General features: G+C 35.0%; 8 protein-coding genes and 3 long non-coding RNA genes across 16 annotated transcripts; 7 read left to right on the top strand and 4 right to left on the bottom strand.

Moving 5' to 3' along the window:
* The first annotated feature begins 4,638 nt into the window (after positions 1 to 4,638).
* Positions 4,639 to 7,105, top strand: LOC142986302 (uncharacterized). Its single transcript, XR_012960343.1, has 3 exons — positions 4,639 to 4,788; positions 5,107 to 5,217; positions 5,385 to 7,105. It is a non-coding gene; the product is annotated as an uncharacterized LOC142986302 (long non-coding RNA).
* Positions 7,106 to 7,964: 859 nt separating this feature from the next.
* On the top strand, positions 7,965 to 10,221 carry LOC142986472 (uncharacterized). Its single transcript, XR_012960376.1, has 3 exons — positions 7,965 to 8,133; positions 8,508 to 8,665; positions 9,069 to 10,221. It is a non-coding gene; the product is annotated as an uncharacterized LOC142986472 (long non-coding RNA).
* Positions 10,222 to 18,275: 8,054 nt separating this feature from the next.
* Positions 18,276 to 20,755, bottom strand: Cat (Catalase). The gene is made up of 2 exons (XM_076134389.1): positions 20,596 to 20,755; positions 18,276 to 19,995 (listed from the first exon to the last, which is right to left on the bottom strand). Exons 1-2 carry the CDS (start codon positions 20,650 to 20,652, stop codon positions 18,529 to 18,531), a joined length of 1,524 nt encoding a protein of 507 aa, XP_075990504.1. The 5' UTR covers positions 20,653 to 20,755; the 3' UTR covers positions 18,276 to 18,528.
* Positions 20,756 to 37,132: 16,377 nt separating this feature from the next.
* Positions 37,133 to 39,629, top strand: LOC142986703 (uncharacterized). The gene is made up of 2 exons (XM_076135306.1): positions 37,133 to 37,226; positions 38,318 to 39,629. Exons 1-2 carry the CDS (start codon positions 37,144 to 37,146, stop codon positions 39,627 to 39,629), a joined length of 1,395 nt encoding a protein of 464 aa, XP_075991421.1. The 5' UTR covers positions 37,133 to 37,143.
* Positions 39,630 to 41,222: 1,593 nt separating this feature from the next.
* On the bottom strand, positions 41,223 to 45,182 carry LOC142986427 (uncharacterized). Of its 2 annotated transcripts, none has more exons than XR_012960364.1 (3): positions 44,779 to 45,182; positions 43,372 to 43,504; positions 41,223 to 42,168 (listed from the first exon to the last, which is right to left on the bottom strand). It is a non-coding gene; the product is annotated as an uncharacterized LOC142986427 (long non-coding RNA). The 2 variants fall into 2 exon arrangements; XR_012960363.1 differs by lacking the exon at positions 44,779 to 45,182 and adding an exon at positions 44,213 to 44,760.
* Positions 45,183 to 46,449: 1,267 nt separating this feature from the next.
* On the top strand, positions 46,450 to 49,503 carry yps (Y-box binding protein ypsilon schachtel). The gene is made up of 4 exons (XM_076134335.1): positions 46,450 to 46,671; positions 48,090 to 48,153; positions 48,235 to 48,450; positions 48,530 to 49,503. Exons 1-4 carry the CDS (start codon positions 46,557 to 46,559, stop codon positions 48,948 to 48,950), a joined length of 816 nt encoding a protein of 271 aa, XP_075990450.1. The 5' UTR covers positions 46,450 to 46,556; the 3' UTR covers positions 48,951 to 49,503.
* A 3,628-nt stretch (positions 49,504 to 53,131) lies between these two features.
* LOC142986532 (facilitated trehalose transporter Tret1) lies at positions 53,132 to 78,816 on the top strand. Of its 2 annotated transcripts, XM_076135050.1 has the most exons (14): positions 53,132 to 53,292; positions 64,983 to 65,112; positions 68,074 to 68,178; positions 68,655 to 68,857; positions 71,058 to 71,213; positions 71,954 to 72,037; positions 73,007 to 73,094; positions 73,179 to 73,309; positions 73,731 to 73,940; positions 74,558 to 74,662; positions 75,242 to 75,340; positions 75,630 to 75,775; positions 77,373 to 77,493; positions 77,861 to 78,816. In XM_076135050.1, exons 2-14 carry the CDS (start codon positions 64,983 to 64,985, stop codon positions 77,945 to 77,947), a joined length of 1,665 nt encoding a protein of 554 aa, XP_075991165.1. In that variant the 5' UTR covers positions 53,132 to 53,292; the 3' UTR covers positions 77,948 to 78,816. The 2 variants fall into 2 exon arrangements, with proteins under 2 accessions (XP_075991165.1, XP_075991166.1); XM_076135051.1 differs by lacking the exons at positions 53,132 to 53,292; positions 64,983 to 65,112 and having other exon boundaries at positions 68,639 to 68,857.
* Positions 56,914 to 64,628, bottom strand: LOC142986701 (uncharacterized). Its single transcript, XM_076135301.1, has 6 exons — positions 64,415 to 64,628; positions 61,633 to 61,914; positions 61,082 to 61,242; positions 59,253 to 59,511; positions 57,623 to 57,718; positions 56,914 to 57,069 (listed from the first exon to the last, which is right to left on the bottom strand). The coding sequence occupies exons 1-6, from the start codon at positions 64,601 to 64,603 to the stop codon at positions 56,914 to 56,916; spliced, it is 1,143 nt and encodes a 380-aa protein (XP_075991416.1). The 5' UTR covers positions 64,604 to 64,628.
* A 1,182-nt stretch (positions 78,817 to 79,998) lies between the features above and the next one.
* LOC142986278 (eukaryotic translation initiation factor 4 gamma 3-like) lies at positions 79,999 to 119,285 on the top strand. Of its 4 annotated transcripts, XM_076134697.1 has the most exons (30): positions 82,465 to 83,010; positions 98,247 to 98,272; positions 98,393 to 98,556; positions 98,653 to 98,762; positions 99,501 to 99,629; positions 101,209 to 101,273; positions 101,900 to 102,079; positions 103,449 to 103,508; positions 103,584 to 103,666; positions 104,052 to 104,799; positions 107,273 to 107,668; positions 108,507 to 108,836; positions 108,917 to 109,047; positions 109,129 to 109,285; positions 109,369 to 109,541; positions 109,628 to 109,831; positions 109,914 to 110,060; positions 110,144 to 110,228; positions 110,661 to 110,886; positions 110,963 to 111,089; positions 111,178 to 111,360; positions 113,224 to 113,383; positions 113,497 to 113,577; positions 113,708 to 114,014; positions 114,092 to 114,278; positions 114,369 to 114,545; positions 114,746 to 114,907; positions 115,318 to 115,549; positions 115,635 to 115,736; positions 115,818 to 119,285. In XM_076134697.1, exons 1-30 carry the CDS (start codon positions 82,955 to 82,957, stop codon positions 115,895 to 115,897), a joined length of 5,268 nt encoding a protein of 1,755 aa, XP_075990812.1. In that variant the 5' UTR covers positions 82,465 to 82,954; the 3' UTR covers positions 115,898 to 119,285. The 4 variants fall into 4 exon arrangements, with proteins under 4 accessions (XP_075990810.1, XP_075990812.1, XP_075990809.1 ...); XM_076134695.1 differs by lacking the exons at positions 82,465 to 83,010; positions 98,247 to 98,272 and adding an exon at positions 79,999 to 80,317; XM_076134694.1 differs by lacking the exons at positions 82,465 to 83,010; positions 98,247 to 98,272 and adding an exon at positions 96,903 to 97,943.
* A 2,043-nt stretch (positions 119,286 to 121,328) lies between these two features.
* Positions 121,329 to 128,156, bottom strand: LOC142986280 (uncharacterized). The gene is made up of 10 exons (XM_076134698.1): positions 128,006 to 128,156; positions 127,250 to 127,433; positions 126,614 to 126,827; positions 126,115 to 126,236; positions 125,583 to 125,761; positions 123,635 to 123,807; positions 123,317 to 123,449; positions 122,888 to 123,052; positions 122,111 to 122,269; positions 121,329 to 121,754 (listed from the first exon to the last, which is right to left on the bottom strand). The coding sequence occupies exons 1-10, from the start codon at positions 128,016 to 128,018 to the stop codon at positions 121,609 to 121,611; spliced, it is 1,488 nt and encodes a 495-aa protein (XP_075990813.1). The 5' UTR covers positions 128,019 to 128,156; the 3' UTR covers positions 121,329 to 121,608.
* LOC142986573 (uncharacterized) lies at positions 124,112 to 125,292 on the top strand. The gene is made up of 2 exons (XM_076135084.1): positions 124,112 to 124,768; positions 124,877 to 125,292. Exons 1-2 carry the CDS (start codon positions 124,518 to 124,520, stop codon positions 125,247 to 125,249), a joined length of 624 nt encoding a protein of 207 aa, XP_075991199.1. The 5' UTR covers positions 124,112 to 124,517; the 3' UTR covers positions 125,250 to 125,292.
* Positions 128,157 to 129,730: the final 1,574 nt, after the last annotated feature.

The following is a 129,730-nucleotide window of genomic DNA, read 5'->3' as shown; positions in this document are numbered from 1 at the left end:
ACCGGTCTTTTATCACTAACTACTGCTAACTTACATAAAAACGCTTAAAAATTAGTTGACATTATATTTAATGTCTTTAGTGCCTAATTAGTGCTACTGCCGAGTAGAGATACAAAGTCATCTTCCTTAATGCAATACACTATTTATTTATTCTGTGATTTATCTTGGTAAATGATAGGTATGGTAGGTATTAATTTTACAAACATTAGGATAACTAACAAACTGCAGTTAGTGCAATTACTTGACAACGTGAAATCAAATTGCTATTATTCCTAGTTAAGGCGCTGTAAGTGTGAAACAATAAATCTTAGTCCACTTAATAAGCTCTAGTCTGTAGTTAGACTTAATAGGTGTTATTTTTACTTCCTTATTTATCCCTTAAAGCTATCTACTCATATATAAGACTTTACATCTTATCAAAATAAATATATATTCGCTTAGCCTTTGTTCCAAACTATGTTGGAGTCGGCTTCCAGTCTCACCGGATGCAGCTGGATACCAGTGTTTTACATGGAGCGACTGCCTATCTGACCTCCACAACCCAGTTACTTGGGTATTAACACGATACCCTTCGGTAAGACTGGTTGTCAGACTTTCAAGCTTCTGACTACTGTTAACGACTGTCAAAGATCTTCGAAAATGACAGCCGGGACCCACAATTTAACGTGCCTTCCGAAACACGGAGGAACTCGATATGTATAGGATGGTCACCCATCCACGGAACAACCTCGGCAAGCGTAGCTTAACCTCAGAGATCGATCCGTGCGGCTGTTGTAAACTAAGCCACGATCTTATCAAAATAAATAGGAAGAAATAAAAGGATCATCAATTGTATTCTTTAAAAGTGCAATTCAAAGTGTTCTATTGCAATGACCGATAAAAATATAATATATTCAAAATCAAAATCAAATCATTTATTTATTTATTTAGGTCAAATATTGACACTTATGATTGTCGTTATAATTACTGAATCTACCACTAGCTCGGAAAAGGGGTAGAGCCTTATGAGAAGAGCTAGCAAGAAACTCACTCTTTTCAACCGCCAAAAGTTCAATTATTATTATAGTTACAAATGAGATTTCGGCCAAAAACATGTGTATGCAAAAATATAAACTGTGTCAGTGGCTCGCACCCCTTACGATCAAGGTCAAAGGGTGAGCAATCCTACAAGGGTCTGTCTCTCATTGATACAATATATTTGTGTTTGTGTATTTAGTGCTCTCTCATTCAGACTTAGGATCTCTCGCTCTAGACTTTCGAGGGTGATTTTTTAAATTAAAAGCAACGAAGTTTATGCAGATATGTCATTACCCTAATACTGCGTGTACCCTTTGAGGTGCTTAAATTGATGTTTGTGGTAGTTTGTTACATGGCCATTGAGACTAAAGTAAAGTTTTGTTTTAGTTAAACAATAATATTGTGCTTATTTAAAGTGGCGTTTTGATGGGGGCAATTAAATATAGTAACGGTAACTAAATAAGGTTATATTTAAGACGTTTTCAGATAATTTTACAGTGATTTTTTGTTGCAACATGTCATTGTATTAGGTCGGGGAAAAAGTCTTTTCGCATTATAGTATGTAACTTGTAATAAAATCTCTTTGGCTTTAATAATCACAAATGAGTAGGTACACGGTTCATTAAGTTTCTTTCAGTGAGCTCGTGAGGTACCGAAATATTGAGCTCTTTTGTGTAGAGAAAAGATTTAATTACAAGTTCATACATACTATAATACGAAAAGACTTTTTCCCCGACCTGATATATCATGACATACTCCACTCTACCTATATTTAACCCTCTGTATTAGATTGTTGTATAATATACCGTGTCTAAGTATTTGATAAAAATACAAAAAATAATCTACTTATCAGTCTGTTGCCAACAGGTATTAAGTGTGCGAAACTAAAACTGCTATGCTGCTATTCTAATAATACTAAACAACCGGTAAGATGATCTTATGACATTGTTTATATTTAGAAACAAAATACCAACTAGCATTTACATATGATACTTTTAGAATTCATAATTTCTCAAAGATTTACACCGACTACGCAAAGTAACCTATAGCATTACTTTACATCTCGTTGTAAGCAATCAAAAGTATTAGAAAACTCGTTGAAAGATCTATAACATACTTATTATTATTACAGATCATTTGAAGAGATTGCAATTCGTGCACCTAACAACAAATTATGTTTATAAAGAGCTCTTACATCAATAGAGTAAGATCCCAGAGCTGCCAGACCTACGTCATTTTAGCAAAGCTGAAATTTTGAGGATTGTTAGTATAAAGGGTTTGTTAAGAGGTATGCACATCCACTACCTTGAAAGCGGGGCCGTTTCTGAGGTAGCGCGGAGTGAAGGTGCGTAAAAAACGACCCAACCTACGTCATAGTAGCAAAGTTGGTTTTCAGATATGTTATTAATGATATTATGTAGAATTAAAATTGACTATTGCCAGACCGTTTCCCGGGGCCGTTACTTCTGCCAGACGCCTTAAATGTTATTAAAAAATGAGGTCAACTACGTCATAGTAGCAAGCCTAAATTTTATATATGTTATTAAAGGTACAATTTTAAGACCCCCTGTATGCGGACAGACCATTCCGCAGGGCCCTTCGTCCCTTAGACGCCATTAAACTTTCCCTATGAGTGCGAGAGTAAGAGCATTATTCATACGCATAAATGAAAAACAATTGAATTAAAAAAATAAAAATGGAAAAATTATTGAATACTAGCTGACCCGCGCATCTTTGCTTGCGTCACTTAAGAGAGATAGGTCAAAATGTTACATAAACGGGTTATGTAACATTTTTCACTGGTACTCTGCTCCTATTGGTCGTAGCGTGATGATATATAGCTTATAGCTTTTCTCAATAAATAGGCTATCCAACAGTAAAATATTTTTTTATTCGCACCAGTAGTTCCTGAGATTACCGCGTTCACACAAACAAACAAACTTCTCAGCTTTATAAAATTAGTATAGATTAAAAGTACTTGGAATGTTTAGGAAGATAAGTAACATTATTTTGGGAATTATTTTAAAAATAGATATGGTTTACACTATTCACAAAAACTATGAAAAAAAAATTGTAGTCATTCATCATCATCATCATTATCTGAGCTCTTACTTCCCTCATCAAATTGAATATTTAAATCATCTCCACCATCGTCTTCATTGTTACTTGAATTCTCTGTAAAAAAAATGTAGGTAATGATGTTGAAAACAGTTACAAGTAGGTATATTGAAATAATTTATAGTTAAAATAAAATACCTAATTCGTTTTCAAGTGATTCGCTTACGAAACTTGGCAATTGGTCACCATCAAACCACTTAAAATGATAATGGTTATCCTTTAGAACCCACCCATTATTTGCTGGGCTTAAAATGCTATGACGCTTTATATGAGCATTACTCCAGACACCCGCAATATAATTTGCTCGTCGAAATTGTTGAAGCAATTCAGATTTACAAGGAGGTAAATTACTTGCGTCGAATTTTTTTAACATTTTGCCGGTGGAATTTCTCATTCACATCGCCGACTGTATACGTGTTAATGAAAAGTTGTAGCCGTGCAGCATCTACATCAATTCAGCTCAGACCATTTAAAATTTTGAAGAAATCGCCAGAATATCAAGAAGCTTTTGTTCAATTCGGAGAAGTTGAATTATCTATTGATAAAGCGAAGGAACAAAATATATTTGATGTTATTCAAAAAATTATCTGCGAGTTATATAATGTTCCCGGATTAATTGAGAGCGCCTGGCAGAAGTAATGGCCCCGGGAAACGGTCTGGCAATAGTCAATTTTAATTCTACATAATATCATTAATAACATATCTGAAAACCAACTTTGCTACTATGACGTAGGTTGGGTCGTTTTTTACGCACCTTCACTCCGCGCTACCTCAGAAACGGCCCCGCTTTCAAGGTAGTGGATGTGCATACCTCTTAACAGACCCTTTATACTAACAATCCTCAAAATTTCAGCTTTGCTAAAATGACGTAGGTCTGGCAGCTCTGGGATCTTGGTCCACAACAAAACGAATGACAAGTGACAGGACACTGAATTGAATGATAGCAGTTGAACTTTATAGAATGTAGAGTCGATTTATTACCGAGAGAATCGTAGAGTAATGTATGGTCGAGAAAATGGGACGATTCATGATGTTGCTTGATTTTGCACGCATTAACGAAATACCTAACTCATTTTCCACTATCTAAATGTTTGCAATGGTTTAGATTATTGAGGCAAATATAAACATATTATTTATTAGTTTTTTTTTTGCACGCATTAACGAATTAGGTACCTAACACAGTTTCCACTATCTAAATGTTTGCAATGATTTAGATTATTGAGGCAAATATAAACATATTATCTATTAGTTAACATTTTTAACTTTGCTTAAAGCCAATAAAGCCCGCAGTACCTATGTAGGTACTGTTTTCATTTTTAATCCTACAATTGTTGCTATTGCCTCTTTTGCCTTTCAAGCCTGAAATACTAAACATAACACGATAATCTTTATTGTTTGTTTCAAATACGTTTCGTTGGTTAAATATATTTTTATAGTGCCTAGACTTCGCTTCTGTAATTTATTGTTTGGTACAGGGTATGGGGTGGTCATATTGACCGAACGACGCAGCACACTAGCGCCCTCTCAGTCTCCACGTTTCAGGCGGGGCTTCAACACGCCGTACGTCGTAATAAAACATCTAAAATTAAAGTTTCCAGCTATAATTACTTTTAATTTATATATTATCTCGTATTGTCAGTGCAAATGGCTCAGGTGAGTAAGTGTTTTACTAGTTTTGCCGTAAATTACAGCATTTTTGTAATAACATGAAATCTTTACAATAGTGGCCTAATCATTTGTTTTGTTCATTAATATCGTCCGTAATTTGTGGTTTAAGTAGATTTATTCAGCTGAAGTTCAGTGATATAATAACAGACCTAGGCCTCCACTACCACGTTTCCTTCATGCGCCGCAGGATGGTCAAGAACGGCAGCACAAAATGGCGGACGTTCACTGTTAATCATTCAGCAAATGTATACCAAATTCCAAGTGTTTTGTACATATTGTTAACTTGTACGTGTCTTTCTGTAGACAGGAATCGGATAAATACTACCTACGGAAAGAGATCATGGCAATCGTCAACCTCAACGCATCGTCTACATTGGATTCAATTATGGGACTCTAGAACATTAATTAAAGAAGGTACGTATTTATTTAATCAGTTAATTCTACAGGAAATTGGATTATAGTCGTTATTAGCTTATGAGACCCATCTCATAAGCTTATTAGAAGAAAACAGACTCCACAACAACACTGGTCATCTAATGCAAAACAATGCTGATAATTAATTTGAACTTATTATTTTTCAGAATGGCGTGAAAATCCTGATCTACGATTCGACACCTACGACCCAGGCAATGATGAAGCTGACCACGGAAGTAGATGTGCCTGAGAGCGGTGCAGCTCCCAAAGTTGTTATTTTGGTGAGTACGTTCCATGGGGAGACTGGTCTGTGGTTTTATAACAACAGTCCGGTTCTCCGCGATGTCGAGCTGGCAACATCAGTAAATTAACTACGATCAAGATGAAGATCTTATTTGACGATCAACAGATAGTAACAAGCCTTCAAGAAAATAACCCAACAGTCCTTCTAACTTCTTAATTAACCATTCATAGAATACCTTGATATCAATGCTCCTTTGAAGTTTATATTGAAAAGCATCATTTCACTTCCCTGTAGACTAAAATAACCAACTTATTTTAATTTCATTTGCGTTTTTGGTAAGTATCATGTTAATTGTCACACACGCTCGCAAAAATAATGTGTTAAATTTGTAATTATTTGTAAAGGTTCGTCCTCGTGTTCCGTGCTGTTCCGTCTCGCAAGGAATCAGTTACAATAGTGTGGTGCAGAAGTATTCCTCTTTCAGCACCAATTTTATCAGCACTCATGGTTTGAGTACCTAAAATACTCCTACTTTTAGCACAGATGCTAAACCCATAGGTGTTGAAAAGATAGGTGCTGAAAGAGCAATACTTGGTGCAAGTAACATGCAGTTGATATAAACACGATCACTGTAGTTGTAGTGTTCTGTCGATGCTCTTCTGTTCAGTCAGAGATGATCTCCACTTGAGCGCGGTCACGTTCATGTACTTACTGTTACTGAACCGTGTTGTTGTCATGTCTGCAGTGCGTCTCGTTGTTACTTGTTGATCTGTCAACATTCACCTCGGAGTGATGTCTCAGGTGATAGGTACCTACTATCGTGAGATGCGACTCAGCGCGGACTTAAATATTGTACAGCAATATATAGTTTGTTGTCAGCTGATAGTTATAGGTGGTGATTGATTGTGGGGTGACGGTGAACCTTCTAACATCCCACTAACTCATAGATAATGCCGCCTGACACATATAATATAGCAATATCGTGTAATAAATCATATAGCACATTACTGTGCTTGACTGAAACTGTGCCTTGAAATATACTTATATATTAAATAACGTTATAATACAGCCGATAAAATAATAGTTTATTAGTGGTATTAAATAATTAAAATGTATTGGATCGTACAGTCTATAACACTTATCGTAAAAATATAAACATGTTAGATTAAGATTTTGTACCTAGGATAGTATTATAATATATAATGTATTAGCCACCTACTGAGAAAACCACATCCTAGTAATATAGTAATGTTAATTTAGTAATAAGCAAATACTTATATGTAATTAGATATAAGACTACAGTAATCGCTACTTGTCTATCACTTACTTTAAACAAATTGTACATTTCAATAAAATGTTCATTAAAGTGGTTACTGTATGTAATTTGTAATTTCTTCAACAATTATATACTAAACTGTAACATTACAAAAATAATAGCTCTTGCATTTACGATGTATTTTAACGCTTTTAAATATCTTAAATCTGTATGAAACCTCTTAATGTAGAGGTTATTCTATTCACTTCAATTCTTTTTACTCTATCAATGTAATCATTCTATATAAAAGAAGTAGTGTTTATCAATTCGCATATTTAATCATTTACGGTGTACACAAATGTAAATAAATAATAATAAAAAGTAGTAGTAGAGGAGTGTTGTGTTTTTATTATAATCCCAGTTCCCGACAAACATACTATCAAGGTAAGTATAAAGTTAAGGGAGTAACGTTACCAGTTGACTACTAAGTTCATATTTAAGTAAGAGTAAGTATTTTGTAACTAGTGAGCTATCATATTGCTGTATTGTTCCAACTAAGCTGATACACTGAGAGCTTTTTAATTCTTTTTAAAAATCTTGGCCGTAAGAGTGGCTCAAATGCTCAAAAATTCTTCTAATACTTTTGAGATCATAGGTCATCACTATGGTTTAAGAAACAGGGAAAGGGTATTTGTTTTAACTCAAGTTAATATCATTCACAAGGATAATACTATTAACCAGGTGTTTTTTATGGAATAGGTGCATGAGAAAAGTAACTTTGCGTTGGGAGATCTTTAGTAAGACAACTATGTATGTATGTAACGAAAAATACTATTTTTTCAGTTGATTAAGGTCTAGGTCAAGTGGTCAAGTCAGGGTTCCTAAAAATATCTCATCAGCAAATTGCACATCAGAGAAAATGTGTATTTGGATCTCGGTCTGGCTAACAAGCATTTTCGCCAAACTAAAAGTAACTGACAGACATCCATTCATCTCAAATAAATAGTAATACAACAAATTATTTTTACAAATATCTACTACAACAGACAGTTGGAAACAGGCCAAATATAAACAATTATACAATAACAATTTTGCACTCCAAAACTCCGATATTGCAGTACAGGGTACCTATATTTAAATTGAGGCGGTAAGTTCCCCTATTATATGACGCGTCTAACAGCTGGACTGCGCAATCGCGAGTCCCTCGTACCCTTTCATTGAAGTTTGCTTTCAAACTTGTCAGACAAGATTGCATAATAATACAATACTTTAATTGAAAATCTCGGCAAAATGGTCTTAAAACATGCTAAAATGTGTTAGTGTCGTGCCTACAATTCTATTTCAAAGTAAAAATTCACTTGTAACTCGTGAAACAATCATTACAATGTGCTCATATACAACGCAATAGGTACAACAGGTAAGTGCGTTATTAAACAACAGAAGCCTCTAGATCTACCAATTTTCAGTTTCTTTGTAAAAACTATAGTTATTAAGTACATCGTTACTTGTTTCATAAACTCATTGGAGATATCAAATTGTTAAGTATTTCAAAACTTTTGGTTTTAACTAGGTTAGAAAGAACAGCAACTGAATACATTTAGGTAACAACAAATAAGATATCGTATTACAATGCTGATTATGTGAAAACATAGCATTAGATCGAATTACAAATTCTTGTATAGCAAGGTAGCGTAGGACAGAGCGATTACTGTTGCTAATATAGCTCTACTAGAAAACAAAAACACAGTTATATCAATGTAGTGGTATCAATAAGCTTTACTCCGTTTCCAGGGTCCAAACTTGACCACTGTAGTCAAAAAGGCAAGTTGTAATTTGCGGCTGAGAAGTACAGCTGCCAGATATAAGTTGCAGCCATCGCAGCGTGCTTTTACTCCGAGTGTGATTGACCTGAAACTTTATAGACTTTGGAGCCTATCTTTCCTAATTCGGTACGTATTTTGAAAAGTCTTTTCCAAGTGTACTGTTAATTCATTTAACATATATTAGTAACTACTTCGTCTCAAATATTAAGCATTAGTTTCAGTGACTAGATAAAAGTAAGGTAAGGTAGATTTAAGTGTTAAACTTATGCATTACATGGCCAAAAATGTCCGTTCTTATGAGAGGAAAGCAAACGTTACCAAGCGACATTTTGGCAATATTGATAGGTTCCCTAATAATTTTATTTATGGGATTGTAATTCGTAACTGTATTGAACCAAAATTTTTAAAATTTTTAGCTTCTCGGTCCGTAACACTAACCGTCAAGTATACAACCAGTCAATTAGTCAACTTTCCTTATGAAAGGTACAAGTCTTTACCTTTTCTTACAGACTTTTTATTACAATTTCAGGTTACTGTAAGCAGTCAAGCCGAATGCTTCGGGGTAGGCTGCATATGGCAAGATAGCAGCGCAGTGAAGAACTCTAGAACAAGACTGAAGATGTTGCGACAAAGCTTCAGTTTGCTTAAAATGTAGCGCTGTGACTGCAGCTACTAGCAAGTTAACAAGATATTGGCAAGAACATGCAACTCTTCACTGAAAATATGGACTTCGGCAGCGTCGAGTCTTCATTCGTCGAGATAGACTTAAGAACTGATTATTGTAAAACGATTTAAGATCTACATTTTATTTGCATTATATAAATAATAATAGAAACCCACATTAGTCCTACTTCTTCTTTAGGACAATGTGGGCATGCACGGACTCCTCTCAGTGTTAGGTCGTTCATATAAAAACTGATTCTGAATAGATTAATTAAGATAAGTGTAATAGATGTGATCCAATACATAATTAATGTTACCGGTAATCTGTATAGGGTGGATTAGGTCTTAAAAGATATTCTTCCCACCCTACGCGGGTCTATGTAATCAATGTAATGGTAGGTCAATGTCCGGGCAATGTATAAAATATTAAACCACACGGGTGTACCGCTTATTCAACTTCGGCGATGTTTTAACGTTCTTTACGGGTACCGTCATAGGAAATGTAAATCTCTCATGGCACCTCTATTGGTAGCAATCAACATTGTTAAGGAGAATAAAAGATAAATAGCTAAATACTATTTGAAGGCACTAGTTTCAGTCAAGCACAGTAATGTGCTATGTGATTTATTACACGTCATTGCTATATTATATGTGTCAGGCGGCATTATCTACGAGCTAGTGCTGCAAGTTGTAAGGCTCACCGCCACCCCACAATCAATCACCGCCTATAACTATCAGCTGACAACAAACTATACATTTCTGTGCAATATATAAGTCCGGGCTGAGTCACATCTCACGATAGTAAGTACCTATCACCTGAGACATCACTCCGAGGTGAATGTTGACAGATCAACAAGTAACAACGAGACGCACTGCTCAGTAACAGTAAGTACATGAACGTGACCGCGCTCAAGTAGAGATCATCTCTGACTGAACAGAAGAGCATCGACTGAACACTACAACTACAGTGATCGTGTTTATATCAACTGCATGTTACTTGCACCAAGTATTGCTCTTTCAGCACCTATCTTTTCAACACCTATGGTTTTAGCATCTGTGCTAAAATGAGGAATAGTTTAGGTGCTCAAACCATGGGTGCTGATAAAATTGGTGCTGAAGGAGGAATACTTCTGCACCACACTATTGTAACTGATTCCTTGCGAGACGGAACAGCACGGAACACGAGGACGAACCCTACACAAAAGGGCACTCAGCCAAATAAATTTCAATGCATGTTTTTTCATTTCCTTCCTGACTCCTAAACCTTACCCTTGTCTCCTGTCTATCTGTTAAGTGGTACAAACGTATATGCGCTATGATTTTCCAAGTGTATCCCGTTAGTATTGCTTAACTTGAAGAGGATTTTCATACCGGGCGTGTTATATTCGCAATTTTAATACTCTTTGATTGATCTCTTAAATTATTATTGAATAATTTTGAAAGTCAGCCCAGTATGAAAATGCTCTTAGTCAACACCCCAACACAATATTTTTACGAGCGTGTTCTTACAGTCACAAGCATAAACATGGACAAATATCCTATTAATACCAAAATCAGACACTGAAGTGTTTCCTTTAGATTTTTGTTTGAAGTTATTTTTGAAAATATAAGATTGTCTACATATTTATGCTAATGACTGTATCAGGTTACATATTATCTTCCACTTGCACCCGGTTAGTACAATCAGCTCCAAATGATGGTGATCATATTAAATATTTCGAAAGCATTTATATTCTGAAGCATGCCTATAAATTTGTATTCATTAAAATGTTGTATTAAAGAGTTTTGAAAAAATAAATTGGTAAGCGACTTTTGTAGCTGATTGTACACCGGGTGCGCTGTAAATATTTTACAGGTCTGAAATACAATAAACGAGATATTATATGCCACTAATTAAGAACATAATATGTATTAATTTATACATCCTCTCTGTAAACTTCCGAGTTAATAGAAATTTAATAAACCCTGTAAAATATTTATAAAAACCATTTACTTACTTTTTACATACGTTTAAGGAGTTAAAAGGACAAATACTTAAATATGATATTGCGTGTATTTATTTCTGTTGTGTAGTGACGAGCAAAAATAAGTAAGTAAGTATACACTATCACATTTTAAATAGATAAATATCTATTCAATTATTTCTTCTAGCCTACAGTAACTACCTACGCAGTGGTTGTAAAAGTACTTTTAGGATACGGTAATAACCAGTAGTAATTGCCTATTTTCAGCGATAACAAAGCCATTAAAAATGTGAATGTGTATACTAACATAATTTTGCTTTTAAAAATCTATTCTGTCAAAAGAGGTTAAAAATTTTTGAAGTTACGATAAAGGAGTTCTTAAATATTTATGGCCGGCTGGAAGTGGACTGAAACAAATAAATGCCATCAAAAACATTCTGTAAAAACCTCAAGTCTCGCCGTAAAAAGTTGTGAGATCTATATAATACCAAGTCGATTAATCTATTTAGTCTCTACTTAAAGGACCTTCTGTCTTAAGTTATTACGTATGTTATTATCATGCCAATTTAAAAAAAATATCTTTAAAACAAATAGACCGACCTGGCCATCGCATGATTTGATTATTAGTATGTATCACACTATACAGCACGACGAGAAGTTAATGCTCCTGTAATGTTAATGGCGAATTTGTGTTTTCTTGCGATGACCAAGTCGATCTATTTGTTTTAAAGATATTTTTTTTAAATTGGCATGATAATAACATACGTAATAACTTAAGACAGAAGGTCCTTTAAGTAGAGACTAAATAGATTAATCGACTTGGTATTATATAGATCTCACAACTTTTTACGGCGAGACTTGAGGTTTTTACAGAATGTTTTTGATGGCATCTCACTTCTTTTTGTAGAGCGAACATAATTCCAATTTGTATGGAAAGACGTTTTTTTTTCATAATTCAACATATTTTCTTATGGGAATGTTGTTCAGTTTCATGGGCTAAACACCCTTACCCACCCTATACCCCCTCCCGTTATGCCTCATATAAAAGGTACCTATTTACACCTATTTATTTTATTTTCTACAGTAATAATAATTCATTAACTGCAAATGTAACCTTGTAATCTTATACATTTATATAGGATTACAAAGTTATCGTTGCAGTTGGTGTATTTAGAAAACTGGACCGAAATTAGAAAATATAAAAATTTTCCCATGATTAAGACACTAAACCCTATTTGTATTCTAAATTTTAAGCTTCTAAGTCTGCTAGAAGTACCTTAGACTTTTGATGATCGGTGAGTCAGTGAGTCAGTGAATCAGTGAGTGACAAAATTCAAAATTTTAACAAGTTGTCATTCTTAAACTACTGGTTCAAATTGAATGAAATTTTAAATATACCGTGTTTATACAATGACCGATTAGTTGCTGAAAATCCAGGCTTCTTGTTTTATCCACAACGAAATTATAGGGGTGTCAAAAATAGCCCGAATTGCTTCGAGAAAAGGATGTTACGGCCGTGCCGCTTTTTTTTTGCTCGACTTGCGGGGGCACTTCCGTGCCCCCAGATACACACAATACAGTAATATATTATAGTATATTAGGTCTGAGAAAAAGTCTTTTCGCATTATAGTTTGTACTAACTTGTAATAAATTCTTTTCTTTACACAAAAAAGCTCGATATTTGGGTACCTCACGAGCTCACTGAAAGAAACCTAATGAACCTTGTACTAATTTGTAATTCTTGAAGCCAAAGAGATTTTATTACAAGTTCATACATACTATAATGCGAAAAGACTTTTTCCCCGACCTAATATAAAGTTTGTTCTCATTATGACAGTTGTTATCAGCTATTTTATAGTTGGTAGGTACTCAGTTAGATAGTTTGCTATCAAATTAAATTGTTGTGTTGCTTTAATGCTTACGGCTGGCCTCGGATGGGTCGCCGCGGCTGTTATCAAGCTGTTTTCATCGGCCATAGTAATATGGCTGCGACTACGATGAAATCATATCCATAGGTATGTATTACATTATCTTTGTTTATTAATACTTATCCGCTTAAATAGTATCGACCTTTTTGCTAGGAATTTATTTTATTACTAGCTCTTACGCGTAACTCTGTCCGCGTTGATTGTTGTTAGGTATATGGCTTATTGCTACATAGTTCCAGTGGGATTTTCGGGGTAAAAGAAAACAAATAAAAGTCATATGTATTTCTTGGGTCTTACACTATTCTGGTACAAAATTTCATCCGAATCGGCTCTGTGGTTTAAGATTATAGAGACATACAGACAGAGTTGCTTTCGCGTTTATTTATTGCAGTTCAATTGTTAGGTATAAATATACTTTATCACTTAAAAATAAAACTTTCTAGAGTTAAGATTTAGTTCTTTGTATTAATAATAAGTATGACGTCATAATAGTTATTTTCGCGTCACTGGTCGAGTATAATGTATCATTGTTCAGAATGTTCAGATATCACTGCTTATCGCCAACCGTTACCGGTTTATTTATGAACCCATGATAACAATATGAAGAGCAAAGCCCAAGAACTTCAGCCCATTTCTTATTGGTAGGTATAATAAATAATAGTTCTTTGTTATAGGTTGTGGTAGCAATACATAATGACGAAGATAAGCCTCCCCGAAAACACTTTAAACCAGCCCCATTAGCCTCGTGGAAAGTAACCGTTATCTTATAAGTTTTAAATTTGGGTTGGTGACCCGTTCGATCGCGATCAACGAAGGTTTGCTAATAAGTGCTAAACTTCTACGTAGTTAGTCGTTGAAATTGAATTAACATACAGCTCATTATAGTCCGAACCTCTATTATACCCTATACCATTCAACAACTAAAATTCAGATCAGCAGTATTACCTTATTGACCAACCGCGGCTCGATGTCGATTAGTAGTCTTGCTGACAATCAAAGTTGTCGTTTAGCCAATAATCGAATGACAGCAAGTTTCTTGTTCAATTTCTTTATAAATAATACACCTAATATTCCTCATTACCTATGTAGCCATGTCTTATTTAAACGTATACCTATTTTCTTTTCCAGATCCTTCACCTGCTTCGAAAACGCGGATATTATCGGAGATGGCGACTGCAATTCAATTTTTTATTACTTATTACCTTTTATGTACCTGTGTGCGAATAAATAATATTATTCTGTGTCTTTCATTTGACAAGCAAGATGGACCGTGCATAATAGGCTTTATTATTATCTCGCTTATTTGCAAGTTTTGGCAACTTTTTTAAAGCATCTTGCCACGGTCTTTCTTGTCAAAACTAAGGCACTTGCTCCACCGCCGGCAATGGAAGTTGGCAAGCGAATGCAGTTTATATTAGGGATGTTATGGAGCTTGAAATCGTAACGAACGGGTATTCCAAATAAAATTCTATCCGATATTAAAGTTTCGGATAAAAGGCAAATGTTAATTGATATCCAATTCACTCTATACTTTTACAATTTCTTCTAAATTTTACCTCCGGATTTAACTTAAGGATGAGTCCAAATATCCGCAACAGATTAAATAATATTAATATATTTGCATCTGTAACTTTATGTCCATAACATCCCTAGTTTAGACGAATCAATGTTGAAGCTGGGCGAGGAAAATAACCCTTGGTTGTTCACTTCGTCTCCCGGCGAGTGAACTGACCGCTAGCGAGCATGGCTCAGCGAATAATAACAATATCTTTAATACCTCTAATATAATAATATGTATATTCGCTGCGACAAATCAGTGGCAAGAGAGTTCTAACCGTAGTAGGTACTAACAACAGGTTTTTTTAATTTACACCTGTTTTACATATAAATCATTATGTAAAACGATAGAAAAAACCTTTTCTAGGCGGCTGTGGGACAAGTGCCTGTATGAAATAGGGTTAGTCCATTAATCACGTGAATTTAAGCAGGTGTTACTAGCTATCCCATTTTAAGAAGTGTAGTGTAGAAAATTACGTATATATATTTTATATTAATTGAACCCTGCATACGATAATAAGGGAAGGCAGGGGATCTAGTCATATACCACGCTATATCATTGGAAAAAAATGATTAATGGTGGCTAAGAACCATCACGTGATTAATGGATGAGTCCGTTATCGATCCGTGTGTAACCTGCTAGCCCGTCGACTCGGTGACCTAAGGCGTCCTATTCACGGTCCATCTTGTTGTAAGTATCGAGATACTAAATCAGGCAGAGCGTTACCACTAAAGTGTCCTTACCTTAAAGTAAGCAGGCCTTACCTTAAATTGCCCACGCTAATTAGTATAGCTTACTTTCGCGCCACAGCACAGAGGTAGTATCAGCAGTCGGATAATGAATAGAAAGCTTTACTATGAAAAATTAATGCCGGTGTGGCCACCGATCTATGCATTATAGGCCTCTACAGGTTGCATCTTTTCGTAACTTTTAAGATATCTAGAAGATAACCAACAGGAAGCTACGACAAATCATTGCCGAGTCATTCGAGTTAATAAAGCGTCCTGTTCACGGTCCATTATAAAGTAACTACCCGGGATACCAGCAATTGGACAATGAACAGACAGCTTTAACAAATAAGTAAATGCAGATGTGGCCACCGATCTAAGCATAGGGCTCTTTACACTGCATCTTAATAAAATTTACGAGAAAGATAACAAATAGTGAAAAGAAAGCTACGGAAAATCATTGCCAGTGTCATTCGATTTAAAGCATCCTATTCACTGTCCATCATATTGTTACAATGGAACACCAGCTATTTGACTATGGACTAACAGAAAGCGTCCATCATGTTGTAACTGGGTTACCAGACGGACAAAGAACAGAAATCTTTACAGTGTTTTCGACTTACAGCGTTCTATTCACTGTCCAACATTATTATTGTAATAATGGAACACCAGCTATTTGTCTATGGACTAACAGAAAATGTCCATCATGTTGTAACTGGGTTACCAGATGGATAAAGAACAGAAAGCTTTACAGTGTTTTCGACTTACAGCGTTCTATTCACTGTCCAACATTATTATTGTAATAATGGAACACCAGCTATTTGTCTATGGACTAACAGAAAATGTCCATCATGTTGTAACTGGGTTACCAGATGGATAAAGAACAGAAAGCTTTACAGTGTTTTCGACTTACAGCGTTCTATTCACTGTCCAACATTATTATTGTAATAATGGAACACCAGCTATTTGTCTATGGACTAACAGAAAATGTCCATCATGTTGTAACTGGGTTACCAGATGGATAAAGAACAGAAAGCTTTACAGTGTTTTCGACTTACAGCGTTCTATTCACTGTCCAACATTATTATTGTAATAATGGAACACCAGCTATTTGTCTATGGACTAACAGAAAATGTCCATCATGTTGTAACTGGGTTACCAGATGGATAAAGAACAGAAAGCTTTACAGTGTTTTCGACTTACAGCGTTCTATATTTACTGTCCAACATATTGTAATAACAGAACACCAGCAATTGGATTTTGAACAGACAGCGTCCATCATATAGTAACTGGGTTACCAGACGGACAAAGAACAGAAAGCTTTACAGTGTTTTCGACTTACAGCGTTCTATACACTGTCCAACATATTGTAATAACAGAACACCAGCAATTGGATTTTGAACAGACAGCGTCCATCATATAGTAACTGGGTTACCAGACGGACAAAGAACAGAAAGCTTTACAGTGTTTTCGACTTACAGCGTTCTATACACTGTCCAACATATTGTAATAACAGAACACCAGCAATTGGATTTTGAACAGACAGCGTCCATCATATAGTAACTGGGTTACCAGACGGACAAAGAATAGAAAGCTTTCAACAACATTCAACATAATTTGGTAAGGTCTGCTTATACTAGTACCTATTCATTAAAACAGAAGTATTAGTAGTCTTCGTCACAGTCCATTTGTTGTAACTCTTATAAAGGTTCTCAACCCCCACTTGGCACTTCCCTCATTTCAGGAGGAGACCCATGCGTGGCAGTGGGACAGATCTCGGTCCTATTTATTACATTATTTACCTAATAATAAAGCAGTAATGCTAATACTAGCAGTCTTATGATCGACTCACACTACACCAAATAAATGCATCGTATTCACGACTCAACACCAACGTAAGGATATTGGACAGTGAATGGAAAGCTTCATTCACCGATTTACAGCATCATATTCACGGTCCATTATGTTGTACCTGAATGGGTTAAGTATGTATGAATGTTCCAGTTGAAGAATAATTAATTATTTATGTAAGTATGTGGGACAAGTAAGTAACCAACACGACCCGTAAGAGGTCAGGATTTAACATGCTCTCAGAGACACGAAGGGAATGATTGACTGCTAAACTCTGGAATCAATAGTATGCCCCGTCGGGAATCGAACCCCGAGACCTTTGCACGTCAGTAGCTCACTTATCAAAGCGCCACAGAATCTGGTGAACCAACTAATTTGTCACATACATTACCGCTTTTAATTGATATTTAGTATTTACTTAACTGTGAAGCAGGGCTTGAGAAGACCCTTCCTCAGCAGTGGAACAGCAACATGGCAATGGCTACATAGTATACCAACATTATCGGAGGTCATAAAATGATGACGTGCATAGTTTTTATTATTTAGTTCATGTTCATTACGATATCTATAGTATTATCGATACGGACATGTCCCCTTTATCACACATGAAATTGCTGATAATGAGGTTTAATAACAAAAACTCAACAAGGTTACTCATAAGAATAACTAGGTACCTATTTACCTAAACAAATAAGAATGTTCTATAAGTAAGTATATACATGTTATAAAGCAACACAAATAATTATCACAATACGAATGACGCATTTAGTTATCTTGTGTAAAGAAAACAAGAATGTTTAAATCCGCGATTTCATAAAACATAACTTTACTAACATATAGCTGGAGCATAATAAGGTGAATACTCTTTGAAAACAACAGACGTAAATTGTTATTTATCAATATGTCTACTTATCGTGGAGAGATAACAATAAATTCGCATTAACTATTTAATATGGTTAACTAAGCTGACATTTCTAAGAAAATTGTTAGTTTGCATTGAGTACACATCAATTACTAAGTTCACAACAAAAAAAACAAATGACATTATTTTATAAAATGTTTTATTTTTATAAATAACAATAAATTTATTAAGACAGTCACAGATTTATTATAGTAGAGCAGCAATCAGAACATCTTCTGAGATAAAGATGATTTACTACATAAAAAATGGAATTTTGGTGTATAGCCATTAACATTTTACAAAAGACCCAAGTTTCCCTTCAAGATTCAATATAACAAATCTTGTTTGCTTAGTATCTAATATAAAATAGCACCTTTCAGTAATATTATTATGATTTTACAAATTAGCGTGGTACTTCTTGAATGGTGCGAGTCCAGCAGCGATCTTGCTTCCTAATTCAGGGTGCACTTGCGTGAACATCTTAATAGCTCTCTCTTGGATAAATCCAGCTGCGTCCTTCAAGTGACCGACGATGTTCTCAGCAGTGCGCTGCTTCTGAGCATCGTCAAACACATTCTTGTAAAGCAATGTAGCTTGAGAGAAGTTGTCTTCGGTCTGGCCACTATCGTACTTGTCGACATCGCCGCTGACATTGTATCTTGGCTGCAGACGCTGGGCGCGTGGGCACTCCTGTGGTCCTGAGAAGGAGTTGGGGAAGTAGTTTGGTGCACCATCCTGGTTCCTGATGTTTTGTGGTCCATCACGTTGATAGTTGGATACATTCACACGGTAAGGGCAGTTAACAGGAATTTGCAGATAATTAGCTCCAAGACGATGGCGATGAGTGTCACTGTATGAGAATAAGCGACCTTGCAACATCTTGTCAGGAGAGGGCTCAATGCCAGGCACCAAATTGGCTGGGCTGAAAGCCAGCTGCTCAATCTCAGCAAAGTAGTTCTTGGGGTTCCTGTCCAAAACCATTTTTCCAACAGGAATCAATGGGTATTCAGCATGGGGCCACACCTTGGTCACATCAAACGGATTGAACTTGCAGTTCTCAGCCTGAGCCATGGTCATGATCTGAATGTGCAAGTTCCATGATGGGCAATTACCCCTAGCAATAGCATTGTACAGGTCTCTGATAGCATAGTCTGGATCAGAAGAAGCTAATTCATTAGCCTTTTCAACAGTCAAGTTCTTCACACCCTGGTTAGTCTTGAAATGGAATTTAACCCAGTGAGCAACTCCTTGAGCATTAACCAGCTTGAATGTGTGGGAGCCATATCCATTCATATGTCTGTGACCATCAGGAAGTCCACGGTCACCGAATAAGTACACAATTTGATGGGCAGTCTCTGGCCTCAAAGTGATGAAGTCCCAGAACATGTCTGGGTCCTTCAAATGTGTAGCAGGGTTCCTTTTCTGGGTATGGATAAAACTGGGGAAGAGAGAAGCATCCCTTATGAAGAAAATAGGAGTGTTGTTGCCAACAAGATCCCAGTTGCCATCATCTGTGTAAAACTTCATAGCAAAACCTCTAGGATCACGCACAGTATCAGCTGAGCCACTTTCACCACCAACAGTAGAGAACCTGATAGCACATGGAGTTTTCTTGCCAATGGTTTCAAAAATCTTGGCAGCAGTGTATTTGGTGATATCATGTGTCACTTCAAAATAACCAAATGCTCCGGCTCCCTTGGCGTGCACCACACGCTCAGGAATGCGCTCTCTGTCGAAAGCAGACATCTCATCGAGGAAGTTAACATCCTGGAGTAGAGGTGGGCCATTCTTTCCTACAGTCAGTAGAGCAGTCTGGACTCCAACTGGTGCTCCAGCTTTAGTAGTGATGTAACCAGGACCATCCTGAAAATAAAGTAATAACATAATGTTAATTGATGCTATATTTATCCAAGGGTCAAATATAACTAGGGCAACACATATGTATAATATATATAATAGTGAATGTAAAATGTTAATTCGCAATGCACCACAAGGTGAGCATCAAACAAGGTTCAAGTATTGACATAATAACAAACATGTTCTCTTGCAGTCATTGACACACACTACACACTTTAATAAAATGATTTTAGTCTCTTAGCTCACTTGTGATAAATGTGGTATACAAGTTATTTACACAAACTTATCTGTGTGACATTATGTATAAGTAAGTAGTATAAAAACAAAGTGGTACAAAGATCAACTTATTGATGTGAAGCTTTGATACCACAAATAAACATACAATGCTCAGCTTGAAACACAATAAAATTAAATGCAAATAGCCAGTGAGTATCAAAATATGTGTTGTTTGTCAGTCAAAGTACATTCGGCGTAAATTGCTCATAATTAATTACATGCAGGACAGTCCGCTTGTGAATGCAACAACAGCAAATTACTGTCGAAATTTTGTGATTATACTAATGACACATAATGTTCACTGATACACTGTACAAATAAACCACTTACTTTAAGGGTTTTCCTGTAGTTAACAAGTTGATCGGTGGCAGGATCTCTTGAAGCCATTTTGGTGTAGAAGCGTACGTTGTCCGTGAGAGAGAGCGGCGCACTGCTCTGAGCGCGAGTCGTGGACACAAATACCGCTTGGGCGCCGTTCGCTCCTCTTATATTGAATTTCCAGCGATAAACAACTATCATGCCAAACAAGTGCGACCGGTGACCGATATACTTTGTCCATATGTACTTAAAACGCGTCCCTTGCAAGTTCATATCACACTTATTTACTAAAACAATAAAACTAAATAATCATCTACATTGTTTTATGTTATTCTTTAAGCAAGCTTTAAAAAAACTCTTTAAAGATGGTCAATTGTTTTCATTTCGTAGTCAAAAATTGTAGACCATAATAATAATTAAACGTCATTAATGTCAATATCAATACTATCAATAGAAAAATCAATCGTCAGTCAAAATTTAAAAAAAGTTTTTTTTTTCTTTTTTGGCGGGAGTTTAGATATTTTAGAATCTGAATTGTGTGACATTAAGATTTTTTATTAATAATTACCATTCCAATTTCCACCGTTAGGTGACCATCTAACTTTTCCAAGTAGGTACCTATGTTAGTTAGGTAGCAAACCTAAATAAACTTCATAAGCTTCATTACTTTTTTTGCGTAGAAATCCACATTTAATCTAGTTTCTGCATGACAGTATCTCTAGCTCATACATGTTTAAGCACTACGTACCTATTATGTAGACAAGAAACACTATAATATTATTATCTCGAATTTGAGTTAGGTATGTAGCAATAACATAATTACCTACCAAAATATATTTAATCAATATTTTATGTACAATCTGATATCAAATGACATAAGACCTAATGGAGTTTGGACCTAGCCCAATCTGTAAATTTCTGTAATCTTATAAAAAAAAACATGGGTCAGTCGCACTACAATATAAGCAATGTAAATTGTAAAGATAATAAAAATTAAAATATACCTATGTACACAATAAAGACATGCTTGTGCACCTATGTAATTATTAGTTTTTGTCCAAAATTTTCGGAAAAATGTAGCGATTGATGATTTTATCGAGAATAAGTCTTGTACTTAATTGTTTTACAAAATGGGAAGCCTCTGATCTACAATAGCTACGAGGATTTTAAATTCCTGACATAGGTAATATTTTCTAATTTTCACAGATAACCTCGCCAAAAGAAAGAAAAAATGAAGACGGCCCTTATCAAATAAATAATAATAAAATCCATAAAAAATATATTATGTTCTCTGTCCTCGCTACTCTTAAAAATATTAATAGACTTAATAGACCGTAATTTAATGTACCTAAGTAACATGACACGCATTTCAATATGTTTATTATCGTAATAGATGTGTCTACATTGTCTTAGCCAGTAAATTGCATACTAAACTTAACTGCTTTATTCGATTATTGTTGTTAGAGAGTTTTCAAATCCATGCTCAGTATGTCCGTCAATGAGAGGGAATAACTACCTATAAAAGGTAGCAATTTTCACAAACAGAGAGGTGTCCATGCATTTGGAAAAATTACGTAAAGCTTTTTCCATAATCTGAACCAATACTGTCAATGTCAATCACATTTTTTTATACTCCGTGTGTTTTACTCAAGTTAGTAACTTTAATATCAGTAGGTATTCATAGCATAATATTAGATAATTGACAACTGCACATTATCGCTAAATTCTATTTATACTTAAAGAACTAAAACGGACAACTTTAAAGCATTCCGATCTGGAAAAGGTTATCCTAAAACGTTTTATTATATAGTCTTGCTTCTGCGTATTTCTTATTTTTTTCTTTGGTGTCGTATAAATTTTTAAAATATTTTTTATGTCGGCAGTTTTAACAACATACCATAGTACCTAATTGTTATTATGTAAGAAAAATATTTGTGTGAGATAAAGCTGTTATACTTAGTGGACGATAAGATTAACACATTATTTATTATTACTATTCAAGATTAACCTTAATCTGGTTCGGTTTTAAGTAAAACAAGCCTCGATAAACAATCCGTTTTTTTAATTGTAATATAGGTATTTTAGTCTATTCGATAAAAAGTATATCAGTCACTCCTACCACGACACTTTAAAAAATAGATTATAATAAATATGTTATTCTATGGATCTTGAACTAGAAAATTTGAGGTGACTTGAAGGTCAAAAATTACTTAACTGGCCAAAGCTAAGTTTTTAAACTTAAGCGTATAATAAAACGGCTAAAAAAATGTGCGATATCAGTTAAAGAACCTGCAGGAGATCCAAAAAGGACTATAGGTAGATAGGGCAATGTATTTTTTTAAATTTGGCTGTAAGATCACAAACCAAGCCAATCAACAGGATATTGCTTGTTAGTTAAAAGAACTGGCCTCATTTTGTGTACTTGCTTGCCTAGGAGCTACTATTTCCTATGTCTGCTTAACATATTTGCTGCCGGTATTTTAAACCTACATTTCAATCATGTAATTTGTTTACACCCTTTTCAAAAAAATTAAATATAGCTAAAACAAAATCTTTGTCCTTATACCTCATACGAACATTTTTATCAACCATTGACAAACATTAAGTCCGTAAAGGAACGCACAATACCTACCTCAATATCTTTGAAACCTTGATAACTTAAATTTTTCAATCTAGTTTTGCTGATTAACCAAAGAAAACATTATTTTTATCACGAGTTATTGTGCGGGCGAAGACGGACGGGGGGCGTGGCGATTATGAACAATGCCGATGACGATATGCAAATGGATTAAGTAAATATAAAACTGTTTTAATGTGGTTTTTGACCTACAACACGCAGTGTACAATGTGGTACCTAAATGCCCAGTAAGGTCTTTTATTGTCATAAAATAGGACGCTTATTTCATTGATCTAATTACCGACCGGCAAATGACTCTCAAATGAACTCAACTCAACCTATGTTTTATACACCATGTTTGCTCAATAATTTTGCAAAGTGAATGACCACCAAGAGAGATGTTAAACTTTGTTCAACTTCTTTAGGTTTAGCTCAAAATTCTGATTTTATTTAAAGAAGTAGTTTCAGTAATCCAATCACTTCGTTTTGTTTTATTTTGAAAATACTTAAATCAGTTACCAAAGATAGGAAGCTAAATAGGAATTCGTGATATCATTCTCAGTTTAAATTTTTCTTTTATTATTTTTTTATGCTTTGCTTTTTATTTTATGGTCAGGGTCGAAGTCATCCTACGTACTTATTTCCTGTTTGCCGAAAAACAAGCTGTATTATGTTTTGCTTACCAATATTTGAAATATCATTTAGCATGTTTTAACCCCTGAGTATTTCAGAAGCGTGGTCCTGACTCAACGGAATGCTCTAATAGAAGTGATAACGACGCTAAAAAGTTGTCACAACTTGATGTCGTGTGTAAATTGTAAAGATGTTATCATTATCATGTATTACACATTACGTATAGACAGATGACATGACATTGTTCAGAAAAAAATTAAGACACATTTGGTTTACTAGGTAGGTCGTACATAGGACTAAGGCTGAGTTCTTAGTAACATACTATTTGCCATTTTTAAAGCAATCTCATAGTGATATCAATAAAAAAAAATATTTTATTTGTATGTTTGTCACATTTTAAAACCTGAATATTATCAATGTAGCAGGCAGGAGTTCTAGGGTAAACTACAAAATATGAAGGTGACCTACGTAGGTATATCATTTTAGCATGCTTGTTCACCTAAATCTGATGTAATATCGATGAATGATGAAATAGAGCGACATTCGGATGACTATAGTCTCTACGTCACAGATACGTGTGTAAGTACATACTCTGCTAATAAGTTACTATAATAATGGTAACATATCGTCATACATATGTAAATTAGTGTTTTGAAAAATAACTTATGTTATTCATGAAACGTCCATGAAAATTCTTATTCAATTGTTGAATTATTTGTATCTTTACTCTTCTTCCTGGTTTTCGAAGTGCAGCGACAGTTTGGGTAAAAGGATATAGATTTGGTTTGTGGGAAGGGATTTTGCTGCTGTTTTTTTATATAAATGTGTATTATTGTGTATATCAATCAATATTTATGTCAAACTCTTCCTTTACTGAGTGACTGATGAATAACACACAGCTGAAAAAACTAAGCGTAGAAAATTTTATTTTGATATGAAGATTCCTTATATAGCGTAGAGGAGCACCATGACAGGATTTTTGGAAATTAGAAACGTGTATATACTCCACGCGGGCGAAGCCGAGGGCGGAGTCTTTAATATAACAGATAAGTGATAAAAATACGAAAACTCTTTATAAACATGTTAATAAGGAAAATAGCTTACAAATATGCATGTACAAGATCAATAGTCATACATTTTTATCGGCGAGTTTACCATTGGTAAACTTTATCGTAGTGATAACAAAAGGCCAGGCAAATTTAAAACAAAACTGATTTTGGCCTTACTGGTACAAACACGTTTTAATTGTGATTATTTTTGTACATGGAAGAATGTTGTGAACGAAAACACGTGTCTTTTTTTCAGAACGATTTAAGATTTGAAACAAGAGGCCGCAAAAAATACTGAGTACAGTTTAAAAATATATATATGTATATCTGCTCGTATGAGACTTCTGAGGTTTTATACGAATACGACTAATAATTGAGTTTGTCGCGGTTGAAGCAAAAGGTAGCCAGTATACTTAACTCAGGAATACCAGATTTAATAAGTGGCATAATGTTCTGCGTTCGAAAAACGGAACTTAAACCCAGATGGCGAGTGTCTAAATATTTTTGTACTATTTTGTAAGTTTGCAGTGCTTTGCAATAATAGGAAATGGGATGTCAAGACCCTAAGTCGGAGTTCTCCCATCATTTCAGCAATTTTCCACCCGTAATCATACAATATATCTGCGTAACAATTATTTGTAATGAAGTTGTCCATTATACATTGTCACTTGTCCTAGAACCGAAACGTGGGAAATTCAGATAATAATTATACGTGTGTAGGAGACCCGGCCGACATTGTTCTGCCCGAACTCACAGCCTATACGTCGCGCAATATTTGTTTTTTTGACAACATCAACAACCTTTGGCAATCATCACAAATTTTCAGGCAATATATAGGAATAAGTTATAAAAAGATTATCCCTCTTATTCATAAACACACTATAAACCTATTTTAGTTAAAAAGCTACTATAATATGTTTTCTCTTTTTCATTTCGCTAAGGAGTGAAAGAAACAAAACACTTTATAAGCCTTTCATAACTTCATATATTTTTACGAATAAGACGGTATATCTTCAACTAATATTTGAAAATAATCTTCAATGTCATAAAGATTATTTATAATATGTACCAAAAATAGGTTTTTGTTTGATTTTTTCATTGGCAATCTATTTGTGATACTTCTAGATCCTATAAAGCTCTGGCTAGTAAATATTTTATTTGGTATGTGTGAGATCAGTGGCGTAATTACAGGGTGGCAAGTCGGCAAAATGCCACGGGCCCCCAGCCGGAAGGGGCCCCTGATCAGAGGAAAATCCTAACTCATTTTTTTTTATTTATCACACATTTAAGCTTTTCCATACTGGGGGAGGAGGTCCATCTGATGAATTTGCCACGGGCCTCGAACGGTATAGATACGCCACTGTGTGAGATCGTATTTTTTGACTCTGATAAAATACGATGCACCTATCTATTTCAAAATAATTCGACTGTTAAGGGAGTGGAATCAATTTTAGCTTAAAACATCTTCGTGACCATAGTCTAATTGCCAAACATAGATCTATTCTCCAAAATTCATCTTAATATGAACAAAAAGGACATATTAATTTAGCGAGTTGCGTAAGAAAATCTGGATTAAGAAATCGCTATGTGAAGAGCCGTATTACATGAAAACAGTATCGTAACCTTACTTTTCTTTGTCGTTATATTTAAATTGTGATACGCAATTCTTCATTTGAATACCTAATGTGTAAGGGCATTGAACTCACAATATACGAGTAAACACGAGAGAACAAACAACATAAAAAACAAAGGATATCCGATATTTAATTTTAATAAATCTGAATACGATATTGGTAAATTGGTCTAAATGGTTCTAGATCTTTTTAATTATGTAAGTAGGTACGTTAAGTATCTTGTTAGTTATAAATTATGCATAAAGGAAATTTATATCACCCTGGGGACAGACAGATTTATTGTTGATATACGGACGTCTATGTACTTGGGAGTAGCAGCAAAGCTGAATTGTGCTGAAGCTTCGATAACGATGGCGGAATGAGCTAGCTAGACCAAATAAATAAATGTCTCAGAACAACACACACGCGGTCATCTGATTCCAAATTAAATAGAGCTTGTACTATGGTACCTGGACAACTCATAGTCATACAACATAATATGTTCTTATAATATACAGATAAAATTACATCCAAATTAAGAACAGAAAATTTAAATTTCGAATAATAATGGATTACCGGGATGTTTTAAAATAGTGAATAAAGAAGGCGGTGTTATACACCATAAACAGATACCTAGCTAAGATTCCACTGATAAGTTGATTACGATTTCTTGCACGTGAGTAAGATTTAAATGATTCAAGGCTTATCTATCAGCTTAGTAGGTGAAGGGGGGACACATTTTTGTACTATCTTTATGATAATAATTACATTATATTATCAGTATTACATACTCATCGATCTGTAGAATAAAGGTAAACAGGTAAATACGCTAGGTAGCGGTCTAACCCCCGGTTTCTGAGGTACATTTAGCGGTAGTTTATCTATTCAATAGCGTTTAAGCTCATAATATATAAAAAAACGCTATTGAAAACATAAACTGCCGTTAAAAGTACTCAGAAACCGGGGGTAAATGAGGTAGGCAATTAGGTACATAATTTGTAAACCAGTCAGCCTATGTAGAGCAGCGTTGCGCGGAGGTCTCAAGCTCCAATCCTGTGGCAAATTCGGGCGATACAGTAGTTCTCAGGGCTTGTCCGTAGTTTGAAAGGTGAATGCATAGATGTTCTCAATTTTAGCGAGCCTCGCGTAGCAGTAGAAGACATAGAGTCATTCGGGTCAAGTGTGCGCACTTTCACCTTTGGGACCACATTGTGAATTAGAACAGTGTAATCAGTAAAATAAAAGTAACATATCAAAATAAACATTTATTAGACTACAATTTGGAAGACAAACCAAATCTGTAAGTATATTAGTTTTCATTGAAACAGACAAAAACAACTGAAAGTCGCAATGCGAACACTTGACCCGTGTTGTGGGTAAGTGTGCGCACAGCTATGGGGTAAATAGACGCACTTGGGGCAAGTGTACGCATTGGTTAATTTGACCCAAATTAATGATATTAATTAAATTATTTCACCAAAATTATCTAGCTTTTGAAGTAAATTTAATGAAAATTAACCAGAACCAAACATCTCCTTCTCAGAAAATCCAAACACAAAACCAACAAAACTACTTGAACATTCTAGGTATAAATATAAAAAATTTAATAATCAAATTAAATAATTTGTACTGTTTTTGGCTTAAACCGACCTATTGAAGATGCAGCTACGTTTAATTGAAGTCTTTTGCGAAGACATGACTCGCTTATACCAATTGCTTTACTTTTACCCTGTTCAATTAGAGCTTTTGCTTTAGCGATTTGTTGTAACAGTCGCAAGTTCAGGTTTTTTTCTAATATATTTTCGAAGCATGGCCCTACACTAAAACAAATAAGTAAATAAGAGTTTATTTGGTACTAAAATTATATAAATTTATTATTATCTATAAGAATCCTTGCAAGTGTGCGCGTGCGCCCACTTACCCGCGCACACTTTCCCGCAGACCCCAAAATTGAATATAAGAACCACTGAGTCCAAAGTAATGAATATAACTTTATATCACGCTTACAAATTTCAACAACAATAACCATTTAATGAAAAAAACATGACTTTCCTGGTGTTGCTTTACAATCTTGCGTGTCAGAATGTTTTCCAAACAATAAGAAAGACACAATCAAATGGCCTAAAACAGTTTTTTGCAAATAAATAAACAACAAAGAGTGGTGCGGCGCACTGACATGTCGCGACTAGTTCGCATCGCTTGCAGCTACGATTGACCAAAACAGTCACCCCCGCCCCCTCACCCCGATCAGAGATATAGGCCCTGCGCTCACTTACCCACTGCGAACAGTTACCCCGAATGACTCTACAACTGTCATTTCTGTGCGTGCACCCGATTGACTCCCTACAGGTCGAGCCGGATTTATTAGCAGGATGTGTAATGAAATTGAATGGTTGCCAGGAGAGTACGAACATGGTTAGTATTGTTTAGCCATTATAAAGCCAACACACTCAAGTCCTTACGACTAAACCAAACATCGGCCAGAAGGGCTATATTAAGAAACAAATATGAAAATGATTATCAAAGTATAAAAATCTGTGATGAACTTTTTCTGAAATCTTTATACATTTGTTACCTACCTACAAACCTTAACAAAAACTTATTCCTTCAATTATACTATACTATACTTATGTTCAAGATTGGTATTGCACCACTAAATCAGGATGTTACCAAATCCTAACTACTTACGCATCTTCAACAACATTAGTAATTAGGTATCATTTATCATGTTGGTGTCGGTAAATCTTGACAAAAAAGAAATAATTCGGAACAGCAAGTGTCTAAGTAAATAAGCATCATCACTTAGATTTGTCAATGACGCCATATGATAACGCACACCCAGGGAAATAAAGGCATAAGTGTAATAAACTCACTTTACAAAAGAACTAAAGTACTGTTTAACCAGGTCTTCTGTCTATGTTTCTGATACTCTGATACAGGATTATATACCAAAGAAAACTTACTAAAATACAGGTTATGATATATTTATTTATACTATATAGCTTACGTATGTTTCTTTAATAGACATCAAACTCGTATATTATTGTATTTAAGTGACGCCACGAGTAACTTTTTGGTATAACCTTCAATTTAGAATTTAACGTAAAAAACTACTATGTGTGTTTGCTCGTTATATTCAAAACTGTAATATTTTTTTATACGTATTTGTACTTATGCCTTTATTGTACTGGGTTTGCGTTATACTTAGCGACTGTAGCGTTATTTAAAGTCGTGAAAACATGCTGAAACTGAAAAGGTCTTTGTCATGACCGTCTGAAGATGGAAGGAAATAAAAATAAACATGATTTGACAAAAACTGTGCATGACAGAAACACACGTTGAAAGATAAGGATCAATGCAACTTAAGTAGCTGATAAGAATTCAACAGTCATGTTATTATGTCATTTGGTACTCCTTGTAACGCTATAATCCACTGGCTAGCAGCGAAAATTTGTCATAATGCACCGACCAATAAAAAAGAAAGGATTCCAGCTACAACTCTTCCAAAGTTTTACGAAAAAACACAGATTTTGCATTACACATGGCGTAAATTTTTATATTTTACCTAATTAATCGCTACTTGTGAACGAAATTGTAGACGTAAGTTAGTGTTTATACGTATCTACGTATATAGTATGTAGGTACTGCACATTATGTAAATAAATATCTTTAAAAGATTCCATTTCATTTACTAAGTATAATCAACACCTGAGAAGACACCATAATAATTTATGTAGTAACTTCGAGTAAAGAGATTTTTTTCTAGAATTACGACATCTTAAATGATCATTGACTGACGAAAGTGTAGACGTGTGCCTGTAGTATATGTATGTATGGTTGTATTTTATGCTGTACGTGTAGTGGGCACGACAAAACTAGTCAGACCGGTTCAACGCAAATGAGGGCTTGACTTTGAAGCAAACTTCACAATAAAAACTTATTAATTAAGAGACTACCAAAAATACTAAAAAATATCGCAAGTGTTTATGTTATCGCCGTTATCGGGTGTTTGTTGTAACTTTGCCTGCATTCAGGTTTGAAGCAAAAGCTAATTGAATGATTAATCCTTCAATTTGATGTGGAGTAATTCTGGAAGTTGGTATCTTCGGCGATCATTTGGATGTCCTTTAGTGTGAAACATCTCTTAGCCAATCCAAAGTCCATTTGTTTTATTAAACTTTAATAAATTGAATAGAAACATTAGTACAATCAGCTAATGAAAAGCGTAATGTAATTAAAGTCCATCCAAATAATTAGTGTAACTAATCGCAACTTACGTATGTACCTTAAATACTTTAATTTAATTTTCATATAAATTCTCCTTTTAAGTATCCCAATGAATACGCTTTAATGGAGTTCGGTATCGCCATATTATTATGGCAATACATAGGCTATTGCCCCCTATTACATGGGACTAATATTGTAAATGGCGAAACACGGGTGTATTTCACACACCTCTGCTTATACGTTTGGGTATAAAAGACATGATGTTAAGTATGTATAGGTATAATTGAATACTCATAAACCGCTGATTTCTTCGTCTAACCAAACATTATTTTATTATGACAGATTAACCACGGTAAGTCGGTCTAGATAATTCTTTATATTATAGGTATCTATTTATTTAAACATGTGTACGAGTCTTAAACATCGATAACATGGTATCAAGTAATATCTGTAGTTGAGAACTATTTCGTAACAATATTAAGGTCAGTGACTCTATTAAAAATAATAAAAACTGGTTCTTTCAGCCACGCCTTAGTTAACTTGATCTAAGATTTAGCTAGTTTCTAAAATGTAACTGGGAAGTGGCGATTAGCTAAGCCGAGCCAGGTGAATAACTTTCCTAGATCCGAACTCACGCTTTATACGTAGGTATAGGGAATAAGCACCAGAGCTTCGCCGTTAACACATCAAAAGAAGTTTACCGGGCTGTTTTTTAGTGGCACCACCACATAACCATTCTTCTCCCCCCAGAAAAGTCGGGTGTCCGAAAGGACTTTTACAACCGAAAAAATAGGCAAAGGGAATGAGGACCTCAGCAGATACATGTATTAGTCGCTTTTTATTTTGTATGTTAGTTGACATTTAACAGTTTCAGCAGAAACTTTCAATATAAAGGTTCTGTATAGCATCTCACTTAAATTAATGTCTTATTAATTCATAGTTTTCAAAACGTTCCACTACCTCTCAAATACTCTACCTCGCAAATATTTTTTCTTGTACGACATGGTTGCAGTCCAATGTTGCACTTAAGGTATAGGGCTAGATAAATATTGTTATCTTAACAAGTAATCAATAACTGTTACCTTGATTAATATCGTGGGTGATTTAATATGGTACTCTAATTTTATTACAGGCAAAACTTGCTACATTTATTTCTGTCTGGATGAGGTTTATCAAATCCGCACCTGCATATTTTAGAAGCGAGAAATTATGCGGTTCTTTACTTAATTATCACATATATTCACCAATGTAGTTAACCCTACGCAGGGCCTGTATGTCTGCCTGTCTATTGTTTCATAGATACATATTTCATTCAGTAGCTCGATTCTCTACTATTATCGACTACCGACCTGTCATAGAGAAATTTTGTATGAAAATCTGATCAGCGCCTCTGACGGGTGTCGTAGGAAATATTTTGGCAGTAGCCAAAATGTCGATAGCTAGCCGGTTGTCGGTAGTCGATAGTGGTAGAGAATCGAGGTACTGAAATACTCTGAATTCTGTAATCTGTTTGCTCGAGATTACAGAGATTTTCATCAGAGTTTAAGGAGGAAGGGTTCGATGTACCTACATAACTCAATAAGGTTTGTCTCGAAGATACATAATAATAAAGTGAAATAAAGTCTATGAATGCTGCATTTTGTCTTTTTGTGTTTAGCTTAAAAAGTAATCTATGAAACATATTTTCGTCAAACCTAGCGACTTACGGGGCGGCGTTCGGAATAAATTGTAGGTACCTCTATATTCAGGTATCACATAGTCACAGAACAATAATGACAAAATATGTATATAAGTACTCAGTTAGCAACGGATTCTACGTAGAAATGAACTCTTTCAAGAGTACACGAAGGACATAGGGCAATGTGATAAAGTACATACTATCAGTCGGCTCCGTGCATACTCGCAAAACGTGTCAATTATAAACGATTGCAGTGTTTTAATATCTTATCTCAATTCTTAATTAAGTACCTGTTTAATATACACACAACAAATGAGAGTTATCGACAGTGATGTAATAATTGGGGTAACAATACTCGTTAATATATTAACTGCTCTTTCCAGAAGTTATTCCTTACTTTCGATTAAAATTACTGTGATTTAATTATACATAATAATATGTATAGTATATCCTATGTCCCCCAAACAGCGATAGCCGAGTGCCCCGAGTGGTATAAGTTGGCACGGTAACTCTCTCACAAGTGATCGCCGCGCCGGTTCGAACCCGAAGCCACACACCAATGGTGGCTCAAAGTTATGTGTGTGTAAGAAATCATTATCACTTGTTTGATAGGTACCTACTTTTATTGAGGACATGTAAAGTCCGCAACCTGCACTTGGCCACCGTGGTGGACTCAAGGCTCTCTCTCGTATGGGAGGAGACCTTTGCTCAGCAGTGGGACAGGAATTGGTTCAAAATGAAAATAGTATGACCTTATAAGATTTGTATTATTTCTTCAAACGATTCAAAAGTAAACATTCTCAGTAATTTATACCTATCACTGTTATCAGTTATCGCCACCAATCAGTCGTGCTATAATGGATAAGTACATAACGATAGGTCTAGTACCTAGTTAATCGTGACTTTCGCTTTGCTATCTATAACCGCAGAATACTTCTTTATCGAACACTATGTACTTTAATACAAACATCCTTTTCATGAAGACCACTAATTATAAGATTTTATGCAAACCGACCAACTATTATTTAGTTTCTAGGAAGCAATAGTGAGCGTATTTAGTCACCTTTAAAAAATCCTCCCTAATTCACAGGACCCGTTTCTCTGCTAAGTTTGGTTTTAAGATATCGCAATGCCATTCCACGTCAGCCACTTCTGCATATAACATTCGGAATATTGGTGCCACAAGGCGACCTAGTTCATAATTAATTGTTTAATTAGTTTACGTCTTACCAACGTAAGACCTACGCATTATAATGATTACAAAATTTTATGCAACACATTATATTGATCTGGAACCATCGAATTGGGTAGTATTCTGATCAGGCAAGATCACTTAGGGCACTTAATTACCCAATAAAATATATTACTACTTGTAATTAACCCGATAACATAACAATATTTTTTATTTACATGCAAATCTGTGACATGACTTTGACATCATTATCGAAAAAAGAGTTAATTTTTATGGCTTGAACTGTGAACTGTTTTTGTAGGCACCGATAGTATTTTTTACGACTAAGTGTACATTAGAAGTCACGGCTTTTACATTCTATCGAAGTGTGATGCAATTATCAATGGTCATTATTATTTGGTGAAATAATCACCGTTGTTGTATCCAAGTACTAAGTACTCAACAAGCGGTACACACCGCGTGATATGTTTTAACTAAGTGGTTACACACTACGTAAGAAATACACATTCTAATCTTTATCAAAAATAAGCTGATGATTGATAAATATTAACATATTGATAATATAATAATTGACGCTGTTGGTACCTATGTAGTTGGCCATTAAGTATGTAGCTCTACTTTAGGGAAAAGAATAAGTATTGCAGCAATCATCAAAGCGATCAGTTCAGTTGATGGTTAAACATAAAACGTGATTGTTTTAGAAGTATCGTAAGTTCTAGAATAACCGTCTAGTGCGTCTAATAAAACAATAGCCTACGGGCGACTTGAACCACTTAAGGCACAAGGTTGACCACTACCATACGAAAGTAAAGCAACATTCGGTATGAAGTATGTGTGCTCCCACAGTTTGGTATACCATTTTAAAGACTCGATCAAGTCTATCATCTTTATACTAGTAACCTAATAGCTGCCTATGTAGGTGACTTGACTTATAGTTAAATGATACGTGAACCAGGTGTAAATTAACTTTGACCTTCGAGAAGGTTCGGTCGATTGACATGTGTACCATAGCGCCACCTGTTTAAATTTCCATGTAATTATTCACTTACGTGCTAGCAATATAGCTTTTTAGCAATATAAAGAAAAACATTTAAGTTTCGAAATTTGATTTATCTTTATATCCTGTTTATTTACGTGTACACCTTAATTATGAAGATTAAGGAATTAAATACCGTTTTGCGATGTAAATTGGGATATAAACGTCTCAAAAAAGCACTTGCGTATATAAGTAGAAAATGTTCATAAATCAACATATACTTACTTAATTCAGGTTAGCACCCGCTGCCAGTACCTAAGTAATCAATGCTGTTTAAGTACCTAAGTAATCAATGTAATCAGAATATCTAATCTTTGCAGATCCTTCGGGTACAGAGTACAGATTGGTAAAATAAAAACAACATGATTGGCAACATTACTATGTCATTATCATTGCTAGTGGGTACATAGGTATGTCGCGAAGGGCTTAAAACACTATCAAATAAAATAACAACGGATTATCTATACTATACTAATATTATAAAGCTGAAGAGTTTGTTTGTTTGTTTGAACGCGCTAATCTCAGGAACTACTGGTCCGATTTGAAAAACTCTTTCAATGTTAGATAGCCCATTTATCGAGGAAGGCTATAGGCTATATATAATCACGCTACGACTAATAGGAGCAGAGTAGCTATAAAAAATGTTACAAAAACGGGGAAAATGTTGGCCCATTCTCTCTTATGTAACGCAAGCGAAGTTGCGCGGGTCAGCTAGTGTAGATATAGATAAAATGTTACAAGTAACTATTCTAACTACTAAGCTATCTGTGACATAAAACTAAGTTTATCTACAAACAAAAATAGGTACTTAGTGGCGATACGATTGTTTGTCGAAAATAGTAATTTTGTAATAGATGGGTAAATACTGAAGATTATAACATATCTAATTGTGTAGCTATAATAAAAAATATGTGACGTAAATACGCCGCAACATTTTAGGATAACAAACAACTTTTTTGTATATCCACTAAAACAACAAATTTTCGTTGTATCTAGATTCTAGAGTAAATTAATAATTAATTAATTCTAGGTATTCTTTTAATAGTATCACGGACCATGATTACCAAATTTTAATTAAATATTGTAATTTATAATTCTACGTGTACCTGCATACATCTAAATTTGGTGATATAACTGGATTATCCTCATTTGGTACTCGAAATCGACTCAAATGTCATGGTACAATAATCTATAGAACATTCAACACCACCCTAAATAAATTCGTTAAGTTAACGGAGAACCTAAAATGCTAAGTAGGTATATGCACAGGGATTAAATTTATCTAGAAACTAGAAAGCTTTCTAGTCCTATATATCACACTAAGACAATTTATTTACCACCTGCATCCTACCGGCTAATCCAGATTAAGAAATAGGTTTTTGCGTACCAAATTTCATCAAAATGTGTTCAGTAGTTTTGGCGTGATTGAGTAACGAACATCCACTATTCAAACTTCTGCATTTATGATAAGTATTTGATAAAGTATAGATTTCGTACTCATTATTTAGTTGTGGAAAATCACTAGGAAACAAATGTGTTATAAAACAAAGGTAAAATTATCCTTGGACGGTTAACACCTATTACCGACATGCACATGACAACCTGATCAGGCATATTAGCGTTTATTAATCCTAGTACTTACATCTAACCAAACAAAGTAAATATTCACCCATCCAAATAAATTATGTAGTATTACGTATGCTTAATAAATATGTATTAAATTCACTTGAGTCACAAGGTCAGCATAAACGACCTCTAAACGATGAGAACTTAGTTTTGTTGGCGATATTAATTCGTTCTCTATTAGGAAAAATACACGGTTGCGACCAACCAATCCGTTTTGGTAAATAACAGGTGTTGGCGAAAAAACACATTTCACGGATTTCACGCGAATGTAAATCATCAAAAATACCTCTATATGTTTTCAATTTTCATTCAGGCTAAAGTCATACATGTCCAAATTTCCTATGAAAAATAAGAAATCCACACATACTCACATAATGTTCATCGGAAACGACGATTTATTATAGCTGCATTGCTTTTTGCACATGATGCGTAAACAAACGATCGAGTGAATAATTTATGACTTAAGTACCTACCTACTAGTACCTACATATGTGTAGAAATATGTTATTGTAAGTAAATACTTATATGATTTATTGAAACACTTAAGTCTTAACTTAATTATATTATTATTCCTACTGATTTATTAGTTTACAGAACGATAATACAATAGAGTTCAAAAGACAATGCATCTCAAATTGTGACACGACAACGTTATAGGTAATTAATTCAGTGATTGCGATGATAAAGTAATGAAGTAGCTACAATAGCCTGGTGCATCATGCATGTTGAATGCACTAAATTAAAAGAAAATGTTTATTAACGTGGTGAGTTGTGACGGATCGCGTCGAGCTATGGCCACGGTATAACGACCACCATTCTGATTAAAATCTGAAGTGGCACTTAATGAGTTTAGCGTCGCGCCTCCGTACCTACACTCACGGTTTGGACGATGTTTGCACTGAATATGTTCATCATCACAATAATGACAACGGCGCAAGGACTACAGCCAACGTGTTCTCATTACTGCGAACAGTAAGTGTACCTCATTAATGACATTATTCGACAAATAATGAATGGTAGGCGTCGGACAAATCATAAGGCTGCGTTTCCACCAGAGATGTGCGATGGAAATGTGTCGTGCGAGGATGTCTAGCTGTGCTGTGAAAATGTGTGGGTGTTTCCACCAAAGCTGTGCGATGAAAATGTGTCTACGAGGATGTGTAGCGGAGCTGTGAAAATGCGCATTATGTGTGGTGCTGATGCATTCTCTGTAGTGAGTGTCTTCCTTCTTGATAATGTTCTCAATCAAATTGTGTAACTCATAAAAGTTACTTCTAGATACTCGATAAGAATTTTCGAATATTTCATCATCAGCCGTATAAAAAAAGGTAAAGAATTCTCCATGTAAACAATGATATTTAATATGGTTACGTATCCAAAACCTGTGTGTTCTTCTATTGTTTAAAATTATAGAACTAATAAACTCCGTATCTTCTGCTTCCATTTCTTCATCGCAAATTGTTAAATATAAAAGTATCTTCTTTTTCCAATTATCCATATCTATTTTACGCACTTCTACTTCCAACAAACTCCGTCTATGGACTGGCTGGTACAGTATGCGCAAACCTCGCAACACATCCTTCTCAACACATCCCTCGCACACATCCCTCGTACACATCCCTCGCACACATTCCTCGCTTGTTTTGTATGCGCAAAAATCTAGCTCCGCTGAGCCGTTTCCACCAGAGCTGTGCTGACCGAGGCGAGGTAAATGAAGCGATTCTATTGGTTCTTTACAAACACATCCCTCGCTACGCATCCTCGCACATCTCTGGTGGAAACGCAGCCTAAACGTCGTTTCAAGTATTTTTTTGGAATACATGTACTTATAACAATAGGAATCGCTATAATAAAAGTGACTGAACGATTGGAAACACAAAAAATATATTTTTCAAGAGTTACACATACTGCTGTACCTGTAAGTAGGTATATTAACTGACAAATGGAATAACATTTCATACAGATGTAAGAATTTACGCAAAGCACAATTTTGCAATTTAATTAAGGAAATATAACTGATTCTTTTCATAAATGATTTTGTTGTTGAATCTATTTTGTTCCAGTGTTTCAACTAAGTCCAGAACTGTGCGGCTAGAATGCAATTGCACTGCGACCGATCTGCAAGACGCGTCAATAACTCAAGGTGTAATTATCACCTCAGCTAGAGCTAAAAATACACAATTGATTTACCAACCACCAGATGTAAATACGGCCCAAGTTTCACAGCTTCATGAGCAACCATTTCACCAGACGAATCCAGTAACTAAAATACCCAAAACCAAAGAACATAAAAGAGTAGTTAGAAGCGACAAATCCGCTGAAAATGGAACTAATAATTACCATAGCGGCTTACAAAGATTTTTAAAACATAATAGTAACAATGATTTTAATAACAAAAGTAAGAATTCTTTGGAACTACCCATATACTTAGATATAGATCTGAGTACACCAGTTAACGACGACAGCTCTGATCTTAAAGAGGAATTAACACATGTATTCCAAAAAGTACGTGCGTCAGAAAAAGATTTATCTGAATGTATTAATTTGCATATCTACATATTTTCTAAAAACAACGATAACATCAATAAAACTCATACAAATTGGGGTCACCATAATAATGATAAGTTATCGGGGTCCGAGGTCTTGACGGAGATTCAAAATAAGTGTGATCAGCCCACCACCATCATACATGAAAGCGTTTATAAGATAAGACAAAGGGATTCAAATGGGTTTAACTATCCTGATGACAGCAACGAGTCTACCGAGAGTAATGCCTACGACGAAGACGAACACACAGGAAAATCAGATGATCTGTCTACAGAAGATAGAAGCAGAAATACAGATGAAAACAAAGTTGTATTAAAAACAACCAATGCGTCCGTAGACAGAGAAATAGTCAACAGAAATGGAGTTGAATCTCTTGCGACCATTACAAACCACCATAGTTCAGGCCGTAGCATTTTACCAGAAAAAAATATTCTTATACCAAAAATTATCACTACAGAGTTTTCCAATAATACGGTTTCAAGTGTTGTTGATGGTTACGAAATACTACCCAACTCAGATTTTATTCATCACGATTTCAATGCAGCGGACGAGGGTGATAATATATCGGAAGAATATAGAGAATTTGAATCAGGTAGACATGGTCAATCAGATCTTGAACAAGACGTCAAAGGGAACCTGTACTTTTCTTTCGGTACAAGGAATCATATCCCGGCTAGATTCATTCAGAATTCGGAAGGCGAGATGCATTTGGCTATAGATGGCTTCGCACTGTGTGACCAAATACGGCCGGAGGAAAATAAGATTGAATTCGTTAATATCTTGTGCAATTGTATACAAATGTATAACACCTCGAGATCGCAGCTTTAAAAATATATGAATCTTTTTTTATAAAAATTATAAATAATCACATAAATAAAAATAAATCACAGAAATGTATATGTACGCACATAACGTTTTAACAACTAAACTAAATTGGATGATTCTTTTTTAATATGTTTCTAACTATCGGGCCAAGGTTTGTATGGGATCGATGGGATCGAAATTCCCAGAGCAATAGAATCAACGGGATAAAATTGCACTATGCCGGGACGTAATCGCGCCAGTCCGGTAGTTAATTGATAAATTAATCGCTTTGGCTTTTAAGTACGCTGTTTAATTAATAACATTGATTCCTGTTTGATTTAAACAATAAAAATATCAGTAATAATATTATGTAAATAGGTATAGATGAGTTAGAAGACAGCTGTTTATAGGCTTAGCTTATTTAGAAAATGTTCAAGGACTTGTTTTTATTTCTAGTCGCTGCCTATTTCCTGCTCAATTCCTTTTTCGTTCTTAAAATCTAGGATACGGAGAGAGACATATTATCTGGATGTTAGCAAAGTGCTATATTACAAATTCAATATGTTGCAATACATACAATGTCCTTCCACCCGATATCCCGCTACGGCAGCCAATTTCGTTAAATTCAGTCAACGATTTTGTTAATAGTGTCAAGTGTGTGCACAATACACAGGTATTCCTCCACTCTCATAGCCCGGTGGGACGAATAACCATCGCGACCAGAGAAAGGTCAGGCACGGGCCTTTGCGTGTTCTCCTAGGCCAAGACGTCTACAACCTCAACTTCGGTCGGCAATCTCTGAGAAATTAATATTATTATATTTAACAGAAAACCTCAGCAAATATTTGTTTGTCCTGACTCAGGATTCGAACCCTAGACTTATCGCATACACTACCGACCGCGCCACAGAGACAGTCAAATACCGCAAATGAAACATAATAAATACACTGCGAGTAGATTAGTTAAAAATCCGATTAGGTTCTTATTTTTTGGTTTTAGCTAATGGAAACTCAGTATTTCCGTTGTCTTTCCGTTCCTAGATTCTTACATTAGTAAAGGAAGAAATCTTGAAGCGTTCTTCAATAATATTTAACTTCATAAAAAAATTGAGATTAACATCTCAAGCGCCTACATTTTTTCCACGCGACGCCGCGACGGTTATACCAAAAACAGTCAGGCGCAAGCAACACTTCGAGGATTTATATAATTAGATTTAAGATTATTAATTATCTAGCACGTGCCAAATAAGTTGAGATGTCGGAATACACCCACAAGGCGCTTCGAAAGAATAAAATGAACAAGAGATTTAGATGAGATGATGGAGACTAAACAATGACTCCATTCATCGCACCCATTCCAAGTTTCCAAAACGCAGGCAGTGAATTGTTTGGCGCATGCTATACCTACGTTTAATAGTGAGCATGTTTGTTGCTTTATATTTCTGTAGTACCTATTTATTCTAAAGAATTTCATAAGATGATATATGAGATACCCCTGTCCTATTTGTGTTTTTTACTCTCTACATCGCAGATAAATAGATTTTAATAAAAAAAACAATTATTTACTTGAGTAAAACTTCTTTATTACTTTTGTTACAATAATATGAAGCTCAACAACATAAGGAAACATTTAACAAAGGCACGCTTCAATTGCACAGGTGTTAATCAAGTTGTATCTTATCAGTCGATTTCATCTTATCAAAGTATATACAAGACTATTAATTAATGACCACGCAGAAATGAGATAAAGTGATAGCAAAGTGCAAATGCTTCATATTTTATAAAAAATACCTTGCCTAATCCTTGCTTTACGTTTATTCCGTCTGGCTGTTGCCTATGCATAACAGATCGAGATAATGCAACATACCATAAAAGGATAACAGATTTCACTTATTTTGGACCACGATGCAATCATGATAAGTTGCAAAGTATTTTATTTTGTCAGCTCTCAAGGGCGCAAGTTCATCGTAATTACGCATTGTGAGTGTGCAACGTCATAACTAGGCGCAATTTGTGACTTTTTGAAATATTTAGACAACCATAGGGCCCAGAACAATTATACAAGGACAAAAGATGGACTAAACTAGTCACCAAATGGCACGGACCACTAGGTAAGAGGAGCGTCGGAAGACAAAAGAAAACAAGGGCAGACGACATAATAAAAAGAGCACGAAAGAACTGGATGAATCTTGCTACAGACAGAAGCAGATGGCTAAACATGGTGGAGGGTTTTACCCATCAGGGTTCCGTGTAAACGAAAAATCACAAAAAGACAGAATCCACAACAGATATGTACCTTGTACACAGAATAAATAAAGCTTAAATATAGGGCCCAGAATGTGTTGCATGTGTGCATCCTGGTAGTATTTTACTACAGAATTCTGTGCAACTTACTCATGATATAAAAATTAAAGCAAGTACTCTGTAATAATCAAAATCTGATCTTCATTCAACTCTTTAAAATAGGAATGCTCAGTTGCCCACTAATAACATTCACTTGTGTGTTTCTGACCATTCTATCAGCCATCAGTTGCTGGCACTGGTAATGTAGAACTGCTGCAAATCTGAAAAGAAAAAAACTTGTGATAGTTATGTTTTTATTGACATGCCTGTAACAAAAATGAAACTAATAACACCTGCTTTTGAATGAAGACCAATGAGGTATGTATGGTCTCATGATTTTTTTCATTCATAGTTTTCATACATTCATATCTATACTAATATTATAAAGCTGAAGAGTTTGTTTGTTTGTTTGTTTGTTTGTTTGAACGCGCTAATCTCGGGAACTACTGGTCCGATTTGAAAAATTCTTTCAGTGTTAGATAGCCCATTTATCGAGGAAGGCTATAGGCTATATATCATCACGCTACGACCAATAAGAGCAGAGTAACAGTGAAAAATGTTACAAAAACGGGGAAAATTATGATTATCTTAAGTGACGCAAGCGAAGTTGCGCGGGTCGGCTAGTCATACATATGCCATGAAAAATAAGAAGTGGTCCTAAAAATATAAAGTTTAATTTACTTTATCAGGATTAAGATGTTTGTGAATAAAAACCTGATGGAAGCAACTGAATAGTGCTACTAAGCACCAGGTAGAGGTTTAAGTACTCTCTTGATATCAACTTGAAACTTTGGAAATGCATTTTTGGGCACCTATTTTAATATGCCTATAAATAAATCTATGCTCGAGTCGGCTTCCTGTCTGAGCAGATGTAGCTCAGTACCAGTATTTTACGTGGAGTGACTGCCTATCAGACACGGAGGGAATCGGTATGTATAATATGGTCACCCGTTTACAAAAATACCGCGGCAAGCGTAGCTTAACCTTAGAGATAGATTCTCACCAACTGTCGTTACTTAGCCACGTGCTCCACTGTTTTAGTATGTCTACTGGGTTCTTGAAAGACCGCTTCCAAGTTGGCTACTGGTCTATCATTACAAGCTTTAATCCAATGTATGAGTTAGTAAACTACTGCAAATCTAAGAATTTAGTTTATTAGAATCATTATCAGCATTTACCCACAGCAATACGAAGCCTGCCCTTCCGTCTATCTACCTATCTCTACCTCCACCTATTTAAATGTAACCCCAATATCAATATTCTTTCCATAGTTTTGCACACTTTTGCTACAAGTTAAGATTGGCAATCAAATATTATTTCATGATAACAACTTCACAACTTGTAGACTCCCTGCTCCTCAGCTAGTCCAGAAAAGTTTACCTACATAACTTTATGTTTGAAGCAAGGATTATCAGTATACTCACATTCTGATTTGAGGAAGGTTTTGAATGACTTGACTAAGAATCACTCGTAGCTAATGTTGCCTCAGCAGTTGTTACTCGTTATAATCTTCACTAAGGTTTCATCAGAGCGATAACATCCAGCTCAATACCATTTCTGAAAATATATCCATTATAAAAATATTCTACTAAAGACAAAATATATGTGTAGATTACTAGAAATAAGACTGGCAAAATATATTCAGATGTCGAGGCAGGACCATTAAGTCCTTTTGACTTAAGGACAAAGGACGCAAGCAACAAGGAATTTGATATGAAAGGTATTCATAGACAGTATTATAAATAAATAGAAGTTATTAATTTGACAGAATTTAAGCTACATAACACTGCTATATTACACTGTTAGAGATTATTTGGATGATAACAAAGCTTGGGACGGTGATGCTTCTGCCAAGTCTGTTATAAATTGAAATCATTAGGTTAATACATTATAAACAATTTGATGTAAGACGATAAACTATGTCAACATATTAGTGTTTCATAAATCTCTAATTCACTTTATTATATGTAATTTGTTATGTTATTTTTTTCTTCTCAACACTGCATTACATTAATATAACATTGCTACATGAAAATATTGAAAATAAATTAAGAGCAAGCCTTGAGTTTGCTTGTGCAAGCATGTGGAGCAACAGCTTTCCAATACTATGGTGGATTTAAAATATTAAAACAATTTCAAACACTTGTAAAAAGTTTATAAAATAAAGCAAATTTGACTTTGACTTGACTTTGAAACTTGTGTCAGTTGACTCAAAGAAACAAGTACCTAATAAAAGAACTGAGAGTTGAAAGAACTTGTACTCACTACTATACCAGTAGGTACAATTTTGATTAATCTTCTTGCGTAATGGTCAGGCATGAAGTCCACGTACTGAAGTGACTGGTTGTCATGGATCTCATGATGTGCAGTTGTTAAGCAAGGGAAGTTTGCAGGGAACATAGCTATTGGGGTTCTTCAGTCTCTGCCTACCCTTTTGGGAATACGGCATGATTTTATGTATGTACGTAATCATAAACTTTACTTTTTTATATGACTAGTAAATAGATGTGACAATTGCATACATACAGTTTATGAATACTTTTGTAGAGGTCTTGAAGTAACCCATACCCATAGCTTTAGGACTAGCAGTCACACATACTTTAAGTTAAGAAATTGTTAGCAAGCAATGTGCTGATCAAACTAGCTTCCTGCCACATGGCGCTTTAGCTATGGCTATCCTTACCACTTTTACAGTAAGTACTAATAAAAATTGGAGAGCATTTTTGCTTAATTTATATGGTTGGAGTGTAAGAAGATAAGAATATAAAGCAAGAAAAATGTTATGAGATTGACATAACTGTTTAAAACATGTAAAATAATTTTAAACATACTTTTCTAACAGTCAAGCTGAATAGTTAGCGTCAAGTGAATTGTGCCCATTCCAGGTATCTCAAGATTGAGGTATCTTAACATTAGACCTAAATTGTGTTGCTTTCTTTTATCTTTTTTTTGTAAAAGTGATTGGCCTGACACAGTTTTTTTTATGAAAGATAATGTGAAAGTTCAACAACAATAAAATTTGCTTCATGATTTCAAGTTTTAGTTGTATTTTAACTGTTGACTGCCGATGTTGGTTTTCTTTTTGCCGGTCAAAATACTTGGCTTATTATTGAGCTCATTCGTATTTAAATTTCGAGGACGGATGTATGTTTGTATTGATTTGTCAAGACTGTCATGCCGCATGCGAGCGACATGCATGTTTGACATGGTGTGTTCGGTGTTGCTAACTTACTTCGAGAACAAACAAAATCTTTATTACTTTTTATTTTAATTAAATTATTTTTATCCGTAGATGCTTATCTTAATAGAAAGAATATGTCCACAGCATAATAGTTTGAAAAATAAAAAATAAAAGAAGTATTGAGAGTTGTCATGAAATCCTAATACCAATCAATAGGTACGTAATAGACGTGATGACATCACAAATACATATATTATTATAAATTGTTTATTATTGGGTAATTTTGTTTATTCTAATTTTTGTCTGAGACAAAGTTATATTGAATAGTTCTATCATAATAGTTGAAGCGGGAACCTTGCCCGTGACAGAGGTCTACGCTCCGTCTCAAAATAAACAAAATAAAATGTATTACTCTTGCAACAAGTGCAAAAAGGGTCGGCGCAAACGGGCCACCGACCACAGCCACTGGTGGCCAGCGACACCGACTTAACACGTTTTTCCATATATTTTGTATCCTATAGCGAGTGGCCGCCACCGGCTACACGTGTGCGGTGTGTCTATACAAAATATTTGGAAAAACGTGTTAAGTGGGTGTCGCTGGCCACCAGTGGCTGTGGCCGGTGGCCCGTTTGCGCAGACCCTATGTGTTTTTAGAAATAGTGATAGTTGTGATAGGTACTACAAGTCACTTACTTTTATGTAAGTAATATTTTGATGCTCTTTAAACCTTCCTCCGACTTTTACAAATATCGTGCACGGTCAACATTTTACGACAAAAAAATTAAATTATTTATTTTTAGTCTACGTTCAATTTTTAAATATTTCGATTGGTAATAATATGAGGAACTCTTTATTTAAAACCTATTAAACATAAAGTTACAATAAAATTATATTAGGGTGCTAAATACCTATATCGACAATCGACAATAACCCTAGTACATCTCTAGTGACTTCATAGAGGGTTGCCAATGTAACATTGCTCTGGCTGTTTATAGGTAAAGAACGTTCAGTTGGTGTTTTGTTATAGATGCTTCATCATTAAATACAAACTCAAGACATTTCTTAATTTAACCATGTAAGTATAAGACTAAAAATTTTTACGCTTATTTTAATAACTTCAATTTACAGCGTATAAATAATGTCCTACCTTACCATATATCCAAGCAATCAATAATTTTACATATTTTGGCGGAAATAATTATCAAACAAACACTTAAATGCACGTAATTAATGTTGTTATAAAATGTTTGTTGATTATTTAGGGGTAAACAGAATAAGTATTCTATTTATTGCGGGTAATTTTTAAAGTGTTGGCAACTCTGCTTCAACAGATAGTCAATTGTAACGACGACGAAGACCGGTGAACATCGAGGAGAGGTCGTGGAGGAATTTACCATCTAGCCACCATCGCCGTTCGCCAATTACACCATGGCTGATACCGAAAAGGCGCCGCAGCCGCAGCCCCAACAGCAGCAGCAACAAGAGCAGCAACCCCCACAGCAACCGCAGCAAGCTAAAGCGGCTAAACAAAAGCAGGTCATTGGTAAGTGCCGCTACGCCATCTTAGTTTTTGCGTGTCCCGGCGTCAAATTTATCAAAAGCACATGTTCGTCAAATAGTGGAATCCTATACTTTTATAGCGTTTTATTGGTTTTAATAGAACAAATCTATATTTAGAATGTAGGAATGTTTCATTTATATCTTAAAAATCGGGGGGCGTCTTAGTTGGCGGCGTTATTGATCGTGTGTTGACCCCGCCAGAACTAGGTATACATACACTCCACCTTGAGTCACGCGGAACAAATCAATATTAGAGCATCGGCGTTGCGTCTTGAAGCCATTTTGAATACGTTTATGTACAATTTATCTTAATATTTCTTATTGGAGCGGCGTAACCAAATTAGATGAATGTATGACGCATCGATAGATGCATCCTAACGCTTGCGATACATGCTTGATTATTTGAACCTCTGAAACTAATTGTTGACTTAATTTAACGGTTGCATTGATCCTAACTCATGTATTGAATGAAAATATAATAAATGCTTGTTTTGTGACTATACTAAGTGTTCAGAGTTATGTGAACAACAACCTGTAATGACTGAAACCCATGCCTTTGCCTGCATTTTGTGCAAGTGTTGTGTTGTAACAAACTGCAATTCTATATGAATATTAGTATTAACCCTAGACTATGCTATGCGACTTGCTGTTCAGTTATTTCATAACATTTACACCTCATTGTCCCTAAAATAATAGCGAAGGCATGGGTAATGTTTTCATGTGTTGTTCATATCATTATCTGTTCAAGTACCACTTAGTATGAACACAGTTCCAAAGCAACATAGACAATATTCATATCCTATTAGCTTATTGCATTATGAATGTCATTGCAATGTGTTTCATTTACCACATAGTAATATTAAAACTTCATTGGCTAAAATTCTTAAAGCTATAAGTATGTTTTCTGATTCTGTAAACTAACAAATAACTTAATACGAAGGCAACTTTATCTGGTTCAATTTTATAATTGAATAACCAAACACTCCTTTTGGAGATCATGACGGAAGTAACTTGTATTCAGACAGTATTGACACTAAAATAAGTGTTTATATTTTGGCAAATTTGATGCTGTAGTAGTAATAAACAATATATTATAGTACCTCTAAGGCATATGGATGTGGTACTAAATTCATTTTATTTTAAATTAACACAAGTTTGTGCATCATGTCCTCATGAATTAACAAAGCTAAGCATAAAAACCAAGGTGGAATGTAGGTATAGCATATCAGTGTCAAGTTCTACAGAGTATATAGTAATCTGATACAAAATGGTTGTCTTGAGATTTCTTTATTGGCTTTTTTTGTATTGAAGTATACTATATTTTTTTATTTTATTATTTAATATACATCAATACAAAATGATAGACATAACTGGATAATAACGAAATAATTTACTTTTCAGCGGAGAAAGTTTCGGGAACCGTCAAATGGTTTAATGTGAAGAGTGGATATGGTTTCATCAACAGGTCTGTTAAGCAAGATTACCAAATGTTTTAGTTTGAACTGTTTGGCAACATTATAATGTATTGTTTGTTTTTTTTTGTTAGGAATGACACCAAGGAGGATGTGTTTGTGCATCAAACTGCTATCGCCCGGAACAACCCTCGCAAGGCTGTGCGCTCGGTCGGCGACGGGGAGGCGGTGGAGTTTGCCGTGGTTGCCGGGGAGAAAGGCTATGAAGCAGCCGGAGTTACTGGTCCCGGTGGTGAGCCAGTAAAGGGCTCGCCGTATGCAGCTGATAAACGCCGCGGCTTCCACCGCCAGTAAGTTTTGCGTCTAAGTCTCATATACATTAACACCATGCTTGAATATTTTGCTTCAATTAACGTTATGTGTTTTCAGGTATTATCCCCGTCCAGGAGGCGGACGTGGCGGTGAAGGCGCTCCACGCAGAGGTGGCATGGGACGTCGTGGACCCCCGCCCAACCAGGGGGGTGCACAGGGGGATGAAGGTCAGGAGGGAGGCGCGGCACCACAACAGCGCAGCTACTTCCGCCGCAACTTCCGTGGTGGACGCCGCGGTGGCGGTCCCGGGCCCATGAACCGCGGTGGATACCGTCGCGTGCGCCCACGTAACTTCCAGCAGGGCCAGGGTCAGCAGCCGCAGGCTGGCCAGCCGAACCAGGCCCCGCGTCAAAATGGACAGGAGGGAGAAGCCCCAGCCACCACTTCTTCACCACAGCAACAACAGGCCAAACCTAAAGCCAACAACAAGCCTGCTGGTACCACCATTGAGACCACAACTAATGAGAGCCAGGCCTAAACACCCGGCAGCTGCACAGTGTGGCACACATTTATGTAGTGCATGTTAATTCTAGCTGTGCCACATATCCATCACAACTTTGTCTTGTCTGTACAACTGAAGAGTGTTTTGTTTTATTGTTGTTGCAGAAGCTATTTGTGTACATCTAAAAACTCTGCAAACTTATCATCTTGATCGGAAAGTTAGGGGGAGATTAATGGAACTGCAAAGTATCATAGATCAATATGTGATATTTTAATTATTCTATAATGTATTGTTTTGATTTTTTTGGTTGTACCTACAACTTGATTGTGTATTGTATTTTTTTTAAACTGATGGACTATACAAATTTTGGAAATCCAAGATTTAAGCTGTGCTATGAAATTGGAAAATATTAATATGCAGGTTCCAAAGCCCCAAGATAAATATGTGTACTTTTAAATGGATGATTATTTTATTATAAATTTATATGGATGCATGTTTTAACTTAAAAAGTCTTTTATTTGTATTAAAATCATTAGTAAGGCAACACTCTCACTTTCAGAAAATAAAACTTCTTTTTACCTGTGTGAAATATTTTATTTTAATGCTGTGCACAATCTGTTTGAGGACTGCAAGCTAATCACACACAACACACATACCTACCTAGTTCCTTTCCTACTTCTGCTTACCTATATAACACTAATATCCCCAATTTATTCATTTTGCATCAGATTGATTAATTAAATATAGCTATCGATTCGTTCTTGACCTTGTAGGGTGAAGTAGGCAGGTACCTACTTACCTGATTGTCAGTACCAACCTATCAAATATGCAGTATAGAACAACACGAACATATGGGACGGAGTAAGGTAGGTATTTAGTAGCCGACTACAATACCATGTCAAGGCATTATTTACTGAGGTTATTACTCACATCGTAAGCTGATCGATTCCCAGGTCGGACAGTTCTCGCTACATGCTGTCAGTAGCAGCCTAACGCTAATAACACGTTTGGTAAAAATCAGTATTCGTGAGACCCGAGGGTGTCAGGTCAGAAGCCTCTGTGGTGCGGTCGGTAGTATATGCGGCTGTCGTGCGAGAGGTCTCGGGTTTGAATCCTGGGTCGGGCCAAATAGTATTTTCTGAGATTTTCTGTTAAGAATTTCTTAGAGATTGTCCGGAGTTGGGAAGTTGAGGTCGAAAACCTCCGTGCCTCGGAGAGCACGTAAAGCCGTCGGTCCTGCGCCTGACCTCTCACTGGTTGTGTCGGTTATCCGTCCCACCAGACTATGAGAGTGATGGAATAGAGAGTGTATTGTGCACACACTTGGACACTATAAACAAAGTCCTGCACAGATGGCCAGTTTCAATGAAACTGACCGCCGTAGTCGTATCGGCTAGGAGGACATTATTTACCTAAGTATTTGAAGATACTCGTATGATGTTGGGACCAATAAGCCCCCTTACGCACTAGCGGTTAACCGCGGAAGCGGCTAGCCGCGCGGTTTATAGTTTAATATACAACCGCATGTGAACCGCAACATAACCGCCAACAATTTTGTCAGGCAACTGTAACCGCGCGGCTAGCCGCTCCCGCGGTTAACCGCTAGTGCGTAAGGGGGCTAACACTACGGACATTCATGCTTATTGCTTATGTCATGCACTTGGATAGAAGTGTGTGGTGTATGTTTAAACAAAGCGGGATTAGTATCCATATAGCAATATTGCAGTATTCATTATTACGACATAGACGCCCTCCGGATATTGATTTATTACTACTGTAGTTTAGAGGCCGCTTCCAAGATAGATTTAGTAAAAGGTCATGGGTCGTCGGAAATGAAATTTTAAGTAGGTAGGTACTACCTAGTGTCTCATGCATGACTTATTTCAGAAACGATCAAAGTCGTCGGATCGTCTCTATTTAATTGCAGGTAAAGGGGAAAAACTGGCTTTTTAAACAGGTCAACTGAAATTGCAAGTGTCTATCTTTTCGCGTCATCTTATTTTTATAACCGTCGAAAACGGTCGTCTCTTAGAGGTTAATTTTATGCAGAAAAAGGGGTCAAACTGGCACTCAAAATTGTAAGCTTTTTCTGCATGATCTTATTTCAATAGGTCGGTAACCGTCAGTAACGGTCATCAAATTATCTCTAAAGAGTTGCATACAATATGGGCTCAAAGTGGTTAGGGACTATACATTCGAATGGAAAGTGCATGGGAATAATTATGTAGTAGAAGTAGTCCTACTTGCTGAGACTGGATTGTTGATTGTATGTATCCCATATCTGTACGAATCCCATAACTGATCCGCTATTAGGTATAGGCGCGTACATACGGGGTTTACCTACATTACATTAACGAGAGGAAATTTTTATATTTTGAGGTTCCCTGAGTTGCCCGATGGAAAGTATCGCAACACATCGGATCACTTTGGCATTGGGCGATATTCTTCTATTCAAACATGAATTCTATTAATACAATCAAATGAGGGAGGCGACGACGTGTTGCTCCTCTCGAGTGGACTAGACGTCGGTCGGTACGAGAAGATTATACGGCCACATAGATCGAATCCGCGGGCTCTAATTTCATACATAATAATATTATTATATCATTCGAATGACACGTCTGTCTAGACTGAAACTCCTAACACAGGCCAACAGTCAGTATACAATTTAATCATGAAATAATAACGGTCTTCCGGGATAAAGATTGAAAGAATAGATACACGTTTGTCCTAGTCCGATTGTACTTAGATGCAACGTGGGGCCTGCGTAGGTACAGTCTGTATAGGTACCTCATGGGGGCCTGCGAAGCGACAAAACAGTTTAAACCGATGACATCACACCTGTAATTGCTCGAATGAGTGTGGCCACATAGAACTTACATACACAGTTATTAGAACAAAAATAAAGTATTGCCAATTTGGTATTTAAACATTACTAGATCATTTTGACACGGAATGTTAACTTTTTACGATAACATTCTTCGCCTGTGTTGAATTTATTAGCGAAAAAAGTAAGGAACTTAAAGAATGAAAGTAATGCCATCTAGTGTTAAATGGCTTAGATGCGTCTATAAATATCTATGATGAGTTCTATTTTAATACACTAGATGGTCGAACAAAAGATTTTTTACGAAAATCAATGAGAGCTCGTAGTTAGTAGTAATTAGTAAAGTAGGGTCTAGGAAGTAGAGGGTACTAAAAAAGATACGGTAGGTATTCTAATTTTAATGACAATTTTTTATCATTGTCCTATGCAAAAGTTTCTTTAGTAAACAGGAACTCTTAATTAATTAGGAACTCATTCTCAGAGGATCTAACCACAGACGTTTGTAAATTTTTAAACCGGCCTGCTCATTATCATTATTTTTCATGTACGTACGGAAAGTTCTTATGGTATTAGAGCGCTGCCATAATAGTTTACAATGGAGTAAAAGGGCAGACGGCAAACAAGTATTAGTAGGTATGGCCAAGTCTAATCCAAATAATACAAAGAACCTATTCCAATATCCTATTTTCAGATAGGGATGAGGTATATGTTGTTTGGTTTTAAACTTCAGTTTAGTTAGTAACCAACAACTAACAGAATGCAAGTTTTTTAATATCATGCTTACGAGCCCGGCAACATTTGGCACGCTCTTTCATTCATGTCGAGGTATTTAATAGAGAGTTCCCTTCCTCAACACTATTATTGCACGGCACAGCTGCCCCAAAACCTAATAATATGGGGTAGTTTTAAACTCATAATGAAAAACAGGTAAGTCTCAATAGGCAAACGAGGTCAGACTGTCTGGCGAGGAGCGACTTTGCAAAACATTGGTTGATATGGCCACGGACAATGGTCATGGGGCACCACCAAATGTGCTCGCACTATTAGTTATGGTCAAACACGTTCTGTATACAAGTACTGTACCTACAGTATAATTAAAATATTGTGTGACGGCAGACGGTATTGAAAGCTTATAGCGGTAATAATTTCATCCCAGACATTTTTTTAGGAAGCTGATCAACCCTCTAAGAATATTAGGTACCTACTTTTGCTGTAATACTATTGCTTTGCAACATTATAACATTGTAAGTATTACATTTACTGATACCTGTATTGTTGTTAACTTTAAAAAGTTAAGTTTAAGGTCATTAATGTTAAATTTAGAGATAGATCTAGAAGGAGTCGCGGCGAGACCTCTCACCGAACTGCATCAGCGATAGAGAGGTGTATTGGTAGTATCGGGGCGAGAGTGGTGGCACAGTGGCACTGAGGCACACACCTCCGCCTGTGAGCGCAGTACACTGCCAATACCGGTGACAGTCACAGTCCTACGAGCCGCGTTCGTTCGCATTACCCTCCACCTACTCATACAATTTCGTGATCGCTGTTCAAGTAAGTGATTGCTTAATTTTATTAGTGGTGTATTAAATAACAATATTGAAGTAGATGACATTACATCTGGTTGCCCATTTTAGCTTTCGCAATATGTGCACCGCAAATGTATTTGAAATTGTTGTACTATGTGTTTATTTGTTATCCGGATTTGTTTTGCAATAAGCCTTGTGTAGTGGACGTTGGTGTGTTTATAACAACTTAATTGGTTTTAAATGGGTATTTAATGGCAGATTCGTCTATGCTGGCACTGAATTTGGCGGTATTTACACGATAACTTATGAAAATAATAAAAGCGTAACGACATTTTAGGTACATTTACTTAAAATTTAGAAGCTGTGTTGTATCCATTGCATTTTCCCATAATTTAGCGCTTATAAATAGTCTAATAAAGCAGGTAGGCGTTACTTTGATATAATTAAATCAGTTTTTCTGAAACTAATAAGTATTTAGTATTTACCATAAACTTGATCTTTAACTTTCAAACCGGCAACTGTCAACATCAATAATTATATTATAATTATTCAAGTTCTACTTTCCGCATGTAAACATCAGGAAATGTAGGCTGTTTAGTCTTGATAATTATTTCCGTTAATGTCGGCTTCTAAGTGGCTCATCTTGATGGCCCTTGAAACCTCCTTATATAAAATTTGTAACTACCGTACTGAATGAACATGCAATTCAAGATAGTTTTTTTCAAAGACAAGGTGATTGATAGAAAAATCGTAGTTAATAAACAAGAATATGAACATTATATGACGGTAGAATAAATTATACATATTATTATCTGGTCTAGTTGACCCACTTATATCTCATTTTAAAAGAATGGATATGCCAGCTAGAGTGATAGTAGAAATTCCTGCATGCAAATTCTACCATGCCTGACTTATCTGATTTTTTCAATGGTTTTGCACATTTCGATATATCCGTACGTCTTGTTATAAACAAAAAATAAAATAGTATTCGAAACAATTAGATAAAATTATTAGTATTTTGAAATACATGAGAGTCTTGTTACAGTAATACGATTGAGAAAAACTAGTGCTCGACGATAGTCTTAGTTGGGGCATAATTAATTTTAATTACCTACATATATTCGCATATCGCATTGCCGAAAATTAAGAAACCATGTGATCAAATAAACCGGAAAAATACTCACGTGTAGCCTACATTACAATATTTTAGTACAAGATTAAGCCATCATTGAAAAGAAAACAGGTTGACGCATATTTTGAGTGTAGTCGAAAGAACAGTCAGCAAGTAAATAAAAAAATATATGAATTTACACAGAAGTTCACATAATTTTAACAATATACAGGACATCAAAATTATTGACATCTTTATGCTAATCCGGCAATATGAAGTATGTTCTGGCTAATGTATAATAGAATACGGGAATTAACGCGATAATTCCTGTATTTTATTATATACATTAAACATGCAACGCGAGAGTTTAAAAGTAATTATGTACATGCCTTTTCAGAACATGGGTATAGATAGGTATGCCAGATTTTTCTATTATTTTTCCATGTCCTAAATATACCTAGTGAAGCCGAAAATGTTTAAATATGCTATTATTATATTTTCATTTATTTCTCTTGCCGTATTAACTGTAAAAGACTAAGTATAGATACTACTACCTTAGTACTTTGCTTTATTGTAGTGAAGTGTAGTGTACCTATCTATCTATGTCTAAACAAACATTACCTATACCTAAGTTTGGAATTCATAATCCCTAATTCCCTACCTGTACCGGCTTGTGTTGCTAAATTGTGGTAAATTGAAAAACAATAAAGTGATATTTCGAACTCGTTTTGTTTGATCCTTGAGCACAATTAATTTTGATATTTTTTCAAGACAAAACAAAACAGCTAGAACAATTTAGGTTTTCCAATGTATATGTACGTACGTCGTACAGGTCGCATACGAATTGTATAGATTCAATAATTATTCAGTAATGTTTCGGTAATTAATTAGGTGCTCATCAATGTCCGCATTTCGTACATTGTGGCAAACTTGTGAGCATGGCATCATGAAGATGAAGAGTCACATTCCTCGAATGTTTTGTTTCAACGTCTGACCCTCAGTTAATTCCGCTTCACGTTTTGTTTTACACTTAATTAAGTACATACTCACGTTAACGATTAATCGAGATGTTTTTTCGATTCAATCTTGTAAATGAAAGAAATAAGCTTATTTTATTGTCCTATCCTGGGGTAGATATCGTGTAAAGTACCGCAATTTATCCCAGATACTAATAAAACTACTCATGGATACATTTGCGAATCTTCAGTTTAATTCTAACTCTTGCGAAATATTCAACGAAAGATGAATAAGTCATTAAGATCCCACCTTTATCCATTAGGGTGTTGAATGGGAAACCGAAATACAGAGATATCTGCGTTTTTTGCATTTGTTTTAATATCAAATAGGTACTTAGCAGTAATTATAATTCCGTTTGTGGCGATTGCGTATCGGCTACAAGTTTCGGTGTCACTTTACTGTAAAACAAGGACATAGGTACTTAGTTCATGTACTTTCAATTTCTGATGTATCTTTATACATCAGAAATTGAAAGTACCTACATGAACTGGTCCTTTGACCAAAATAATGATGCGTTTTGTTTTACCTGAATACTTACCAAGGCTCGGTTTTATTCGCTTGCGACGAGTCATTTTGGCATTGATAATGGTACCTACTTTGCTAGAACGAATTAGCTTGGCGCGTTATATACGGTGAAACAAGCAAACATTGCCCTCATTTTGCTACACTTTTTTGCATCAACATATTGACAGATGTATACTTTAATACGCTGGTGTCCAAAAGAGTCTGTGTTCCTACGAGATGTTTATAAATAGACCGTGTTGCTCAAAGTGTGAATCAATAAGAGGTTTTCGCAAGAATATGTGTCTATTAAGCAATTGATGTCCAATCGTACAAATGTCAATAGGAAATCACGAAAATTTGTATAAAAATTTCCTACCAGTGCTATGGTAAACTCTCAGCTTTTGCAAGTGGTAGATGCAAAAAGTGGTACATAGTTAAAACGTGACTAGCGCATCGAATGGAAGGACATTGTAGGTAGTTAGGTACACATACGGGATTGTATCGTGACCTCGTGCGATAAACACACTACTTCTTATATCCTGCTGATACTGACCTCCAACCTCGCAGGATAACAGTATTTTATAGCATGATGTAAGTGAACTACTTTTTACTAAAGGTGACGCGTGATTTGAGGACAAGTCATTTATTCATACCGATGTGACCGATGTCATTTGTTCGGATTAGTTCGGAATAGGTACTAGCAGCCCTAGCAGGATATAAATGCTATGAATCGTAATGTCTCTATGAGATGTTATAAGTACACAAAGCTTATTGTTTCGACTAAATACATATGTATTTCATCTTCATAATGATATGACGATCTCAATTTCATCAAAACAGCACAATGAAGACAAAAAATCATTCGAAGAAAATTCTTTGATTTTGGTGAATATTACACTGTCTCGCCTGTTTTTCTGGTTAGTTAGTCATTTACTTCAAAACTTTGTGGTTATATGTTACAAAAAATAATATAACCTTTAAAATCGTTGTTTTATTATTGACCAAATTATGATTTTAAACTTGTTCAGTTTGAATATCTGAGGCCGATGCGGAATGTGACGAGCGTGGTTGAGGAGCTTTGCCGCGTAAGGTAACTGCTCTCAGAGTCTCTTGTATCCTAGTCGTCATCGACTTCACAGTACCGCTGCGTTTCTTTGATCCAACCTTCACCTGTAAGAACCATTTGAAAAATTATGATATATGTAGTATATTGGATGACACTGCTAACTAATCCATGAGTACTAATGAAATTACTTATTAAACTGTTACTGGTTGCAAGTTAGACCCACTATGGACATCCACCAGATTTAGTCAACTGCGCGAAAGTTACACTCAACTGACATTTTCGGAGAAAAATAATAACCAAATCGAACGCAAACTATTACGTTTACTTGTGATTATACAAATATTTTTTTACTAAAGACCGGTTTTGTTGATGAACACTTCTCAGAGCAGATGACTTGTTATTCTATTTATAATCGCTGGTTGCTGGATATCTAGTGTGATATGTCGTCTATCGTCGTAATATGCATAACATCTTCAGCATAGCGTGCGGTTCACGAATGTCAAAGGTGGCAAGTCATCTTACCACGTCGTGATGTCTATTTTCTGAACACGCCGCTTCGCAGATAAAAGATACACCTTGTTATCGGTGCTCATTTATTGATGGAAAATTTTAACCTTTTGGATGAAGGCATAATCATCCAAGACGATTTGAACATACCTTCGTAGATACCGGCGTTGATGGACCAGGCTGAGAAACCGTGGTTCGGGTAGTGTCGTCTTCTGAACTGTTATTTGATGACGAACTTGAAAACACCTGAAATTATTACAATCGTTCTTGGGGAATTTTTCTTTTTCATTTTTGGCTTCAAAAGTACGTCACCGCCTCCCTGTGACATTCTTCCACGTAATTAAATCATTTTCGGGAACTTGATTTCTACGAATCCACTTACGACAATAATTAATTTAAATTATAGCCAATGAGTCACACCAATGATTTTTGTTATGAGCATATTTAAAAACTAGGTACTTCAAGGATAAAAAATCTGTTTTTATTTTTTTCGTATCTTCAAAAATGACCGAGATATTAAACGTCAAAGTATGGCCTTCGCGCCAAACTCCGGCGAAGCGGCCGCACTGACGTGTGACGTCATCTCACGACACTGCTATTTCGTCAGTAGTTGCCGATACCTACATAGGCTCTTTGCGCTCTCGCGGTTTCGCTTTAAATAATTTGTTTTGCTTATAGTGGACAAACAAAATGGTTAGAAAATATTGTATTGTTCCTATGTGTACTAACTCCAGTGAAAAAACACCCCAAAAATTGTTTTTTCTGTACCATGTAAACTGTTTCATATTTTTGCAAAAGACACCTAATCTAAAACTTAAAGCCCGGTTCAGATACTGTCAAGCGCAAATGTTAAATAGAAGTTTATTGCCTTTTGAACACTTCCTCAAGATCAAGATGCCATATCATGTTCATACCTACCTAGCCATGAACTTCTACTAAACAGTTGATACTATTTAATGAGCAGTTCAATGACCTCACACGCGGCGGCGAGCCGAGCGCGGCGGTTAAGTTGGCGTTGGTTTTTTGTTTTGATAAAAGAACCCATGTTTATTAAATCTATATCAAAATTAAAATGTTAGTTTAATTAAAAGTTCTCATTACACACCCAATCATATAAAACTACCTACAGAGTAGATTCATGCGTTCATATGATAGCCATCAATCTGACTAAAGTCAGAGGCAGGGGTGACAATTTTTTTTTTTATAATATTATTTTAAAACGATGTTTTCCAAATTTACACTTAATAGGTACGTAACACTCATTATTTGTAATGCCAGTTGTAACAAACTTTCAATTTTATTGTTAACTACACACAAAAATATTATTAGTAGTATACCAGTTCAACTTTCTTTACCTGGGTCTAGTTGATGATTGTGTGCATGGCGATCGAGATCGAGGATATCTTAGTGGAGGCTTATTTTACAAAAAACACGATGAATAAATTTATAACACATACACATACACAGACTCTTTAAATATTAAATGCAAATCACTTTTCAAATCAAAACTCCGCATCACCCGCAGTCGAACAAGCGTGTCTGTCGCGACGTGACGTCAGCGCATAGTGCGCGAAGCAACACAAATTTAAAAAAGCAGTGAAACTTTATAACGCTGTAACTTCGGTAATTTCGACCCGATTTTGATAAAACAAAAACTATTATTATCAGCATAAGTACACAAATTAAATGCAGTATGTTTAATAGTCATATTTTGATGTGCTGGTGTGACTCATAGGAGATATTTGGAGTTCGGGCAGTAATATGTGGAGAGTTCACAAACCGGTATCAGAGAGACCCTCTTGACAGTCTCGATTGGCCTCGTCGTGTGTTCTGGTGGGAACAACAAGGGGTCGACGCAAAGTCTATTGTCTTCATTAACATTAAATATGAAGAATGAGCTGGCTAGGGGTGGTAGACATCGCACGAGGATGTGGCCGGCTGCTAATATGGCACACGCTAGTGCAGCTATTACCGCGACCACTGGCGCATAGCTGAGATATTCCACGCTCAAGTTGCATTCAGATGGACGCTCATCGTACCTGGAAAACGTTACGTCTTTGCCGCTATACGATTTTATTAATATCAATACTCTAATAGCAATGATACGTTGATTTTAAAATAACTAACTTGACTAACAGGTTTTTAATTACATAACAGAAATAAGAAACTCGGTTTTGTGTAAACAAAACATTTGTTCCATATGAATTAGTTTGATCTTTTTCATTCTTCCTTTCTTATTTCATATTTAATGTTGGGTTGTTATGACTTTTGCCTTACGCTAATAGTCAGCTGGTTGGACGCAGTCAAGAACACGTTAGATCAATGATTGAATAATGACTCGGTTGTCCCAAATACATTTGCAGCCATAACAATACGCGTGCCTAAGGCAAAATTTCTGAAAATTGGGTTAGCACTGACAGTAAAATGCATCTGTGTCCTTTCGTTAATTTAAAATTACTTGTAAATTATTCCATTTACTTGTATAACATTTTTTTATGGCTATTTAAAACTAAATCTGTAAATTTCCAAATTATAACGCAAATAGAATGCAATTTATTCCCAGAAATATGCTGGAATGTCTGAATTTTTAAACGCAATTAAAAAAAAACTACCTTTCTGCATTATGCCTCTATATATTACTAAACGACGCGTTTGTTGCTACTGCAAATTACCTACTGTTGCAAAATACTCAATATTTCTATTCTGAAAGTCTTATCGTAAATTCATCTAACCCCATGTCTATAAGTCTTCCATGGGTTTCAATTAGTTGCTCGTTAAATGATTTATTTTTATTTAATTAATTGCCTTCTGATAGCTAAATTACTTCGACTATTAGTCAGTAATTAGACTTGTTTTACTTGTAAGTTATCTAGAACAGGCCCAAGCGATGCGACGGATTTTTATATACAATCCTTGCATATAATACCTTTTATATACCACGTGTAGGCAATTAAATGAATGTGATAACGCCATTTACGTGTGCTCTTCTGTCAATCGACTTGTCTCTATTTTCTTTTAGCAAATAGTGTTTAATCCTGCTTAACTGATAGTATTAATTATTATTACAAAGTAGTTTCTAGACTGCCTGTGTTTCACGATAGCGTATTAAAATTTGACGGTAAAACACGAGACCCAAGGTTCGATTTACAGGTCTGACAAAGTGCTATAGGTCTAATTTATATTATTGACAATAGTAGTCCGGAGTTTGATAATACACGGTACATAGCAATAGGCTCGCAGAGACTAACATTTTTGGCGAAAGGCGAATCGCGGGTTCATTTCATACGCCTCTGAGTACACCTTTTGGCATAACAGGCATGATTTTATGTATGTACTAGCTGACCCGCGCAACTTCGCTTGCGTCACATAAGAGAGAATGGGTCATAATTTTCCCCGTTTTTGTAACCTTTTTTACTGGTTCTCTGCTCCTATTGGCCGTGATTATAGCCTATAGCCTCCCTCGATAAATGGGCTATCTAACACTGAAAGAATTTTTCAAATTGGACCAGTAGATCCTGAGATTAGCGCGTTCAAACAAACAAACAAACTCTTCAGCTTTATAATATTAGTATATACAGTATAGATTTATGTATTAAGTAGTTTATTTACCAATCGGTGACGCCGCAGTTCTTGATCCCATCACACACGACACCGCTAGTGAAGCAGAACTTCTTTCTGTCACTGACACATAGCGTTTCGTTTTTGTTGTTACACGACGCATTGTTAGGCTTTAACCGAGCCGTCGTGCCAGTAATTTGATACATGTCAGCCTGCATTATAAAATTATACTTATTTAAATTATTAACTATCTTGTTACATATGAGTTAATCGCTGAATAGATTTCCTTTGGTATTTTTACGTGCATTTATCAAAGTTTAGATTTGTACTTTATCTGTATCGAAAAACTATTTCACGATGTTACTGATAATTGTGTGAATTAGTAAATTTATGCACTGAAATTGTGTCATTAATGCGACTTTCTACTAATTAATTGGTCTTCTACTAATTACTCAATGAATGCGACTATAAGTCATCAAATATAGACACAGAGTTTTGGAGAAACGTCGAAACGAACTATATGAAGCTTGCATGTATTTTTTCTATGATAAATATGGTTCTACAAATAAACCAAAAAGTGAAAATTATGGATGAGTTCTTACATTCATATCTGAATTGATACTGCTGTTACTCAAGAATCTAAATCGGAGTCTTCCTAGGGCTGTGATAACGAAGTACGGCGAGAATATATCCCGGTCTCCAATCAGTTCACAAAGGCGAAGACACTTGTTCTTCTTCAAGACTATGAAAGCGTCCCTATTAACCAGGCAATTATGCAGCAAAATAGTGGGAAACTTTATGACTACTACCATATAAACGCTGGGAGTTTCACCCACTATCTCGATGTTGCATTCGTAGTCTATGCCGTTTAATGTTTTTAATACCTGCAAACAAAATTAATATATTAGTAGGTACTTACTGGAGGCCGCCCGCGATTTGTCCGCGTATAAACCCATCCCGTGTAAACCCCGCTCCCTCTCGGGAACTCCGGGATAAAAAGTAGCCGTAACTGTTATTCTGGGTTTACATACCAAATTTCATCGTTATCGGTTCAGTAGTATTTGCGTGACAGAGTAACAAACAACACACAAACTTCCGCATTTACAATATTAGTAGGATTTATTGTATTTTTACATAACTGTTCTATGACGATTAAATAATCGCGAATTCCTAAATTTATTTTTGTCAATACAGTAGTTATTCAGTGTTCCTATATTATTAAGAAGAAATTGCCTAGTTGTTACTAGACCACTTGCTTTCTTAACCTAGTTCAAAGACATAGAAAAAACAAGCCCAGTTGCTTACTAAAATTATAAAGTATTTTGCGTAATTACTACAGAAAAATATTGTCTAGAGTTGAATAATAGAAAAGCGAAAGTAAATCTATTTTCATTACATTACAACGCAATCATATAAAAATACGTTTTTTATTTAAATTATGTGTAATATCCCCATGAATACATACGACACACCTCCCGATTGTTATGTTCATTGTTCATATTATGTATTTACGTAGGAACGTTATTACACAAAGCCATTTGTCTAACTCCGGCGCATTTATTAACTACCTCCAGGTAATTAAGGTTCAGATAAGTGTTTCGGTATATTTCCCAGGAAGTTTGTCATTTCTGTTCACGTCAATGACAGTTAATGTTGGCCATAACCCACTTTAACATATACCTATGATGTCCCCACGTTTAGATCTGCCCGAGAGACTGACATGCCCGTTGAGATCCCAATCTCCCCAGGCACCTTCTAGCAATTTCTTTTCCGTAGCTAAATATTGCCCGTCACCCCATCATAATACCGAATTCCTATACCATAATCAAGCATCCCCCATCCCCTTGCAAAATTCCCATTAAACATAGAGCTCCAAAGGAGAGTAAAGCATCAGCCACTTTTGTTTTCGCGTTTAGTGAAAAAAAACATGGTGCACCGATCTTTCAAGATAAATAATTTTGGTATTTTATTAATATTCAAGGTTTTGACCAACACCTGTTACGTGTGCAAATTTTTAAAATAAAGTAGCTATGAAATGTTTATTGATAAGAAAATATATATTTAGCAACTCCATGCGTATATCATGACGAGAATCATGATAACCATGGATTCAAAGTCTAGACTGCATTAGTCCAGCTCGAGTGCTGTGACTTAGCCTATCGTCGTACAGGCGATTATCATTAGAGCAAATGCCGGAAAGTCATTGCAATCTCTAAAATAATAAGCAGGTGGATTTAAAGCCCATTGCACTGTTTGATTATCATCGTATAATAAAGCTGACTCGGTTGAACGCATTTGTTTAGTCAGCCATCAAACCGGCACGAAGGCTACGTTCCATAATAAAGTGTTTATTTATCTGCAAATTTTCTACAGTTTATCAGTTTCGAGACTTTCCAGTTATAAATAGTGCGAGCTAAAGTAAGTAATTAATTATGGAAGAAATTACAAGATAATTAAGTTATTATTCGACATATAATAACAAGGGGATGTGTTCAAAACAACAGTAAAGTGTGTAAGGTCAAGCTGCGTTTACATTAACAAGAGGAATTTATCTCTTTTCGAAGTTTCTCAGTATTTTCAATTGGGTTTTTGACTGTACCATTTTCCTGCTGTAATTTTCCGATATACCTGTGTTTAAACTGGCGCCACTCTGTGTTTTCATACTGCACAGGTTGCATTTGTCACGAATCTGTCTAACTTTCCAACAAGCTAGTTCTATGTGAGCTTGTTTTTATTAAATTTTAATTCCATCATTTATAGAATAAGTAGTATAGTTTTGTTGGTCGGAAATGAATATTTTTTCAACAATATCTCCATATTTATCTTATTAAATAAGTATTGTTTAAGTTGATTTCATTTATTAAGGGGATCTTTTTGCACATATCAGGAATTTCTAACTCCTGAAATGTGCAATAATATTACTGTACTGTAAGTTAGTTCTCTTATCTACGATGTGAAATAACAAAGTCGCGAATGTTTTGAAACCATTTTCTGCTATGCGAGAAGCGATTTGATTTACCTAAATTAACTATTTTAGTTCGAAACCACGTAAATTGATATCATGTTCCAGTTTCACGACTTGCTGCCGTTCACATATCCGATTTGTCACAGAGGAACAAAAATGTAGAATGTCTGACCATATTCAGTTTGATAATTATGAACCTAATGATAATGAAGATACTATTGCTCATTCTTTTTAATTCATGATTGTTTTATTTGATTATCTAAATTATCTACGGGTTACTCTACGAATACACTCGTTTGCATCATGATAACCTGCACTAAGACAGTCTCCACAAGATCTCTGAGAAATGGATGTTGCGAAGTACCTGTCACGGGTTGATGAGCCAGCCTTGAAGGCATAACACTATTGTATTTACTTACTAATGTGATGGTGTCGGACATTCCCATGCCAAATGACAAGTCGTAACGCAGTCGTTCAGAGAATGCACATTCTCTACTGATGTCCAATGGACGGTAAAGCAGAAGCAAACCCCTTTTCGCTGTTGTTTGCGATCCACTGAAAGTAGTATTGCAAATCAAAATTATTAGTACTAATGCTAATAGCGACATTTTGTTGAAGAATGTTGTAAAATTGTCTGTTGTATTTCAAGATGGCCATGCATGCTTCACATATTTGAGCTACCTTTAAGCACCTACTCCTTCGTGTGTGTATAAAGATTAAACCTCTGTGTCTGTGTGCAACATATTTTACGACTATTTCCCGGATACGGATGGTGGATGCTGTTTAGATAGAGATAAACACATATTTTGGCTTTAATTATTTTCTAACTACAAGGCTGCTTAACTGATGTAACAATAAAGATTATTCAAGAAGGCACAGTTTTAAAGCTCATTACCAAACTTTAAACTTGTACTTAGACCTGTCAGGTTTAGTGGTATGTTAGTTTTTCCGACGTGTTAATGAAATCGTTGTATTCGTTTGTTTTAGATGACGCAAGAAAAGGACACATCGTACGCCGAAGAGCACAACACCAGCAATGACTACAAATATAAAAAAGATTTTCGAACAGCATTGCCACAATTTTTAGCTGTTAGTGCCAAGAATTTGCTTCTCTTAGGTAAGCTATAACAGACCATATGCCTTTCTGTTATTTTTTCTACCTCTTAATTAACCATCAGGGTGTATTTTAAGTAGCCTCCTTTAGTACTGTTCCCAGGAGTAAATATAGGGATTTTTTTTCGTTTAAACCTGGATGTAAAATTTTCTAAACTGCTCTCTTTATTTGAAAGAACACAACTGGCTTTTTTCTGTATAGTTAATTAGCTATTACGTCGATTTTTCTTACAGGTAGGTCTATACTGAAAATACGAACCAAGACGTGTGACATAGTTTAGTTGATGATAGTTCGCAATCATGCAGATGCAGACAGCTCTTTGTTATATTTATAAGTAGATTCTTACTGTTTATGACACTGAATCAATTTAATCTTTATGCTTTTAAGCCTTTAAGGCGTTAACGTGCAGAATTAAAATCACGTCAGAGACTTACCTCGGGTTTCTGAGGTTTAGCGATAGTTTACTTATTCGATACCGTTGAGGCTTATAAAAACGACAGTTTGAATAGATAAACTACCGTTAAATGTGCCTCAGAAACCGGGCATACATATCCATACTAATATTATAAATGCGAAAGTAACTCTGTCTGTCTGTCTGTCTGCTACTCAATCACGCCTAAACTACTGAACCAATTTGCATGAAATTTGGTATGGAGATATTTTGATACTCGAGAAAGGGCATAGGCTACTTTTTATCCCGGGAAAATGACGCATTTCCCGGGAAAATTCAGGTGGCGAACGAAGTCACGAATAATCAATATTTTAATGACATTGAATTAACAAAATTCCGTCGCCATGGCAACTGTTTTAATGACGGATATGCCTTAGCGCAACTTCGTTACATATATTAATTTTGAGAATATTTTTCGTGAAAAAAAAGCATATTTTGTATCATTACGCTACGACCAAAAGGAGCAGAGTAATAGTAAAAAGTGTAACAAAAACGTGGAAAATTCTGACCCATTCTCTCTGTGACGCAAGCAAAGTTGCGCGGGTCAGCTAGTATCTAATATATAAAATTCTCGCGTCACAGTTTTCGTTGCCATACTACTCCGAAACAGCTTGACCGATTCTCATGAAATTTTGTGAGCATATTGAGTAGGTCTGAGAATCGGCCAACATATATTTTTCATACCCATAATTGACACTATTTTTTTTTTATTTATATGGCAAAGCAACGTTCTCCGGGTCAGCTAGTATTTTATAACTCTGGCGTTTCCATTGAGATTTTAACCGGTAGTATCAGCGGTATATGTATGGAAACTTAATTTAAATGTTGCACGGAATACTGTCTTGTTATTGGTTATAGTGAAAGTGAGAATGAAGGTTGAATACTTGTTGTGCAAGATGCGTAGTCACATGCTTTAACATTATTTGAATAAAACTCACCTAAGTACAAGACGTCATTTTTTAAACGGGTCCTTAGTAGGCATTCGAGTTTCAATACCAAATAGGTAGATAGATAAATTTATGTAATTAATGTCCAGCTGCTGGGCAAGAGTCGTTTCCCTGAACAAGTAAGGATATAGGCCTTGAGGCCCAACGCGGACGGAGTGCGGGCAGAGGACGTTCCATACCTTCGAATGTGCGATACGGTATCTCAAGCATGCAAGGTTGAATCATTAGTTTTTGTTTATCTCAAAATTTATTAAGCCTAGGAGCAAACAGAAAATTTGATCAGTCGAAGTTCTCCGTTAGCGTGCCCTTGAATGCCTTGAATGCAAACGGACTGTTAGGTATTATTTCAGACCTGTCTAAAGTGAAGGTCCCATCGTGCCCAACCCTTAGGTTGAATAGTTGCTAAAATTAACGATTTTATTAAGACCACTGAAAACATTTTTTCGAATTTCGACAAAGCAATAATATGCACGAAATAATCAATGGAAACAGAAATCCAACTATAGTGCATACTTGTCTTATACTATTACTACTACAAATGTGGGAAAATGTATTCAATCGTATTCGTATTGTAGTTGATTTATATGATCCGCATAATATTCTCCTTTCAACTAAACAGATACATATAATAATCAAATACAATACAAAACCTGATACAATTGGATTAAAAACAAGAAAATATTTTACATCTACATACAAATGTATTAATTCGCCTTTTCGGTTGACTTGATGGAATTTGAAACAGGTTTTGCATATCTGCACATTGACAAATATGTACATAAACGATTTTGTTTATTTTTGTATTTTTGGGACTGCTTCTACATATTGCGTGACATTTATAAGAATTATGTAACTTTATTGAGTCTAGTGATTCCCTTCCGGGTGATTACCATTATCTAGTTAGTCGTCATCACATAGTAGTGTACTCTTATCATTCAGTGTACGGTCAGATAGAAACATCAATCATCTAAGCACATGACTCGTGCAGTTGTCGTCTGTCGATAAGAACTAAGTACGTCTGAAAAACCAGTAAAAAGCAGTTCTTCTAGGTATTTTATCTTTACTATATTTACTATTCTGTATCCACGGTGACCTGGAGTAAGAGATAGGGGGAAACGCCATGTCACGTGGAGAAACATGTGGTGTACACAATCATTATGCAAATTATTTAATATCGATTCTCGGCAGTTACCACGCAACAAAAATGTGCCCATAAGAAGCGAGATCTGTATATATAAGTATTTTCTTTTAAAACAGCACCATTTAATGTAAGAACAAATTGTGAAAGACTGACAACAAAATTAGGCCAAAGCTTGTATCTATTTTAGTTCATTAGGTGCCTGGTCCCGCCCTCGCCCCATAAAAACAATACTTTATTTAGTCTGAATACGCCCAATATTCGTAGTCCAAAAATACATAACACTAAACCAACAGACTATATTTTTATTTAAATTGTATTGTTACGGAAGATTTGTCAGGTTAACCGTGAAAAGTGCTAGTTCAAAATGCAATATCATATAGTAAATTAATAATTAGATGAACTTAAATATTTATTTTTCATTTCAGGTTATGGAATGACTCTTGGTTTTTCTACAATTCTCATGCCAGCAGTACAAATGCCAAGAGAAGGCGAAATATTACATTTGAACAAGGAGGAAATATCGTGGATAAGTAAGAAATGTGTTTAAAATAACTTTGAATTAGTAACGGTTGTAATACAAAAGGAATTTTTTTAGTTTACATTTGTCGTACAATGCTTCAGTTCGTTCCTTTTCATTAAATTGTTCATTAGTAATTTGGATGTATGTGAAACATCAGTAGGTTATTATGATATCTCTCCTTTTATACCCGAAGTTGAAGAGGGATACGAAATACACACGTATTTTAGTGTTTTACTATTTTCAATGGTAACCCTATTCCGGGCTACTATTGGGGACAATGTAAGTTAGAAAAGACTAAAAGCACTTTGCTCAACCCGCAATCGCATTGATATATTGTCATGATCAGCAGAGAACCGCCATTTACGCAGTCTAGAAAGTTTTATACAATAAAAACTCTTCTACACACCACTTCACAAGACGTTAGTTGAAAACAGAATAATATTAAAGAAAGACTGTTAACGTTTAATTAGACTTATCTTTTTGCAGGTTCGATAAACTTAATAATAGTGCCTCTGGGATGTGCTCTATCCGGCGTGGTAACAACGCCTATAGGTCGGCGAAGGGCCATGCAGTTGGTTAATATACCTTTCTGCATCGCCTGGTTATTGTTTCATTTCTCCACTACAACGGGTCATCTTTATGGTGCGCTGTTTTTAACTGGTTTAGCCGGAGGATTGCTTGAAGCGCCCGTAAGTATATATCCTACTATGTTGTTACTTTATCACGCAAATAGTACTGAACCGATTACGATGAAATTTGGTATAAAGGTAGTTGAAGACCCAGAATAACACATGGGCTACTTTTTATACCGGAATTCCCGAGGAATCGGGATTTACACGGGAAGAGTTTCCACGCGGACGAAGTCGCGGGCCCTCTAGTATTTTTATAAGCGAGCTCTTGAAAAAGTGTTTTATTTTTCACTGCAACTTATAAATAAGATTTTACTTACTTATTGGATATGATAAGTTATAGAACGATTTTTTTTTCAATCACGTAAGTGATTGAATTCTTCGCTTATTATTGGTATTTTGTGCTAACATAGCACCTTCATAGATCATAGGTCACACAAGAATGTACACAAACTCGTCAATGAAGGGCGAATGACGGAATACTTCCGTAAACTTTAAGGTTTAAGGGCAACCTGCACACGTTCGCTTGTTACCAACGAGTGCCAACGACCATAGCTTGCATTGCTACCATATAAGTACATATAAATACCTGTATTCATGTAATCGAACGTTATAGCGTGCGGTTGGCAAAGATGTAGAATTAGTAGAGTATGCCACCTCTCCTTTTTCTTAGCTGCTTTTCGCTGTACCTATATTAACAATTTGATATCATTATCAACGATGTCTATGCCCCAAACAAAATGAATCGCCTTTCCTTCCTGTCAGAAAGTATCAATCAATACTCTCGTGTAATCGTACGCACCTGTTGTGTCGTGTAATTATATCGATTTTACAGTAAGGACACATACAAAGCACTTTTACTCTTCAAAAATTTGATACGTATTATTGGGCTGTTTGCAAATAATGCTTAGCGTTAATGTTCTTAAAGGGTAATAAACTTTTTACAATCAAGGCTAATTGCAAAGTATATGACGTACATCATCACGGCTTAGCCTTTCTTGCAAACTATGTTGGAGTCGGCTTCCAGTCTCACCGGATGCAGCTGGATACCATAGTGTTTTACATAGAGCGATTGCCTATCTGACCTCCACAACCCAGTTACCTGGGTTATAACACGATACCCTTCGGTAAGACTGGTTGTCAGACTTTCAAGCTTCTGACTACTGTTAACGACTGTCAAAGATCTTCGAAATTGATAGCCGGGACCCACAATTTAAAGTGCCTTTCGAAACACGGAGGAACCCGATATGTATGAGATGGTCACCCATCCACAGAACAACCTCGGCAAGCGTAGCTTAACCTCAGAGATCGATCCGCGCGGCTGTTGTTAACTAAGCCACGAGCTCCTCCTAAAGTATATGACGTACATATGTATAGGTAATAAACCTTTAATATTACACTTATCGTGTTTCATGGAAAATTCTTTGTTTTGTTCATCTCGTGATATAAATAACTTTGATTTACGATTACCCTACATATTTTGTATCGTCTTTATTTCAATCAATGACTGACATATGAGGTCGTAAGGTCAAGATACGAGACGAACTCGATACAAAGTAACACGACATGTATCGAGGGAGGTAGACAATGTCTGTTAATGGCTATTTATCAATACTATATACTATTGATACTATTAAAGATTATCTAGCGAAAGTAACTGCCTGCCTTGAACGCTTTCAAGGCTAAACTGCTGATCAGTTTCACGTGGAAATTAGAAGTGTTAAAAACTACATTTTTGTGTAAATAAGGCACTTACCTATACCGTGATGTCCTTTCCGTAGCAGCGTGATGTAAACTACCACACAGAAAACATTTCAGTACAGTTATACGGCAGATTGGTATTTGAATGTTTGATAAGTAATGACGTATATTGCACACCCAATTAAAATAGACCAGAATGCATGTGCATAAAACAAACATAATATTTGGCTCATCCCTTTATAATATCTGCGGGATTTGCTATACATCTATGTTATTTGTATAGAACACGGGCATCCTACTAATATTATAAATGCGAAAGTTTGTGAGAATGTATGTATGTATGTATGGATGTTTGTTACTCTTTCACGCAAATAATACTGAACTGATTACGATTAAATTTGGTATTTAGGTAGTTGAAGACCCAGGATAACACATAGGCTACTTTTTATCCCGGAGTTCCACGCGGACAAAGTCGCGGGCGGTCTCTAGTTGTTTTTAAAATTATCAAATCAAACAAACGTGACTCAAGCAAAGGCAATAATAATGTCAATTGTTTCAGGTGTTGACATACGTGGCGGAGATCACACAGCCCCACATCCGAGGAGCGCTGGCTGCTACCAGTTCCTTGTGCATCATCCTGGGCGTCTTCACACAGTTCCTACTTGGTATCTTCCTCTACTGGCGGACCGTGGCTCTGGTCAACATTTCATTTACGGTGAGAGAAATTCTGAACCGCCTATGCGTGAAAATTAAAATTCGTAAAATATTAAAGGAGTCCGTTTATGACCTTTGTTTTGTTCTATTTTGTACGGTTATACCATTGTTCGGATCAAATTTTGTAACAGATAGAAGTGTGATAAGAAACAAACGAAATCTTAACGAATTTTCGTTTTAGATGGTTATATAGTAAGGTTATACTTTGCGCTATTGCCCTATATACTTGAATTATAATAGTAGTATAGATTCCAATCTAATCGCAATCAATGTCGCATTCTAGGTATTGACAAAATCGTACTTCTAAATACCTCAGACTTAACCCATGACGCTTATTTAAAAAAACATGAAAAAAATCCTTGTGAAACTATGTTTAGGTAAACAGTTTCATTTAAAAACAATGTACAATCATGCAATATTTTTTTTTATAACACACATGTCTAGTAAGTATTGTGATACCGTTTTACTAATGTCATGTTAACACAGCCAGGTTTTTCCCCATAACGCTATTTTACCAACTATGAACAGTTTTCCTATTACAAACACACAGGCTTGAAAGTACTGCCAGAACAAAAGTATTTTATCAGCTTTTCAAAATAATGGCTGTTTTGGCCAATATAGAAAAATGAACTTAGTGCTTTGCAAGCCTCTTAGCTACCATCTCTTTTCGAACATTCTAGAGTCGATTTGCTGCAAACGCTTAAATGCCAATAGTTTTATATGTTATTCTTTTATTTACAGGTTTTGGCTATTATCGTCCTGTGCTTTATACCCGAGTCCCCCCACTGGCTTGTATCGAAGAGACGCTACAATGATGCGAGAAAGGTACCTATTCAGTTTTAAATGATAACATTCCTTTTAACAAAGGTATCACTTACTTACCTATTTAGGTTTCCCCCAATGTAAAAGTAAAGGCAATTCCAGAAACTTGTCCTTTCTTTAATAACTAGGAACAATTTAAACGTTTAACTTGGCAAGGCATGTCAAAGAAAGTACTACTACATAGGACCTAGAGTTACTTCGTTAACATTACTATCACGTCCCTGTACCTATCTAATATCCTGCAGTGTTCAGAGCTACATTCTCCTATTTTTATAAGACGTATCGAGAAACAACTGTAATGGTATTCTAGTGATTCCAATGCTTATTACAAAGGTGAGATATTGTGCCTATATGTGAGTGAATTTTAAATAATATGTGACTAGTAAAATCTGATGTCGTAATTCTCAGTCACCTAGACTTAAAATAAGACATTTAGAATTTTAAACCATAGCGAGAACCACAGAAACAGTGTTTTAAGACTGAGTAGATACCTATATTAGGTAGTCAGTCTTAAAACACTGTTTCTCTTAAGTATCTCTTAGTCTAACAGCCCATTGAAATCACGGACATTATTGATAGTTAACAGTCGGAGGCCAATTGACGACGTGCTTCACTAAACCGCGGATCTATAACAAACAACAACCTTAGCATTTTTTCCATTTTTATGTTTAATATTCTATTTAATTATAAGTACTATTTTCTGATTCATGATGGTGAAATTAGTTTTTATAGTAGAATGGTCTACATAAATTGCGAAGAGTCTATATAAATTTAACGACGTAGTAAATTATGTATTTAAGTGTTATTTGTTGATCAAATGGTTATTGAAGCACTTAACAAACGTTTGATATTAGCGCTTAAATGTCACCTTTAAGTGCAAAGAGGTGCAGTAAACGAGTTAATAAGGATGTGCTTGTACGAGTATTTTTCAGCTTATTACCTTCTCTTGTAAACAATGATCGCTTCTTTCAGAGTTTGCAATGGCTACGAGGGTGGACAACTCCCAACGCTGTAGAACAAGAACTTCAAGATATTCAAGCGTTATTCAAAAAAGAAAAAGGTAAACGCATTTAAATATTTTGAACATGCTATATTGACCATTTGCATGACTATATTCCAATAATGATGGCTTTTTTTGTTGCAGTTGCCGATGACTCTGACGAAACGTTATCTGAGAAAATGTCTAATTATCTCAAGAGGAGTTTTTATGTTCCATTCTTCTTAGTTTGCTTCAGTTTCTTTGTAGGACATTTCAGTGGAATGACTACTTTACAGGTACATAATTTAATAGATACTGTCTAATATGCCTCTTTTTTAAAAGCCACTATCATTTACATCACATTCTTGCATCAATTAACAAGAGCTTTTAGACCAAGTCTACAATTTATAAGAATTACTCTAGTTCTTTTTCAAAAACGTTAAATTAAAAAATAAACTATTATATTAGGTCAGGGAAAAAGTTTTTTCGCATTATAGTATGTATGAACTTGTAATAAAATCTTTTCTCTACACAAAAAAGCTCGATATTTGGGTACCTCACGAGCACACTGAAAGAAACATTATAAACCGTGTACTCATTTGTGATTCTTGAAGCCAAAGAGATTTTATTACGAGTTCATCATACTATAATGCGAAAAGACTTTTTCCCCGACCTAATATAATTGTACTGTATATGTAATATTAACCTTTCTTTCAGACATACGCAGTATCGATATTCCAAATGTTAAAAGCACCAATCGACAAGTACTACGCGACGTTGATACTGGGAGTGCTTCTCATCCTGGGCTCGGCGACGTGTGTTCTTCTAGTTCATTACACTGGCAAACGACCCCTCACCTTCTTCTCCACTGGGGGTGCCGGCGTCTGCTGTATACTCGTTGCTGCATACGACATATATATCATAGTGGTTCGGACATATTTTATTATATATCTTTCTTTAAGGCAGTGGTTTCCAACCAGTGGGGCGCGGAAGTCAAAATATGGACCGCGAAGGATCTTAAAATTTTAAATTTTCAGGATTATTGTAATACTATTTTAATATACTTACATACTGGTCCCTGCTAACGAGAATAATATATAAGTGGTCCCAAACTAAGAAGAGGTTGGGAACCCTGCTTTAAGGCGTTTGAAAAGATCTGCTTAGAGTTGTGTACTAAAACTCTTAAATTTCATAATTTCTAAGTATTACTGTCCCACTGCTAGAAGCTAGAAGGGCAGAAGCCGCAGAAGGTTAGTCAAGTGCGGTTTTGTTTCTGATTGGGACATGGAACTCTCAGACGCGTAAGGTTTCTCCACAATACTTAATTAACTTTATCAAAAAAGTGGTAATAGCATTTTTGTGTTAAGTATCTTAATTATTTATTACTCATTTAAGCTTCTAGTATCTTTTTACGATATCTACGTATTAGGATCGCTGTTGCTTTAGCTTTACTTATCCTCCTTGTCAAAGCCTATTTAACCGTAGGACATTTTAGGTATTTGATTATTCCAGTGATGTTTTCAGCATATTATTTATTTCTACAGTGTGGTGTTCCAAGTGAAATAACGCCGGAGACAAACACGACATCAACTATCAACACAACCACAACATCAGCCACCAACGTCACGTCACTTGGCGGTCAAGATATGGTAGGAGTTTCTCCCTTTTATCAGTGATTAGTATGGAATCACACTTTGCCTAAAATAAGAAGGACGTTATCAATTCGTACAGTTTTAGAGTTCCGTACGCAAAGGGAAAAACGGGACCCTATTACTGAGACTTCGTTGTCTGCCTGTCTGTCTCCACTTCTCCAGGTTGTATCTCATAAACCGTGATAGCTAGAAAGCTGATATTTTCTCAAATTATATATTCAAATATTCAAAAAAAATAAAGATATTTAAGGGGTCGCCATACCATAAACGAATTATTTTTCGTATTTTATAGCTCAATATTAAAAACGGTAAAGGGTAGGCGCTTCAAATTTTACAGAATATTAACTTGTAAACCTTTCAAAATAAATAATTAAATAACAATAAAGTAAATATCAAAGGAGGGCTCTTATTATTTCTGTCGTTATAACTTATGCGTGGACTTATTTTTAATGTCTATTATTTTATATTAACCGACCCCACTATAAATTTATGATTTTAGCCATCTTCATGGTGCTAATATTAAGCTTTGGAGTCTTTTTTTTGCAAGAAATACAATGTATTCCTTTTTATTTTTAGCATAACCCATATTCCTGGATGCCCATGACCTTGCTGATGCTTTTAGCGTTCATTTCACACACGGGTCTAAGGCTGCTGCCTTGGATATTAATTGGAGAGGTAAATAATATAATTATACCGGTAGTTTTACATCGTAGTGACTACATACGTGCTAAACAAAACTGTCTTAAGAAAAAAGTCTTATGTCAATCTAATCTTAAATCTTGCTCACTCCCAACAAGAACTATTTTTTTCGCCAGACGCATCGATATGCAACCTGAAAAATAAAGTGTTGATGCTTAAGTAGTTGTTATTTTATTATTATATGAGTTTTATAAATTTTATTATTTGATATTGTGTAGATTTTTGTTTTCTGATCAAAATGACAGATTAACTTGTATTTAATTAGGTGTTTAGTGCAAAGACGAGGGCCGGTGGTGCAGGTTTGGCCAGCGCTGTTGGATACATATTTGGATTTCTGGCGAACAAAATGTACATCAGTATGGTCGATACTCTGTCTATATGGGGCACTTACGGCTTATATGGAATTGTGAGGTAACAAAACAAATTTTATTTAATTAATATGTGTGTATTGTATGTATGTAACAACTATGTATTGTTAATACGAAGTTTTATTTTGATGTTTAATAACTTTCTATGTCTAAAAAGATTTATGGTTTCGCGAATAATAATATAATAGGTTTAGAAGATTTAAATTTTATTCAATTCGATTATTACAAATATTTTATTAATTCCAAGTTCCGTACTTGAAAATTAATGTTATAGTGGTAATAATAATCAACGGAAATATGATGCAAACTTTAATTTTTTAATTAAATTATACCTAGTAGGCGCTTCGGTACTTTTAATACCTTTTTTTAAATCGTGGGTCGGGCTAAAACAATATTTCTTGAGATTACTATCAACAATTCTCAATAATTGTCATGTGTACAAAAGTTGAGATTACAAACTGTAGCTATACATACTCTCCTGAGCAATGAGTGTGGAGAGTATGTGAAACCGTCCATTATCTTCTAACCCCTTATTCGAAATACGCAACGTTTCATTAATAGCGCGAGGGAATAGAGATTTTATATTTAAGTGTCTTCAAACAACTTGAACAAAAGTGGGTGTTCCAGAAAGGCAACTGAACCGGAAACCCGGTGCAGGGGACTCTCGGTTGACCTGTTCTACCGATCGGGTGATCTTGCCTTTGCGCCCTGCAATTCTTTCCAAGCAGACGTTAAAATCATTCATTATTATGTAGCTAAAGTAGCTAAATTGTTTAGATGTGTATGTACAGTATTTCTATGACATTCTCAATGTAATTGATCTTCTGTGCAGTTTGCTTATGGCCTTAAAATAATCAACAAAAATAAATATTCGTTGTTTTGTTTGTTTCTTATCCCATTTTTATCCATTTAAAAATCTCGGTTGAACTATGGTAAAAGAATATAAGGGTGCGTCCACATCTGGCGAATGTGCCGCGAATGTGCAGCTCGCGAGCCGTTTGCGAGCTGCGCGCGTACAATTTTGTTCGAGCGCCGCTCCTGCGCCGCCCGCGCGCAGTTCACGCGCAACCTAAGCGCCGTACGCGATCAGCGCGCGGGCGGCGCGCTAGCGGCTCGCGTCTTCCTTCCACCCGCGTCTCAATCCCCGCACCCCTAACGCCGTTGTCTCTTTTTTTTCCTTTTTATTAGTAATATAATAGCTAATGATGCAGCAATTATATTAAAAGCACTAGTGTCGTCCGACATCTTCGAAAGTACTGAGCCAGAAATAGAACTGTAAGCGCGAGGATTGAGTACGCGCAGATCGCGCGCCGCGCGCACGCCTTTATACGAGCCTTGTATGAGTTGCGCTAAAGAGGCGCACCAAACTATTGCCGTGACTGCACGCGCGCAGCTCGCCGGCAGCTCGCAAACGCTTGCGAGCTGCACATTCGCGGCACGTTCGCCAGATGTGGACGCACCCTAAGGTATGCTAACCGATACTGCCTACTCCGAGTCAAAATAGAATAAGAAAATGTGATAAACAAACAGCCTCAATATTTGACGAAATTATGTTTTCTCGAACCATAGTGGGTTCTCAGTTCACCCTCTCGAAATATCAGCCAGATGAACATTGTAATTACAAATTCATTGTTTTTCAGTTTCGTGGGCTGCTTCGTATTCTATTTCATTTTACCTGAGACTGAAGGGAAGAAGTTGAACGACATTGAGAGTCATTTCGCTGGGCGAAAGAAGCTGAGTAATTACGTTTACCGTTCTCAGGTTTGTACTCGTAATTCTTCATAAAAAACAAAAATATTTTTAAGGACAGACTTCGAAACTCAATCTGAATCGTGGTCCAAATAGTATTAAACGCTTTAAAACTATCAATGCCCTACCAATGTAATTAATGTGACAGTTTGTGAGGATGGTAGATATGTACGTTAAGTACGTTTCATGAAAATACTACTACTGGATAGATTTTAATGACATTTGGTACACTGATTATGATAGGTTACAACCTGGATTACACATAGGATTCTTTTTTCAGTTTCGTGACTTGATGACTTATAACCTCGGGAAATCTAGTAAGCTAGTTTTAAATAATATTCTTGTTATGGAGACTTACGTTTTGTTTTTCTGTGCACAGAGAATTCCGACGGTTGACATATCAAGGATGCATGAGCTGAAAGGAACTACCAACCCAACATTCGAGGGCGACATCTCAAAGTTATAACCATGTCTTGATTTTATATTATTGAGACTAATGCAAATTTGTAAATGAAAGCTTGATACGTGTGACTGAGTTCACGTGAATGAAGAACCGACAACAAAATGCATACCATGTTACAGCCCAAGTGATGATCATCTTTACCGCCGATGTAACTAAAGCGGGTTTCAATAACCTACCATCAGTTATGGATAGTCGTATTACGGTTCAAATTCCTAATATGAATTGCAATATAAATAACAGATGTTGCTCGCAAACTACCATTATTAGGTACGGCTATCCTATATTGATGGTAGATTATTAAAACGGGTCGTAAATTGAGTATGACATCTATTATGCGTATCAAGCTATTTTTTACAAGGTACAGTAACCGTAAACAGTTACGGTAATAGTCAACTACCATGAAAATATACCACTTTTCTAGGGTTGAGAGATTTTAGATATTATGCTGTGATAATACTGGCAAAATGCTATGGTTTGATCGGGCAGTCATGTTTCGGATACCAAAAATATGAAGCCAGAAAAAAATATTGTAATCGAGCTTTTATTTTTGCTTATTGTATCATTTATACACACTTGCCATATAAAAATGACAATAATAATTTTAATACTTAACGCAAATACATTTATGCCTTTTGTTTTAATGTTTTGATGTATATTGTCTCGTCAAGATTTTTTTATCAATTCTACCATGTTGTGTTTCTGTCTAAAATAATTAAAATACAAATTAAAATATTTAAGAAATAGGACATTATGAAAGGCGTGATATTAATCATATTAAGTGTAAATTCCTATGTAAAATAAATTTTAATATATTATTATACCGCCCTACTTACGTGCCAATGTTATTTGTTAATAAATATAATTTAAGTTATGTTACCCAAAATGAGTTTTATTTAAGTAGGTACCTTATAACATAAACCTGCCTTTTTTAATTTTAATCGTGTTTATCGCCGTAGTACCTAACTCAGATCCATTTATTTCTTATCCATTTTTATTTATTTTCCCCCAATAATTCTCAGTAAACAAGCCTTTTGCAGTTACAACCTATAATTTTTATTAAAAGTGGTACGAAGACGACTTACCTACACTATCCTTTACTCAAATAATTTGTGCATACTTGTACTCAAATATTTTTTACTTGTATTGCTATAATACAAGTAAAAAATAATTCGTTCTTCAAATGATAACATGAAATTATAGAGAACATAAGAGCTGTTTTGTTTTTGACTGTACCATATATTAGATATCTAATCTTCATATACATAATATAAGCCCTAGAGGTTGTCGAGGCAAAGCTCAGAGAGAATGGCGTGTAACACCATGTGTACTTACACGAACCATTTGCCTTTAAAAGCTGTTTCAAATAAACACAACAATTTCCTTGGTACATAAGTCAAATTTTACTTTATCGTGATTTGTTCACACGGAATTAACTTAAATTTAAGACTGTTCACAGAACTTGACTCCCATTTAGACCAGTCTTTTCTCGGTGAAGCAGTCAACATTATTTATGTTTTTGAAGGACATCAAGAGTGTGGTTATTTGCCCACAGGGGAAGTCCTATACTTACCTAAAACAATTAGTTGTCAAAAAAAGTTGCGGAAGGATTCTAATTTCTGCATTGTAATTTATCTTTTTATCGGCAGCCTGATGTTTCGGGAATCGGGAGGTACTTACTGTGTACCTTTTCATACATGTAAAAAATACCTAGTCATATCGTTGGATAGCTAGAAAGTATTTAAAGTTTCATAAGATATCTATAGATAGTAGTTTTGTACTGCATCATAAATTCATGATTAAATTCAGGATATTGTAAGTATACTTTCTAAATCAAAATACTTAGGTACTAAAATACGCAAAAACTGGTTTTTAATCATTTATTTTCGTTTTTATTCAAATAGGTAAGTAATTAGACATGCGACTTAATTATAAACGAATTATTGGAAATTGAGGGTATCTTACATTTCCTAATACTTTCAATGTAGGTACACCGCACAACTGGTGTGGTTGCAGTTCAATAAATCGGTAGTTTACACGTGGTCGGAACAGTGATTTGGACATAATTCGATATGGATAAATTAGGTTCTATCAATAAAAATGTAAAACGTAAAATTAAAACTGATGACTTTAGCTTAAGTTCTATATCAAGTTCTAATTTAAACCAATGCAGAATCAGTAATTTAGAAATGAACTATAGAAGTCCAAGCCCGCAAGTGACCGATAGTGATGATTTGATGTTAACTGCCTTAGACTATATATCTGCTCCAAGTGAATCTGGTGAATCTTGCGATCTGGAATACGATGATTATGTCCTGTACTGTCACGGGTGTGCCGCTGCGGCGGACATGCTGGCATACAACTACATCCACTACGGTAAGCCATTGTATCTTATCTTTTTACAATCGCCGTCGTTGTAAGCACGTGGTGCATATTTCATTTGTTGTATATTTCGATAAGCAAGTAATTATAAAAATTTATCATTATCAGAATCCTATCTACAATTTGCATATCAAACCGTTTTTATCAGTATTGTAAATATCTAAATAATTATTAATTCTGTTTTGACCTGATGCCATTATGACTAAGTATATCAAATTAACATGTTATGGTGTTATTTCATTTTTATGGTATGCATATTTCTTCCCCATACCATACATTTTTGCATGTGCGTTTTCTACGACAAATTACTTGTTTGTAAGTGTACTAAAGTATATGATTATTAAGATTATTAGATTTTTTTGTTTTTTTGTCCACAATTGTTACTTACTTACTACTACTTAACAGCTGAAAATTGCACTAGTGGGACGTGTTACTTTAATTAAAGGCTGCTAAATACAGCTACCAACTGTTTGTGTAATTCACGATAATGTCGATAAGATAATAATAAGATCTATACATGGAGATATAGGTACTTGCATCCCGTCCTTTACATCCAGGGATTTAATATACATTAATTGGATACACCATAGCTTACGTGTGTAAAGTTCTAGTTTCGGAGATTAGGTATCTCTTACTAACGAATAAAGTGATTACATATTAAAATTTATCTTAGTGCATACATATTATCTTAGTTGGTAAACTTATTACCCAATTATTACACTAGATCATTAGGTTTGAGCGCTTTTTATAGAGCAGAAGACAAGGCAAGGGTGAGCCCTGTGGCAATGAATGAAAACAACTGTCAAAATTCCAGCTGATAAGCTTACGATAGGTACGATAGCTTGCGATAGGAACTTACACCCGTGGTTCGGATTTAAATTAAATAACGTTCACACATATACGCCTGTTATACCCGAAGGTGCATATATACCTATGTATGTTAAAGACCAGTAGTAATTTGCCCGATAAAGATTCAACCCGAGACCTTACGAACAGCAGTTCGATACACTACCGACACGCGGGTGATGCAGGATATTAAATAATTATAGAATTAAAAAGACTGTTAGAAAATAACGCATCAACTGTCAAATTAATTTAAAGCTCAAGCTGAGCCCGTTAAAATTGTATCTAAGTACTTTTTTTTATTATCTTGTTTAGTCAAATTCATAAAGCTGTACAAATCAATTACCTACTCTAAATTTTGAAGTCTTCTCTATGGTAATCAAAATTGTAAAGCTATACAAAATAGGCATAGATAAGTTGTTATTTTACAAATTTAATGATGAATTTGATGGTTCTCAACACATTTTCGTTTAATGGTATCCAGGGAGGATAACCAAATTATTTGTGTAAGATTATCCAAATAACGGATAAATGAGAATGACTTGTAATGCTAATTCTACGCCGTCGACCACTAGTGTTCCATTCAATTCTTGTCCATAATACTCCCAAATGGTCATACATACTCATGATCAATCAAAGCAGAATATCAGACTCTCTTCACATCAATAATGGGCCACGGCTAACTTCTATGTAATCTTCTAAGTTCGACCGTTGGTTGAATTTGTAGAGCCGACATAACATACCATGCTCGAATGACTCCGCCGAGTAACCATCTTCCATATGCTTAGTTAAAAACGCGAAAAACTGTTTTATTTATGTTTTAGTTATACATTTATCTATGGATGTATTTTTTAGATGTTGGTATATTATGCATTATTATCACTTCTGGATCAGTCAGATAACCATTGTACAAGCTCAGCTTAATTTGGAATCCGATGACCACGTATATTTTCGAAAAAATATAATATGTTTTATTGATTTATATTTTAATATATTTTCTTCAAACATGTTGTAGGTACCTAATATTTATCCACTATTAAGCCGTGAACTAACTTAACTATTTGCTTTAATTCAAAGTAGCCCAAATTAGGCTCGGGTATACCAGACGAAAAATTAAAAATGCCGAATAATCATTTCGTTTATCCCTTAGTTCCGAGGATTTATTCATGATAACTTGGTGCTCTTCGACTTTTATTCTACTAAATTATTTTGTTTAAGCCAAAGAACTACTCTACTTCATACCTATGCCTGCATTTTACTCTATGCACTAGATAAAAAAAATGACATGCTAGCGGAGCATTGCATGCGTGACGTGAGTAGACGTGAACGATCGAATGACAGTTTTAAGATTTCAAAAAATACGTGATAATATTCCTATAGAAGAGAAATATTTTTACATTTTTTACCTTTGTTTAAACGAACTATTAAACCGGAGCCAACAATAAAAATAAGTGATTTAGCAATAATTTTCGACTATATCAGTGACAGTCACGTTTGTTTATTGGTTAACATCCGCCATTTTGTACTGTCGTTTGTTTAGTGACTGGGTCTCTATCCTAGTGATGCTATTATCATTAACCAGGAAACACATATTGTGATTTCACAAGTGGTGTACAATGTTTTTGCTAGAAACGTTGCTTTCAAAGGGTATAAATTAAAACGTGTGACTTGTCAACTGACGTCGGTATATCTCTACCTATGTGCCGGATGTGTCCTACAATCGGTTAGGGCGATTTTACGTGCCACCTTGAGTGGTGTACGTGTCCCGATACCTATGCTGCCAAGAATATGAGTAGCAACGGGAATCAGGTGCCGTTGACGCCGAGTCAGCGAGGGCCCGGACCGTATCCTTTTTCAAATATTGTGTTTATTAAAGTTTGTATCATTATATTTACGTAATATATGCCACTTCAGCAGTTAGTGGTGCCGCACTTGCGAATAATAAAGTGTTATTAACCCTTCAATATTTGCTATAACTGGTTAGTATGTCATACAGTAGATCTTTAGGTAATTCACCTTAGGTAGAGAGAGTTCTCTACAGTTTACATCATGTTTTAGCTTTTATGTAGAAAACATTATTTGTTTTGCTTCAACATGGCTTGTGGTACCTATTGTTTGTGACAATTGTGTAGCTATACATTGCAATTAACATCAAGGTGTTTAGTAATTTAAAAGTTAAAATGAATTTTCTTCAGCTCTATGAGTACAAACATAAGAGATACAGGATTGAGTGGTTATTATTGATCAAACTAATTACATTTATCATGTGGTACCAGGTGTAACTAGCTGCTTGAACAATCGTAATTACCCATAAAGATCTACTGTGTTTAATAAATTGTGTATTGTAGAGCAAAGCGAATGTTATTGTGACTGAACTATTAATATATTGGGCGAAGTGAGCTGTTATAAGGCTGTGTATAGTGTTGAAGTTATGTACTCACTTTGCTCTACATTGTCTTAATGAGTTTACATAAACAGTGTAAGTTCTGTTGATTGGGAGTAACATTAATATACATTATTTATCAATTTTTAAGACAAACAATACATTATTTCTATAGACAGTATGCATTTTTGACAAAATGTGTTTTTATCTCCCAACCATCAGCTAGTTCTAATGATATTTATTTTTTTAGTACTAATTTTAAACATTTGAGATCAGGTTTCATGTTATAACTGATACATTTGTAACAAGGCATGTAAGAGAGAGCATTATTTTAAACATGTTCAATGTATCACTATTTTCAATTAGTAATCTCAGGTTCAAAACACTTATGAGAAAAGTTTCTCAATGCTACATAGAATTGTTAACCTAAACCTGAATTAAATACTTATATTCAAACAGTTTTTAGTTATGGTCAACATATAATTTGAGTACAGTTAGAGAAATATTGTTGGTGAAAATTACTTGATATTGATACAAAAGGAGTTTGAACATGCTTGAGATTAATGCATATATAAGTACAACTAGAAACTCCTACAGACTGCTTTTTTAATAAACTACATTATCACCATGTGGTGATATCCATATGCATATTAAAAATGAGCTTTATAACAACTACAAGATGCTCTAAAACATGGATAATCTTCTGAATAAAAGTTGGGCCATAATAAAATTATTGCAAGTCTAAAGCAATATTAGTTAAAATTTTACTCTTCTTGTGTAATATTTTTTATTCAGGTTCCATAAACTACCAATGCCACCAAGTAAACTATGTTATAATATGTTTATTGCTCATAATATTAAACATTCTATCAATCAACAAGTACAAGTTTTGTATGTACTGTCAAAACTCAATCTGAATCAGACCTCTAAACACTAAAAAAACTTGTAAAATATGCACAGATCATCTCCTACGCTTCTCTATGGTCACATCGCAGTTGGTTCTGAACAGCTAATCTATTTATGTTCTTAGAAATAATAGTGAATTTTAGAAACATAAGGCTTCAGTGATTTTATTAAAGCCTATGTGGTTTCTTAGTAAGTCATTTTAATAAACAGAGTAACTTAGAATTTTTACTTTAGAGTACAATAAAAAGCATTTAACTTCAATGTAATTATAATTATGATAGTAGAGTAGCATCATGAGTGAAACACTCTTAAATAGTGACATCATATTGAAGATAATAAATTGAAAGTAAAATGTGATTATTAACTTCACTGGTTGTTCTCATTTTTATATAACATTGTTTTTTTCTTGCCCAGTATTAACCTGTGATAATGTAACAAATGGCCAAACAATTTAAATAAATGGTCTAGTTCTTTTTCAGCCTATTTGTGTCAAACATACTTACAAACAAATATTTCTTCGTTTTCAATATTAGTATAGATTAGTTGAAGAAATGGCCTGAACACAGGAGATGATTCTTTGATGATCTGTGCACCTGATTATTTTGTGTTAAATTGAATTGTAATGACTTAGGATTCCAAAGAGCTGACCAGCCACCATCTGAAAATATTATCTTTTTTAGCACAGGACTCTTGTGTTTCAAAAGTGAAAGACTGACTGTTAGTTCAATCAAATATATAATATGAATATGAACAAACATTTAATGAGTGATGTGAAAGTGATTTCATACATTGCAGTGCATAAATAGTAGCGGCATGTTTGCATCAACTAGATCTACTATCACAAAATTGTAATAGAAATAATGTATGCATTATGGATCACATTTTCATAAGCATTTGTATTACAAAATAGTCATAAATTATTACTGTACTAAATAACTAACTTTTCAGAGTAATTCTCCAATCACTGCATGTTGTTTGTTGACCGAGAGAAATAATTAAAAATAATATTTTTTTATAAAGCGTGATTGAAAATGTGTCTTTGTATACTTATTTCTGATGCTGACTATACACTGTAAGAAAATAGTAAAGCAATCCACTGTTGGCCAAAACTCACATTGGCCAGTGTGTTGTCATTATATTCATTTTTATGCATGTATTATGTTGGGCACCTATTAATTGCTACCTGGCTATAAAGGAAGAACTGATTCTCCTGTTCCACTTTCCATTTATTTTCCTAATCTGATCTCACGGAGTTGAACTCAAAAATATTTCTTTATTATTTGTCTCATAACATACTTTCATGCTAGTTTTAATTTAGTGAAATTTTTAGTGGAATCTTTGAGATATTCATCAATAACCATTTCTTCCTTACTATCAACTACTTACTTTTATTACTTGAATATAATTGATTTTGGGCATCACGTTTTGCGTTATGTCAATTATCAATATTCCAACTTATCTTACAGTATTCATTAGCACAGATGTTCTGATAAATAATGAAGTTCACACCAATTTCACTTGAATATTCTGTCCAGGCATTATCAGAGTGTAATTTTTAGTAACCTGGTCCATAACACTTGTGCTGGGAACTACAGCACAGCCATAGCCGGATGGTCCAGGGTAAGGTTTGCAAGAAGACATGAAGGCTTCTGCAGATGGTCAAAAATAATACTTGTTTATTGTCTATGATCTTCATCATTCAAATATTTTATGTTGCCATTACTTAATAATTTGATTTTTTTGGTAAACCAGAGATGTGGCCAATTTCTGGATGGATGAGGGTTGCCTTGACCATTCGAGGACCGCCTTTGCCTGAATTTTATGGCTCAAGGTAGAGGTCTAACTGAAGTAAATCTGTAAGTACACATTATTTCCTGTTGTTTGTGGCTGTGTAGTTATTGAAAAGACCATGACATAATGATGAAGGTGATTACATTTCCCTTACTTTCTTTTTGATATGCCCTAAATTGGTAATGTCCTTATTTAGATTAAAAGTATTTTATGATTGGACAGAAAATGGTCATATTGTTGAAATATGGATTTAAATAACAGTGGATGCATGTTGCTTTAAAATTAAAGCAGAGTGGGATATAAAAATATGTTATGATAATCTGATTTGTGGATAAAAGATGCCTTATCCCTCAGGCAAATACAAAAGTTAATCTAGTCTGCTATAAACGACAATCATTATTGGTATCAGAAATGTATTCCATACTTATACAACTTTTTCTAGAATACTATTAAATTATAACGAAATAAATTTGAAGATCGGATTATTACAGCATTCTGTTCTTTGCCTACTAAGAATCATTAAGAAGTTTTTTCAGTGATCATGCATATAAAATTAGATGCATAGTATGTCTTGGTTCAGCTTGGTAGTGTTATTATTCAATCTTTTTTTATAATTATGTTATTTGTAACATTAATTTTGAATTTAGGTATGCATTATAGTTTTTAGTGATTGGCGCAATATATTCGTTTCTTTTTGTAATGGCACAAAATGTATGATTTTAGTTTATATTTCTGAATGTTCACTATCACGGTACATATAGTGTTGAATCTGTTATGTTTGAAATCTAATGTAATAGAACACCTCATCACTGAATATGGTATTGTTATTAGGATCAAAATACACATGACATATTTGGCAGGTGAAAAATGCCTCGTGTGTGCTTATAAATTTTTGATACATGACATCTTACTTGTGTTACTATAATCTTGTAAATTGACACTAGTACTACTACATTTATTTAATTTGGTGATCCTAATTATATTATCATTAATACTGGCTTGTAAAAGTAGGTGTCGTAGAGTGTTTATGCCCAAGAGCATCGTTTCTCAAAGCACAACTCATTATAAATCGAAATTCAGAAACAAATCGTTGTTAACTTTTCAGTTTCATTCATTCATAAACAGTTCATCATCTCTAAATGTGTAACGTTTTCTCCCTAGTTTGAGAAACGAGGTACTTAATGTAATTTAATATGCTTTATCCTTCACGATTACGGATTTTATTATTGACTACTACTATGCTCGTATTTGTAGTTGATTCCTTGTGTATCTTAATCCTGTAGCTTACTATATAAATGAGTGAAACCCATGCCTACGCCGCGTTAATTAGTTACTTATAACTTATTGATAAAATTTAACAATAGCTTTGATAAATGATAATAATACAACTTCGAGTAACTCGTTGATTATAATGAAACTTGAATACTGGGGTAACTGAACTGTGGTTGCAATATTATGGCTTTGTTATATCCCTCGCTAATATGTTACTTTCTAATTTGTTTTATTTGACAACTTGAAGATTATATTCTCTTACTTCAATGATTAATAATTCTGTTCAATCGTAACGGTATGCTTGTAAATACCACTCACAGTAGTTCCTCGGTTAAGATTAAGGCTGGTTTATCACCTTGCAAGGTAGCTGGTAGGTGTGAGGATACGTAGCAAGGCTGTGAAACGATGTGAGTGTTTCCACTAGACATGTGAGGGCGGTGAACGGTGTGCAAATGCCGAGAGCGAGAATGCGCTTTCAAGCACGAAACAGTGTGCAAAACGTCCTTTGCACCACATCCCTAGCACACATACTTCATACAGAAACTTCGCTGCCAAGCCGTTTCAACTAGAACCGCGCAAAGAGCTGCTTATTTCAATAATATAAACAATTACACATCCCTTACTACGCATTCTCACATCTGTGGTGGTAGGGCAGCCTTATTTTCTCAGAGAGGACCTCGCGTGCCTTGGTTTTGTTTTGCATAGCCTGAAAAATAAATATTCCTTTGAAGTAGCTCGCCGCAAATCCCCTAGTTTAGAGTACATGCATTTTTCGCCCTTATTCTTTTACTGCAATTGCCTTTTCACCTCTGTAGAATCCCAAATCCTTTACACCAAGGTTTATTTCCTTAAGTACGATATATACTTAACCCTTAACTGAAGTCGTGAAAAATAATCACACTTCTATAGTCGTGGGTCCAGGGGACCCATATTCTACTTTTGATGTAATAAAACAAAAAATATTTTATATTTTACGCATTTATATTTATTAAACTCTACATTGAAACTTTAAGAATCAGAATCTTAAAGAAAATCAACAATAGGAACTTTAATTCTCTCCTTAAATGGCTCTTTTTTACAATCAGTTGTTATTCAATTAACCTAAAAACAAATATTTTTTTAAAAATCGTAAAAAATATGAACGTAACATAAAAAAACTAAATACAACTTTTTTCGTGTACAAAAAATAACAAATTTAAAAAAAGTTAACATAAAAACTAAAAATCTTCTTCCTAAAAAAAATTGACATATCAAACTGAAGAACAAATTATAAGCATGAATTGCATACATTCTTTGCACAAGTCATACAAATAGGTAGTTTACACTTAGGACATAAGTGTAGGCTCTTCGCTCTCTTGTTGGGTGGACAGACAGAACACCTGTTCCCTTTATTTCTCTCCAATTTCAGGCTTTCTTTATCTGCAGATGACGAAGTTGGTGCTGGTTTTAGATTGAGAGCTGTAGCAAATTGTCCTCAGTTGTGTGGGAAGTTTTTGGTTAGGTATAGCATTTTTCTTACATGTAAGCTCACACAATATTTTTGCCAGTCCTTTCGAAAACATCATCCTTGTCATCTTTGCAGCTCTTTCATGACTTTGCTGGATGATAAAAGCATTCACCGCACTCATGTCCAATACTCTAAACAAAACAGTCGTTGGAGCATTATTTCGACATATGGGTGAATTTCCACTAGTTTCATCTTCATCATAATTCGATTCTGTGTTCAACCACTGCTCTATTATATTATCTATATTTGTAGACATATCTCTTTGGTCTTTGGTCAAAAAAATAAAATAGTAAAATGAATGAGTAACAACTAAAAAGTTACGTTTCTATAGTCGTGGGTCCCATGGACCCACGAGCTCATCAAAACTCACCTTAGCAGTTGCGAGCGAAACGCGTCCGTTCTCCCATGCGCGCACCGGCGTGCTGGCGGAAGGTACCTAGAAGTGGGAGTCGCTAAGGCACGAGCCTTATTTTTTACACGCGTTTGAAGATTGAATATGGGTCCACTGGACCCACGACTACAGTTAAGGGTTAAAGGAAAAAAAACCTCCAAAACTTACATGCTCAAGTATTTTCTGCGTTAAGCTTTAACGAATAAACTGCGTAAGATGTCATTTGCTGATATTAGATTAATGTAACGGGTCAGGGGGAACAGGCTACTTTCATTTAAAAAAATATCGACGAGGGTGTAAAATCACGGTGTATTATAATTCAGATTGTTAGTTGTATATCTGTGCCTTTAGTGAAAAAGGGTAGGTATAAGTCCGATTTTAAGTCGAAAATAAGTTAAGTAGGTATACAAAGAAGTTCAGAAAAAAATGCTCTGTCGGTTGGTGAAAACAGATATTGTTATCTTTAAATTGAGAAATTTTGCAATGTGCAAAAGGGTTATCTTACACTATAATATTGCAAAAGTGGGATATAAGTGCACTAGTGCACTTTAATCTCTTAACTAATTTTCGACAAATCGGACTTATAGACTTTTTCACTAGAGGCACAGATATATTATGATAGAATATTTGTTATAATGATTTTGGGTAAATGAAGGGATAAATAAATAGAAAAAAAATCAACAAAATATCCCCATTCGTGAAAATTTACCATTTCGCTCTCAGTTGTAAATATTTTTTCAAGTTTACGCTGAGCTGGAACCAATTTTTTTAAGTAAGCATTTAAATTTTTTGGTAACGATTCTATGATGATTAGAAACGTTTCCATCCGTAAATAAACTAATAGAAACATTCAGTCATAAGTATTTTGGGGGTATTCTGGAACCAGGGTTCCTATTAAAGTAGTCTGACAATAATTATAATCAGACAAAGAGAAGAAAGAAAGACTGAGATTTTTAGACGCAGTCAGAAGAAACTAGCGTAATCATTGGCAAATTATCTTATACGTAGTTAATCTTAACTTTTTTCAAAGCAAATACTTGAAACTTAAAGCAAAGTGATTTTTAAATGAAAAAAGCGTATTAGAATACAACTATCTCGCTTACCTACATAACTTGTTTTTGTTTTTATAAATTATACGCCTGCTCGGATGCGTAGGCTATTTTTCTTCAGAATTCATCTCGAGACTTAAAAGCGATGCTCGGCCGTGGGCTGCTTACTGCGAATAGACAGTTGTAGCTACATAGCCGTTATGGTCGGTTTACTTACTAGTTAGAAAACATAGATTGCAGTAAAAATAATTAGTCAGGAGCGGGAGCGGAGAGCTTTTTTGACTGTATAATTCCTGAACAAGACATACCTACTTGTTGTACTTTACGTTCGGAAAACTTTACTTTAATAGTATTATTACTTATATTATAATATTTAAGATGTACTTCCTGTATTTTAATGTAGATAAAACGAAAGTGTAAGTAGGCCAAAACAAACCCATTGTAAGCTTTTAATGGAGGAACAGACGCAATCTAATGAATCCTACTATTTCATAATTTATATTGATATTTGGTCACTTTCACTTGTATTTTAATTCAATGGTATAAATTAATAAAGTAGGTATCCAAACTGCGAATTGTTAAAAAATACTTATCAATTACACGTAAAAGTAAAAATATTTTCGCGGGGGCAGTATGCCAGAATGTATATTGTGCTGTTTATAAAACTAGCAGCCCGCTTCAAACTTTGCACGGAAATAGTTTACTAAGTATGCAATAAAGAAAAATCTGATAATTTTTATCAAAGTTTTCAACTGCTTGTTGTACTAATCTTGCAGTGTTTAATACTTAGAGAAATGATGTGTATTAAAAGATATATAAAGATGTTGTTGTATATTGTCATCGAGCGCATTATTATGAAGATAGTACCGTGTGCGGATGTGCGGCTGATGCATCTGAGTAACCTCGATTTGACGTGTAGCACGATTTGCGCGCTTGGACATTGCTTACATACATGTATACGGAAGCGGCCACGTAATTGCTGAAAATTCCAAAAGCCTAAGAAACTGGGAGACGTTTTTCATTTGCAGTTTTTTGCGATTTAACAGCACATTTTTTGCGAGACCAGCAGGTGTTTGCCTGCCTGAACCATATAGATTTGATTAAATATAGGTCATCGACTCATTATCATTGTCATGTAAGTAATGATTTAAAATGTCTTTAATATAACTCCGAAGATACCATAATATTCTATACTTACAGTATGTATTACTGAAGCCATTGTTGCCTAGTTACTTAATGACACCATAATATTGTAGATACAGACATCGTCACATGCCTGCATCTCCAGTTTTAAACGACAATAACCAATTTTGTTCTACTATTATATTGTATCCATGGGCAAATAACATATTTGTTAAAGTATGGAAGAAGGGCCATTTGAAACTATTGTTTAGAAGAAAGTTAGCAACTTAACCTTATAAAGCATAATAATTATTGTATTTTGTACGACTATTTGCTGTGTTACATAGGTCTACATGTATGTGTAGACTGTAGGTATAACTTACCGGCTGAGCGCTTTCACTAATTATTTTGTAATGCTAAGCTAAGGCAAGGCAATAATAGTAAGTACGTAAAGAAAACAGAAATCTACTTGGACCAAGATCCCAGAGCTGCCAGACCTACGTCATTTTAGCAAAGCTGAAATTTTGAGGATTGTTAGTATAAAGGGTCTGTTAAGAGGTATGCACATCCACTACCTTGAAAGCGGGGCCGTTTCTGAGGTAGCGCGGAGTGAAGGTGCGTAAAAAACGACCCAAACTACGTCATAGTAGCAAAGTTGGTTTTCAGATATGTTATTAATGATATTATGTAGAATTAAAATTGACTATTGCCAGACCGTTTCCCGGGGCCATTACTTCTGCCAGACGCCTTAAATGTTGTTAAAAAATGAGGTCAACTACGTCATAGTAGCAAGCCTAAATTTTATATATGTTATTAAAGGTACAATTTTAAGACCCCCTGTATGCGGACAGACCATTCCGCAGGGCCCTTTGTCCCCTAGACGCCATTAAACTTTCCCTATGAGTGCGAGAGTAAGAGCATTATTCATACGCATAAATGAAAAACAATTGAATTAAAAAAATTAAAATTGAAAAAATATTGAATACTAACTGACCCGCGCATCTTTGCTTGCGTCACTTAAGAGAGATAGGTCAAAATGTTACATAAACGGGTTATGTAACATTTTTCACTGGTACTCTGCTCCTATTGGTCGTAGCGTGATGATATATAGCTTATAGCTTTTCTCAATAAATAGGCTATCCAACAGTAACATATTTTTTTATTCGCACGAGTAGTTCCTGAGATTAGCGCGTTCACACAAACAAACAAACTTCTCAGCTTTATAAAATTAGTATACATTAAAAGTACTTGGAATGTTTAGGTATCTTCCTAAACATTCCAAGTACTTTTAATCCGGGAACATTATATAACTCGCAGATAAATTTTTGAATTACATGAAATATATTTTGTTCCTTCGCTTTATCAATAGATAATTCAACTTCTCCGAATTGAACAAAAGCTTCTTGATATTCTGGCGATTACTTCAAAATTTTAAATGGTCTGAGCTGAATTGATGTAGATGCTGCACGGCTACAACTTTTCATTAACACGTATACAGTCGGCGATGTGAATGAGAAATTCCACCGGCAAAATGTTAAAAAATTCGACGCAAGTAATTTACCTCCTTGTAAATCTGAATTGCTTCAACAATTTCGACGAGCAAATTATATTGCGGGTGTCTGGAGTAATGCTCATATAAAGCGTCCTCACATTTTAAGCCCGCAAATAAAGGGTGGGTTCTAAAGGATAACCATTATCATTTTAAGTGGTTTGATGGTGACCAATTGCCAAGTTTCGTAAGCGAATCACTTGAAAACGAATTAGGTATTTTATTTTAACTATAAATTATTTCAATATACCTACTTGTAACTGTTTTCAACATCATTACCTACATTTTTTTTTACAGAGAATTCAAGTAACAATGAAGACGATGGTGGAGATGATTTAAATATTCAATTTGATGAGGGAAGTAAGAGCTCAGATAATGATGATGATGATGAATGACTACAATTTTTTTTTCATAATTTTTGTGAATAGTGTAAACCATATCTATTTTTAAAATAATTCTCAAAATAATGTTACTTATCTTCCTAAACACTCCAAGTACTTTTAATCTATACTAATTTTATAAAGCTGAGAAGTTTGTTTGTTTGTGTGAACGCGCTAATCTCAGGAACTACTGGTGCGAATAAAAAAATATTTTACTGTTGGATAGCCTATTTATTGAGAAAAGCTATAAGCTATATATCATCACGCTACGACCAATAGGAGCAGAGTACCAGTGAAAAATGTTACATAACCCGTTTATGTAACATTTTGACCTATCTCTCTTAAGTGACGCAAGCAAAGATGCGCGGGTCAGTTAGTATTCAATATTTTTTCAATTTTAATTTTTTTAATTCAATTGTTTTTCATTTATGCGTATGAATAATGCTCTTACTCTCGCACTCATAGGGAAAGTTTAATGGCGTCTAGGGGACAAAGGGCCCTGCGGAATGGTCTGTCCGCATACAGGGGGTCTTAAAATTGTACCTTTAATAACATATATAAAATTTAGGCTTGCTACTATGACGTAGTTGACCTCATTTTTTAACAACATTTAAGGCGTCTGGCAGAAGTAATGGCCCCGGGAAACGGTCTGGCAATAGTCAATTTTAATTCTACATAATATCATTAATAACATATCTGAAAACCAACTTTGCTACTATGACGTAGTTTGGGTCGTTTTTTACGCACCTTCACTCCGCGCTACCTCAGAAACGGCCCCGCTTTCAAGGTAGTGGATGTGCATACCTCTTAACAGACCCTTTATACTAACAATCCTCAAAATTTCAGCTTTGCTAAAATGACGTAGGTCTGGCAGCTCTGGGATCTTACTCTAACTTGTTTGTTACTTTAAAATATTTTTTATGGAAAACCATAACTAGGAGTTTCCAAATGTTTTTGGAGAAAGTAAAATTTTCCTTAGAAACATGGTAAATGTTGGAAAATCTTTTAAAATTTTCATGCGGTATAACTAAATTTTTATGTCAACCACTACATTTAACCTTAACAATAAGATTTACGTTGCGTAAAATAGTTGTTTACTAAATTACCTAATTGTTTTATATTTAGCAGAACCCATCCAAAGTACTATTACAGATTAATTGGCATTTCCTATATAAAGGAAAACCGCGATTTTCTTCGAAATTTGAATATTTTGCATCATTTACCTACCGGTAGGACATAACTTTTATAACGAAATTCTGCTAAAATATGTAAGACAACCCAAATGAGATAATTCAAGCCTTTTACCTCAAATAATTTGTAAATATTGGCATTTACAATAACGTAATCTGTAAGGTAAAACGATCGAATACTACATGTAAGATGATCATTTTCCTATCTAGACGATGATGAAAAAATCGTACTTTGGTATTTCCTAGTAGCTACCTACTTAATCTCTAAAATGTAAATGTAAATATATTATAAACATAGTTTTAAATAGGTAAATGACATGTAAAAATCGGTCTTTATAATTATATTTTTAATATAATACACAGACTTCATCTTTCACCATTCCCTAGCCCAACATACAATATTATCACACTAGATTGGAAGTTTACAGAAATAATCTATCTCAATCGAAAATCTACTAAAGGACGTAGGTATCGATTCAGGAAAACCGAAACTCTAGTGCAATATATTTTAACATGGCAACCCTCACAACCTTCAGAAAACACCACCCCCGCTACATTGACGGCCTTGTATCGGGTACATGCCGTTTCTAGTAGGGAAACTTTTGTACGATATCCATTGCCGCTTTTTCCCATAGACCAGTGTGTCACTGTAATACGCGCTGCAATGGATGCTGTGTAAATCGGCTCGTTGCTAACTTTACATCGAACTTATTGCGGGGGTAACTAGGGGCGCGTGGGAACGCCCCAAAACTGTAGCAGTTAACGTACCCTTGTCTCTTTCTGGCATTCTGTCACGTTACACATATAAAAAATGTTCAGTGGTGCGATACTTCGTCAGACGATTTCCCGACATTGATTACTACTTATTGATAATAACGTTTAATAAGTAAATTCTAAGTAACGTTCGTACAAACCTGCGTAAATCATTGACTTAAACGTACAAGTGTCACGTTGGCACATATATTTGAGTGCGAGTGGAGAGCGATGTAGCATGTAGCGCGCCGTTTGCTTATCGATTTTCTCTATGCTGCATTAAATTACTATTTAAATTGTGAATGCGGACTGCATTGTATAACATTTTAAACAACATGGGTTATGCAAATATGTTTAAATATCGAACCTCCAAATTGGTGCTGTGATTGGTATTATCGTGATTCAGCTGGCGTTAATAGTTATCTCATATTCGGCAGAATCAGTGTTCAATGCAATTTTTGTAGATGCAATCGAACCTATGTCTGACCTTCTACCATGAAATGAAAGCATTATAACTGCCTTATGCCGATGATTGTGTCTCCGTTGTTCTGGGAATGGTTCAACATTTGGCTTATTCAATTTCTGAAAGATTTATACAGGGGCCGAAACAGGTCAGTAAAGTCAGTAAAAGTCAGTATTTTTGGACCTGGTCAGTAAAAGTCAGTATTTTAGAAAATCGGTCAGTATTGTCAGTATTTTTCCAAACTCACACACGTTTTTTTTGGTTTTCCTTTGCTGTTGGCCAATCTTACATTCTCGATTTGCCCAGTAATCATATCAGAGGGCTGCTTTGGATGCTCGATATTATGTTGATGATCTGCGTAATATATATGTTACTGTAAAAGCCCGAACAGTGGCAAATCCTAAGATTTTCCGGTAAAACCTAAGATTTACCAACTCTCAATGGTAAAAGTTCGAACAATACTTTTATTTCGAACTTTTACGTCTATTCACTTGATGATGTCGAGATGTCGCCGGAGCCCCGCTTCGCGGGGCTCCTCCTTCTGGGTGGTATAAAAAAAAATAACCACGAAGGCTAAGGTGGGAGCTTCGCTTCGCTTGCTCCCACCTTAGCCTTCTAACCTAACCTACCCTTGTCGGTTTGCCCAAACTTCCTTATTTTTTAACACGTTATGATATGACTTTATCAACTTTTACCGTATGATTATGTAAATCCTAAGATCTATCAAGTGAATAGTGGTAAAAGCTCGAAAAAAAATAATTGTTCGGACTTTTACCATTGAGAGTTGGTAAATCTTAGGTTTTACCGGAAAATCTTAGGATTTACCACAGTTCGGGCTTTTAGAGTAACATATACAAAACTCCTTCTTCATAACTATGTAACGGTATAATTATATACTGTAACATAGTTATAAAGAAGGAGTTTTGGGCAAAGCGACATGGGTAGGTTAGGTTAGAAGGCTGAGGTGGGAGCTTCGCTTCGCTCGCTCCCACCTTAGCCTTTGTCGTTTTTTTTTTTTTAAACCACCCAGCAGGAATGCAATGCAATGTAGGAAAGCACCCCGCGAAGCGGGGCTCCGGCGACATCTCGTCATCATCAATTGAATAGAGGTAAAAGTTCGAAATAAAAGAATTGTTCGGACTTTTACCATTGAGAGTTGGCAAATCTTAGGTTATACTGGAAAATCTTAGGATTTACCACAGTTCGGGCTTTTACAGTAACATATACATGTATTGAAGCATCACATGACTTCAATAGAACAGCAAATTAAAATTTACTATTTTTTTTTAAATCAATATTTTTGAAGTGAAAATTCTTTAGCGCCGTTGCGCACTTTTGCGAAACTTCGTAAGACCTGATTGAAAACTCGTAAGACCTGATTGAAAACTCGTAAGACCTGATTGAAAATTCGTAAGACCTGATTGAAAACTTTATTAACAAAGCTTTTTAACACACTAAAAAGGCGATGCTAGTTGACTACGGGGATGGTGGAGACCAATAACCGAAAATAAGCTTTTTAACAGTCTTAAAAAAAGGATTTTGACTTCTCAATTCGACTGTATTTTTTGTTATTTCACACCATTCACCTGAAAAACGGTTTAGAAATGGTCTGTATTTGGTCAGTATTTTTGAATTTTTGGTCAGTAAAATCAGTATTTTCGACCTCGGAACTTGTTTCGGCCCCTGTTTATATCATGAAATTAAAATGGTGGCATTAAGAGGAACAAATAGTTCTTTAAATACATTGTCACATGCGTGTGTCAACCATGGAAATCAGTCACAACAGAGTGCGATTGATGTGGCGCAAAGTTTACAAACATCATTGAATATGCCACAATCGGCAGTGGCGCAGCATATCAATGCGAATCAAATCAATTTGCAATCTTTGAACAATGTTTCACTGCAGTTCATACCGCAGCAAACTAATTCCAACTCTATCAAACATGAACAATCGTCTTCTCGATACTCAAACTCTAATTGCATGCTACCTTCGCATCATTATCGACTCTTGACTCAAGCTAGTAAGTGTACAATAATACAGATAGCTATTCTAGCTCTAGAGCCTTTAGGAAGAAAATGCCTCTACCCATGTTCTCACTCCCTACTTTATGTTCCACTACCTTACGTAGTATCTATTTTTTTATGTTGATGTAGTTACCTATCATTTTGTTTTATTTGCTATTGTTCTAGTCGATGACGACATAGTTTTAATAACATTTTTTTAACCTGCACCCTACTGCTGCTGCTTTATTTATATTGAGTTATTATTTTTATATTTATTTCCTACCGCTATGCTTGCGCACAATTTCCTTAGCGCCGTTCAGTTATCCACGGGCGTCAACACCACACAGTGAGTTATAACTAGAAGAAATAAACTCATTAACGTTACCCGCGCAATATAAAATACGCTTATAAATATTTAATGGTCAGCATGCCCAGAGATCAAAATAAATGATGGTTGTGATTTCAGGACCGGTGGAATGTTACCACCCTTCGGGCGCCGGCGGGGCCGCGTTCATGCCCAGCACAGCCGGTGGCGCGCAGCCCTCGGCTCAAGCTACTCTGAGAGTTCAGCCGACCCCTCAGCCGTCCGCACCGCCGGCACCTCAACAGGACATGTCGAAGAATTCCATGGTGACTATTGACAATTTGAATTGTTTTAAACCACAGAAACTATTTGCAGTTAGTTGCATTTGACAGTAACATGTATTTTTTTTCTCGCACTTCCAGGCTGGCCATAGTTATGTATCGCAGAACCAGACGCCGCAGCCTCGACCACAATACACAAACTACCCGTACAGAGCGGCACAACACGGCACGAGGCCGAATACACATCCAAGGTAACTTCTTACCCATACTTTATTTCAAGACGCCACCATGCTCTGTTAAATTAAGTATAGCCAAATGCAACATTCACCTCTCAGGGAAAAAGTCAAGGGATTGAACCTAACACGAAATTATGTGTGTATCGATTACATCTTGCTATGTTGGTTTAAATATGATGAAAATGGTGCGAATCTCTAGAATATATTTAAGAAAGTAGCGAGCGTCCAAAATGCCATTTTGCAATCCACAAATACGTAAAAATCCATTTGGCACGTGCTTCTCAGTACGCCAAATACAATATTTTTTGCATAAATTCGATATTTTTTATGCCATAATAACAACGTTTATATAAATTTTATGGATTTCAACATTCTTCTTACATAAAATTCTAGTGAGGTCGCAGGTAATAAACGAATATACAGAGCAAGATATGTATAATTTACAGTAATCTAGGGGTTAAAATTTAATGAAAACAGTCTCATGGCAGTGATAATCGCTACGATGCTGGATCATTCGCCGAATGCAAAAGTAATTCTCCGCCTGTAACGTATTCTCGGTTTGATCTGATTCGATATTCCAAAGTATTTGGTCGGGGTAGGATCATGATAATTTTATAGAGTCACCGGGAGACATAGATACAGGCTCGTAAACTGAAGAGACTCAAAAAATTTACACGTTTCTTCATACGATGCCAAAATTAGGACGACTGGGAATTATGAGTTTGAGTAACGATGCTTTTCCTATTGTTTCAGACAGCAACAGTCGTATATGCCAAGTGTTGCTGCTACCGCGACAGGGGCCGTCATGTATCCCACGGTAGTGTTTCAGCCTACGCCCATGGGTATGCAAACTTACCAGCAACCTCGTTCTAATACACAAGGGTAAGTGACGTCGCATCATATACAACTGCACGCGATTTCGTCTTCGTCAAAATATTTCCTGGAGTAAAAAGTATCCTGGGTTAATTCAGGTTATAAACTATCTACTAGAGCAATCGTTTATTTCGTGGCAGAGTAACAAACTGATATTACAGGGTGTTAGGCAGACAGATGCACAAACAATGTAGGCACCTGGTCTGGACCGCAGCCGCCGCGATGGGACTATTCAACTTAAAGAATTTGGACTCATCGTTTCTTATACTAAAATATTTAATTTGATTTTACTATTTAAGTAAGATCAAACATAAGTTACGTAAAGATCTGAAAAAGTAATTCAGTAACTTTTATTTCCTATTTCAATGGAAAGAAAACGATGTTTTTCTGAGATTTGCTGAGACCTACAGGAGTCTCCTGAACTTTCCATTTTGAATTGCGATTTTCAGTTCAAAACATTGTATATTTATAGATTTCTTACAAAGTCTGGCAATATAGACCGCTAACTTACTAAAGTTGGGCCAAAAATCGTCATCTTGAATTAAATTAGGGTTAACAACTAGCAGAAAGTTCCAAGAAATTTGTAAAACGGTGGTCTTTCTAATTAAATTAGAATTATGAACACCTTTATTCATTTTGAGCAACCATTAATTGTATCCTCTGTTTAGTGGTAGATATGTTTTTGTTGCACAAAAAGCACTTCGAAAAAATATGTGCTGTAATGAGTAACATTATACTTTGCTAAACTGTTCACTTGACGGATTTGTCTTTCTTTCATTTCCCTCAATTTCCCTCGATAGTAATTGCTACAATTAACACTTAAAGGTTTCGACTTTTATACTAGTATTTTTGTATGATTTTTTACATAAATTATAATTATAGCTCTACGTATGATCACGTTCGTGTTGGATATTTAATAATGCGGAAAAAAACTAATTATTTGGCTGCTGCTGCATTCGCGTGGATTATTTTTAATGAACACTGTCTATCCAGTAGTGTTCATTATTTTATTAATAAGTATAGCTATACAGCCGTGAAAGAGGAATAAAGAGAGAGAAAAGGTATTTTTTAATCTATTGCGAAAGTTTGTATGGATAGATGTTTTTACTCTTTCACATAAAAAAATACTTATAAATTGTGATACTCGCAGATAGTTTAAAACCTTGATCGGATAGGATAATATTTACTCTTGAGATTTTTTTGATGCGGACAAAGTGGCAAGCAGTATCCAGTTTATGATATTATGTTATATTTACAAATAGTTTTTCTTTTAAAATTTTAAAGTAATGGTAATATTGTAATGAGTCCTTTTAATAAAACAAACTGACATTAAGTAAAAGTAAATTTTGGTCTGTTTACTAATATTCCCCTTTTTATTCATCTGATACACATTTACTCCGTCTTTGCCGTAATTCTATATTTTATAATTAGCCTCTAAAAAACATTGGTCATAATCATAAGTGACAAACATTAAATAAAACCAAGAATCTTAAAACGTTATAACGACAGATAACATATAATAATTCCTTTATCTCCATGTACATTTTATCCTAAGCAGCTAATTATACAAGACGTATTTCTTTTACAGGTACTATGCATATATGGGACATTACAATATAGGTTATAATCCACCTCCGAGCCACACCCCGCCGTGTATGTAGTACAGTTATAATATTATTTAAAGTAGACATCATGCACATAACACAACCGTTATTTTCTTATAGTTGGGTTTCATTATACTTGTACAGTTTTGACATTTCATTGTAAATTAGATTTACCTAGAAAAGATATTTTTGGTTATGCATTCAATTATTTTTTTATTACCTACATAGAATATTTTATAAATATTGTGCTCTGATTGATAATGTTCACGGATAATGTTAAATTCTGTTACAAAATATAAAGAATGAAAGGACTCAAAACCAAAAAAAACTTCTTATAATTACTGTTGTAATGAGGCAGCTAACACTAATTTCTATCCAAAATGTATAACTCGTCCTGAGATTGCTGAGCGCACGATGAGTTATTATTAATTGAGCATAACAGATCATTTTGTTTGAAGACATGAATCAAAGCTTGTGCAATCAAGTGAGCACAAAATATTATTTTTGTCAAAAGATACGGAAGATATTTATCTCATAAAGACATACGATATCAAGAACCGTTATTCATAATCTTAAAGTTACCCAAGTATGCCTCAAAATAAGGGTTATGTTCTTTTTGTTAAATCTGACTGACTTATGTGAATACTAAAGTCGTGTTTAATCTCCGTCCCACAGATTACTACGCTTCGAATAGTCCTCAGCTGCCTACGCCAAACCTACCGGCGAATCCTCCTGGCGGTAGGAGTAACCCTACTACATTGGTGGGACCACAGGGTACACCTGCCACCCCCACTGCGCCCACTGCCACGCTTTCTCACCCACAAGCTTCTACACTCATGCACCAAACTATGCCTGGTAATCATCGACTACTACTATTCTTAATATTATGTTTAAAATGTTTCAAATGACATTTATTAACACAATGTTGCATTTATAGTCTAACAAATTAGTAGAAGCCAGGATGCGCGGTGTAGAGGTCCTTAACATTTAGGATATAGAACTACAGTCACCCACTCGCAAACTTATATGGCTGACAATTACCTGTTTGCAATGGTTCTTTTGTTTTAGAAATACAGGAATTAATTAACTGTACAGTTGATAAATCGTAGATAACGAGGCTCTCTGCTAAGTTGTCGGACTATAGCTTCTGTGACGTGAACATTTAGTTACTACTCTATGAAAAAGTCTTATGTTATTACTCAGCATTTGTCACTAGTGACACTAGTAATTAATTATCATAATGAAAGTACACCAAACTAATAAAGAGTTTAACACTCATTATAGTAAGTCAATTAGTAAGACAAGAAAATAACCAAAGTATTCATGTAAGTGGTTTTCAATGTATGTCTATCTTTCTAATTATGCTACATGATTATCATTTATAGTTAATCTCCATTTTCCACTAACATAATTATCTAACTAATGTTAAGTATCTTAATTATTAAATTTCTATTTAAATAAAACAAGGAGATAATTGCATGAAATACATGTAATTTAAAAGATAGTCAAGAATGCAAGAATCTGCCAACTGTAAGAAACACAAAGCACACGATTATTACAGTTAAAGTATATTTAATTTACCAATACTAATATATGGATAACATTACTAAGTAAATGTTGTCCTTTAGTCTCTACCTAACCCCATTGGAACAAGGCGTGGTTTTGTATGCTTTTGTTAAAGTCACCATATAGATAATTCTTTCTTAGGCAAGTATTTTCCACGAAAAGTTCAATTTTACTGTCAAAGAAAATGTCAACGTGTTGACTATTAGTATCTAGAATTGAGGGAGAAGTAGATAGGACTAAGGAGGGGTGTGCTTGCAAGGGAAGACAACCAAACCTACTGTTTGAAACTATATAGCTTCAAGTGGGCTTCAGGGCACGTGTACTCTCTAGGCGAAGATATACGTGGTCATATCAATACACTTGCTGTAAGATCGACATTGTTCAGTCTTTCTGCTACTAACTTCATAAATTTGCCACTGTGATGTAATTATAACTGTATGTAACATTCCATTTAGGGATAAAACCAGTATCTATATTCAAAACCATCATAGGACGGCTTCACTCAAGAACAAAGTGTTAAATTTAAAACAGTAGCCTAAAACTACAGTTCACTGGATTAAGCTTTAATCATTGTTCTCGCCTAATGTAAATATACTACTTCCTGATGTACAAGACCATCATTTTAGAGTGAGTTACACTTCAGATTGTATCCTTACAGGTATTCGCCCGCAACCACAAAAGAGAAGTCACAGAGTACCTATTATCGACCCTAAAACGCGTAAGTAACTGAATACCATTAATATGTAGTTACTTACCCTTGTTCAAAATTAAATTGTTTTTATATTTGTTTCAGAACAAGACATCTTTTCAGATTATTATACCAACGATAATAGTTTTTTAAACAGCGAAGCTAACGATCGACAAACACCACAACCCGTAAGTTGTTTTCTACAGTATGCCGTACGTATGATGTCACATTCAAAGCTGCAGCCGGCTGGCTCTCCATAGAATCGTTTCTTTTATGTAATTTTACGATTCACATTGGTTCTATTTTGAACAAGCGCGCACCTTTCAAACAAGCAGTTTAATATTCAAGAGTACGATTTCACATTTAATTTTGTTGGGATTAAAATTTATTGCACTAAAACTAATTCTGTTGGAAGTAACAGAGCTGTTGTCACATCATCCGTCCGTGTGTTACAGTATTTAGGTTTATAGTATAATAGATTTTTATATCATTATTATTAAATATGCAAGAAGTGAAATATAATAAAATATTTTATTGTTTACATATAACTGACACTATATTTCGTTCAAACAGGAGGCAACACAACAAAGTATCGCCGAACAATTTAGCAGAATGGTCAGCGAAGTCGCTAATCAACCATGTGATAACTCTATTAAATCGAATTATGTATCAAAGAACGTGGAGGTTCCTGTGACATCCACGACAAGCACTGTCCAAACTCAACCAAATGCAATAAGCTCTAATAATAATAATGTAGTAAAGTCTGAAATATTAACTGTTAACGAAAATAAAAGTTTAGGACCTGATATTGCTGTGGAATCTAGCGAAACGCCTATAGTATCAGCAATATCAGACAGTCCTGTTATAGTGCCTAAAATGCCTATGAACATTAAGCAACTCCAAAAGAATAGTGAGCAGACTGTTCAGTCTTTAGTCCTAGATACAAATAAGAATATACCACCTAATAAGCAATTTAAACAAAGCAAAAATGTGCCTCAAATCGAAGAAGTAGACAAGCCGACAGATAATATAAATGTTGCTCCAATAGCAATAGCTACAATAGCGTCAGTTACCACTTCGACAACAGTGGCGACGTCAACAGTGCCTGCACCCACGCAAACGACTGCTACGATCATGACACCAACACCCGTTCCTATCCTCACGCCTGCCCCTCAGCCACAGAGAATAAGAGAACCCAGGGAAAGAGTTAAATCAGAAGACAAAGAAAAAGCGAAGGAAACCGAAACTAAAGAAAAAGAAAGCCGCGCTGCGTCAAGTAAACCTACACCTATTCAACATAATGGTCCTACGCCACCTGTAGGTAAGTGACATTTTTATACAATTGTCTTAAAAGGATCAGTTTACACAATGGTTAGTTTAAAAACCTTTAATCCTCGATTTCACAGTTGATTTTTATAATATTACGTAGAATGCGTTTATTCAACGTCAAATTTTTTTCTACATAGTACATATTCTCCTCTTAAATCCAAATCCTTTTTTACACCGCTATTTAATTGAATTGTTAATACCTTGGTTATAATTAGTACACTGAGCACTTAATAAAAAAATGGTATATGTCGTAGATACTGCCTTTCCAAAAATAGTCTATTTACCTACATAGGGCACGCCTTAGAGGTTTGACAATAAAAACTCTATTGCGCATACTGTCAACATTATAAGATTGTTGTTACCCTTGCGATGTAGAGTGAGTTAATATTACGTCAGCCATTTATAAAATACCATCCAAAAAGAACGATCAGTTTGTCTTAGGAAAAGTGAATAATTATAAAATTACCTATATTGTATGCCTAATCTATTCTTTAAAACTGTATTGCTTAGGTCATCTCATAATAATTAAGTTAATTACGAGAGGCCAAGCACAATTAAATAAGGAAATTAAATTTTGGTCGGAAAAATAAGACTTATAGTAACAAAAAGTCTAATTAAACACATTTATTTTAATTGCCGACCAATAGTAATAAATGTAGATGAAACTTTATCTTGATCAAAAATTTACAAAAACGATAAAGCTGTCGAGGAAAACATGCACGTATGCAAAAAACTACATCGGATAAGTAAAATTGTGTAACCTATCTTTTTGAAAATGGCAACACTGTCTTTTGAAACGTGTATTGTGAAAAAAATGTGACTTGGGTCACTGTCTTTGCCCTGCTAAAAAATATTAAACTATATTATCTAGGTATTACAACTTAGGCGACACAGGAAGTTTATTTCGTAACACTAAACACGTATCCGGTCTGGTATTGTAATTATATTTAATTTTATGTCTTCTTAATCATAAATAGTTCAATATTATTCACATCAAGGTGCCTCTTACAAATTTCTTTTTTTTTTATTGGAAAACATTCAGTATTCAGTTATCTTAGTCAATGATTTACAATTCATAAATTCTCGTCCAAAGGTCACTCAAAAAGTACGTAACGAGACAATAGGGTTGACAGGCTTCATTAGAATCGAGTAACATATCGACTCCGAGCCTTGGTGCGATACTGGTGGGCTTCTTTGGCATAAAGTATAAAAAATTGAGACGTAGACATTTGTTTACGAGTGGTTGTAAGTGATACATAGCTTTTCATCGCGAAATTAATTATGTTGTTCGTTATAAAAATATTTCGTGAAATACTATAAATTTTATTAGATTTATTTATACCCTTAGAGGAATGTAAGATTTTTTGTTTATTATAATTTATTTCGTTAATAACATTTAAAGCATACAAACGAACTTTCATTGCTTTATTTAAGAAAGCAACATTCCGATATACACTACTTAGAAAACTTAGTATGAAACAAAAAGAACGAATCGATCGATTGTGTACTTGCGCACAACACTAGTTCGCCGAGCCTCTTGTCCGCATGGAACGATCCAAGATGGCGGCTTTTACCTTACAGTCACTGAGCATGGCTGCGTTTTAAATATTTGTAACTTTTTTTATCAATATCTTTTTAACATCTGAATTCAATAATTTAACATCTTTAGTGTAAAATATTTATTTAAGTTTTAAAAATAAGTAATGTGTTTCATGTGCAAATAGTGTTAAAAGTCAGACAATATTCTAGATCCTTGAGTGACCTTTTGAATAGACTTTCTTTTACCATATTGTTACATTATCGTATCTTATTTTAGGTGTGTGAAGATTTAATATAAAGTTTAACCGATTAATGTACTGTGATATAATTTAGGTATCAGTGCCACATAAAGTCTGATATTCAGGTACTGTGCAAGAACTCCCACGTGGAAATATCTCACGTCTCTATTTATAGATTTACGAACTTGGTTCATAAAAAGTGATAGGCTAGATTAAAAATCAATTGCTAGATATTTCGTTAAATTTTCACTGTCATTTCGTAATCCACTTGCCACATGGTAATAGAATAAATAGGTGAATATTTAATCGTACCGACATTTTATAGTGTCCGGTTGAGTCGACTGTCACTCCATATTTTAGCGATGTGTAGTCCTATCTATATATTTTATTAGACAGTTGGTTTTTCAATAATGACCTTGATATTAATGAGTTGTACATAACTACTTTTATAAGAAATACATTCACTTTGTGAAAAGGTGTCTTGTATCTGTTTCCTAGAACTTAATTGAACATTACACATGCTGTTGCTAAGTCGAAACTTTTAAACCAACAGCATTTCTTGACAGGAAAATCTGACCAGTAAAGCATGTTAAATTTATCGTGTGCATATTCATATACAAACCGCAAGCTATTTAGTTAGAAGGGGTAAGCAGTAAAGATTGACAGCAGTATTTTTTTCTCTTACAGCGATTAGTTCAGTTGATAGCTTGTCAGAAGCTATCAGCCCTCCAACTAGTCAAAGTAATCAAGCATTAGGTGTGGAGCCCTCAAAGAAACATATAGCAATAAAGCAATCTTCCCCAGTTCCTGAAACAAAACCTGCTCAAGGAACTAATGTTGAAGTTGTTGTCAAGAGTGAGCCCATTATTGAACCTCCTCCAACAGCCACACAACTTTTGTCTGCTAGCATTGAGAAGGTTGCCAAGGAACAGCATCCTGTGCATCATAAGGCAACAGAAGTAAAGGAAGCATCAAGTGCAATTGAAGCTCAGGCTAAATTAACACAGAGTATATCAAGTGTACTGCGCTCTAATCAACCTGATTCTAAAATGAAAGATATTAACCTAAATAATAAGACTACAGGTTTGTGAATATATTTTCTTATGTATTGTAGTTCTTATTAATTGTCTATTAATTATTCATGATATACATACAGTCTTTACTAGTGATTTTGTTGTAATAAAATTCCAGGCTTATAATATAATAAAATCCCAATGCCTACTTTAAGGGTATTTTGAAAGTGAGATTAATTTGACAAAATAATCAGATAATATTGTAAACTAGCTGACCCGCGCAACTTCGCTTGCGTCACATAAGAGAGAATGGGTCAGAATTTTCCGTGTTTTTGTAACACTTTTTACTGTTACCTACTCTGCTCCTATTGGTCGTAGCGTGATGATATAAAATATGCTTTTTTTCACGAAAAATATTCTCAAAATTATTTATATCTCATAATATAACGAAGTCGCGCTAAGGCATATCCGCCATTAAAACAGTTGCCATGGCAACGGAATTTTGTTAATTCAATGTCATTATAATATTAATTTTTCGCGACTTCGTTGAATTTTCTGAATTTTCCCGGGAAATGCGTCATTTTCCCGGGGTAAAAAGTAGCCTGTGTCCTTTCTCGGGTATCAATATATCTCCATACCAAATTTCATGCAAATTGGTTCAGTAGTTTAGACGTGATTGAGTAGCAGACAGACAGACAGACAGACAGACAGACACAGACAGACAGACAGACAGAGTTACTTTCGCATTTATAATATTAGTATGGATGATAAGGTCACCTGTCCTAAAGAGGCCAATATATACTAGTTCAGTGTTTATGATTTTTAAAGTTTGTCTTTTCATCTGTGTTGCCTATGAATTAAGATATTCCTTGTTGTAATTTGTATTTATTCAGTATTATTTGTATTAGATCCTGATACTGCCAATGGAAACTCAACTGAGGTGACTAAAACTGAGACTGTTAAGGAAGATATCAATAAAAATGAAAAGGTTCTAAAGAATACTAAGAATACTAATAAGAAATCTGCAAATAAAATGCCCAATAATGATCTAAATATGGAGAAAACTGAGTCATATGAAAATGGTAAAAATGAGACTGATAAAGTAGTTAATGTAGAAAAAGATAAAATTCAGCCTGCAGAAGAAATGGCTTCACCTAATATTTCTGCACCGGAAGAAGAGAAAGCTCCAAAGGAAACCTCTCCACCAGTTTTTGTACCCAAGTACAAATATGGTGAAGGTAAATATATGCTTGTGTAAATATATCCGTTAAATATGAAACTGTTTCAGAACATTTTAATGATGTATTTATTTTTACAGATCAATGGTCTCCTCTCAATACCGCTGGCAAAAAGTGTTATGACATTGACTTGCTCAAGCAAATAAAGGATGATCCTATGTCTAAAAATAAGCCTAATGTTCCAATGTTGGAAGCTTGTAATGTCATAAGGGTAAGTTTTATAGCATATGTTGTTGACATATGTACAAAACGAGACATATTACTTAACAAGAAACAAATTCTATCTTTACAGACTACACCAATGCAAGAACCACAGCCATTCACTCCGATCTCAAGGCCTATGAATAATGACACTTTTCTTCCTCCATTTGCCAAAAATTCTGGTATGGGTTCAAGGAATAATACACCAAGAGAAGCCAAGAAGGATTCAAGAAATATGACTCCTAGTGGTAAGACTGACTGTCATAATTTATTTTCAGTAAGATAATAATTATCATGTTTTATATTATGCATGTGTACTTTGTTGCTACAGGTAAAGGAAGTGTCAAGCTTACCCCTAGCTCTAGCGGTAGTAGTGCACATAAGCCAGTTATTCATGTGTCATTGTCTTTGAGAGAGGAGGTCAAGCTAAATGAGGTTGATTCTGCATGGAAACCAACCAGATTCCGCAAAGATACAATAGATGAGGAGGAACATAAAACACAGGTATATGATAATATTCATGTACTTTGTGATCATTTGTTTTTGTTCATACTGTATTTAGTGAAACTAATTGTATCTTCTTGATTCAGGAATTGTACAAGAAGTTCAGGGGTATCTTGAACAAGTTGACCCCGCAAAAATTCGATACTTTACTGGAGAGAGTTAAAACATTGGAAATCAACAATCAGAAAAGGCTCGAAGGTGTCATTGACCTGGTATTTGAGAAAGCTATTGATGAACCCAATTTCTCTGAAGCATATGCTGCTATGTGTAACAAGTTATCTGTACTCAAGGTACTGTTAGTTTGATATGCTATGGTTATGTAAATTGTCCCTGTGACCTGAACATAATTATAATAAACTATTTATTTTGCAGGTGCCCGCTGATAACCCTACATCTCCAGATAAATGTGTGAATTTCAGAGCTTTGATCATCAATAAATGTCAAAACCAATTTGAAATGCATTCAACTGATGAACAAGTTCTAAAGTTGGAAAAGGACCTTGCTGAATGTACTAACCCTGTAAGACCTTATAAAACAGATATTTATTGTTTTATATGCACAACTGGGTATAAAGCACTCTAAATATTAAATTTATTTTTCAGAACAAGAAAAAGGAACTTTCTTTGATGCTTGAAGAAGAGAACAGAAGAGTGAGAATGAGATCTGTTGGAAATGTCAGATTTATTGGTAAGTCCAAGCTATTATTTAACTAGTTATATAATTCTATTGTTATATGAAATATGTACTCTGTATCTTTAAACTACATACTCGAAAGTGAAATACTGTTTAATGTTTGTCAATCTTTTAGCTGAAGCAATAGCTGTCGCGAAGTTGTTTCTTTCTTTTTATTTTATGCGAATTTTTAATTATCTTGAATGCTGTCTGCTTATTTGTTTTTGTTGTAATTACAAATTCTGCTTTGCTTAATCTTTCTTGTGTCTTGGAACTTGTCCTAAATTCAGGTCACTAAAACAAATATCAGCAATGCGATTTATTTTGCAACAATGTGTGTATCATAAATATTTAATAATAAGAATCCATGCGAAATTAGTAATAAGTTAGAGTATACATTTTAGTCTCTATTTATGAATCACCTAATTATATTTCCATTTGTTTTAGGTGAACTTTACAAGTTAAAAATGCTGACTCCTAAAATTATGGACTATTGTATGAAGTATCTGATTGAGAAGTTAGAGGAGGAAAAACTCGAGTGCTTGTGCAAGTTACTGACTACCATTGGAGAGCAAGTTGAAAATGAAGTGAATAGCCAACTAGATACCATATTTAAGAAAATGCAAGATATTATTGCAGACCGCAAGTCAAATAAAATCAGCAGTCGTGTGAGGTATGTGTGTAGCAAAGTATTGCATAATAATGTACATTACAGTCAGGTGCTATAAATTAATTTTTGTCTATGACAGGTTCATGCTTCAAGATGTAATAGAACTAAGAAATCGAAAGTGGGTTGCTAAGACTGTCATTGATTCCCAACCTAAGATGATGGATCAAATTCAAAAAGAAGCTGAGCAGCAGCAACGTCATATTGAGGTAAATGCCCAACAATTGTGTTTAAAATTTGTTGTTGTTTGTAACAACTTGTTCTTTATTCATCTTATATATTTTGTTTTTGTTTTAGATGATGAATTCATGCCCAATTGGTTTCCGAGGTCGCGATGAAGGTGGCCGCGGTAAGCGTGGCGATAATCGTAGGCAAAATTCAAACAATTCATTTATGGACAATAGTACTTGGAAACCTTCCAGGCCTAACTACCCAGTTGATACACTTAAACTGAAGGCAGTGTCTGTTCATGGGCATAAGGTAAGGTGTTCTATAGATTCATTCTACCTTTACAGTAAAAAGTCCCCCTGATTGATTGTGTCTGCTAGCCATGTAGCGAATTTTTCAAGTGGTAATAATTTTAATTGAAACTATCTTTAGTGATGATTTCAATTAAAACAGTTTATTTTACCAGGTTTCCGTCATCATTGAGACATGCAGTATTTAAATATCATATCTTAGTAACTGTTCCTTGTCTTAATCCAATCTTAATTCTTGTGTAAAAAGACTAAAACCAGGCTAAACTTACCATTTTAGAATAGTTTTTTAATGATTTGTTAGTTCAACTAGCAAGTCATTGTTGAGTCATTTCAATATGGATAAAATTCCTTCTTGGCGACTCTGTGCGTCGATGATTTCTGGTGTATAATCTAGCCTGCAATGTATGCTTGCAATGTAGTTCTAGATAAAAACTAAAGTAAAGCTTGCTGAATATTTGAGTACTATTGAATAAGAAAACGAATAAATTATAATAAATAAAATTTGAAGAGATATCCAGTTAAGGTAAAAATCAATAAGACAATCTTGACTATGATAACTATTGTAAATAATATTTAGTGCCATTTTTGGTTCAGAAAATGCACAGTGCACACAGGTCCTTGTACTGACCATAGGTTAGGTACCAAAGTTAGCTATAATTTTTAGTTTTTTACGCAACTTGTGTTGAGATAGGTTATGTTTTTAAAATTATTTATTTACTTGATTAAATCGCTTTAGCGGAATCCCAATTTCGAAAACCCAATTTTAGTCAGGTACTCTTTGTATTTGACTAATAATGGGTTATTTTAAGTTAAAAAATCTAGTTTATCTAATATAATGTTTGACACTTTTACATAATCATATAATTATATAACTAACGGACCGGCCCGGCTGGATATAGTGCAATTTTTTCTGGTCCATTCCCACGGGAATTTTGATCCCATTGAAACCTTGCCCTGTCAGGTACAAACATATTTACAAAAATAATTATCCAATTTAGTTTAGTTGTTTTAAAGTTATGTGCCTATATACATTTCAGTGATTAATTTTTATTTATATTGATAAGTCATTTTAATTGATTGTGCTATAGTCAGATTAGGGGTGGAATTGGCGACATCAACAGGATATCATTTATTTATTTAGGGAAAACAAACAGTTACAAACTTTTCTTAACTTAACTTTTCTTTTTCTTATCTTATTGTTTAATTGTAATAAGTTCTGTCTGTAATTGATATATCAACACATTGGATCTCACTGGTCGCTAAAGATTCTGATTCAGATTCTTAATCATTCCTCGAGAACTGCTCACCTATTATCAACTGAGAGGGTAGCCTGAGGAAGCAGGTTTCTTTTTGGATAACTTATTCTAGAGTTTTGTATGAGCAACACTTTGTTGAGCGAATTGTACACGTCATCATTCATTGTGAACATCATTTCTAGGAAATGGTAAATGACCTTGTTCGGACCATAAAGATTTTCATACTCTTAAGTTGAATTGTTTCAAAGTTGTTTTTTTACAGAATTCTTTTTGTATAATTATGAACCTTTAAGAACGACTTATGTCAGAGGCTAATACTGATGATTATGATAAACGATTTCTCAATCCGGTTGATAAAATAATCTAAATAATTTTTGACGTATCAATACATTTGCCTATTGTGTTACAACTTAGATTTTAGTTATAATTCATGCATGTAGTGTTGACATGGTGATCAACCACTTATTAAAGATAACCAAGCCCATCTTATTATTATTTTGAAATAGAATGTTTTGCGCTGTCTCACTGGCAGACTTAAGAATTTCATTTCAATAACTCCATCATCAAGTGGCTGTAGCATAACTTTAATAAAATTTAATTTGTTTTAGAATCTTAATAATATTAAACTGGCTCCTCATCAGTCTGCATGGAACCAGGGCTCAGGTACTAAGAATATAGTCCAGGCCAGTAGCAATTCCATGATCAGTTTAACGAAAAATCAGTACAGTGTCCTTGAGAATGTCAGTACTGACCCCACAACACTGAGAGGTAAGCAAACATTATTTAAACGGTTAATGGAATTTCGACATTTTTCTTATTGCTTTTTTTAAACAAATGCTACCACAAGATCACACAACATACAGCTAGTTTTTATATTGCAGCTACCAGGGACATGCCTCCTAGCTATCACTCCAAGGGTGCATCTATAGAAAGATCGACTTTCAACTCTAGAGGGGACTTCAGTAAGTAATCTGAGAGTGATCCACTCTAATATTTTGACATTATTATTGAATGTTCAAGTTGGATTTCTATTGAATTCCTATGTGTCCTAGTGTTTTGTGTCAATTACTTTGAAAAGATGATACTTTTCAGCAAGCGGCAGTGGCAGCGGCAGCCGCTCAGGATCTGTAGGTGGACCGCGTTCTAACTCCGGAACACGAAGCACAAGTGCTGCCCCGCCTCCGCCAGTGGTCAATGAGGCGCCTGCACCAGCTCCTGCACCTGCAGCTGTTCCTCAGGAACCTCTGCCAGAAGCCAAAAAGAAGTCTGTCAAGTCCATGATAGACCTCAGTCTTATTAATCCTGATGATGAAGAAATGGTGGCTGAGGTGAAACAAATGTATCAACCTCAATACCATGCTGCTGTTGTTAGTGAAATACTCACAGTGGCCATCGACAAGTAAGACACTACATAATCAGTAAATATGGAAACATTTTGTGTGCTACCTTTTATTTATTACTCCATTTTTTTTATAGGTCGGCAAAGGACTTTGGAATGATTGCTAAATCACTTCTACATTTAGTATCAACTAATACAATTTCTGCTGAAAATTTAGTTGCTGGCATGAAAGACATATTTGAGTTTGCACCTGATTTGTACATTGATATCCCAATGATCTATGATAATCTAGGAAAACTTATTGCACCACATATTGAAAAGAAGGTATGTTATTATTATGTTGTGACATTATCACATGCTTGATTATTAAAACAAACTTGTAATGCCTACATTACTAAATTATTTGTTTTTCAGCATATCACGTTCCTACAATTGTTTAGGCTTTGTGAAAGTATAATCTCTTCAAATCAAGGACATCTGTTTTTGAAAGCTATTATCAAGGAATTGAAAGAAAATATGGGTCCCTCCTTTGTTAAAAATAAGTGGCAGGAGTCTGAGCTTCAACTTAGCCAATGGATGGAAGAAAAACAGGTTAACATTATTTTTGTTTATTTGTCATCATCGTAAATCATTTCTATACCATGTGAAAGTAAAATTGGAGTGTTAAGCTTTTAAAGTTTAATAAACATCATAAGATAAAGTGGTTAAAGAAAGAGTTTGAAATTCCGCGCATTTTGATTAGAAAATATTTATTCATATAGAAAATATTATGATTGTTTCCATTTCTGCAGGTGGCTAAATGGTTGGAGGATAATAAATTTGAGTTCTTGGAAGGAGATTCTAAGGCTTGTGAAGAAACAAAGAAAATCTTGTCGCCTGCTCAAACGCAAAGTAAATTAATTCAGCTAATGAATGCTGATGAGAGCAGTGAATGTATAAAAGGCTGGGTACAGGTAAGATATTCCTAGTCCCTTCATTATACAAACGTCTTACATATTATTATCCAAATAATACTTTGAACTAACTAACAGTTTATATTTTCCACCTCATTCCCTCATCTACCTTTGATAATGGATCGTTAAGCAGATTTTTTAGATTCTCCATATACACACCTTCGATAATGGATCGTTCAGCAGATTTTTTAGATTCTCCATATACACACCTTTGATAATGGATCGTTCAGCAGATTTTTTAGTCTCCATATAAACACCTTCGATAATGGATCGTTCAGCAGATTTTTTAGATTCTCCATCTAAACAGTTAATTGTAAGAGTGAGGGAGAGACTATATTTATTTGACTTTCAACTATTATTGATTTGAAACTGACATGACCAGTTACATAATGCAATGTTTTTTTGAACAGGATAAGTTTGGTAAATCTGCGAATGAGGATTGGTTTATGCGAGCACTAATCCAAGCAATATGCGAACACGCACTCTTTGGTCCTGAGGGACGTGATGTGCCACACTTCAATCAAGACCGTATGAATAAGTATGCGAGTCTTATATCCGAGTTTGGCGAGACGAAACAGGCGAGGGAAGCAGGCTGTTTGATTGGTATACAGCAGCTAATACATAGGCTAGAACACCCACAAGGTTAATATGATTATAAAGTGGATAATAATTGTTTTATTGTAGACAATAATATGTTTTATTCTAATTTAATATTTGTTTTTTTCAGGCTTAACATTAGAGATATTCCAGTATCTGCATGAACAATACATAATTTCATTAGACGGTTTTCTTGCATGGGAGAAATCCGAAAAGGAACCAGAAGGAAAAGGTAACTTTTCACTTAATTTAGGTTACTTTTTTGAACACTCAATGCGAGATCTGTGTTAACGAATGGTCTGATGTTTTGCAGGTGTTATGATGAAGGCGTTGACCTCGTTCTTTACGAACATAAAGGAGGCCGACAACGAGGATTCGTGCAGCGAGGACTGACGCGGGCCTTGCGCTGCGGTAGCGTCGCCGCCGCCGCCGCAACACGCGACGGTGATTGTGCCCGGGCCATCAACATCGCCCGAGACATCAACTGCATTCAATGTCTTCTATATTTTTATATATTAGAATCATCCTAAATGGAACTCATAGATTATATTATTATTATGGTAATGCTTAACCTAACAGAAGCTAGAAAAAGTTGTATAATATTTTTTAATGCGATAGTTATTTATCAAGGTTTTAAATTAAATTGCTTCAAAATTTTAATGCGTAAATTGGTATCGTACCTAAAAATTAAATTGGAAATGCATCAGATTCATTTTGCATTGGTGTGATTTCCAAGGTACAATATAATTCTTAATTTACGGTTAAAATAGTTTTATTGATTATGAAATCACAGAATTAAGTAGTCTGGTTTATAATGATTTTTTTATTCATCTCCCTAGTAATATAATTATTTAAAAAAAAGTTTCGAAAAAAAAAATCCAATTGCATTATTCTCTGTTCTCAAGATTTGCAAAGACATATTCGTTTTAATATGTATGTATTTGTTTTAATGTTTTTACTGTTTTTAATTTTAATTCTAGAAATATACATTATTTCCAAATTAATTTTTAAAGATTACATTTAACACTTTCCCTGATGTGGGATTTTTTAAAGTATTTATTTGATTCTGTAATATCGAGGTAAGCTGGTAAGCCCTTTTATACAAGACTAAAATAATCAAAAACTAGTACCGAAAGATATTATAGTTTTTGAACCCTAAAAGGTAAGCTTTGTATGAAATGGATTTGAATAGTTCGCCTTTGATATGCAGAACTGAACAGCCAATCTCGTCAACAGAGAATTATTAATATCCGCGATCTATAGGCACAGTTAACATCCATAGATTCGTAGTATACATTGTTTGTCTCTAGAGCTTTTGATACACTTTGTGTATGTAAATATAGTATTGATTTCTTGCGGAAATCCCATGAAATTATTATTTAACCACCTATTTTGGTTCTGTAAAATGAATTAACCTTTTGGACGCTATTGCTTACCGTTTTAAGGACCACTTAAAAACATTTATGTACTCTTAATTTGAACATACTACTTGGGAAATATTAAAGATATATATTTGTGATAATGCTATTGATAGTCTTAAGGCATAGAGTACTTCACACTGGCGTTCAAAATGGTTAAATGCATGTTACTGGTACTGTAACTGTTATATGTAAATTAACTACAAATCTTATTGACGCCGAAATGTAACTTAAAAACCATCGCAAACTATTCAACTTATCATAATATAGATTTTACAGCTATCTCATGTTTAATAAATATTTATAACATTACATGTTATTGGCGCAATTATTTGAAGCGATCATTTTATTCGTTTGGATTTTGTTAAAGGCAAAAAATACGTATCAATTTGCTTCATACTTAAAATTTCAAATACTTATTAAACAGTTAAGTTATTTCGCTTCATTTTAAAGTCTCTATTTTCATTTATTTGTTTCCTTATTTTAATATTCAATAAGTTTAATTTCTTCGTTATGATTAATCAAAAGCTCCAAGTTACACTATACTTCTTATACAATGTGACTTTTGATTTAATAGATATTTTTTTATTTAGTTTTAATTTAATTAGTTAGCAGTGACTCAGTTAGCAGTGATATTTGTCTCAAATCCTCGGTGAATTCAGTTCAGTGGGACGCGAGGCGTGCGGCCCGGAGCGCCGGCGGCTCCTGTCACTAGCCAGGGCCCGTCTCGTGTGGCTTCACCCCTCGCACTGCGCCCTTTGCATGTTACGCTCATTCAACTTTACTGTCTCCGCTACTGAGTTTTTATTACTTATAGCTACTCTTGTCAGTTACTATGTATGTTATGTAAATAAACTTTTTAAAAAAGCTAATTTTTACTGAGTATTCCTATTAAAGAACACCATATTATATTGTAATATGCCCGGTGATAATAGTAGAAAATTTACAGCCTGCATTCATAATTATAAATAGTCATGAATAGAACTTTTATATTCCATTGAAATGTATATTCAACAAAAAATTTAGTTAAAACACACGTTATTTATTATTAAATTTTATATATAAAAATTAAATAATCTCTATTTGAGATTTTTGTACATAATCGTTGTTTTAATTTTTAGATAAATGTTTAGGGTGCAAGGACGTATTCCATTAGCTATAGAATTTAGTTCATACAACGCAATATACAAAACTGACTAAAGTGCAATCTGCAGCGAACTCTTCAGCAATACATACATAAGATTGAAGTAATTATAGTTAGATATTATTATATTATATATAAAAATTAGAAACATAGGTTGTAAGCTATGCAAATAATTTAAAATTAGGTTTGTTGCCGACAGCTAAACCATAACACCACTAAAATCGTAACAATCACAGGGACATTTATCGGCTACAATATAAACGAATATTTTCATATTTTTCGTAATAGTTATTTAAAATCGTGTAGTATTTTATAATAATATACATCATATTTACATCTTTGTTATTATCGCAGCGAATAGAACAGAGTAGATTATATTAGAAGTTTTGTCGTTAATCGCAATACAGTTACCACTGGGGGGCAATGATTATTTCTATTGAGGTTGTCCACCCGGGTTGGTTGATAGTTTAACTTTTGTATATCCATATTTTTTCTTAGCAAGTAAATTATTTGAAAAATAAAACAACGATATAATGTCTAATACATTCATTTGAAGTGTTTGATTGTAAAAAATATAAATTAACAATAAGACCCGAATTATGAACTCCGTTAATGTATAAAACATTGCATGACATTATTGTCACAGTTTTACTATAGTTGTTAGCTATAGTAATATTGTTAAGAGATTGTTGTTTGATTGCCTTGGGTTATAAATAATATCAGAAACTAACATTGGTTTGAAATGTAAAGGTGTAAAAGTTTTTGATAATCATTATTATTATAATTTAAAACCATTATTGCATGACTTTGTTGTCGCATACTCTACGGTATTGTCTATAGTTATATTGTATAAAGGTTTCTCTAGGCCTTAACTGGGGTTAATTCTAGCATTGTAGTTCAATTTCCAAAATTATTATTTGCTGTCTCTAGAATTGAAGGAACTTTGTGTTGTGTCGTCGTGCTATATGACATACGAGGCCGAAGTAGTAGTAAATAAATTTAATGTGTTGAAGGTTATCACGCTCCGGTGATGCCCCGGAACAGCTTGTTAACTATAATTGTTTAATCTTTTCAATATAATCTGTACATAAGATAGCATTGCATTGATTTTTCATAATTTCTAGAAATTGTCCATTTATTTTAACATGTAAAAGTTCTATTGGATTAATTGCTGAATAAACTGGTCACTTAAAATGGTTTTGGGTGATCATTATTTCTATTTCTTGGACTTATTCTTCTTATGTTGTATTCCGGTTTTTGATCCAGACTTTTTGTTCTTTATTTTTGGCCTCAAGTTCCTGAAATCCAGCTTTACTCCTTCATACCTTCATGTTATTCTAAGGACGGCTAGCAATTAATAACAAATTTATAATTTGTACTGGGTATTCTCACTCGCGAATACACGAACGTTCGAAAAGAAGTTTCGAAATTTTAGTAGTACGTGCGAAATAACTGTGTGACTGAATCCTAATGAATTATGAAATAAAAATATTTTGTTTTTACATTTTTCTCACAGCAGCTAACGTGCAGCTATATTATGTCACACGAAGTTATCTGGCGTGTGCTATACCATTAATACATTTTATTAATGAAGTAACTGCACGCTCTACACGTAAAGACTAACACAAAATTAACATGATTACGATTAGGTATTCAATGGACTTGATTTGCTTGATTATTTGTTTGTTCGTACTTATACGTGAGTGTGAATAAGTATTTTTTACTTATTACGTTAAAATCAGTCATTACACCACATTATTTGGATACATTTTGAAATCTTTGCGTTCGATCACGATCACATTAAACACTAGCTGACCCGCGCAACTTCGCTTGCGTCACATAAGAGAGAACGGGTCATATTTTTCCCCCGTTTTTGTAACATTTTTTACTGGAACTCTGCTCCTGTTGGTCGTAGCGTGATGTTATATGGGCTATAGCCTTCCTCAATAAATAGGCTATCCAACAGAATTTTCCAAAATTTTCAATTCGCACCAGCATTTCCTGAGATTAGCGCGTTCAAACAAACAAACAGCAGCCTATAATATATAGCTAAGTCGCACGATAAAAACGATAACAATTTTTTTTTAGATCAAATTCAGGACTAGTTACCAAACAAGTTTGTTTTGTTACAAATGCATAAGCTATTTTAGTGAAAGCTGCAACAAACAAAAGCACACTTTTTACACAGCGAGCGTACGTGTAGCGTAACGGACAAAATCGAAGTCATAAGAGAAAAGTTACTTTTGAACGGATTTTAGCTCACGGCGATGAGTACGTTTTTTGCTCACTGCAGTACTGGCCTTTAGGCTAAGTTCATATGACCGCGCGGAGCCGAACTTTCGACCGCGCAGAACAAGATCGAGGTTAACAGCTAGTATCGTCTACATCACCTAGCCTTAGGGAATACGTGGCAGGCAAGTGTCTACGGTGTAGGCAAGTGAACTGAGAAGTTCGTGTACACTACGGCTTAGCTTAGCGCAATCCGGTAGGTTAGCTATCTTAGCACATAGAACGCAGTACTACTTTACACATTCAAACTAAATACGAACTTTTGAATAACATTTCTTGCCGATTTTAAAGACGTTGTAATAAAAACGTTTTAAGTGTTTAGAAAAAAAGGTCATGCGCAAATCGGACTCATCCATGAAGGGATAAGGGGTCGGTAGTAGCTATTGACTATAAAATGCCTACTACAATTTTTCGACAGCAAGACACCTTTTTTTGTATAAAATGACAAAATTATACTAGTAGAATTTGAATATAGTACGTAATTAAGCTTTAAACAAATTTTAGTTCGTATAAAGTGCGATCTACAGCTTGTTTTTTTGTTTTGCTGTTAAGCGGCATTTTATCGAACATTCATCTACACACAGGTAGGTAATCCAGTTAAACGCCCGCTTATATGCCTAGCAAACCTCTATAAAGTGAGATTTCACTCATCATCAGTTTTAAAATGTTTGGAAGAACTGCATAACTATTCAACACTTACCCGACGTTTAGTAATAAGACAGTAAATACGTAAAGTTATTGCAAAAGCTAGAATTGCAGTTAATCCTAAAATATCCACCAACCCTATTTAGCAAAAGTCGGTAATGTTGGACTTTTACTGACATAATCACAAATTGCAACTTTTTTCTTCAAGAGCCTTGGTGCTTCTCAGGGACAAAATGTGTAAGATATTTGCCTTCTTTCGCAGAAGATACATATGCATATTCGTTAGTTTCATCCGTTTTAGAGGTATGCACCTATCGGGTAATGCGCGTACCATTCCATTACATTGATACCTACTACATTATATTACATTATCTTAGCTTACATTTCAATGCTCTACTACAAGTACAGTTGGATTGGGATGGCATCGAAGTAGATGTAAATGTGTGACTTTAAATATATTAAAGTATCCGGCATTGCATACGATACGTAGGGATAATAATATAAATATTTCACAAATTTCGTGCCCTATAAAGGCATTTAATTTATGGCCCAGTATTTGTATACTTATACAATACCGGTAACAAATTACTTACTTATATAGGTACAAGTCAGTGTTTGTAAATGGTTAGGCAAAGATTAATTTCATACAATTTCATAATATCTAAATATTCTTCGGTCATGACATCTATGATACTTTGCCAGTACGCTCTTGTGCTTTTATTGTCTTGTATTTGTATTTTCACTTGCTTTAATCCTAAAAAAAAGCAGATTTTTAGATACAAAAAAATCTATATATTATTTTATTTTTGTTTTTTTAACGTACGTTTTTATTTTATAGAACATGTTAGTCAAATGTCCCGCCTTTCTTGGATATTCGATTACAGGTATTAAATGTACCTATTCTATTATTGTGTGTAATTACAGTGTTATTCCGTATTAGGTGGTGACTGGGCTGCGATCCTCACACGTAGGTATCAAATATTTAATTTTGTGAAATTTGTTATCGTTATTTTTGGTTGTGTTTGTCGGTTGCCTTTGCATATTTCCGTATAAGATACATCAATAAGGTACTTAGAAAATGGCAATAGATCAAATGACAAAAATACTAACTATCGCAAACTCCACTAGCAATAATGTCCAAAAATCTTCGTAAATCAACCTCGTCTTCAACTTGACCAACGTAGAATAAACGTACTAAATGTGGCATCAATTCAAGTATGCGACGTAAAGGAAATACGGCAAACCGCCACTGATGAATGCTTAGCGTTACTGAAAAACGGGTTAGACTGTTAGATTCTATAAAAAGCTAATTTATTTAGGTACACCGTCCTATACCGTCATATACGTCCTAGGGCCATAATTTCATCATCATTTGGCGGAAATCTACTATAAAAAGGATTTGAACTAGCACTATGGACGTTAAGTCGATGAGTTGAATTCCTAGCCTTCTGTCACTCAGTAGCTACTCCTCGATATCCGGCGTTATGATATGGTGGTCGGTACTGCGGCACGGTATTAGGCACCATAGGAGCCTTACCGAAGCCGTTCTTGGTGCAAGTTCTTTAGCACCGTTACGAAACCATAATCCACCTACCGTCCCAGGCCTGTTTAGGCATTTGATCCTGGGGGAGACACGGGAGTGCTCCACGTGACCGACCGGTCAGCTGGTCGAACAGGTCGGGTCACGTTGCAGCAAACAGCTGCGGGGATTGGGGACGGGCTGCGCACCGCACGTGTAGCGCATAACGTAGACTCAGCAATCAGTGCCAGCGACAAAAATGCTGTGGCATACCTAATCGTCGAAGCATACCTCGACGCATGTTGACGTACGTAAAAATTCAGAACAATACGTAGGCAAACAGATACATTTTTATGAACATTACTCACCTAAGGTATCAGCGTAATGAAACGCCATGTGCCTGACAAAGCAACTTATATCAGAGTCCTGTCGTTGTCTCATCTTTAGATCGATTCCGAATTGCAAGTGTACTTCACGTAGAGCCATGCTTGGTGTCAAGAACCGTCTTATATTGTCGTAGTCACGAATTCTGACTGTTTAATTGAGCAACAAAATTAGTATTTTCGAATAATTTCAGGCTAGGGCTAAGAAAAAAATGGTCATCAATCGCCTGGTTATAGATAGGCTAAATATTCATAAGTACCTACTAACCTACACATACAAAATACAACCAAAAAAAGTGCTACGTGTGCGTGTACGGCTGACTAGTACTAAAACAAGATGATTGCTTGCTATATTTAAAAAATAAATACTAAAGTGTCTACTTAATTCCGACACTATGACAGCATGACACTAACAGAATGCCATTAGTAAGTAGAGATCGGGACAAGCAATGATGACTTTTCTCCACGCTTGGTCTGGTATAAGGTGGCCGCCTGTTCCGAGAGCTGCATTCGTTTTGCCGGGGATATAAGTCTCACGACACATTAACTAAAAGATAAGAAAATCATATTATGGTTAACTTTCCTGTGCCTAGAAATAATCTTTACTGCGCCTTCGAGGATATCCTCATATGAGCTAGTTTAGTTAGTCATCTTTACTTTACTTTCTTTAAGAAAAAAGCATATTGAAACATTCCAAAGTAGGTATCAATCTTATTTGTAATTTATTCTTACCTGTAATCTAAAGTGAGGTCTTTTAAGTACCGGTAACAGCGACATTAGTGCTAAGCCAGATCCGTCGGCTATATGGGAGTACTCAAGAGCAAGAACTCGCAAATTCGTTAGTTCTCCAAGACTCCGAAGAAAACATTGCCTGGTGTCTGGTCTCGGCAAGTATTGACCGCTACCTGGAGCAGAATTTGATTTAAAAGTACCTATCAATACATAGGTATTCTTTATGTTTCCGTCTATAATAGGCCGGCCGTAAACAAAATTTACCAATATAAATATTTTTTTTTGTCGTCGCTCAGTATTAGCACGAAGTCACAGTTGTATAAAGCTGAAGCGAAACTTTAAAGGTAATTTGTTACTAAACTCTTTTAGTTCTCGTACAATGACCGTCCTCATTTCACCTAACTGCTCGAACTTTCCACAGGTCTTTAAAATTTATGATATAAATATTCAGCCATAGATTTATCAATGTCATAAAGACATGACATGACGTTTTTCTATAAAATCTAATGTAATTATATAAAAATTGAAAAATCATAAAAAAATACAAAATATTTCAAGTAACAACAATAATTTAAAGCACAATCATGATTAATTGCATGCCTGCATTGATACTGTGTCCCAGTTGCAAGTTATTCTGCTTCTTGATACCGTGTGCGTTTCTACTGGGTATGATGGGGGTATATGTTGGAGGCCTGTTTTCATATTATTCTGATGTAGCCTACGTCAAGATAAATACTATGATAAACAATACATCATTATAATAATCGAGGATTAATTATTGGTAAAATGAATATTTACTGCGTAATGGCAGTAATTACCTAGACAACGGGTTTTGTCGTTAGCGTTGCTACAGTAACGCAATAACACTGTCAGTAGCTCCGAGATGACCACCGACGAGGAAAAATGTAAAATAAGTAAACTTTTACAAGGAATAGAAGTTCCAGAAGTGAAGCTGACAGAACGATGTAATGACATAGTTAAAGAGTTCCATAAACGGTTCGATAAAGAAGTCGACGATGAAATTAAACAAGAGGACGTGGAAAGTGAAGCGTATGAAAATCCATACAGAGTTGACCCGCGGTTACTTGAAGAAAATGAGAGAAAATTACGGGAGTTATTAGCGGAATCCAAACGGTACGTAGATGATTAATGTTCCTAACCATAGCATATGTATATAGTAGTCTATAGGTATAGTATTTTATAAATAGTATTAAGTATCTCATTACTCAATCAATATTACAGGACCAAAAAGCAACTTTCTGAGAATGTAGTTTCAACGAATCAAGGAGATCCAAAGCGGCCCTGGAGAACAAATACTAATAAGGAGAAGCTTCTCCGTATAGATGGCGAGCTGAAGCGACACTTGGAGAAATCGTCTCAGTTGATTGTACCATTAGCTGATACCGATATGCAAAATCTTGTCAAGGAATGTCGAGAGGAAGCACGTGTCGCACCACCTGTTGGGATCACTCGCCTCAGAGACACTGTGGATGCAGCTAAGAAGCATTTACCCAACTTTCAATACAGAAAGATTGAAAATTCTACAGCAGTTGCAATCATGCCTGAAGCTCACGATTTAAGTCCCAAAATTGTGCCTAATGATTCCAACAAGTAATTGAGTTTTGTTGTACTTTGATTTTATTTGTGAAAAATATATTTAAGCATTTATTTAGATACGTATTTTAATACGAACTGAAGTTGAACAAGCTATTCTAAGATTTCGTGCAGCATTACATGACACTCAAACTAAAAGTACTGAGTGTAATACAGAATAAGTTCTAAATGCAATTAAAATATAATAACTAAGTATCTAGCAATCAGCTCTTCGCTGTTGTGCGTCTTCTTGCGTAATGAGAGGGGTAAGGTCTAGAGACCCTGTATAAGTTGAGCACATAGCTTCCGTCTTTGCATCAGAAGAACTAATAAAATTTAAAACTATTGCACTCACCGGTAATGTAACTATAGTTTATAAGTATAGGGTTCTCGTTGGGCAGTACGAAGTCCCAGAGAAACAAGTATTTGAGAGTGTGCGCGTTAAAACATGCAAGTTGTTGGATAAGCCGGACACCCTCTAGTCTCTTACAGCACATGTTCTCAAACGACACTAACTGCAGGTGATTCTGAAAACTGCAACAATTCACGCATGATAGATTAATGAACTAGAACCACTTTTAACACTTCACGAAATAAAGTAGTTTTTTTGCAAGCTAGCTTTTGAAATTAGCCGAAATATGTATGTTTATTGTTTGGTTCAAACTTCTTGTTAATTAGGGTGTTTTTATTCTTGTTAATGTTTCGTAATACTTATTTTCCTCGGGTTTATAATTTTTTGACACATCAGTTCTGTTATGAAAAGGACCGCTTTGTTTTTGCCAAAATCTATGCATCATAGGTACATCCCTATGAACATCCATACATTTTGTCATACAGGACCGCCGGTTACATAAGAAATGATTTCTGTTAAGAAATCATAAACGTACCTTATAGTATTAAGTAAGAGCTCCATAAATGATTTTCTTCTGAAGCAATCCAGGCGATCCAACTTGACCAATTGATCACTAATTATAAGGCGATCCATTTGAGATTCGTGTGCCTTAATTTTCTGTAAGAGAACAAGAACTGCTTTACATTTTTGCTTAAGATACTTCTCTCGTAAAAGAAGAATAAATAGTGCGAGATCCTTTACTGATTGCACACATGTGTAGAAGTAATTATGTGGGTAGGCAGAGATTATGCTTGCAAACTGCCTTGCCTACTAGCTACTTTTGCTGTTATATTTCCGTTATCTAACTTTTAATAGACAACCCGGGATAGGTTATATAAGACTGGGACAAGCAGGGGCTGTACAACGGGATTACCTACATCAACATTCATACATCATATAATTATGTGTAGGTACTATATCATAATACAAAAAAATACAAATTTTCCTTATTTTTAAACGAAACGGACACTAAAACTTAAACACTATTAAATTACCTTTAAAGTGATTTCCAGGTCCCGGTTAAGAGTTTTCATATAGAGATTAGTCGGTTTCTTCATAGCCACGTTTGCTCTCCACAGGTAGTCGCCGAGGCGTGTGGGCAACCGCATATTGGGATACTGGTACACAAACAGCACTTGTTCACAATGCTCCTCTGCGAGGAAGTAGCGTTGCACATCGTGGATGTCCCAGTATCGCGTGTCAGTGCTCCTTTTGATGAAATAAAAGTATTTATTACCATAGTCTTGAATTCCATCTACCTGGACTATAGTTACATAGCTTATTACCGGCATAGTTCGCATTTCCGTGGGATTTCCGAGATAAAAACTTACCCATTATGTCCTTTCTCTGGTTTAAAGCAGAGTCGAACTTTATTGCTAATAGTCAACCTAGCTTCAAAATTCTTAAGGCATCCGAAGGTTCTTCAGGCTTAATAAATTGACAGAAACTAGGACACTGATATGCTCTTCTAACAGCTCAGCTAGTAACCATGTAGTACCCATGAAATTAATTTTCGCATCAACATTTGATTACGGCAACTGATTGATCCCCGCATAGTAAGGTCTACATCGGTTTTTCTAGAGAATACTCGCCACAAGTATCGTTAATAAAAGGAGAGATGTATTACGTACATGAGAACGTCATCCTTCGCCAGTCTACCGTCTGTGCTTTCAGTGTAATGCATCCAGATGAAGGGGTTCTGTACCCAGTCGCCCAGGGCCAGGTTCCCCGGGCTGGGTCGGTAGATAAGACGATCGCTCATCCATTTTACGTACTCCAACTCGCCGATGATTTTTATACATTTGCAGTTGTCATCTAAAGTAAGTAATTTTGTAAAAATTAGATTTGCCTAGTTCATTCGTTCCTGTGTTCATTATTGTTTGAAGGGCAGAGTTGTATTTTGTCAGCAATGGTTATTCGAACATTTTTATAATATAAGTGTCGATACCAAATTTAATGTGTATTGTGTACTTTTAGTCACAAAATGTCTAAGCTTGGATTTGCTTTGAGACACTAAATTAATAATTAATGTTATTAAATCTAAATAAAGTCGTTTGGTTCTAAACTAAGCAGAGCTTGTACTATGGTAACCAAATAACTGATAAACATGAAACATACCTACTTATATACTTCTAAATACATAGTTAAATTAACAACCAAGCTTAGAACAGATACTCGTGCTCATTACACAGAAATTTGTCCATTGTTGATGGGATTCGAATCTGCCACACGTGGCGCTACGGTTATTGCGACAAGGTGACTACGTTAACCACTGCGCCAAACCTACAGTTAAACTACGTGCAATTTATTGAATATTTGTGTAACGGAATGGCATCTATTGATTTCGCTAACTATTACACGTCTATTAGAAGTTCAAACGTTCAAACCTTTATCGTTCATTTTCTATTCTTTAATGTAACTATAAAATAAAACTATAATTTAACTAAGTAAATACGTCTAAAAAGTAAAACTTCTAAAATATAAATAAACATAAACACTTCACAATGACTTTTATAAAAGATAATGACGTGTCATAGATTACAGACATAATTTTAAAATCTTTAAAAAACTACTGCAGTTTTACATTTACTTTTGAAGATTGCCTTTGGTATCATGACCAACTGTTTTAATAGTAGGATAAATCTCTGAAGTCTGGGGATAGATTCTATCCTCTTCGACAACGACTAACAAAGCTCACTGAAATCACGTAGGTCTTCATATCTGAGATATTGAGTACCTAAGTATTAAGTGGTCGGTCCTTGTTAGCCAGATGCCAATAAATGGAAAAAAAATACATTTAACTAGCTTCCGTCCGTGACTTTATCATCGGGGAAAAAAAAGTATCCTATGTGTTAATTTCGATTATAAACTCTGTGTTAATCCGTTCAGTAGATTTTCGAGATAGACCAACATACATCTATCCTCGCATAGTTACTATCGAATTAATTAAATTGTTTGATAGTAAGATAGTAGGTATAGGATTAGCCTGGTTACCTAGCATCGTGTAAGAATAAGAATTAGAGATGTATAGCAAAGTAGTTGTCCAATAATGATAATAAGTACTCATTGATATAGCCAGTTCCGTTCACCGGTTGGTAAACTATATGTGGGTCACCCATCTATGGAACGATCGCATAATGGTATTTAAACTTCGCGTCTTCGTGCTTCGAAGGGCGCGTATATTGTTAGTACCAGTTCTTATCAACTACGATGACCATCGTTAAGCCACGTCAAAGACCTTCGGGTGGCTCGAACAACTTTGACCACTTACCATATGACAATAAAAGAATGGCTTCGGCCGCGTATGATACCAGAGTTTGGTAACCAGTATCATACGAAGAAAAAATGATCGTTGTAGGATACTGGTATCCAAGTAATAGGAATTTTTCGTTTTATGTAACCCAGTATCAGCTCAGGAAAATATCAAATAATTACAAGTGAATAATTAACATCTCCTCGTATGCAACTGATGATGTCATGTGCATTGATATATTTCCGCGTTGCTTGTAGTCCAAAATGAGTAAAGATATTGAATTTATCACTACGAAGAGAGGAGGAAGAGCACTATTGAGTGATGGTCGCAAGTACCGCAGGAAAAAACCTTACTCAAACGAATCCACCTTTTGGCTTTGCTACAATATTAATTATAGATGTACAGTGAGTGTCAATCTAAATGTTAAAAATGAAGTCGTAAATCAAAACTCCTTGTTTCCTTGTATGTTTTCAATAAAGCGAGAGTTTACAACAAGCGTCGGTACAGAATGCGACCCGATGGCTTTTACTCGGATGAAAGAGGACAATAATATAACCAGAAGTGGATAATGACATAATGACACCATATTTTTTGCGAATAATAATAATTTGAATTTGATTTTGAATAACCAGATAGGGTTTTCATTTCAGTATTGAGTTGGGAAACTACCCATTTGCTTATCACAGTTTTGCCGAGTTGGTTTCATAGGCAGAATATTATATTACTTACTAGATACTGGTTACCAAACATAATAAAGAGTATCAGAAAAATAATAAATCATATCACTTGGATACCAGTATCCTACAACGATCATTTTTTCTTCGTATGATACTGGTTACCAAACTCTGGTATCATACGC

Source organism: Anticarsia gemmatalis, chromosome Z, assembly GCF_050436995.1.
Source record: "Anticarsia gemmatalis isolate Benzon Research Colony breed Stoneville strain chromosome Z, ilAntGemm2 primary, whole genome shotgun sequence".
NCBI classification, from domain to species: domain Eukaryota; kingdom Metazoa; phylum Arthropoda; class Insecta; order Lepidoptera; family Erebidae; genus Anticarsia; species Anticarsia gemmatalis.
This window is presented reverse-complemented; position numbering and strand designations above follow the sequence as displayed.

Bases quoted from the DNA above. Each gene is read 5' to 3' on its own strand.
- LOC142986532 (XM_076135050.1), top strand. From the start codon at position 64,983: ATGACGCAAGAAAAGGACACATCGTACGCCGAAGAGCACAACACCAGC. The intron at 65,113-68,073 runs GTAAGCTATAAC...TTTTCATTTCAG, and splicing joins CAAGAATTTGCTTCTCTTAG to GTTATGGAATGACTCTTGGT. The intron at 71,214-71,953 runs GTGAGAGAAATT...TTTTATTTACAG, and splicing joins TGGTCAACATTTCATTTACG to GTTTTGGCTATTATCGTCCT.
- yps (XM_076134335.1), top strand. From the start codon at position 46,557: ATGGCTGATACCGAAAAGGCGCCGCAGCCGCAGCCCCAACAGCAGCAG. The intron at 46,672-48,089 runs GTAAGTGCCGCT...TTTACTTTTCAG, and splicing joins TAAACAAAAGCAGGTCATTG to CGGAGAAAGTTTCGGGAACC. The intron at 48,451-48,529 runs GTAAGTTTTGCG...ATGTGTTTTCAG, and splicing joins CGCCGCGGCTTCCACCGCCA to GTATTATCCCCGTCCAGGAG.
- LOC142986701 (XM_076135301.1), bottom strand. From the start codon at position 64,603: ATGTCGCTATTAGCATTAGTACTAATAATTTTGATTTGCAATACTACT. The intron at 57,719-59,252 runs GTTTGTGAACTC...TAATAATTTCAG, and splicing joins AGAGGGTCTCTCTGATACCG to GTGTTTTCAAGTTCGTCATC. The intron at 57,070-57,622 runs GTATGTTCAAAT...TGGTTCTTACAG, and splicing joins CAACGCCGGTATCTACGAAG to GTGAAGGTTGGATCAAAGAA.
- LOC142986703 (XM_076135306.1), top strand. From the start codon at position 37,144: ATGTTTGCACTGAATATGTTCATCATCACAATAATGACAACGGCGCAA. The intron at 37,227-38,317 runs GTAAGTGTACCT...ATTTTGTTCCAG, and splicing joins TGTTCTCATTACTGCGAACA to TGTTTCAACTAAGTCCAGAA.
- LOC142986573 (XM_076135084.1), top strand. From the start codon at position 124,518: ATGACCACCGACGAGGAAAAATGTAAAATAAGTAAACTTTTACAAGGA. The intron at 124,769-124,876 runs GTACGTAGATGA...TCAATATTACAG, and splicing joins TTATTAGCGGAATCCAAACG to GACCAAAAAGCAACTTTCTG.
- LOC142986280 (XM_076134698.1), bottom strand. The intron at 126,237-126,613 runs GTAATTTAATAG...GTTCTCTTACAG, and splicing joins ACCTGGAAATCACTTTAAAG to AAAATTAAGGCACACGAATC. The intron at 121,755-122,110 runs GTTAGTATTTTT...GCTTTTTTTTAG, and splicing joins TGCTAGTGGAGTTTGCGATA to GATTAAAGCAAGTGAAAATA.
- Cat (XM_076134389.1), bottom strand. From the start codon at position 20,652: ATGGCTTCAAGAGATCCTGCCACCGATCAACTTGTTAACTACAGGAAA. The intron at 19,996-20,595 runs GTAAGTGGTTTA...CTTTATTTTCAG, and splicing joins ACTACAGGAAAACCCTTAAA to GATGGTCCTGGTTACATCAC.
- LOC142986278 (XM_076134694.1), top strand. From the start codon at position 97,628: ATGGTGGCATTAAGAGGAACAAATAGTTCTTTAAATACATTGTCACAT. The intron at 107,669-108,506 runs GTTTGTGAATAT...TATTTGTATTAG, and splicing joins CCTAAATAATAAGACTACAG to ATCCTGATACTGCCAATGGA. The intron at 109,832-109,913 runs GTACTGTTAGTT...TTTATTTTGCAG, and splicing joins ACAAGTTATCTGTACTCAAG to GTGCCCGCTGATAACCCTAC.